General features: G+C 42.3%; 1 protein-coding gene across 1 annotated transcript; it reads left to right on the top strand.

Annotated features, from left to right (window-relative positions):
• Positions 1–55968: 55968 nt before the first annotated feature.
• Positions 55969–117084, top strand: APBA1 (amyloid beta precursor protein binding family A member 1; the record flags this gene model as incomplete). Its single annotated transcript, XM_084238145.1, has 12 exons — positions 55969–57171; positions 80955–81050; positions 85503–85542; positions 88776–88921; positions 98045–98077; positions 99077–99163; positions 99789–99974; positions 103819–103998; positions 106622–106834; positions 113606–113725; positions 115786–115926; positions 116685–117084. 12 exons carry the CDS (start codon positions 55969–55971, stop codon positions 116754–116756), a joined length of 2517 nt encoding a protein of 838 aa, XP_084094271.1. The 3' UTR covers positions 116757–117084.
• Positions 117085–144179: the final 27095 nt, after the last annotated feature.

Raw genomic sequence — 144179 nt, 5'->3', positions numbered from 1 at the left:
TGACCATCAAGCAGTAAATTGATAAGAAAATGATTTAAAAAAAGGAGGAAATCCTGCCATTTGCAACAACATGGATGACCTCAAGGGCATTATATTAAGTGAAATAAGTCAGACAGAGAAACAAAAATATGTATACTGTCACTGTATATGTGATATCACTTTTTAAAAACTGAACTTAGAAACAATAAAATAGTGGTTTTGAGAAAGTGGGAGATGGGAGAAATGGGGAGATATTGGTACAAACTTTGAGCTATATCATCAGAAAGACCCAGGGATCTAATGTGCAACTTGGTGGCTTAGCTAACAATACTGCATTGTGGACTTGAGAGTTGCTATATGAGCAGAATCCTAATGTTCTCACCATAGCAACAACAAAACTAATTATGTGAGGTCATGGATGTGTAACTGAATTTTATTGTGGCAAACATTTCACAATATATACTTATTTCAAATAATCACATTTTATACCTTAGACTTACAAGATGTTATATGTCAAATATATCTCAATGGAGATGGGGAAAAGAAACTTTTCTGGGAACTTTTTAAATACAGGTTCTTGTACCCACTCCATAGGTAGGTGTGATCCTTCCACATCAAGGTCCAGAGGATGAAGTGCATTTTGAGGTTCTCTGCCTGCATGTAGAAGTTTATCATTTTTAAAGAGGGAGATTTTGGTTCTATCAACTGGACACTTATTTGAAGATACATAAATATGTACATATGTGAATACACACATACACAAGTTGCTATTTTATATAGGATAAAAATATTTAAATATCACTAATATCATAGTACCTAATAAAGTCTGAAGGGAAGTATCATAACCAGGCCCAAGGAGAGGAAATACTACTGCACAAAAAAGCAGTGGTATCTAAGTGTGCTAGAATGGTCTAGAATTGCTGAGAACTCTGGATTCACAGTCACCTCTAGCCTCTGTGGGCAGAAAACTGAAGAACACAGAGTGGCTTTTCCACCTGTCCCAGGTCTCAGGGTGGAGGCAGCCCCTCCAGATGAAATGTGTGTCATCAACGCCCATGCTCGGTATCTTGGGAACCATCATCAACACTGAAGTTCTTGAGCAAGAGAGCCATGTTACAAACCAAGGAGTTAATATGAGCTATTGAAACCTATTAATTTAGAGCATTGCAGCAATCAACATGTAGGACTAAGACTGGAATCTGAAGATAGGAAGCCCTCCATTTTGTCCATGTATGAGCTAAGTATGAAGACATTTAAAGCTAATAACTCTATGCCTTAAATTTTAGTCTTAAAAAATATAAGACTTGGGTACGGGGTTATGCCCTATAAGTTATTTATACTACCTCTTTCACTTCAGACCAAAAGAGGACTGAAATAGAAAGAGAGTAGTTTATTAGAAACTTTAGCACAATAAAATATCATGTAACCACTAAAATCATTTTGAGGATGAGTGACATGGCAAAAAAGCCATCCAGGCTACCACCATCTTGAGCAGCTGCTGTGTGTCAAACCCTGTGCTAAATCCTGGATGAAAATCAGAGTTGTGACCTTGAGAAGCTTTGTCTAATAGAAGAAAGAAAGAAGTAAACAGGCAAACAGAATGTGGCAACTCTTCAGAATAAGGTGCTTACTAGGGCCTCTGGGACCACCTCAAAGAAGGGCAAGTAACCAACAAAAAGGGATCCCAGAAAGATTATGGAGAATGGATACATGAACTGGGTAGGCATGAGTTGGCTAATGTAGAGATGAAGTGGAAGGGCTTTCTAGAACCAGGACAATGCACACAAAGGTAATGGAAACTAAGAGGCTGGTTTTCAGGCAACTTTGAATGTTTCATTCTAGTGAAGCTTCAGGTGATTGGGGAGAGGGTGAGGGGAGGGAGGGATAATAACAACACCTTGTCCAAATGCCTTCAGTGTGCCAGAAACTATGTCCATCTCTGTTTTGTTGCATTCCTTTCCAATGCTGTGAAGAAGTGCTAAGACATGATGCTGATCCAAACTTTCCAACTCCAAGGGAGGATGGAGCAGTTGGCAGAAGTCAGATTATCAAAACCTTGTTATCCATGTAAAACAGCTTAGATGTGGATCCGGGCAGAAATTAAAAAGGAGTTATAATGGCCCCAAAAGGGAAATGCCCCACAAAAGAGAATTGAGTAAAAAAGTTATTTCCATTCAAGGAAATATTGTACAAGCATTAAAATGATATTTATTGTTCTAGAAATATGGAAAAATTGTAATATTTTACAATTTTTTTGAGTGTAAATTCAAAAAAGTAGCAATAAAAGATGTACTCCTAACAAGCAAAAATAACCACTGTGAACATTTTGGTTTATTTATTTCCATCTATTTGTGTGTGTACATGTGTGTGTGTATACTTGTGTGTGTGTGCACACAAAATTAGGACTATAAATTCTATAGTTATATATCTTGTTAATATTCAATATTAAATGCATTTCCCCATACATGCCATAAGTAGTCTCAGAAACCATATATTTTAATGACTGTATAATCCATTTTATAGATGAATAATAATTTCAATGCATAAAAGATGAGGCTACAGAATTGTATGGACTTTGTGATTAAAGCTATGTAAAATTGGCATAAAAGACTGATTAATAATGCTGGGATTATGAGCGATTGCTTCTTTTATTTTCTTTAATGTGGTTATTTTCATAACCTAGAAATCCTCAACAACACCCTTTCAATGTCACTGCTTTTGAAAGCACAGAATAGCTATAACAGTGACCAGAAATCAGTGGGGAGCTGGAAAGAGTGTGTATTCTTTTTGTTATCAAGCAGAAATCCCACTGTGGGTACCTGAAGTCTGCCTTTCAGTGTCCACCGTCCCACTCCCCACTGAGAATCAAAGCATTATTTGGTCAGGTGTAAAAAGTATTAAAAATTACAAGATTTGTTTTATTAGCTTGATATTTTTCTTGTTGATTTATTAAATAAAGTCTAATTTTTCTTTACAACATAGTCTCAAGCAAACCAAGAGGGAAGATTGTGATTCTAATCAGAAATCCATGATTCTAAGAGTAAAATGTTGTTTAATTTATATCTTAAATAATATATCATTTGTGTTTATATATGGAGCCGACATTATATAGGGAGAGGAATAAAGATTCGAGCGTGTCAACGCAAGGATTACAGCACGGGTGAGAAGCGATGAAAAAAACTGAAAGGGAACTGCTCTGTAAAACACCTCTTAAAGTTCCCTGAAAGAACTACAGCTGGTTAGAAGGTAGGCTTTCATCTAATAAAAAAATAACTTATTTAGTCCCCCTTTAGGGAGCTGTCCTCTCATTTATTATATCTATTCAAATATCTCTAAATGTCAGAAAAACAGAGATGATTAAAGGGGACCAAAATATCTTCAGGGATCCATTTTGGATTTAATATAAAGAATAGATTATATTATTATAAATTGTTTCAAATATAATCCTGTATGACAGTGAGAAAACTAACTTTATATCTTCAAAATATTATTGATTTCTTAGACTCCAGTCTACCAAATTTCCAGCAACATTTCCCAGGGCATCTCCGTCCAAACTTCATTCCTCTCTTTCAGCTCCAGATACCCAGCAGAGCCCCTGCACATGCAGTGCCTAGGGAGACCTCAGTGCCTTTGCACAAACACTGCCCCTCCCCCATCCTGCCAAATGCAACCACAGAGCTCTTTTTGTCCTTCAAAATCCAAGGAGATATCCTAGAAAGAGGATAACTATGCCAGATAATAACTCTTCTGTATTTTCTCTGGGGTTTTTGATCATGGACCTGTTGCCCTTGTGACATATTTGCTGTGCCTCTCTCCACCATGAGCCATTGGAGGTCAGGGATTATGTCCTTGCTTACTGGTGCACAGTAGGAATTCAATTCGTTGCATATTAAAGTTAATACTTCTATTTCATAAAGCAGGTGACTCATATAAATGTGCTAAGGATCAGGATCCCACTAGTCTGAATGCCACTTGTACCACCTCTTTTTGCTAGAAGGAGAGAAGATGAATTAAATGCCTTCCCCACCTTCTCAGAACCCTGGATAATATGCTCTGAATCTCTATCTTAGAATACATTTAAATCATTTCCTCAGTTCTGACCTACCTGGCAGGAGAGCAAGAATTTATAGCATCAACCACTGTGAAGATTGCATGCCTGGCAATTTGAATAATTTCTGGAGCTTAATTCAGATGGTTTTTATGTGCTTAGGAATAAAAAAGTTCTAGTAAGTGTTCCAAACACATTTTTATTTATTTTCATTCTTTAAATTGTACTATTTTTATTGAGGTGCCATTTGTATACAGTACCATGTCTGTTTTAAGGGTACAGGTTCACACCTCTTCAGATATATGTTACCACACTAAATCCCACCACCAAGGCATCCATAATCCTCCATCATAGCCCATAAGCCTTTTGAATCAGTGTTATCCTAGATAAAAGCAAGAAAAAGCAAGGGATGATTTTTTTTTTCTGTTTGAAGTCTAGCATTCACTTCTACAGCATTATTTTATTCAGAATATTTAGTCTTGTGGACAAAGCTTTCCGTTTCTTTGTATTAGTGAAATTTCTAGTGTTGCCTTAGCCACCTTCAATGATAATTGAAATATATCTCTGTATCTATCTATCTATCTATCTACATATATACATACATACATACATACATACATACATACAAACATACACACACCAGGGTTTTTCAACTTCAGCATTAGTTGCATTTGGAGCTGGGTAATTCTTTGGGGATTGGCTTGTACATTGTGGAGTGTTTGCTGCCATCCATAGATGCTACCTACTGGAAGCCAGTTACACCCACATGATTGTGACCATTAAAAATGTCTCTGGATATTGGTAAATATCATGGGGAGGGAAGGGAGAACAAAATTGCCCCCAGTTGTGAAAGACACACACACACACACACACACACACTGTAATATGTAGAAATATATACATATAACACACTTCCCCACATTCTGTAATATAGCCTTGGCACCTTAGCAAATTGTGCTTGACTATCATTTCTTATATGAAAATCACTTTTTAAAAAATACTTCTCCAACTTAGGGGTATGATGTGGTATGTTATAGTGTGTGTGAATGAAAACCTTGGTCTCCAGGAGAAGGTAACCAAGTTAACTTACCTTTCCAGGGGGAAGTACCATGGAGGGGGAGGAGGAAGGGCGGGGCAAACAGAAGAATTTCAGGATGCAGTCTCCTTTTCTCCCCCTCCCCTCCCCTCCCCTCACCTCCCCTCCCCTCTCCTCTCCTCTCCTGCTTTTGAATATCCTTGTCCATAAGCTAGACTTCGGGCGCATATCAGATTGTAGCAATCGAACCTTCCTGGAAAGTCCATTTGTCCATTTCTTTACATACTCACATAAGCCTCTGACACATTCAGCTGGAAGAAACAGAGCTGCTGTTTTTGCATTACTTATTGCTTGCGAGACTCTGTCCTAAACCCTTACCCCATATTACTTATTTTACTCTTTAAAATAATTCTACCACATATATACTACTGATAGCACATATTTACATGAGAGGAGATAGACACAGAACATTGAACACACAGATGTTAAATGGCAGAGTTCACCCTTGACCACATCTGAAGGACTGGTGGATCTGCTTCTGGACTACAACATAAACTATGCAGGTCAATGACTTTTATTTTTTGTATGATCTCTTCCATTGATGGTTTTATGAAAGGGGCTGAAGTGAGGATAAAATTAAACTTTCGCAAAGGTGACAAGAAACATGGTTAAGAGAACTGGTTTTCCTTCCATTGGCTCCATGTGATATATGCTTCCTGGCTGCATTTTTATATTAAGTGTAAGATGTAATTGTTTCTGTTTTCATGTAGCATGTTTAAGCCCCAAAATGCAAGTGCCTGACTGGCTTTTTTTTCTTCACCAAAATAAATTCCATGATGTTCTCCCTCCCTTCCCCGCTTGGTTGAAGTGTTATCACAAGCCAACTCGAATTAGGAGCTTTGAGAAATGAGAACTTTCACTTAGGGCTTGTGAAACATTCTCAGGAAATCCCAGTGATTTCTGCTGTTCTGTAAATGGAAAACCTTCCCAGGGTCTCCCAGCTAGACTGCCTGGTCCCCCATCCTGCACAGGATTGTAGAAAAGCACTGTCACATCATTCTCTTACTTAATGTGATTGTTAAGCATTTTTGGCAGAAGGTATAAATCCACTTTGGGGGGATGGTGTTGTTTTAAAGAAATGAATTCTGGAAAGGACAGGGAGGCGCAGCCAGGGCAGGCCAGCCCTCCCCAGGACTCTCAGCACAAGCCCAAGTGTCTCCAGTAAGTCTCCTATCTCCTAGCTGTACCTAGGGTACAGGCTCTTGGGGGCTCAAGTAGATATAGGATGACCAAGACCCTCATGTCACTGGAAGCAGCTCTGCATCTCATTCTGCAGGACTGATTGTGAGGAATCACTGCATTAGCCAGACTGATGAGAGAGGCTGCGATCCCACCAGGGATTAGAAGTTAGTGGTGAATGTTGAACACACACACGTTAACAATGTGAGTTAAATGACTGACTTTGTATGGGTAGTTGTGGGGATGGCACGAATTTCCCGTGTTAGAGGAAGCTTTCCTTGACCTTCCCCTTTGCAGAAGTGATTTTCGCTGTAGGGAACACCCTTCTCCATCTGGCAGATGTCTGTTCATCTTTCAAGAGGCCATGCCAGGCTGGCTGCTTCTGTGTGGAAATGGCTGATATTTCCTCTGTGCTCTACTGCTGCGTTTGACCCTAGTAAATATTTGCTGAGTGAATGGATAATTCGTGTAATAGAGATTTATTACATAATAAATGATCATTGTAAAAATCAAAATATACTGAAATGTATACAGCTATTCAATTTTAAGCATTTATTCATCCATCAATTATTCAACACATATTGGTTTCGCACCTACTGAGTACCAGGCATTATTCCAGCAGCTGGAAATATAGGAAGAAACAACGCAGACAATGTTCAGCCTTCTTTAAACCTGACATTCAAAGTGCAAGGCAGACAGTAAACATACAGCAAATATTGAATGTCAGATAATAATGTGCTGTGAAGAAATCTAAAGCAGGACAAGAGGGTTGTGAGTGATGGTGGGTAAGATGGACCTGGTGCTATCTGAGCAGAGGCTCGAATGCTGCTGGAGGTTCAGCCATTGGGATACCTGGGGGAAGAGGTTCCAGGTGAAAAAGAACAGGAGGTGCAAAGGCCCTGCTGTGACCATGAGCCTGGTGTGTGTGAGAAACAGAAGGATGGTTTTAGGAGATGATGTTAGGTAGCCAGGGACAAAGTCATATAAAGTTTGGTTGGTTACGAAAAAGACTTTGAATTTCATCCTAAGTGAGGTGCAAAGCCATTCAGCAGGAAAGTGACTTGATTGGACTTTTATTTTTAAGAGTCACTTTCAGAGCATTTTCGGCAGCCTTCATTCATCCAGTATTTACAGGCACCCATTTGTGCCAGACACTGCTCTAGATACTGGGAGTGGCAAATAAATGACGCAGAATGCGCCTTCAAGAAGGGTGCAGCCTGGTCTGGAAACCACTAGCAAAATGGAGAACCCCAGCACACTGGGTTAATGCCACTACAGTCAACACAGTGGAGAGCCATGGAGGGCCTCAGACCAAGGGTGAAGAGACTCAGGACAAGGTTGCAGGAGGAGATTTTCTGGCTGAGAACGTTGTCAATGATGTTCTTAACCTGTGTTATAAAAGCAGAATTATATGTTGTTATGGGGATAGGTAATAGGGAGACCTCCATCAGTCTGGAGAAGGGAAGAATCTTTGAGAAAAGGCTGGGTTTTGGGCATAGTTGCTCAGACAAAAAGGTAGGGTAGTGTCCAGTTAAGTGCCCAACATAGGCATATGGTTGGGGGATGGGGAGCTGGAATGGGAGCATGATGAGAGATGAAGCTGGGTTGGTTGGTGGCCTAGAAGCCATGGTCGAAGCTTGCTTGGGTCATTACTCAGAGAACAGTGAAAAAGAAGAGCATTTTAAAGAAAGGAGGGACATGATAACATTGCATTTTGGAAAGATGAGTCTTCGTGGTGAAGAATGTTTGGGAAGGGAGTAAGAATGTTTGGGAAGAGGAGAACAGTTAGAAGTGAAGCTGTAGCCTAGGTGAGAACAGACATCATGGTTATGGGGGTAGAGTGGTGGAGCTGAGCAGTCTGTATGACATGGAGCAAGAGGACTGAGTAACTGACTGGACATGGAAGGTGAGAGGGAAAGAGGAACCGCTAACAACTGAGAGTGTGCTGCTTTAGGAAATGGTGGGTGTTGGAGCTGTTTATCAAGAGAAATAATATAATGTGGAAGAAGAACTGTGGTAAAAGAGAGGTGGTAAGCTAATTTTTGAAGAGTTTGGGATAGCTGCAAAGAGATTTCTGCTAGGCAGTTGGATATTAGAGAAGTGTGAAGAAAGGCTCTATCCTTAGGAGAATTGGCATGCAGGTAATTAAGGTGTGGGAATGGATGAGATTGCTCAGGGAGAGTGTGCAGAGAGAGCTAACTAAGGAACATCACGTTTGAAACCAGCCAAGGACTCTCCCCAGATGTGTATTTAGAGCCAAGACCCTTCACGTCTCACGGAGGCCCTCAGCCGTAGGTCTGGTGGCAGCTGGGCATCAGCGCGGGCATCAATGTGGGCATCAGCACAGGCATCAGCACAGGCACCTGCTACAGGGGGTCCTTGTAAAGGTGGCCTCCTGGCTGATGAATGAGCTGGGTGCTGCCTGACAAGCTTCCAATCACCTTCACGTTTCAGTTGTTTGAAGGCTTTTCCAGGCAAGTAATCTGGCTTGTTTTCTGTTTCTTATTTCAGGAGTAGAGAGAGTATTTTAGAATGTTTTCTTCTCTTGGCTTTTGGCCCATCTAGTATGCAGAGCAACAAAGGAAGTTGTGCCTTTTTTCTTGAGCTGCAGTGTTTTTACTAAATCCATATTAACAATATTTCAAGGGGTGAGAGGGAGGGGAAATGGGTGAAGTTGTCAATATGTTGGCTCATATCATTTAGAGTTTACTGATTACTTCCCATTTAAGATGAATGAGTTCTGTGGATGAAATGTACTGCACAGTGATTATAGTTAACAATACTGAATACTTTAAGTTTCTAAGAAACTGAATCTTAAAAGTTCTCACCAGGCACACACGCACACACACAGAGGTTTTAATTTTGTGAGGTGATGAATATGTCAACTAATCTTATGTTGTAATCATTTAGCAATATATGTCAAGGCAATATGTTATGTACCTTAAATGCATCCAATAATATGTGTCAAGTATATCTCAGTGAACAGAGGAAAAAATAAATATTTCATTTGACTTCAAAGGATTTCCATTACAGAGAGTTGAGATTTCCTTAAACCAGAGGTGTGGTCAGGAGAAAAGCAAATATCTAGTAAACCATACCCAGCAAAGTAGAAGTGCTCCTTCTTGGATATATTATATATTTTTTGGATATATTATATATTATTTATACTAAGTGCAAAGAATGAGGAATGACTTCACTCCCCATTGTATCCTCACTGAAGTCTGTGAGGCCTTTCATGATGCCCATGTAATGCCAGATACATTAATATATAGTAAATTATCACTAAATCTTACTCATCACTGTTGTTTTGTTTTTATCACTTGATTATATTTGCATGCTTGTCTGTCAACCCCAGCAGAGACTAGGGAAAGATAGTGCTATTTATTAATTCTTAGTTCTAACAGAGTCCTAGGGTAGACAAAGTATTTTATATTGTATTCATAAGTGCTCACATGTATAATTTTATTCCAAATTTGAGTGCAAATTCCTGAAAAACAGGAAGAATGTCTCCAACTTCTTCCAAAAATTGTAGCTGTGTTCGGAGTGCCTGGTAATTATTTGCCCTGGTATTTACTTCTGAACTGACAGATTGAAATCATTAGTCTCACTTTTGTCACTTGAAGAAATAAAGATCACAAAAACTCTTTGTGACTTCTCACTCAAGCACTAGATGCAGTGTCAAGACTACCTCATTGAAATGTACATCCACAAGCCATAAAAATGATAGGAAAAGAGGCTTTTTACAAATCAGAGATGTTGCCATTGAAAGTAAAGACATACTCTTTGTTTTTAAATATTGCTCTTTTATCAGTGTATTAATATTCATAAAGCTCTTGAAAGGAATTGTCATTTAGCATTAAAGCCATTATGGTTGTCACCGGGTTTCCAAATGTTGCCTCGGAGATGAAATTGTCCTGGTGCCTCCACTGCTCTTCAGATTAACTGCATGTGGCTATGAATTCCATCATTTGTTTGCAGGCTTGTGCTCCTGAACACAAGAGGTGGTTATTAGAAATCCAGAAGTCAGGAGAGAATGCTTGGAAGGAGTGCCTGGAATTCAGTGATTGGGGAGTTGCATCTGATGGGCACTATATGAGGTTAATATCACTGGGAAGAGAACACCACCGCCAGAAAACATCCTCTGGCTGTCAGATGAATGCCACCACCCATACTTTATTAAGAACTGACGTGAGAAGAGGCTCCACTATTTGTTTTCCAAGTTGGTAGCTTGTCCATTTTATCCCAGTGACTTTTACATGAACAAAAGTCAATGGGTTCTATGAAAATAATCAGCATTTGGCAAACTAACAGTCTCCTCTCTTTTTCTCTCAAACATCTTGGAAAAAGTTGTCCATTTGAGTGACAGCAACCATGGGGTCCAAAGCAGTTCATATAAAAAGCTTGGCATCCTCAGAGTGGTCTGAATTTGATGGGCAGATTGACAGACAAATCTTTCTAGCAATTTTTTAAACATTGGAACCAAGTAATCAGTAAACTTGAAATGATGTGAGCCAATATATTCTCTACCAATGAGACAGGTGAAGTAGAAAAGGTTAATATATGGGTTTGGAGTGCCTTATTTGGAAACCAGGCAATCCATATATTAACCTTTTCTGCTTTTCAATTTGAGAATTTTTTTTTAAATTTCCAAGCTCCTTTAGTTGGAGCTTGATGGAAATTGTGCTGATACCAGGGCAGTTTTTCACAAGTAATTATTTTAGATGAGGAGTCTTGATGATATCTCCCTTGCTGGTGAGATGGCAGAGAAATTTAAGAGCAAAATCCTTATTTTTTAAAATTCCAAAATCAATTTTGAGTGAATGGAAGAAGCAAGTTTATAAACATTTTTGAATAAAACAAATTGCTGAAAAATTGTAAGTTGGGTATATTTTTTATCAAATTAAAAATGGTATGTAACCAAAAATGTCAAATGTATATTATTCATATTTTATGGATCTTACCAAATTTAGGATACTTTGTATGTATAGGATTAGATAGACTTGAGACATGACTGTGGAAAGGGTTCAATTTACAAATGATTGACCCAGATGATGGGCCCAACCAAAGTAAGGTGGCCATGTTAAGTATAGTGAATTGACTTTAAATTTTGTTCAAGATTTAGAAAATAGTCTTTTTTTTTAATTGAGGTTTTTGAGGCAACTTTAGTTTATAATGCTGTATACAATTTGGAGATATAGGATCAAATTAGCAAGATAAATTTTGTAGACCACACTTTATGGAATTGATAGCAAATCTTAAAATAATTATTTCCTGGGCCTCCACGGTGGCGCAGCAGTTGAGCACTGGGCTTCAAAGCTGCCCGCAGCCTCTGCAGCGCCAGTTGGATCCCTGGCCGCCAGGGAGGGTCCCACATGGCACGCAGACCTCTCCTGCTGTGCCCGCTGCTCCCCTCAGCAGTGTATTTCTGTCCTTCTGCCTGCTCTGCTCCCCACTCTGGCTCTGGTGAATTCTCTCACCCTCCCATGCTTCTGACTGTACCCAGTGCTTGTATAAATAAATAAATAAATCTTTAAAAATAATAATAATTATTATTTCCTATAGTGTCCAAGTCTACCATTACTGTTTTATCGGACTGACTGGTTTTCATTATTTTTAGTTCAATATTTTAAGAGAACATCATGTTATATTATTAAACCCAGAATTAAATTTTTCTGTATTTAACACACTGAATATTTTTTTCTTGCATTCCTTAATCTTTAAAAGTTTCTACTAAAGCATAAATTCAAGTAGAATCAACAAAATCTGGAATATTTTAAGAATGTCTGTTATATATATATATATATATATATATACTACAAGGTATAATTATCTCACTATCCCACTACAAGACCTAAAAAATTACTTACTAGTTGAATTTAATGTTTGATTTGACCTTATAGCAACAAACCAATCTCTTTTGCATATACCTGGAAAATATTTTGAGATACTTTGAAAGTATAACAAGTCAGTCCAACTGCTGCTTTTTTCAGGAAATAATGAAAAAACTAGTTGAGAAAAATTCTCACTTCCTATTAAAAAAAAGACAAAAAAAAACAAATACAACCTTTACAAGGCATATAGCAGATTGCCTATTGTGCTGATCATGGTCACCTCCGAATTTCCCTTAAACCTACAAATAATAAATTATAGGATTGACAGATCCATTTAGACCCCAAAATTCACTACAGGAAAGATGCCAGTGGTCCTCTGGACTCTACAGCTCAGTTAATTGGTTCATTGTAAACCAAATATGAACTTTCTTTGATTGTATAGCATAATTTTATTTCTCTACTTGAAGTTATTACTTAATTTGGGCCCTGAATATCCTTTCCTAAGAAACAGACACTTTTCTTTTCCCATAACAATAGTACCACTTTTACTGTAGTGCTTAAATGTCCGGAAAGCCAATGTACTCAAAAGAGTGTGCTCCTCATACCCGGAAGGTGAGCTGTTTGTTACTGTTCTGTGCTGAGTCAAAGGTGCTCTACCACTGTCAAAATCAATTACATCAGTAAGCACACTGTTTAGCTCATCCTCTTACTATGGCCGCTTCAGTAAAAGAAGCAAGTGCGTTGACTTACTTTCTGGGGAAAAGCAAAGTGCCAGTGTTCTCTTTCTTAATGTTCTCTCTCTCTGACTTTCAAGGATCTTTTCCAAACTTTGGGAAATTCAGCTCAGAATGTATGTAATATGAGAACATGGGATTTTGTAGGACAGTATTTATAGAGCAACATTATATACCCCACATTTACAGAGTTCATATTATCATATTTAGTTATTTCTTTTGTTTCTTTTTCTGTAAGATGCATGTCTGTAATATCAACTTGTAGATAAATTTGATTCTTAGGTAGGCAAATTAAAAAATTTAATAATAACATTATGCAATGTTTTATAATATTATTAGTTATTGATGAGTAAGGTAGTATGCTAAGTGCTTTACATGAACTAGCATATTTTATTCTTACAACAATCCTTTGAGGCAAGAATTTTTATCATTCTCTTTTCAGAGGTGAGGAATATGAGGCTTAGAGAGATTACATAGCCTAGGCAGTATAAGCTAGTGAGTAGTTAAAGCAGTGTTTCAAAATCAGGACTGTTTAGCTTTAGAGTCCTTGCTGTTAGTCAGTTAAAAGTCCAAAAGGGCCTACTGAATAAATGAGAAAGCAATGGATCAGATTCAGATTCTGACAATATGGTAGATAAAGTTCATGCAGAGTCTCCTTTAACCAGAAACAAATAGAAAGGTTAGTTAAAATATATTTTTTAAACAACTGAGATTTTAAAAAAAGGGAATCAGGTGCAAGAAAGTAGAAGCTCAGAGGAGCTGGATAAGAAAGCCCCACTTGTGAACCTGGAGCTGTTGGGTCCAGAAATAGACCCTGTGTTAACTACCATGCATACAGGACAGTCAGTGGAACTGGACCTGTGCAAGCAGGGAGCTAAGACTTAACCTCTTGGAAAGCTGAACCCCTCAAGGGCCACTCTTTTTTCAAGAAGAGAACTTGAAATATTCCATCTGTTAAACTCATTTCATATACTGGTATGAAGTCTAAATCTACTTAGAAGTCTGGGAGATTGTCTAGATCCAACAAGTCACAGGTCTTCAGATTGATGACACACATTGATTTCTGCCTTTTCTTTTATTATTACCTAAAACAAATCGTTATCATGATAAAACATAGAAATTTTAAAACACCGAAAATAAAAGGAACATTTTAAGCATAACAGAAAGGTGGTGAGAGGTGGGAGAAATAACTGAAAAAAAGATCAATTACCATCAAAGGAAAGACAATTCAGCTGGCAGCGTACTTCCTTTTAGCAAAAAAATAAAAACTAAAAGATATTAAAATAGCATCTTCAAAAAACAGAAAAATAACTGAAATTAATTCTACACCCTGTAAACCAATTTTTAAGAGCGATAATGACATGGAATACACAGTGACAGGATAAACTACAGATGAAACAGTAATATCATACACATAATGTTGAATGAAAGAAGTCAGACACAAAAGGATATTTATTGTATGATTCCATTTATATAAAATTCAAGAAATAGGCTAAACTAATCAGTAGTAATACATTTCTCAGCAGTAGGAGTGAATATTGACAGAGGAGGGCATGAGAGAACCCTCTTGTGATGGAAATGTTGTAAAACTTGATCTGAGTGGTATTTGCTTGGATGTATACACAGGTAAAAATTTTGAGCTAAGCCCTCTGCATACACATTACATATCTCATTGTATGTATTTTGACCCCCAAACATGTTTTTTTTAAGAAGGAGGGCATAAATGAAGACTGTTTTAGTTTACTTTTTATAAATCCTCACTAACAAATTGCTAAAGATGTATTTCAGTGAGAATGAGCTAGAACCCAGAGGATTGGAGTGGGTTGTAATAATGAACAATGAAAAAAGAAAGTGGTAAATAAGAGGTTTCATTTAAGCAAACATTGACTAACAATAATAATGACTTTGGGAGTGGGGGTAAAAAAGCAAGATGGAATTAAAACACTAGATAACAACTAGTGAAGATGGTAAGTGGTAATTGAAATAAAAAAATTCTAAAATCTTTGATTTTTTTCTTGAGCAGAGTAGAAATGTTAATTTTCAGTTAATGTTAAAAATTTAAAGTCACAAAACAATAGAAACAATATCTAACTTTCATCTTAATTGATTGTAAAATTAGAATTAAGTTTATTCAATCTAATAATTCAATCTGGAAAGGAAAAAAACAGAGGCTGAGAAAAATCATGGTAAATAGAAAAATAATATAAAAAATAGGTCCAATTAAGTTAGTAATTATAAGTTAGTAATTATAACAAATGGTTTGTTAACAGATATAATTTTTAGCATATTATTAGAAGACAGAAATTCTAACATCCCATTTATGGAGAGCTTTCCAAACCAAATTACACAAAGCCAAAGGGATAAGAAATGGTGATTCTGCAAGAGCCAATATAACTACATTAATATCTTATAAAATTGACTTTGAGTGTAAACATTGTTTTAGGACTAATTGATTGGGAGAATATGAAAATCCTGAGCCTGACCCCTCAAAGTAAATAAAGTTATATAGAATGATAAGAAGCAATAGGCAAATTCATAATTACAATGGAAAATTTTAACACTACTCAAAAGATGTTATCATAAGCAGACAAAAATGACCAGAGATGCGGAGGGTGGAGCAACACTGTTAGTGAAGTTGATCTTTTGAATACATGAAACCCCCAATAGTTAGGCAGTATACATTCCAGGCACAACCTCCATCATGTACAAAACTGAAAATGTATTAGACCACAAAAGAACTCTCAGTAAAGGGTAAACCTGGCAAACCATTAGACAGCAGGGAGTGTTGAGGCTTATGGCAAATAGAAGAGAATATGCCTTCTTAAGGAGAAAGCAAACAAACAAAAAAATAAAACAAAATAAAAACCCTCCACAACCTATGGCCTCTGGTTTGAGACTTCCAAGTGAATGCACTGCTCTGAAGTCATCCAAGCCCAAACATCTATTGTTCCCTTTCCATCTGTCTGATCTTTTGACAACTCATATAGAGCTGTATTCAAAGGGGAAGCTATTATCAATGCACAATACCACCACCCTCTCCCCTCCAAATCCATCATGTTTGGAGTTGTAAACATTTCTGATATGAGAAGTAATAGGGTATAAGGGGTGGGGGCAAGCAAGAGAGAGGAAGAAGAGGCTGTTGTCTAAAATTCAGTTTACAGAGTCTGTGATGAATTGGGGTTATTCATTGTTCCTGGTCCTCAGAAAGCTCACATCAAAAAGAGATTGTATGAAGTCTTTCTCTGAAGGTGTGGAAGAATGGATCAAATAATTTTCTTCCTGAATACAGTTCACACTTATGCATTGACCTCATTTAATAAGTGCCTACATTTTGTTGTGGTTGAAAGAAAAACATGGCCCTCAGAAGACATGTACATAGATTCTCTTTGTGTGTTGGGTGAGCAGCATTTATTAGGAACACGATAGCACTTCAGTCAGACATCTAATTGTCTCACCTCCTTTCTCAGTGGCTTATGTTTAACAAAATTATAAAATTATCTAAATTTGCTGTACCTTGCTAATTTGTGAAACTATAGCTTTCTTGACCTCTTATAAATGATTCATCATAACCTCTTATTTTGTGAGATTTTAGTATCTCTTCTGTATCTTTTGCTGACCTAGAAATTCTACAGGCAATTCCATTTTTAGGCTGATGAAATGCAGTGATCCCTGAAGCGATCTGTGCAGTCTCCCACAGGTAACCTCCTTCAAGCTTGAAATGCTTCCATTTATTACCATGAATTCCTGCCCTTGAGAACAGTTTAGCTGAATGTTTGCTAATTTCCTTCTTTGCTCTGTCTTTGTGCACTGGATAGCAGTCTGTCTTCTAAAGTCTTTTATAACATTTTGAAGTTAAGTCTTTGATCACCAAATTATGTATCCCATGGGTGTTTTTGGTTGACAGAAGAGGAATGAAATAACCTGTCACAGTTAATTTTACAGTATAATTAAAAAGCTAAAGCAACCTTTGAGGCTAGGCATCACCTCTTTCTCTAAGGAGTAGAAAGTACGCATGTCTGGTCTATTTTTAAAGGTGTTTTGCTGCTGGTCCCTGTACAAAGAATAACAAACTACTACTGTACTGGTCACAGACTCACTCTGGGCCTCCAAGTTCTTATCATAATGAAAGTTGCCATTGGCTGGGATTGTGTGGACTGTCTAGCTCAGTGGTACCCACAAACTTCCAGTCTCGGTGTCAGTGTCCAGCACCTCTCCGGCCTCTCTTAATTTACCTCTGCAATTTCAGTGGTTAGTATGTGTGCATAACAAAGATGTAAATGCTTTTGACTTGTTTTTACTGACCAAAGGAAACCTGGTTTGTTTCAGATCCAAATATATTTGGTAGAATTCAACATTTTCCATTTGACATAAAGTGGGGGGACATGTCAATGTGATAGCAATAGATTTCTCTGTGTTATGTTTATGTAATTGCTGTGCTATAATAGTTCCTAGAAAAGATTTTATTCACTGAATGTGAGTCCCTAGTTGGAGAATTATCTAAATGTTTTTTCTGATTTAGGCTTAAGTAGCAATTCATGTTGAGCTATAAATATGAGAGGGTTTGGTGTGGATTTTATTTTTTGCTGCTTTTTTTTCTTTTTTCCCTTTTTTTGCACCTTAACAGCATCCTCTGTTTGGCTTCCTTCTCTAGGTTTACATTCAAACAGAAATCTAGTCATAAAACTTGACAGTGAAATGGGTGGTGCCCCTATTACATAAATAGCTTATATAATTTTTATGACTAACATTAAGGCCACAATAGATAAGGGAGCAGAGGACATAAACAATTCCCTTGAGACAAAACCCAGATGGTCATTATGCATTTTAAAAACTGTTCAAATCATAAATAATCCTAAAAACATCAATGAAAACAGCCATCAAGAAACCTTTCTCATCTTTGAAATTCTACTTTGCTTGGTTTCTTAAATGATTGCTTAAAAATTAATTATGAGCATAAGGGACTATGGTGATGATGCACTGGTGAATTGGTGGTGGGATTTTCATGGGGACGACACCTGAGAGGAGAAAGCATACATTGTACAAAAATGAAGAATGATGTAAAAATATATATAAAATAAAAATTAATTTATTTATTAATTAAAAATTAATTATGAAGTAGGCAATAAAGATGTTGGTGTATCTTGTAAAGTTGATAAATTGTGATAAATATTGCCAAAGTGTTTGCTAATAGTTTGTTATACCAGTTATATTCCCAAATATGCCAACATAGAGGAGATGCCTGTCTGTGCTCTTGTGGACATCCGGGTGATCATTTTTTAAATGTTAGCAACAATTGAACAAATTACTGCACAAGTGTGTGGTATAATACTTTAAGTTATTAGAATTATATTTATGAAGACTTTCTATAGCACAGAGGATATGTGGATGAAAGGACCAATGTCCTTTTGGGTTAACCCCAGTCCCTCACCTCACATAGACAAATAGGCTCTAGGGGGCTGTGGTATCTGCCACCTAATGATCACCATGGCGGTTATCCATTCCTTTTATTTCCAATTCATACAGCCTACAGAATGTTTAAAATCTGGGTGAAAAAACAGTCATGTGAGATAGCTCCTTTCCTCCTATGCATTGAAAAGTGGTTGTGCAAATAGTAAAACTTGTTTCCGTGGTTAAATCATCATTATTATTTGGAAGCAACCAGGATTGCCTCCAAGCAAAATGAGTTTCTGTAGTGGAAATATTCTTGTCTGCAGTGCCTCACTTAGCTTTGAGTACTTAATTTATGGGGATGTTGTCTTCTCAAGAAGTGCAAGACTTCAGAGTCATCAGTAGTTCTTCAGCTCTTCTAGCTTCTTCTCTAGCCTATCATCTGTTTATGCCTGCAACAAATTCTTAAGAAACTGTCTTGTGAAGAGATCTCCCTGCAGGTGTCCTTACTACTGAATCAAAATGAATAAGAAAAGCACTCATGGAAAGATTTATCTTTGGAATCTGAGATATAATCATGATTGTGTGTTTTTTAACCTAAAAATATCTGCCGTTCTTTGCTGTTTTTGAAGGATGTGCCTTATTTGAGAAGCAGTAGCAAATTCTCACAATCAAAATAGTTTTATTTTTAAGGTAGAAAAAAAATAGAAACCATGAAATGTTTTGACTGGTGCAGCACTGAAGCACGGATGAAAGCTGTTCTTATAAGTATATCAGATAAGTCTTTGTTTTATAATATTTAAACTCCTGCAAGTGCTGGGGGCTGGTGGAAGCTTTGGGGTCTATTTGTGTGTTGATTCTTTTGGCACAAAGATGTTAGATTTTGGATTCCTTGTCATCAGAATCCACATATAGATCACAAGTGAGCCAGCTGCACTGATACCTAATTTCTTTAATGATGGGATTTCTGGTTCCTACTAATTTTATAAAGATGTCCTAGTGCAAAGTGGATGGGTAAGTTTAGGAATGTGGCCTTGGGGTCAGGTCCTAATATTCCTAAATGCTAAGCATGTGACTTTAACTTGCTTAATGTCTATGAGTTTGTTTCTTCACCTGAGATGTGGGAATAACAACACTCACTTGGCAGAGTTGTGAGAATAGAAGATAATACATGTAATATATAAGAATCAACATATGTTCATTAATGTTAATACTTAGTGTTGTAATAACATTGTATACAGCAGGTATTTGAACAAGTTGCTATTTGAATGACTTGATAATTAACTTAAATTTATCCACTAGGTTAAATTTCTAGTCTGAATGCGTTTTTCTAGGTGATACACATAGACCATTTCCACTGACTTTACGCTCTGTAGCTACACTGTTGAGATGGTTCAGCGGGTCTCTGTGGTTTTCTGAGACTTGGGAATGACGTTCTTTTCACCAGAGAAACCAAAAAGCTCAAATGGGATTCAGTCCACACTTTTTGTATTCATTAACACCATGCTGAACCAAATATATTTAATTGGATCCTTAATAATTCTGATTCAGACACTTTATAGGGTGTGAGAAAGATATATTCTATTTCTGCCAGAAACTTGTAATGTAAAGTATTTAGAATAATCTCTGTTCATTACTGAGAACTCTCAGTTCATTTTTTATGACTCTCTGGCCAAGTCTTAAACTCTATGATGATTTGTCAAAAACAGTATACATGCTAGAAAAGATCCAAATATCCACTAGTAAGAGATGAACAAATTGTAGTATAGTCATACAATGGAATACTACTCAATAATTTAAAAATTCTGAGTTATTGATAGAGACAATGTTATGAGTGAATTTATATATATATATATATATATATATATAATTTTGAGCCAAAGAAGCCAGACACAGAAGAATATATACTGTGAGTTTTTTTATTGTTTATTTGTTTTTGTGGCATTCAAGAAGAGGGAAGTCTAGTCTATAATGACAAGTGAAAATAGCAGTTATCTCTGGGGTGCAACAGTGATTTCTAAGGATATTAACTGAAAAGTGGCAAATATGAATTTTCTAGGGTTATGGAAATGTCTTATATTTATGATACAAAATGCATGAAATGTGCACATGCAGAAATGTGCCAAACTGTACGTTTAAAATTTGTGCATCAAGTGTGCATAAGTTACACTTACTTCCTTTTTAAAAATGTGTCAAGAGTGACACTTCTCCTCACCATTTTGTTTGGGGGGAGAGAGGAAAGTGAAAGTAGAAAGAGATAAACTGTTAAACTGTCAGTCTTTACAGGGTTAACATTTTTATAAGCTGTTTCTACAGAAACGAATCTACCATAGAATTCTGGTCTAAAGACAAAATAAAAGTTGTCACAGTACTCCTAGTAGATGAATGAATCAGATGCCAGCTTTTTTCAAGATTTAACTCTGACACAGTGTAAATAGTGCTCACTTTAACAGTGAGTTCTGGCCCTGAAAAGTTAGAAGGTGTATCTGTTTTGAATGCAGAAGTGACACTGATTTTAAATTTGTCTTTGAATACATCAGTATTTCAGTTCAGAGAAAAGAGTAAGTTGTTCTGTAAATTCATCTTTCCATCCTGGATTTTGAAACTCCTCCACAGCAAAGCAGGAGAACAAATTACTCCAAGTTGAATGTGAGTGTATGTACAATGTACATTGATTTTCATGTGGGACATCTATACATAAAGAATGAGCCATTAGTTGATTACTTTCCATTTGCTCTCTGGTATTCGTTTGCTAAGAGTTGAAGAGGAAAACAGTTAATCAAGAAAGGAGAGAACATATTTGACATAACCTGATGCAATAAGCATCCAACTTATAAAGATCATCTGGAATTTGAACACTGACTTTATCAGTCCACTTTTTTCCTTAAAATCCTTCATGATGTTTGAAAAATGTATAAACAATCTCTGCTGTTTTAATACGCAAAGCCTGTCATGATTTTTTTTTCTCAGCCATTCTAGACAAACTTACACACACCACACACACACACACACACACACACACACACACACACCCTCTGCAGGAATGCCTCCCCCACAGCTTTCTTCCAGAATGAACTATGTGAAATTTCTTAACAACTCTCTGAAGGGTTCCATTTCTTTCTCTCAGCACAAGTCACTTCTCCCCTGCCAGGTGCTTCCCCATCTGTCTTCATTAACCACAAACACCACACCCTACACACAGCAGGCATTAAGCGTTTTCAGAATTAAGTGAAGTGGAGAAAGTGAAAGCCTGAATCTGTCTGAATGGCAAAGATTTAAGGAAAAAAAGTGAAATGCTTCAGTTGTACCAATTTTTGATATCCAGGTTTTGTACTAATATAATAGAATTCATGGAACTTCTCAACAGCCTCCTCTCTCCCTGCCTTCAATATTTCCTTATACCTGGTAATTAAGATTTTTTGCTCCAGGGACAAAGAAGGGTACCCACCATTTTTCTTTTCATAACAAAATACTTTAACAGTGTTAGAGAAAAATACCAAAAAGAAACTTTGACCTCTGAAACTTTATAAGCTACAAGTAAACAGATTATATTATTTTATTTTTAAAGTTTTAAAGCCCCACAATCTGCTACTTAGCATACTGTGTGGCATCATTATGAGCAGCTGAGACCACATCCCCTGAAATTATCATGAATGCCTAATAGCTGCTTAGAGATATAAAGATATCTATTGAATTATTTTTCCAAACATTTTTCTTTTCACAAAAATGAATGTTTAATAGCATTATCTGAAGGCAAAATATGCCAACACTATTTTTTTTCCTCACAGCTAGGATGTAACATCACTTCTGATGATGCATGTATGTAATTTATATATATTTTTATATATATGCATACATGATATCTCTATCTGTAGTTGTACCTATGCACATTGATAGAGCACAGCTACACATCTCTGAGATGTCCAATAAATTACTCACATGATGGGGGGCAATATAATGCTTCTCCTTCTGACTCTTACCTTAGGACCTTTGAACTTGCTGCTCCCTTAATCTGGATTCTTTTCTCCCAGGGTCACTCTGCAGAGTCACTCTCCCATCTTTTGTTTTATCACCTTTGTTTGTTCCCTTTATTTCCCTTCAAAGAACTCACAGTATGCATTTGATTACGTATGCTAATGAACAAGAGCTAGGATCTTATCTATTTTATTCAGTTTATATCTCTAGTGTTTACCCAATGTCACATATAATAGGTTCTCATTAAGTATTTACAGAATGAATTGTGATGAACTGATAAAGCTCATCTGATGTGTGTATAGCATACACATGAATTCTCTTTGTATCATTCCCAATAAGTATATCTACATTCATGAACTAATTGAGGAGCACATTATAGGAATAATCTGAGTAGAGAAGAGATAAAAATAAAACAAGTGGCCCAACTTGAGTTGAAAAAAATAGAGGGGAATTTCAAAGAGCATTTATAAAAGGGAGGGAGGAAGAAGAAAATCAAGCCATTTCATATTATGGTAAGATGATGGTAGACAGACATAGCATCAATTGTCACAAAGTTTATCATTTTTACTTCTTAATCCCTCAAAAGTATGTATCTGTGTAACACTTGATGGTTATAGTACAGTTTATGACATTATTTTAAAATAAGTGATTGGAAATGAAAGCAGGTTATGAGAGGATTAATGGTGAGATTATGTCATGAACCAAAGTTTATAAGGTCCAACACAGAAGATGCTGTATATGCCTCATCTAATTTGAACCCCATAGCAACCAAATCAATGGGACAGGAATAATTATTATTCCCATTTTTCAGATGTGGAGACTGAGCCACAGAAATTTTAATGACATGCCTCGAGTTCATACATATGATGCATACCAGATTCCAGGTGTGATGCCAGATCATTAAAATTCACATGATAGAAAAACTCAGTAGCAATTTTTGCAGCAATCCTGGTAAGCAGGTTATAATAAAAGAAATTAGAAAGTTACATCTATTATGTCCTATGTAAGCCTCTTCCCATATGAATGTGTATTATCAACATATTCCTTTTTAAACATTACAAACTTATTTTCAAAGTCCTCTGTACTCATATTCTCTTCCTCCAAAGACACCTTATAAAGATTAAGTTCATGTGAATTAAAATGATTGCCTATAAAAGGTACTTACCTCTGCAGTTACCTTCTTTTACCACAAGAGGTCACTTACAGGCCACTGAGGCCAAGACCGCTGAGGGGTTGATAAGAAGTTGTAAAAAAACTGAGAATTAAAATTTATAGACAAAGTCATGACATCTGAAAAGGTGTGAAGTTGATGACTCATTGGATCAAGGTGGCAGGAAGTGAAGTATTTGTGGATTTTAGATACCCCTGGAGGAGACAGTGATAAGATACAAGAGGACAAAAGTTACAGAGGCCTCAGCTTGCTACAATTATCTTTACAGAATTATTTTCTTTAGCAAACAGTGGTCTAGGCACCAACCATATTCCAGGCACTGCACTGAGTTTTTTATTTATTTATTTATTTGTTTGTTTTTTCACAATGACAGCAAGAACACAGCCTCTTCTTTCCCCAAAGCTATTGGCTAATAAGGTGACTAAGAGTTGGCCTCCACCGGTCATCCTCAGTGCTTTGCTCTGAGATTAGATTGCAAACCAGCAGCCCACAGTCATTGACTCACACACTGCTCCAGAACTGGAACAATTTGCTTTTTTGATTACTTTGCTCTTTTCCATCTCCTGAAGACCTCCCTGCGATTTCCCTGTGTGATCTCTTTCACCATGCCCTTGGAGAAAACAAGCCCTGTATATGGTGCTCTTCCTTGGAGAGGTCTGGTTACTACTGCCTGGGCAATTCAGGGCTTTGCCTGGCTTGCTGTCTCAGCAGTTGCTATAGTAAAGGATATGTCAGCTATTTCTACTCCAGATGAGATCTGAATCAAATGACCTTATTTTCCTTGAAGAGAAGAACCAAAGACCTTTTTTGAGGGGGAGAGGGCAGCCAATTAGCAGGTTGTTCTAACTAGAGCATCTGGACAAGGCTGACCTGGGCACCTGTGGCCAGATGTTGGCGGTACCAGGCTAGCGGCTGTCAGCATGCCACCTTGTCCTTTGTCTTCCTGGGTTTCGTGTCTTCCCCATCTGTTGTATTTCTTACCTTATTTCATCCACTTTCCCACCTTCCCATTTCTTCTCATGCTTTCTCTTCATGTTTTTTGCTCCCTCTGGTGGCCCTAGCAGAATCACTTTGATGGAGGGGTTGAATTTGGCTCTTAGGTGGATGTTGTTTGGTTGGCACCGTGTTTTCATTCAAATTGCATTTGAGGGTCTCTGGACTTCGTGTGCACTGTCAGTTCATGCCCCTGTCCCCAGCACTCACTTAAACTGTCGTACACCAATAGCCACATTCATTAACTTAGCTGCCAGACCCCAGCTCTGATCACACCTGTGTGCTCCAGAGGTTGTTAAAGAAGAACACATGTAATGCGGGTGTTATTATTAAACATGTCCCCTTTAACATCTGGGAACTCAAGCATCCCAGCCCCTTTCACCCTTTAATTGTCTCTCCCATGTTCAAAAACTGGTTCTATGCAGGTGATATTTCACTTAAAAGCTTGCTTAAAAATGTGAAAAACATTTTGAAAGAGCTTGCAGTGTCTGTCTATCCACTCGTATTAGTTTCCTGCCCCTGCTGTAACAAATCACCACAAGTTTGGGGTCTTAAAACAACAAAAAATGAATTATCTTGTTCTGTAAATCAGAAGAGGTCACAGGTCCTACATTAAAGTAGATTGAGGTCAGTCCCTCTCATGCTTCCAATCTCTCCTCTTTCTTCAGCTTCATCTCTGTTACAACTGGATACGACTCTGTTTTTAGCACTTTTGTGATTAGACTGGGCCTTCCCAGATAAGCCAATGTCTAGTCTCTTAATCATATCTGCAAAGTGCCTTCATCATATAAGATAACATCTGTACAAGTTCTGGGGACTCCTTGGTGGACATCTTTGGGGGAGGGGTCATTATTCTGCTGGTCCTAGCCTTTGCCTTGTTAGGAACCTCAATTGGTGGTTGTATTTGAAGCCAGACATTGGGGATGATGGGGTGGGGGGGCTCATGTAATAAAGTAGTTGGCCAGGGAGAAGGAAAGCCTGGATCCTCCCACCTATGTGGTCATTACCTGGCCAGGCTGGGCAGCTTTGTTTCTTTTAGGACATTGCCAAGACATGCAGTTTTAAACTATCTTAGAAATGGAAAATGAATAAAATTAACATTTTAGTTAATTTTAATTTAGAATTTCCAATTACAGGTGTAACAAAAACCTACTCAATATTCATGCTTTCCTTTTTAATTACTAAGCGAGTCCAGGTTTTCTTTTGGGGTAGTAAGGCATCCAGCCAAAAACAACAAAATCTATGGTTCTGAACTTTCCTTGCAGGAGGGCTGGTCAACCAACTCCTTTTGGTTGATGAGATATAATGAAAAATCACTGACAGAGAGTCTAGGAGAGCTCTTTAAGGAGCTGACTCAGCTGATATATACCCTTTCTTGCCCTATTCTCTGCCCCGTCTGCCTGCCTGGAATATAAACCTGGTGGCAGGCACTCAGATTGCTGCTTTACAACTTGAGATTGAGAGTCAAATCCTAAGGATGGCAGATTGGAAAGCTGGGGGGCCTAGTTCTAGACAATATTGCCGAATCCCATACCTGCTCTGTACTGCATACTTCTGCATTTCTTTCATGTGAAAGAAAAATATGCCAGTGGTGGGATTAGAAAAGAGAAGATGTAGGGGGTACTCTGTTTCTAAGCAACTGAATTTAATTTCTCACTGGTCTCTGCTCTAACGATTGATTCTTACCCCGAAGACTTTCACAATATTCAGAAGTGTCTTTAGCAATAGGAAATGAGCTGTGAAATATAACTTTTTTAATGATAAATTCAAGTCTGTCAAATAATTTTAGAACAAAAGTAGTCATAAAGTCTAGCACTTTAAAATTGCAATTACTTTTTGACATGAATTATCTCATTTTATTATCAGGATGACCCTATGAACCTGGTGGGTCACACATAGGCATTGCTTTTATTTACAGATCTAGAAACAGAAGCACAGAAAACCTTAGTGGCCTTCTTACAGACCTCACATCCTTACTTACATTTTTTCACTCTAAGCCATTTATTCTCTCCTGCTCCTCACTTTAAGGTTTATTCCTTAATATTATATTTTAAAGGAACTAGTGATTTATGCTGCAAAAAAAGTACAAAAGTTTTTCTTTTACCTATGATGCGTACTTAACACATGGAAAACTATATGATTCATCTTCTTAAGACTTTCCTCTCCCTAGCAATGGGCAACCCAAAGAAGCTAGTGCTAAATAAGAAGGATTTGGTCATTTTGTTATAGGGCAAGGAGACGGGCACCCCAGAACCCCCAAACTTGCCTTTTCTAAATTGGTTCTGCCATCTGCCACATCAAGACAAAACATATAAGACTTTTAATGGAGAGGAACTTCAATACAATTAGTGAACAATACAGAAAAGATAAAGAATATGGTTTATAAATCAAGCACCCAAAGTTACCCATCCCCTCATGGGTAAAAGACCACCCAAATGGGATTGGCTTAGAGCAAGGCCTGGAAGTCTTCCACAAGTCTAAAGCACGTTCCAGCAGGGACCCATAGAAAAGGGTCAGAAACAGCCAGACAACTCTGGGAGGAAAAGAGCAAAATCAAAATAAGATAAAAGCTGCCATTGTTAACCTCCCCACGGGTTTCTCACCCACATCTGTTTCAAATAGTCCAGGACCAAAAGGAAAGCTCAGTTTCTTCACGTGTCTCTCTGCTCCATGTGCCTCCTCCAGATCTCCTTCTTGCTCTCCATCCTGCTTCCTTCCTTCTCCAGTCTCCTCTCCAGCTTCTTCTCCTCCCTGCTCAGCTTCATCCTCCTTTGGGTGGGGCAGGGAACCTGGAACCTCCCCTTTTCCTGGGCACCACCCTTTACAATACCATAGAGAAACATCTCAGAAATTTGCATGGCCTGCTCTGGGAATGGATCTGACAGAGGAAGCCTCTAGTGAGCATGCCGCCTGAGTTCTCTAACTCCCGCCAGCTCCCTTGGTCTCCTTTCATTAAACCATGGCAACCTGGGCAGTCCCTTCAGCAGAGTCCCTGGGTGGGAATGACTCCTAGAGGAACAGAATCGTGGACACCAACATTTATTTCACATTAAAGTGGATGGACCCTTGAATAAGAATAATTCCCTCCAGTACTGTCATGCACTGTCTGGTCAGAAAGATGTTATGTTTTCTCATGGATTAACTTGAAAGGCAAAATGTTGATTTTTATGATAATAACATATAATCCAGGTCCAAATAAACCCCAAACACAAATGACACCTTGTTTTCGTATTCCTTCCTCCATCTGAAGGAGTGAAAAATTCTCAGCCCATATTGTGAACTTTTAAAAGTAAATTTGTCTTGTATAATTTCAAAGATCATAATACTTTAGAAAATTTATAAACTAAAGCAGAATAAAGAGGAGTGTTCCCACCACCCAGAGCAGAAATCACTCTTCAAATACCATCCATTTCTTTGAAAAGGTGGTAACTTTGACCTGGAGCTCCTCTGACATTTAAAAGCCCAGATGTTGAAAGTCTTTCACAGGTAAATCCATTAGCTTATATATCCTGTTTTCAAATTCTGTTTCAAATTCTGTTTCATCTAACATAATTTCACATCTAAGTCAAAGTGGTATGACTCAGAATATTGAAAGATCATCATGAATACAAATTTCCAGAGGGCTTCTTATCACATGGACATTACAAAAGATAATGTTACTTGAGGGTTACTGATTATACCGATGCTTGATCTCTGCCACCAACGTATTTATAAATCTAAAGGGAAAGAGACTAAATACCTAACAAATGATAAAAACAAAAACATGCAGTCTAATGGTTATTTACAAGTATCTTATTTGAGTTATCCGATACCTCCCTGCCCAACACGATCCTGTGTTGTTTGTATTGGTTTGTAGGATTATTGTTTGCCATAATGGAAACCAACTCCAGTTAGAATAAGGAAGAAGGAAAGTGAGATGATGTATTTGAAGGATATGAAATTGTCTTATGGATCCCAGATCATGCAGCCTGGCCACAGAAAGGACTGGAAAACTAAAAGCATAGGCAGAGGAGGTTTTTGTTTGTTTGTTCTGTTTCTTGTTCTTGCCTGACTCTCTATTTCTCTTCCTGGGCTTTCTTTCTGTTTCAGTCTCTTCATCTCAGTTAACACATCTACCAGGCCCAATTTGTCAGTTGGCTCAGTTACAGCTCCCCAAGTGGGTTTTTTTTTCCCCTCCATTCAGGAAACCAGCCCAGATTAGATCTGAAGTCTATTAGCCCCATTTCAGAATTTCTGCAGAAAGAACTATTACCTGTCCTGGGTAAGGGATCTACCCCTAGACAATTGGTTAAGTCCAGATGGAATAAATGAGACCAACAAAAATCAACCCCTAGGCTCATGTTGATGATGAAGAAATGGTTCTAGAGAAGGTAGAAAACTGTGATAAACTGCGCAGAATTCCCAAAATTTTCTTCTATTCTGACTAAATAATGAAACATTGTTTCTAACCTCCCAAGGCCAGGGAAAGGAATGGCAAGTGGAGGTAAAAACCCATTTATTGAGGGGGTCCTTCCTTGAAACCATCCACAGCATTCTCCATAGATTGAATAAATAGTGTATGCTGAGCATAGAGGTATAGATGCTTTAGAAATATATATAGATGCCCTTATAATGAATACAATTTAAATTTAAGTGTCATGAATTAATTCTGTTACCTTTTTCACTCACTACAAACTGATAATAAATCTGTTCTTCTGTAAAAGTCCCCCTTATGCAGAGTAGTTGAGGACTTCTGTTTATAAAGTTAGGTAGAGAATGAGTGACTATGTGAATAGGTATGAGTGTTGGCCGGAATGTTCAACAGGTAGCTCTATACAGGAAATTTGTGTTATTAGTCCCTCTTTTCCTTGTATTATCATGAATTTATCTATAGATACCTTATTGTGTAGAAGCATGTTATATGCTTATATATAATAAATTGGTAGAAAGCCCTTCTGAATAATATTTAAATTACCTGACTTTGTATTATTATTACAAATACACCTTCATGAAGGGGAGGTGCCATTTTCCCCACTCCCATTTACATGCAGCTGCCTTGATTACAAGTCCTCGTGTACCATGAACTGAGCTTCCTGCACTGGGGAACTACTGGGAATGAGGGGCAAGCTCAGCATGTATAAGCTTCTTAGAAGGCAGGTGGGCCCCAGTGTGCTTGCTTCTCAGACTTGGACTGGGAAGGAGACATGTGGAAGAGGGACATTTAGAGACACTTGACAGAGGCATGTGGGTGAGAGTCACGTGAGGAAGCCAACAATGGCAGCTGTTATCTTGATTTGTATTTTTGCATCGCCCCCTTCTGCCCCAGATCTGCCTAACCCATTTCTTGTGGTTCCCCACCAGAGACTTGCAGCAAGCTCTCAGGCCTCAACTGCTGTGCTTCAAGCCAACCCTATTTGCCTGGGTTCTTGCCCACGAGGGGATAGGTAACTTCGGGTGCTTCCTTAGGAAACTATTATCCAGATTCCTTCTCTCTCTATGCACATTCATTCTATTAAAGATCTTTCACATGAAGTTAAAGTTATCTTTGACTTTGTGCTCACAGATAACTGGATCCCTTTACTGTGTGTGTACCCCTTAGCAGTTTGGTGTCCCTGGGTGGCCCTAGGTCACAAGCTGAGATTACTTTCAACTCCTTTCAGTGATAGAAACTCAGCCAATAAAAGGTTGTTAAGAAAAGGTCCCTTGCAGTGTGCCACAAGGAATATTTAAGCATGACTTGTAATTTGCCTGGTGATTGTTGACACGTGAGCAAATGATTTTAAAACATTGCTTAAAGCTATCTTAAATTCTAAATATACTATTTGCACTGTTTTACAAAAATTCTTCATAGATAATGCAAAGGAAAGCTCCATTTCAGCCAAAAAGTAACAGTAAAATAAAATACTAGTCATAGCACCTGGTAATTATCTAGTTTCTTGATGCAAGGACTCCACACTTTATAAACATCTTCATTTTATTTTTGCAGTAAATGTCAATACTTGGTCTTATATAGGGAATGTTTTATAGGGAATGAAATTGAAATGAAGAGGTCTGCAATTTAGGTCAAATTATTTGGCTCCAAGTTAACATGCTTTTACTCTTTATAAAATACACCCTTGAGGGCCTCCCCTGGTGGCACAGCGGGTTGAGCGCTGCGCTGCGAGGCTGCCCACAGCCTCTGCAGCGCCGGTTCGTTCCCCGGCCACTGGCGAGGGTCCCACAAAAAAAAAAAAGAAATGGAAGAAATGGAATGGAAAAATGGGAATAGAGAAATCCAACCACTAGGTTAACCATTAGGTTAACTGGAAAAACTTCATACATTGATGGCACATTGAAGAGATGTGTAACTTCATTATCAAGACCAGATTCTGGTATAGATCAGACTTTGCAAGTTGAAATCCCAGTTTTCTGCAATTATCCCAGGCAGGGTAGGTTCATTGTCAGCTCAGATAGCTTGAAAGAGAATCTTGGAGCCCTTGGCACCATCCGCACAGTGTAGGGGAAAACAAGCCAGCAGGGAGACAGCAACTTATGCCCCACTGCGAATCTCTGTATGCTATTTCCTCTCATAGTGGTTCTCTGAAGCTCTCCATGGCTCCCCACTGCACTCCCCCTCAGGGTCCTCTGCCACCCCGCCCTTGCCACTCTGCCCTTCTATGCTCAGTCTCTCCACTCAGGCGTGCTCATTTACACATGCCCACACCATGCTCCGGGTGTCTGCTGTCAGGCATGCATACCTTGAGCCCATATTCCCAAGCGCCTCCTGCATTCAGGGGCTCAGGTGATAGCCATAGAGGCTAATGGGGCAAAAGCCTGAGCGGCTTTCATTTACCCTACACCAGCCCCACTGCTTACCTGCTTTGCTCTCCTATGAAAATTACCCAACTGTTTGTTCCTTGCTTTCCTCCTCTTTAAATTGAAGATGGATGTAGCAACTTCATAGAGTTGATATGAGGATTAAGTCACATTTAAATGCATTGTAGAGAGACCCTGGAACGCTGGAAATGACATTGAGTGTTTTGACTGGCCTGGAGCCTGTGCACTTGGTTTGTGCCATAGCTACTTCTTTAAGCCCAGTGGCTGAATTAGCAGGCTAGAAAAGCAGAGGATACAATGCCAAGCACTTCCTTGACCCTGTAATTTTCCACTTTCTAATGGTTTATCCGATCTCTTTTTGTTCCCATGAATGGGGAAGAAAAACAGCAGACAGGACCCCTGGCAGGTGTAGACTGTGGGGGACAAGCAGGTGGGGAAATCCTAGAATAGCAGGAAATGGAAGCCTGTAGCCCACAGCCCAGGCTCAGAAAACTGTCAAGGGCCTTTCTCCAATTAGCTGCCACAGCCCCTCTCAGGACTGACACACTTCCATTTTAAATCCATTGAGTATCTTAGAAACCAAGGAACCCTAACTAATTGGACAATAAAAGAATATTTTGGTCTAGAGAGGGTGGCACATTTAATGGAGTTTATAGAGATTTTGATTGCACTCACTCTGCAGCTGGCTGCTGGGCCTGCAGAAACCCCTTAACCTCGTTGTGCTGATTTCCTGCAAGGAAAATAAGAGCTAGTTCACTTGCCCTCTCTTTCCTCCTCAGTAGTCCTCAGAAAATTAATTGCTATTTGTGATTCATTTTGATTTGGTTCAAAGAAATACAACTACAGAAATACTAGGGTGAAATACTGTTTGTCTGTAATTCAGGAGAGATTATCTCTCCTAAGTAAATTGACTATTCAATTTATCATACAGACTTGGACACTGAGAATAAAGGGAGGCACTAAACATAATTAAAATTATATAAATGTTCATGGAAGACAGTTTAGCAGTTTCTTAGCAAACCTAAACATACTTTTACCATACATATAATCCAACATATACACTTCTTGGTATTTATCCAAAGGAGGTGAAAACCTGCATGAATGTTTATAGCAGTTTTATTCATAAATGCCAATCAGGATGACTTTGGTAGATGAATGGAAAAAATGTGATAGATCCCAACAATGGAATATTATTCAGCACTAAAATAAAATGAACAATCAAGTCATGAAAAGACATGGAGGAACGTTAAATGCACATTAGAAGTAAAAGAAGTCAACCTGAAAAGACTACAGACCGTAATAATTCCAGGCATATGACATTCTGGAAAGGGCAAAACTATGAAAAAGATTAGTGGTTGTCAGGGGTTAAGGGAGAGGGAAGGATGAATAGGCAGAGCACAGGGATTTTTAGAACAGTGAAACTATTCTATATGATACTATAATAGTAGATAAATGTAAAATATGCTTAGACTATACAACATAAAAAGTATATTCTAATGTAAACTATGTACTTTGGGTGATAACGATATCTCAGTGTTGATTCATCAATGTAACAAATGTGCCACTCTGGTGGTAGATGTTAATGGTTGGGGAGGCTGTTGGCGGGTAAGATTCAGAGGTTATTAGGGGATGTGGAGGGAGGAAGCTAGGCATGAACTCTACATTCTCAGTTTTACTGTAAACCTAAAACTTCTCTAAAAAATATTAATGGTTCATAATGCAAATGCCCAAAAATAGATGACTGGATCAAGAAGATGTGGTACATGTACACAATAGAATATTACTCAGCAATCAAAAAAGATAAACACATGCCATTCACAGCAACATAGATGGAGCTGGAAGGGATCATGCTCAGTGAAATAAGCCAGAAAGAAAAAGAAAAATATTGAATGGTATCACTTATAGGAGGAATGTAGGGGAACCAAATAAGGGATCAGCGATCACATACTGGGGCACAAGACAAACATCAACAGATACACCAAGATTGAAATCATATCAACCATCTTTTCTGACCATGAAGGCATCAAACTAGAAATAAACCATAAAAAGAAGGCAAGGAACTTTCCTACCTCATGGAGATTAAAAACCACACTACTGGAAGACCATTGGACTAATGAGGAGATCAAAGAAGAAATTAAAAAATTTTTTGAATTGAACGACAAGGAGGACACCAATATCCTAAATGTATGGGATGCAGCAAAAGCAGTAATAAGAGGAAAATATATAGCAATAGAAGCTCACATCAAGAAACAAGAAAGAACGCAAAGAAACAACCTAATCTCGAAGCTCAAAGATCTAGAAAAAGAACAACAAAAAAACCCCAAAACCAGTAGAAGAAAAGAAATAATAAAAACCAAAGCAGAAATAAATGAAATTGAAACTAAAAAAACAATCCAAAAGATCAATGAAACCAAGAGCTGGTTCTTTGAAAAAATCAATAAAATAGACAAACCCCTAGCCAGGCTCACAAAGGAAAAAAGGGAGAAAGCACAAATAAACAGGATCATCAATGAAAGAGGAGAAATCACAACGGACACAGCAGAAATCAAAAGAATAATCAGTAACTACTATGAACAGTTATATGGAAACAAGTTTAACAATCTAGAGGAGATGGACAAATTCCTACAACTCTACAATCACCCAAAGCTAGATAAAGAAGAAATAGAACACCTAAACAGACCAATTACAATTAGCGAAATTGAAATGGTAATCAAAAACCTCCCCAAAAACAAAAGCCCAGGACCTGATGGATTTACAAATGAATTCTACCAAACATTCAGAGACGAATTAGTGCCTATCCTTCACAAACTCTTCCAAAAAATTGAGAAGGAAGGGACAATACCAAACACGTTCTATGAAGCCAACATTACACTAATACCAAAACCGAACAAGGACAACACAAAAAAGGAAAACTACAGGCCAATCTCCCTAATGAACACTGATGCAAAAATCCTCAATAAAATTTTAGCTATCAGAATCCAACAATGTATCCATAAGATAATTCACCACGACCAAGTTGGATTCATTCCAGGGGCACAAGGATGGTTTAACATCCGAAAATCAATCAACGTTATCCAACACATCAACAAAAAGAAATATAAAAACCATATGATAATATCAATAGATGCTGAGAAAGCTTTCGACAAAGTGCAACACCCATTCATGATAAAAGCCCTTGAAATTCTTGGGATACAAGGAACATACCTCAACATCATAAAGGCCATCTATGACAAACCAACAGCCAGTATCATTCTCAATGGTGAAAAGCTGAAAGCAATTCCATTAAGATCTGGAACAAGACAAGGATGTCCACTCTCACCATTGCTTTTCAATATAATACTGGAAGTCCTAGCCAGGGCAATAAGACAAGAGAAAGACATCCAAGGAATCCAAATAGGAAAAGAAGAAGTCAAACTATCACTATTTGCAGACGATATGATATTATACATAGAGAACCCCAAAAACTCCACAGAAAAGCTAATTCAACTCATCAATCAGTTCAGTAAAGTGGCAGGATACAAAATCAACACGCAAAAGTCAGTAGCCTTCCTATACACAAACAATAAATCTGAAGAAGAAGAAATCAAAAAGACCATCCCTTTTGTTATTGAAACAAAAAAAATCAAATATTTGGGAATAAATCTAACAAAAGAGGTAAAGGACCTATACAAAGAAAACTATAAAACACTGTTAAAAGAAATAGAAGAAGACACAAAGAAATGGAGAGACATCCCCTGCTCATGGATTGGAAGAATAAACATTATTAAAATGGCCATCCTTCCAAAAGCAATATACAGATTCAATGCTATTCCAATCAAAATTTCAATGTCATTCTTCAAAGAAATAGAACAATTATTGATGAAATTCATATGGAATCACAAAAAACCCCGAATAGCCAAAGCTCTCCTGAAAAAAAATGAAGGGAATGGAGGCATCAGACTCCCAGACTTCAAACTATACTACAAAGCCATAATCATCAAAACTGCATGGTATTGGAACAAGAACAGACATACAGACCAATGGAATCGAATAGAAAATCCAGAAATAAACCCACAGATTTATGGTCAACTAATCTTTGACAAAGGAGCAAAGAATATGCATTGGAGCAAAGAAAGTTTGTTCAATAAATGGTGCTGGGAAAACTGGGTCGCTACATGCAAAAGAATGAAGCTTGACCACCACCTCACACCATACACAAAAATCAACTCAAAATGGATTAAAGAACTAGACATAAGACCTGAAACCATAAAATATATAGAAGGAAATATAGGCGAAACACTACGTGATTTGCACATCAAAGACATCTTTACAGACACATCACCCAAAGCAGTGATAGTGAAGGCAAAGATAAACAGCTGGGACTACATCAAATTAAAGAGCTTTTGCACAGCAAAAGAGACAATAACAAAAACAAAGAGAAACCCCACCAACTGGGAGAACATTTTTGCACCCAACACTAATGATAAAGGACTGATCACAAAAATCTGCAAAGAGCTGATGAGACTCAACAACAACAAAGAAAATAATCCAGTCAAAAAATGGGCAGAAGAGCTTAAAAGAAACTTCTCTGAAGAGGAAATGCAAATGGCCAACAGGCATATGAAAAAATGTTCAACATCACTTGTCATCAGGGAAATGCAAATCAAAACTACCATGAGATACCATCTTACACCAGTGAGAATGGCACATATTAAAAAAACTAGCAACAACAAATGTTGGCGAGGGTGTGGAGAAAAAGGAACTCTTCTGCACTGTTGGTGGGAGTGCAAACTGGTCCAACCACTGTGGAAAGCTGTATGGAGATTTCTGGACCTACTAAACATAGAGCTTCCATATGATCCAGCAATTCCACTCCTAGGTATTTACCCAAAGGACACAGAAACATCAATCCCAAAGAACACCTGCACCCCTATGTTTATAGCAGCACTGTTTACAATAGCTCAGCTTTGGAAACAACCCAAATGCCCAAAAATAGATGACTGGATCAAGAAGATGTGGTACATATATACCATGGAATATTACTCAGCATTCAAAAAAGATAAACACATGCAATTTGCTGCAACATGGATGGCGCTGGAAGGGATCATGCTCAGCGAAATAAGCCAAAAAGAAAAAGAAAAATACCGGATGGTCTCACTCATAGCAGGAATCTAGAAAACTTAAATAAGGGACCAGGAAAATGAATAACTATAAGAAAGTAAAAATCAAAATCAACAAAAAACTATGAACCAGAGACACTTTTAGGGGGGCGGGGGCGGGAGGGGAGGGATTGGGGTCAGAATGGGGGGCTGCAATTGTATGGGGAATATAACAATAAAATTTATAAAAAAAAAAAAAAACAAAAAACAAATAAGGGATCAGGAAAAAAATAATTATAATAAATTAAAAAAACAAAATTAACAGGCGACTGTAAATCAGAGACATTCTGCAGGGGAGGGAGAAGGAGAGGGATCAAAGCAGGGGAGGGAAGAGCACAAGGAACTATGGTGATAGTGCATGAGTGAATTGATGGTGGGAATTTATGGGCACTACCCCTGAGAGGAGAGAGCATACATTGTAGAAAAAGGAAGAAGGATGTAAAATATATATAAAACAAAAAAATTAATGTTTCAATTTTGGACATACTCATTCACTATTTTATTTAAATAGATTAAAGTTATTTTCAAAAATAAAATTATTTTTATAAAAATTCTTGTTTTTCAATAAATATAAGCTGAGACTGTCCCAGGGAATCACGAATGTATGGTCATCTTAGTCTCAAAAAACACACTCTGATTTGAAATTTAAAAGGTGCTTATTAATGCATTGCTTTCCTACTGTGTACTTGCCTGCTATTGGAAGCATATACTTTAGGTTTTCTTTTCCTTTTTTTCCCAGCTTATTACTAATCTATTTAGTAGCTCACATATTTTATTAAATGCTTTACATTACTATACAGATTCATTCATTTACTCAAAAATAAGTATTGGTCCCTTGTCAGTTATCAAACATTTCCAGACACTGAGAACATAATAGCAGTGGGACACAGAGACAAATAATGACCAAGCAAATACTCAGTATGTTAGGTGAAAAATGCTGTGAAAAAAATAAGAATAAAATGAGAAAGGTAAGAAAATAGTAATATTAAATAATAATAAAGAGAAATGAGAAATAAAGTAAGCAAATAGTGATGGGGACTGCTATCTGAGATCATCAGGAGAGCTGCTCTTATAAGGTAACATTTGAACATGAGGAAATGACAGGAACAAACCATGTGGCTTTCTGGGGGACAATCATTCTAGACAGAGGGTACAGAGAGTACAGAGGAACATGTTGGCATTTTGCGGAATATCAAGGAAGCCTAGCATGACTGAGCAAACTTTAGCCAAGGAAGCATGGGAGCTAAGTTCAGAGCGACAGTGGGAACCAGGTCACAGAAGACTCAGAGGTCATTGTCACAATGTGGGCTTTTACTTAGTAGGAGACAGGAAATCATTAGAGAAGCTACATGACCTAGCTTACATTTTGGCAGGACTGTGTAAGCCTAGTGGAAAGCTGTTGGAATGGTCCAGGTAAGAGCTGGCAGTGGTTCCAAGGGGTGGAATAGAAAGTGTTTGGTTGGTTTTTGATGCATCTTGAAGGTACAAAGGACAAGAGTTGTTGACAGATTTGATATAGACTATGAGAACGAATTTAAGAATATGCAGTTTTACCTGAGCAACTGAAAGAAGGGTGATAAGAAAGAATGTGGAAGGAACAGGATTAGGAGAAATCAGAAGCTTGCACTTAGATGAGGTGCCTGTTATATCCATGGTGAGGTGACAATAAGGCAGATGGTATTGAGAGGAGTACAAGGAGTGATAAGAATTGGAAAAATAAATTTGAGAATTGTCATTGTATGGATTAGTTCACATAGAAGCCAGGAGTCTGCATGAGATCGCCTGAGGAGCTAGCATGGAGAGTGAAGAGAAAGTCCCCAGGTCTGAATTTGGATCCTCCAACATGGAATATTCTAAAAGTTAAAGAGGAACCAGCCAGTGAGACAAGCAAGGAGCTGCCAGGAAGGAGAACCAAGAGAAAGTGGTAGCCAGGGGAGAAGAATGCTTGAAGAAAGAGGGTGTGATCAGCTGTGTTAAATGCTACCCACCAGTCAGTTCCAGTTACTGACAAATTTTGCAATATGGAGCTTGTTGGTGTTCCATAATCAGACAAAAGCTGATTCAGTGGCGTGGTAAGGATGAAAGCACATTGGACTGGGACTTACAACAGAACAGAAGGTGAGAAAGAGAAACAAAGAGGCTCAGAAGGATTAATAACATTGCTCATGGAAACACATGTTGTAGGCAGCAGCCTACAAGATTCTAACTCAGATCTTTCTCATTCCAACTTCTGGACACTCTACAGTAGGGGAAGGAGTCTGAACCAGGAGTCATTGTATCTTTGATATTAGCTCTGTAATGCTGAGAAACTCAACTTCCAACAAACCTCTTTGAGGTTCTACTATGTGCCCATCATGGCGCTAGATATGAAGGCTACAGAGGAGAGTGCCACACACCTCTGACCAGTCTACGGGGTGGGAAGGAAGTGAGGTATGGCTCTTAAACAGATGTGGAACAGCCATTTTAATTCTCTTTTTTAAATTTTATATAATTTTTACATCATTTTTCATTTTTGCACAATGTATGCATTTTCATTTTGGTTATATTCCCCATATAATTGCTCCCCCCACTTATTTTGACCCTAGTCCTTCCTCTCCCTGCCCCTCCCACACACCCCTGCCCCCCATAGTGTGTCTCCGGTTTATAAGTTGCTGGTTGATTTTGATTTTTACTTTGTATTAATTAGTCTTTTTCCTGGCCCTTTATTTAGGTTTTCTAAATCCCTGCTATGAGTGAGACCATCTGGTATTTTTCTTTTTCTTTCTGATTTATTTCGCTGAGCATGATCCCTTCTAGCTCCATCCATGTTGCTGCAAACTGCATGTGTTTATCTTTTTTGATTGCTGAGTAATATTCCATGGTGTATATGTACCACATCTTCTTGATCCATCTATTTTTTGGCATTTGGGTTGTTTCCATAGCTTAGCTATTGTAAACAGTGCTGCTATAAACATAGGGGTGCAGGTGCCCTTTGGAATTAATGTTTCTGTGTCATTTGGGTAAATAGGAGTGGAATTGCTGGATCATATGGAAGCTCTATGTTTAGTAGGTCAAGAAATCTCCACACAGCTCTCCATAGTGGTTGGACCAGTTTGCACTCCCACCAGCAGTGCCAGAGAGTTCCTTTTTCTCCACAACCTCTCCAACATTTGTTGTTGCTAGTTTTTTTAAAATGTGCCATACTCACTGGTGTAAGATGGTATCTCATTGTAGTTTTGATTTCCCTGATTACAAGTGATGTTGAACATTTTTTCATATGCCTGTTGGCCATTTGCATTTCCCCTTTGGCATTTTAATTCTCTTCATCTCTTAAACAAATGGAGAGGCTGCACCAGGAAGTTCCAATCCTTTTTTTAATCCTTAAACTCCATGAATTTGAGATTTAAGCAAATCAGTTCACCTACAGATGAGGAAGAGAAAATCAGCACAGAGTTTCCATCCTCTCTCCCTCCAGGGTGTATCACCAAAGCATTTTAAAGATGTCAACCCCTAATTAGAATTTTAAATTGGAAGGAATGTATGCAGGCACTTCGGGTACAATTAGGGCAGTAGATTAAAATCATTTTGAAGTGACCTCATTCACTTCCCAAACTGTTTAAATTGATTTTACACTTTTCTGCCCATGTAAGTGGCCACATGACATATGATAGCTAGGAACAACCAGTAAATTTTAATAAGGTTATCCTTGTCAACTGAGGGGAAAAAAGTAAAAACTATTATAGCGTATCTTTTTACTGTATTACTACTAATAAAGACATCAGCCTTTCTCAATGGGCTTTTACAGTATTTCCAATAAACCTAGAATGCCCAAGTTTCTATTGTATTTCTTCACAACAAAGCAGTTCTCATCTTTGCTGAATGGTATTACTAAATTAAAAACATGTAAGTTCCTCTACAAGAAGGGACACTAAAAATCCAGGCAAAGGACAAATGATACATGGGAGAAAACATTTGCAATGGTGTGATAGTCAAAGGGGTTAATATCCCTAATATTTAAAAAAGAAAACAAAAAACTGGGCCTTCCGTGGTGGCACAGCGGTTGAGCGCTGGGCTGCAAAGCTGCCCGCAGCCTCTACAGCACTGGTTCGATCCCCAGCTGCCGTTGAGGGTCCCACATGGTGCGCAAACCTCTTCTGCTGTGCCCACTGCCCCCCTCAGCAGTGTATTTCATCAGTCTGCCTGTTCTGTTCCCCGCTCTGGCTCTGGTGAATCCTCTCACCCTCCCGCACTTCTGACTGTACCCAGTGCTTGTGTAAATAAGTAAATAAATCTTTAAAAAAAAATAGTTAAAAAAAAAAGAAAAGAAAAAACCTCCTACAAGTGAATAAAAAAGAGACTTGACAAAAAAAAACAGGCAGGTCACAGAAAAGGAAATGTAATGGCCAGTAGACCTGTGAAAAAGAGGCCAGCTTTAGTAGATGTGAGGGAAACTTAAGTTAAAACATCACCTATCCATTTGGGGAAAATGAAGCAGATAATAACATCCTTACCTCATGATTTACTGTGGAGTAACGGTGTGGCCCCTCTTGACCCCTCAGTCAAGAGGAGGGACTAAGGCGTGATTTGGGGAAAGTGAACTGAGTGTATTGGATTGGTGCCTTCGGACCCCTCTTTCCATCTCTGCTTGCCTGCAGCGAGAGTGCATTCCAATGTGCCCCTAGTTACACATCACACTTCCCCAGGCAGGATCCACACACCTGGGGTTGCCTGCTGTCCCACTGACCAGTTAGGTTCATCTATCTAATGAAAAGTGCAGTGCTGTTAAGATAATTTGACTGAAAATCTAAAGGAAAATAATCATATCCAGCTCTTCAGGTGATATAAAATCTCTATGGTGTGGCTCCTTTATCTATTTCTTGGTTGGTGCAGAACTTAGGAGAGAGAGAGGAATGTTTGTTTCCTGCCTGTCTCTCTGCCCCTCATGTCAGGGAAGAAAAGAAAAGAAAAATTTATTACCCATGACTACTTGTTGAAAACAGATATTTCTAGGATTGAAAGGAATTACTAAGATTTGTGGGGTTACTACTTTGCAGTATCTATTAAAATTTGAAGCTCTATTAGTTCGGATGACACGACTTGGTATCTGACATTTGCTTCGACATCATTCAAAAGGAGGGTGCAAGTAGTAGTGATAGGGATACATCAGGATTGACTTCTCTCATATCTGCAACTTTTAACATCCTTTCAAACAAATTAAGGTAATATTTATACTATTTAGCTTTCCAAATGTTTAAAAATTTCCACAATAAACAGCTGTTATAAATGTGAACTGCCTTACAAAACACAACAAAGCAAAAACGGACAATTACAAATCAGAGACATACTGCAGTGGGGGAGGAAGGGGAGGGGTTGGAGGGAGGGAGGAGCACAGGGGACTGAGGTGATGGTGCACGGGTGCATTGGGGAAGGAAACTCTATGGGGACGACACCTGAGGGGGTGGGGGGAAGCAAATATTGTTTACAATGAACAGTGATGTAAAAAATAAATAATAATAATAATAAACAACAACAAAAAATAAATGTGTACTGCCTTTAGATAGCAGTCTCACTTTTTTTTTTTAATTAATTTATTTATTTGTACAAGCACTGGGTACAGTCAGAAGTGCGGGAGGGTGAGAGAATTCACCAGAGCCAGAGCAGGGAGCAGAGCAGGCAGACTGACGAAATACAATGCTGAGGGGAGCAGTGGGCGTAGCAGGAGAGGTCTGCACACCATGTGAGACCCTCGCCAGCGGCCGGGGATCAAACTGGCGCTACAGAGGATGCGGGCAGCTTCTCAGCCCAGCACTCAACTGCTGCGCCACCAGGGGTGGCCTAGCAGTCTCACTTTTAAGAATGTATTCCACAGAAATAACTGTCAGCCCATAAATATGTGTCACACACACACACACACACACACACACACACACACACACACACATGGATATTTATTGAAACATTGTATAAGAAAAAATGTGGAGGGTCTCCCCAGTGGTGCAGCGGGTTTAGCGCAGTGCTGTGAAGCTTTCTGCAGCCTCTGAAGCATGGGTTCAATTCCCGGCCCGCCAGGGAGATTCCCACATTGTGTGACAGACCTCCCTGTCCCGCTTGCTGCTCCCCTCAGCAGTGTACTTAGTTCAATCTGCCTGTTTTGCTCCCTGCTCTGGTGAATCCTCTCACCTACCCGTGCCTCTGACCTATCCCCCCAGCTCTTGTATACAAAAAATCAATCTTTAAAAAAAAAAAGAAAAAATACGGAAATAACCTAATGGTCGTTAATAAATGACTGTCTATGAAAACAATTGTTTATTGTGACATTATTAAAGAGTAAATCACGGGAAACAATCTCATACAATAGCAAGGAAAATTCATGTCACCTGTCTAATCCTTTATTCTTATGCATGGACAGATAGCAAGAATCATCAAATATGTGGGGAAAAAACAGCAACATGAAAGAAACAAACCAAGATAAACAGAAAAATTGACCCCAGAGGAAGCAAAGATAATCCAGAAACCTGTAAACAGACAAAAAAGCAACAGCATTCACTAGTATGTGTTGAGAAATTATATGAAAACAAATAGAAAAAGAAATGATTCGTAAAGATTAAAAATAACCTCTCCAAAATTCAATAGAAGAGGAAATCTAACAGAGACTAGAACAAGAAGAAAAAGAGGTGGAAAAATAGAGAAAAGAGAAGAGAAATAGAGAACCAACCCAAACGCTTCTATATAGCCTCTATGGAAAACAGTATGGAGTTTCCTCAAAAATTAAAAGAAAAATTATCACATGATTCAGCAATCTCACTTCTGGATATATACCCAAAGGAAATAAAATCACTATCTTGCAGAAATATCTGCTCTCCTAGGTTCATTCCAGCTTTATTCATAATAGCCAAGATAGAGAAACAACTTTTCTGCATCAATGTTTGAATGTATAAAGAGGATATTATTCAGTCATCAGAAAGAAGGAAATCCAACCATTAGCCAATGTGAATGCATCTTAAGGGCATTTTGCTAAGTGAAATAAGTCTGACAGAGAAAGACAAATACTGTTGTGGAATCTAAATGAGCCAAACTCATGGAAATAGAGAGTAGAATGGTCGTTACCAGGAACTCAGGGATGGGAGAAATGTGAAGCTATTGGTCAAGGTGTACAAATTTCAAGTTGCAACATGAATCACTTCCAGAAATCTAAGGTACAGCATGGTGATTATGGTTTATAATGCTGTTACGTACTTGAAAGAGGCTAAGAGAGTAGAAATGTTCTCACCATAAGAAGTAAATGGTAATTATGTAACATGCCAAAGGTGTTAGCTAACACCATGATAGTAACCATTTTGCAATGTTAGCAGCTGCATGATAATAAAGTCACAGGTGATTCATATGTCCACCAATGGGATACAACATGTAGATGATGATTTCGGTGGGAGGGATAAATATTGTGAACTTAGAATTCTATGTCCAATGATCAGTTACATATAAGGCAGAATCAAGGCAAATAGTCAAGAGATTCAAGAAACAGTATATCAGGAGACCATTAAAGAAGTAGGAAAGCTCCTGAAAGTTTGAGCCCTGAATTGCAGAAGTGGTAAGGTTTTATACAGTTTGTATGAGGAAACTTGTTATCCCATCCACCATAGACTTTCTTTATCATTTGGGAAGGGGGTCGAGGTAGCCATAGCTGCTACTGTGGGCAAGCTGCAGACTGCAGGAACTTTCTGCTCCAGGAAGCAGCAGAGTCCAAGCAGCAGAATCCAAGCAGCAGATTTAGCAACTTCCTGCTTCAAGACAACAAACCTGATCAGACCCTGCACCAACGAAGATATACAACAGGCAAATATGAATATGAAAAGATTCTCCACATCATATGTCATCAGGAAAATGAAAGTTAAAACACAATGAGGTATACTACATACCTACTAGTGTTGTCAAAAGCAAGAGCAGTAACAGAAAAAAAAAAATGTCAAGCTTGTGGAGCAACAGGAATTCCCATTCATTGCTGCTGAGAATGAAAATGGTATGGCCACCTTGAGAAGACAGGATCAAAGTTTCTTATTAAACTAAACATAGTCTTACTATATCATCTAGGAATCATGCTTCTTTCTCTTTACCCAAAGGAGCTGAAAATTTGTCTGCACGCAAACATACACTTGGATGTTTATAGCAGTTTTATTCATAAATGCCAAAACTCGGAAGTAAACAAGATGTCCTTCTGTAGGCAAATGGATGAATAAACCATGTAGTACATCAGACCATGGAAGATTGTTTAGCACAAAAAAGAAATGAGCTATCAAGCCACCAAAATACATAGAGGAACCTTAAATGTATGTTATTAAGTGAAAGATTCCAACTATAAAGCACTGTGTTCAATGTTGAGAGGGACTTTGCAGTCAGGCTAATGAACTGAATCCTATAAAATCCTTCTCTCTGTTACTGATGGAAATTTCTCACAACATGTCAGGTTTCTTGCTGCTGTGCTGGTATTCAACCTCTGCTTTCCTTTAAGCTTCACTATCCAAGAGTGATGTCTCTGTTTGACAGCAGGGATGGGAGTGGTAAAAAGGACCTTTTCAACAAGAAAAGGTCATGAATTTTCCTAGGCACTTTACAATTCATAAAGCAGTCACCATTTCCCTAAAGCTGGAAGAACAGGTTATTATTTTTGTTACATATTAATTTTCTTAATAAGTTCATGGTTCAAACATCAAAAAATATATAAGAGCATGTGGTGAAAACTTTTTCATCCTAGCCTAATCCCCTTATCTACCCAGTTCTCATTCCTTACCCTTCTCCACCCCACCCCCACACACAAAGAAATAACTTCTGGTATTTATTTTTAATCATTTCAGAGATTTTTATACAAATGCATTTTTTTCTTCCTCTTCTACATATATGACAAAATCTATTGCACACTGACTTTGCTTTAATTTAACATGGAGATTTCCCTTGCTATTGGAAAGTAGAATGTTTCTATTTGGTATGATTTGCTAGGTTATTTTAGGGATATCGGAGTACTATAAACATTAATTTATTTGGAAAAAATTATGAGGATTCCAAGGCCCCCAAAATAACCTACCAAATCGTACCAAATCTGTATGTTCTAAACTCCAATAGCAGGGAAATCTGTATTAGGGAGTCCTTTCTCTATACATATAGCTCACCCTTTCTGTGTTTTAGAGTTCTACTTATAATTTCTTTCACCAGCTTCCTAATGGTATTCATTTTAGTTGTTTTTGGTTTTCTGTGAACCCAAACTATGCTTTACCAATTTAAATAGACTTGATGTAAGTCATTCACACACTTGTGCACAAGTAGGTTTGTAAGTTGTCCAGAGTGGTTATTTTGATAGCTACTTGCAAATTGCCCTTCACTGACCCTCTTTATAGAGGAGGAAAGCTGGTGAGAATTTATGATTACAAATGGAGGGTTTTAAACAGCTTCCCTGCTCATAGGTATGATTTTCCTGAGTTGGAGCTGCGTGGGTGTATTACAGGGTCCGAAAGGTTTGGTACTGTAAGCTGAAGCTGGCTGCTGTGAGGTGGACAAGAGGAGCAACTCAATAACCCACTGAAGCTGAAGCCCAGCCTGAAAGAATGAGGCTTGGTTGTAGTGTGCTGGGTAGTGACAGTGGCAGATGTGAGGCAAATACTACCAATGTCTGAGCAGGCACTTTGTGAGCCAGAAGCCCATGATGTGGGCAACGGTTTGATAGGAGGATCCAGAAATAGCAATTACACACTCAGCACAGAGAGGCCTTCGAGCCAGGTGGCCAGGTGGGGACTCCCTGTGCCAGCAGGTTCTTGCCATCCACTCCTGGAGAATGATAGGACTGTGGCAGTGCTGTGGCCAATCCACATGTCACTCAAGTTCAATGGGGAGTAGGAGGAAGTTTTGTCAGTCGAACAACCTTGCCTATTTTAAATAATGGAATTATTTTTCCTTATAGGTAATGTTTATATAATTTGTATATAATATACATTTATTTCATTTTATATATAGTTTAAAATATATTTATATGTTGAAATAGCTATGTAAATATATAATATAAAATATACTAAATATTTTAAAAATAAGATCTATATTTTAATATAAGTTATTACTTCAAGCAGTTTTTCATTCACAGAAAAATCAAATGGAAAGTTCAGAGAGTTTCTATAAGCATCCCTGGCCCACATGTGTGTAGTCTACCTCATTGCCAACACCCTGTACCAGCGAGGTACATTGATTACAACTGATGAACCTACACTGGCATCTCATCATCACTCAAAGTCCATAGTTCACATTAGGGTTCACTTCTGGTGTGGTATATTCTATGGATTAACAGGTATATTTTTCTTTTTTTTTTTTTTAGATTTATTTATTTTTACTTATACAAGCACTGGGTACAGTCAGAAGCGCAGGAGGGTGAGAGAATTCACCAGAGCCAGAGCAGGGAACAGAACAGGCAGACTGATGAAGTACACTGCTGAGGGGAGCAGCGGGTGTGGCAGGAGAGGTCTGCGCGCCATGTGGGACCCTTGCCGGTGGCCAGGGATCGAACCGGCGCTGCAGAGGCTGTGGGCAGCTTTGCAGCCCAGCGCTCAACTGCTGCGCCACCAGGGAAGGCCCTTTTCATTCTTGTTTTTAATGCTACATTAACTTATCCAATTACCCTATGAGGTAGGTGCCATTATTACTCCCATTTAGAGAAAAGGAAGCCAAGGCACTATAAGGTGAAATGATATGCCCAAGTTCCCATAGCTAGTTGGAAAGGAATGTGAACCCAGGCAGCCTGACTCAGTGTGTGTTATTTAATGTATTGTTTTTATTGAGGTAATATTTTTAGGTAATTTATTGAGGTAAATAATGGTTTGCAACACTGCAAATGGTTTAAGAGTATAGGTTCACCCCTCTTCAGATATATGTTACCGCACCGCACCTGACATTAAAGCACCCATATTCCTGCACCATAGTCTATTGGGTACCCACCCCCTTAGCTCCCCATCCCTATACCGCCCCCTATAGTAACCCCAATTTTTCTCATGTTTATTGACGTAAGGTAGGTTTATATCATTGTATCAGTTTTGAGGTTTATACATTTAAACCTCTACAAATGTACCTCTTTACACCCTGCCCACCACCAATTCTGCACTTAGACTCCTAGGGTTAATTTTGGCTTAGTTTTTTTTTTTCTGTTCCTTTGATTTATTATATTCCACATATGTGTGAAATAAAATGGTATTTGTTTGACTTGACAGGAAAAAAGAATGCAGACTGTCTCAATAATCATTTATATTGAACATATGTTTAAACTGTTTTTGATAACTTAGATAAACTAAAATATATTCTTAAATTTAATTTCACTTTATTTTTAATGTGATTACTAGTAATTTTTAAGTTACAAATATGGATCACGTTATATTTAACTGTGATGATTCAGAAGGAAGATACAAGAGCCCCGAAGGCTCAGAACTATAGGCAGAAGTGTATGAGGGAGGGAAGCCCTGTAGCTGGGAAAATCTCACCAATGAAGTTTTTTGGAGGGTAATAGGCATGATGTGTGAGATAATCTGTCACTGCAGTCTACTAGCTGAAATCTTCAGTTAAATCAAGATGATTTTTTAATAAAACAAATTTAAAAGCATTTCCTTTGGAGAAGACGTGTCTTCCCTTGAGGTGATGGAAAGGCTCTGGGTCTTTGGAAAGCATGTTTAGATTTCACTCTCTATCTAGGGCCTAATGAAATGAGTTAACTAGAAAAAGAGTAGAGTACAGACACCTGACCTCTTTGCATTCTAATCAACATGTCCCATAAACTCTGAAGAGTGTCTAGATTATCCATGAATTGTTTAAAGAGAAAGCAGTTTTTTTTTCTTTCCCCAGATTATGCTGCTTCTCCTGTTAACGTTATACTAAAGTGACTAAATTGAGAGAGTTGATTGTCTTGGGAGGCTTTACAGAATATCTGGCTCATCAAATTCAAATTCAAGTCATCATCAATGTTGCTACCTAATAGTTGCCTAATGAATTTAATTCTTTGGGACTGGCGCAGCAGGATTGTCAGGGTTTGAACCTATCTGGAGACAGCTGTTTTTAATCATCCAGTGTAGACCTTGTGTGCCAGATTTGAGGCATACATGAAAACATCTGAGGACCATGGGCAGCATATCCTGTGTGTTTTCCTTACATGTGAAGAAAAAGAAGCTTGGGAACAAGAATTTAATTTTGAAGCTTCATAATTAGGATTATAGCTGACATTCTGGTGTGAACTTTGGGAAGGAAAATGCTAGAGTAAGGTAAGGAGACTTGAGGAATTCAAGAAGAGTAAATTAACTGATTTTCTAATGAGCCAAATAATTTGTAAAAGTAACAGTAGGGCCTCCCCAGTGGCGCATCACATTGAGCACAATGCTGTGAAGCTGTCCGCAGCCTCTGCAGTGCAGTTTCAAGTCCTGGCTGGCCAGGGAGATACCCACATGGTGCAGCAGACCTCTCCTCTGTCGCTCGCTGCTCCCCTCAGCAGTGCTTTTGGTCTGTCTGCCTGTTCTGCTCCCTGCTCTGTCTCTGGTGAATCCTCTTGCCCTCCCGTGCCTCTGGCCTGTACCTTAACTCTTGTATAAATAAAAGATAAATCTTTAAAAAAAATAAAAGCAACAGTAGCCAAATAACTTGTAAAAGTAACTCAGATTGTAAAAATCTGAGGTGGTGTAGTCTCAAAGGAAAAACACATTTTAATGAATTACTGTTCAATTCATCCTTAGCCTGACATCCCTGTTTTCCATTTGTTTTAAAAGTATGAAGTAATGAGTCTCTGAAAACTAGCACAGCTGAACTGATTTTGGAGATTTACTGTCTTTAACACGATAGTGTTGTATGTGTATGACTTTCTGCATAATAGGAATATCAGCGAAATCATCCAGATTGATTGCTATTGGTGATTTAATACCCCCAAACTGGGTAATATAGCCACAGAGATGGCAAACATAATGGGAGGTGAGGAAAGGAAGTGTAGGAACATGAAAAGAGCTTGTTAGAGGAAAAAGTTAGCATAACCTTCAATAAATATGGATCATGTAGATGTGCATGATTATGTACCAGGAGCATTTCACAAAAATTCACATAGACTTATTAATTGGCTTTCATTTCCAGAGAGTATCTATTGAATTTTCTATTAAATTTGCAAGATTTCCCCTCTGAATTTCAGTGATTACCTAAATCTTATTTCATGCATTATATTGAAAACACAATGTTTGTTAAATCAGTTTTTAGAGACAATATTTGATTTCTCAAATACTAAACCAAGAGCTAGACAATAAGGGAGCCTGCAGAAATTCAGAATTTTTACTTTAACCAAAGACCAAGCCAGTGAAGTGATTTTTCTGCCTGTGTGTGAGCTGCCATTATACAGATTTCAGAGTGGATGAAAGGAGTGAACATGATTTTGTTGCAATCACACAAGAACGTATTCAGCCAAATGGCTTCAGCCCCTCTATTTACTCTGCAAGGATGAAGCTTATGTTAAAAATGTGGCCATTGGCCAAAACAATTTTTAAAACCCTCCTTGGAATTGACTTCAGAGTTTGAACCAGGCAGAGTCTTGTTAATAGTCTTGACTGTCACACACCTTCATGATTTAGGGATAGATTTGATATTTGAAGAACATCAAACAGCATTTACAACTGAATCTTATAAATAAAGAGGATGATAAATCTGAATGATACCCCTCTGAGGTAAAAAAAATCAAATATAACTAGACATGACTATAGAATATTGAAAATGATTTGTTGGTAGCTTCAACCCTTAAATTAACTTCTAAATCAATTCCAATATAGGAGTGGCCAAAGTCTTTTGAGCAAAGGCAGTGCCCTTGGAACATGTAAGCATAGAGTCAGCCAAGGTGACTATTCTAAAAGGGATTATAGCAATTTAGGTGTTTGTTTAAAAAATCAATTGCATCACTTTATGGACTCAGTGAAATGTACTAGGGAGAACATGAATAGTAGGAGCCAGAGAGAGCTACTCCACCCTTTCAGCTCTGAGTGCCCTTGGCTAAGTTATTTGAGCAGTCTGAGCTTCTGACTCAAAATTAGCAACTGGAGATAATAATTTCCTCTGGGATGGTAGTGAAAGTTAGAAACTTAGTATGTAAAGCACCATCCATATAGGTCTACACATAGTATGGTATGTGATCATTATCTGATAGACCCAGTGTTTATTTCAAAATAGAGAAAGTATGCTTGTTTTCCATCACTACATAGCCTTATTTATAGAAGGGTAATATTAATAAATAAGGGTACCCTGTGTTAATTATGGTGTATGCAGAAAATGCACTAATGAATGTTATATGACATTTACAATGTTTTGGGCTCTGCTCTAAGTATTTTCAGTATGTTAACTTGTATCATCTAATGACACTGTGGTGTAGGTAAATAATTCTTGTTTTAGAAATCAATTGGAGCATTTGTTGTAAGTTATCCACAGTTAAAAAGCAAGTGATGAAAGAAAGATGCCAATTCAAGCAGTCAGTGACTCATACCTTACCCACTACAACACCACATTAAGTATGGTGGATGATGGGGGTGAGACTTTGAGGATAGATTGGTATTTGAGGAAATTCAAGCACCATTCATGGGCAACTCTTGTAAATAAGGTGGTAGACAGTCCTTTGGGGTCAAAAATTAAATGTGACAAAATAATAGGATATTGAGAACAATTTGCTGCTAACTTCAAATTTTGTAAATTAATTTTGAAAACTGTGCCAATAGGGAAGTAGGCAAAGTGTTTTGAGCCAAGGCAGTAGCCTTAAAACATGTAAATATAGAATCTACCAAAATTTGCTGAGGACCAGGACCGACCCTCCTGTGTTGGAAAGGTGCTGAAAGGTAAGTTCAATGCTAGCATAGATGAAAGTTTAGTCCAGCAGCCTGTGTGCTGTCTCCAAGGAATATGGCAACTGCCATCAAACAATCATTCAGCGAAGTTATTGAAATTCTTGGTCCAGAAAATGGGGTGTCCAAGGTGATGGCTCAGCTAATGTTGGGGTAGTTTTAAACAGGGGAAGCACCAGGTTATTGTATAGAAGATTAGGGGAAACAAAATAATATATTTTTTTAAAGATTTATTTATTTATACATACAAGAATTAGGGTACAGATCAGAGGTCAGAGGGGGTGAGAGGATTCACCAGAGACAGAGTGGGGAACAAACACTAGAAATCTGACTGTAGAATTGAGGCTACCAGAGAAGAAGTGTGAAAAAGGAGCGTAAGATGTAGAGGGGACCCAATGAACCATGGTGGAGGACTAGGGGTGCCTTGGTGGTAATGTGCATCTAAAGAGGTGTGCACCTGTACACCTTAGTTACATACTGTGTTGGAAGAAAGAAAGGGAGGAAGGCAGGGAGGGAGGAAGGAGGCTCTTCATAGGCTAATAACTAAATGAGTCATTACATGGAAAATGTCCTGTAATTCCTGGTATGTTAGTTAAGCACTCGCACTACACTAAGGGAAATCGCTGAGGAGTCTCAGAAATGGGGTTATGGGATTGCTATTTGTATTTTTTAAAGATCTTCCTGATGGCAGTTGGGGAGGCTGGACTGGAGGGGACCGAGAAATTAGGCAAAGGAAAAATTGTATAGGGGTAAAGAACCAGGGGAGACTAGACGGTGGCAGTGAGGATGATGAAAGAGTTATTAAGGCAATGGACTTGTCATCAGTTTAGAGAAGAAAGTGAGGGAAAGAGAAAGTCAGTAATATTTCCTGAATTGGGGGCTTGGGCGATTGGGTAGCTGGTGGAGGGCGCTGGGTTTGGGAGCCGGGATGGGGAGAGATAGTGGAGAGGCATGGTTTGCTCAGCTGTGGCAGGTTGAGTTTGAGTGATGTGGGACCTCCAAGGGGAGCAACCACTAAAAAACCCACTTCTTTCTGCATAGCAGTCTGAGGCTAATATGCTTAGCGCTGTACATATTTGTGCTTAATATTAGTGCTTAATATTTAGTGTTTATGATCTTGGCTTTTTAAGTTAATGCTGTGGGAAACATCTTTGTTCATATTTGAGTTTTTCCTTTGAGGATTATATAAGTAGAATTACTGGGGCAAAAGTATGTTACTTTTAAAGATTTTAATTCATCTTGCCAAAATGCTTTTTAAGAAGTTTGTACCGGGGCCTCCCCTGGTGGCGCAGCAGTTGAGTGCTGGGCTGCAAAGCTGCCTGAAGCCTCTGTTCGATCCCCTGCTGCTGGCGAGGGTCCCACAAGGCGTGCAGACCTCTCCTGCCGTGCCCGCTGCTCCCCTCACCAGTGTATTTTGTCAGTCTGCCTGTTCTGTTCCCCGCTCTGGCTCTGGTGAATTCTCTCACCCTCCCGTGCTTCTCACTGTACCCAGTGCTTGTATAAATAAATAAATCTTAAAAAAAAAAAAGAAATTTGTACCTACAATAGCCTGCCTCAATGTTATTTTTTATAAATACCACCCCAAAAGTTGCCAGCATATGGGGAATGGTCCTTTTTTGTGCCACTGATGGACCTAACCACCAACGTCATCGCCATCCTCAGAAGTTGCTGTTTGCCTGGGTCTTAGGGAAATTCGTCAAATCAATGTGTGTTGCTAATTAACATGTTACTGGTACTACAACCCAAACTATATTCTTGAAACCACAATGCTGAGGGAAATATAAATATCCCATTCACAAATCTTCTCCTTATGGGGCATGGATATAGAAGAGAATGTACTTTGTGAATAGAAAGTTCCAAATAATGTACCAAAACTACATTATTTGAAGAGTGTGCCCACTCCATACCCCAAAGAACTGATTTCTTGTAACCTTTTAACCATGAATTAGTGTCTGTACCTTTATGGAAATCCAATTTCCCTGAATCAATGAGTGCTCTATGTGAAGGCATCATTTGCTCATCAGGTATGGCTTTAATACAGAATAAACTAAACTTTCTTTTTGATATTTATGCCAATACATGTTCATCAAACTAAAAAGAGAAATAGTCATTTTCATGGAAGCTAGGTCAGTTCTACATGTGGCTGAGATGAATTATTAGTCCGCAGAGTGATTTGGATGGCCGTAATTGTACTTCCACCACTGACCACATGCAGTGGACACAACACACTGCAGGGTAGCAGTGCTGGGAGAAGGGTGGGCACGTTTGGTGTCTTCTGTTAACCTTAGCTTTGTGACCATCAGTCTTAGATTTGTACATTCATGTGGTTTCTATCTGTCATCTTTGTTAAAGGGTCCTTAGAAGGGAAACTTGGGTAACTGTTCTTATCCATCTGTTGTATTTAATTAAATATTTCATTTGTACCTTCCATAATCTATTAGCGGTCACTTAATCCAGGGAGCCTTCAATACCACCAGGTGCCTCTGCTATTCAGAATATAATCCTCTATCAAAGTCTGAATGGAGACCTACACTTACTTTTGGAAAACTTTCTCAGACCTAGTCCACAGTCACTGTTCTCAGGATTTAATGAGAGGAGTCCACAGTTTTTCAAAGGAGGCTGGGGCTAACTTGTATGAGGTGAGGCTCTTGTCAAATAGGGAAGTAATAAAGACTGATCATCTCATGTAAACCATAAGTTATTTTGTAGTATGTGTCAGTCTGGGGTGGCTTCATTGAATAGGTGAAAGAAAATACTTCTGCTTAAGGTGAACTTGAACTTGGTAGCTCCTAAGTGACCTCCTTTACTGCTGGGACTGTCATAATTGAAGGAAATTACTCTGGTTGTGGTGGGGAGTTATGTACAATATAATGCATCCCAATATTAGTTACTAGGGTATTCCTGGCCCTCTTGGCACTCTCTGTTGTTGCATTAAAGAGCTCACTTCTGGGACCTTCCTGGTGGTGCAGCGGATTGAGCATAGTGCTGTGAAGCTGTCCACAGCCTCCATGGTGCCAATTCGATTCCCAGCTGGCCAGGGAGATAGCCAAATGGCGTGGCAGACCTCTCTTGCCTCGCCCGCTGCTCCCCTCAGCAGTGTATTTCGTTCCTTCTGCCTGTTCTGCTCCCTGCTCTGTCTCTGGTTAATTATTTTACCCTCCTGCACCTCTGACCTGTATCCCAGTTCTTGTATAAATAAATGAATCTTTAAAAAAATATAATAAAGAACTCACTTCCCATCCATTTGTTCACTTGTACAGGGGACTCCAAATGAATGTTGTGAGAAAAGTTTACACACTTTGCTGAACCCATGTATCATTGGTGACTGGAAATCCTAGGGGTCCGGCCTGTCTGTCTTTTTGTTGTTGTTGTTGTTCTTTACATCCTTTGTGCTTGTTCCTATATTCCCACAGATTATGCAATGGAGCTATTTTGTGATTTTATAATTAAGTAGAATTGAGGGATGTTAAAACTAAATCTCTCTCTAGCTACAAATTCCTTTAGAAATAGAGACCTACATATGACTTTGAGAAATTAGCTATGACATTTCCAGCTGTAATGGTTATTACAGAATTTAGATACAGAGTATATGAGGGAAGTGAGTAGTAGTATCAGCTAGTGACTGGTAAGTGTATTTTTCAGAACACTGGAACTCTAAAAAGCTAAGTTTTCAGAACACTGGCCTCTAGAAAAAAGTGTTTCCAGTCATACAAGTTTGGGAAACCCTACATCCTGTACCTACTTCCCTTGAATTTTCACAAGAAAAGCCAACTCTGAGAGAACATGCCCGTTTATTTGACCCACATATTTATTCACTGTGTAATAGTTAATGTTCTTCTATAGGAACAGTCTCATCATAGAGGCCCAAAATGTGAAGCCACTTGCAGAGGTAACAGCCAGTAATGCCAGGACAAGCACCGAGGGGTGGTTGGTAGCCTCCCCCAGGATGGCTGCATTATTTATATTGCCAGCTTCAAAACATTTCAAGATTATTTTTGCCCTTGAAATTTATTTAAAGAACCATTTCTAAAGTATCTATGATCCTGGTTTAATTTAGAGATTTATCCCTTAGCAGATGGAAAATGTGTCAATTGGCCCATTCAGTTTAGCAGTACTCTTTATTATATGTAACAGAAATGGAACCTGAATAGTAAGCATGATGGAGAGCAAAACGTTCACAAGGCTCTCAGTCTGAGGGTGGGGAAGGGAGAAAGCCAGTAAGCAATTAAACAAGTAGATGTGTAATTACAAATTACAATCGGTGCTACAAAGAAAATTATCTATGTACTGTCAGATTGAGTTTAAATTTGCAACCTTTTTTTTTTAATTTATTTATTTATGCATCCAAGAACTGCGGCACAGGCCAAAGATGGGGGGGCACCGGGAGGGGGGTTAAGAGGATTCACTAGAGACAGAGTGGGGAACAGAACAGGCAGACTGACTGAAATACACTGCTGAGGGGAGCAGCAGGCGAGACAGGAGAGGTCTGCTGCGCCATGTGGGTCGCTCCCTGGCCGGCTGGGGATCGAACTTGTGCTGCAGAGGCTACGGATTGCTTCATAGTGCTGCCTCTTAACCCCTTGCGCCATCAGGGAGACCCCTGCAACCATTTTTTAATTCACCCAGAGTCAGAAGGGATCAATCTGCTGCATTTAAGATCATCTTGGTACTGGGTCCTGACTATTCTGAACCTAATTAACAGCCCTTCCCCTTTGTGTTTTTCCAGCCAGGTGGAGCAAAATGAGAGCACACTGAGCCGGCCAAGCCTCTCTCCCAGCCTTCCCCGACGCCCACCATGAACCACTTGGAGGGGTCCGCGGAGGTGGAGGTGACCGACGAGGCAGCAGGCGGGGAGGTGAACGAGTCCGTGGAGGCCGACCTGGAGCACCCCGAAGTAGAGGAGGAGCAGCCGCAGCCGCAGCCTCCGCACTATGCGGGCCGCCCCCAGCGCGGGCGCGCCCTGGAGGACCTGAGGGGTGCGCAGTCGGGGCAGCAAGACGAGGAGGAGCGCGGCGAGTGCCTGGCGCGCTCTGCCAGCACGGAGAGCGGCTTCCACAACCACACAGACACAGCCGAGGGCGACGTGATCGCCGCGGCCCGCGACGGCTACGATGCGGACCGCGCGCAGGACCCTGAGGACGAGAGCGCTTACGCCGTGCAGTACCGGCCCGAGGCCGAGGAGTACACGGAGCAGGCGGAGGCCGAGCACGCCGAGGCCACCCACCGCCGCGCGCTGCCCAACCACCTGCACTTCCACTCGCTGGAGCACGAGGAGGCCATGAACGCGGCCTACTCGGGCTATGTCTACACGCACCGGCTCTTCCACCGTGGCGAGGACGAGCCCTACGCGGAGCCGTATGCAGACTACGGGGGCCTCCAGGAGCACGTGTACGAGGAGATTGGGGATGCGCCGGACTTGGAGGCACGCGATGGTCTGCGGCTGTACGAGCAGGAGCGCGACGAGGCGGCCGCGTACCGCCAGGAGGCCCTGGGCGCTCGCCTGCACCACTACGACGAGCGCTCGGACGGCGAGTCTGACAGCCCCGAGAAGGAGGCAGAGTTCGCGCCCTACCCGCGCATGGACAGCTACGAGCAGGAGGAAGACATCGACCAGATCGTAGCTGAGGTGAAGCAGAGCATGAGCTCGCAGAGCCTAGACAAGGCAGCTGAGGACATGCCCGAAGCTGAGCAGGACCTGGAGCGCGCGCCCACCCCGGGCGGGGGCCGACCCGAGAGCCCCGGGCTGCAGGCCCCGGCAGGGCAGCAGCAGCGGGCGGCGGGCACCGCGGGTGGGGAGGCGGTGCAACGGTACAGCAAGGAGAAGAGGGATGCCATCTCGCTGGCCATCAAGGACATCAAGGAAGCCATCGAGGAGGTGAAAACCAGGACCATCCGTTCGCCTTACACCCCCGACGAGCCCAAAGAGCCCATCTGGGTCATGCGCCAGGACATTAGTCCCACCAGGGATGGTGATGACCGGCGGCCAGTGGATGGAGATGTGAGTATGTGTGGGTTGCGGCTGACTCTGTTGCACGCTCCTAGGGGAGATGCGTGCTCTATGGCTGTGTTTGTCATTGGGAAGTGACGCTATGAGAAAAGTGTTCTGTGGGAGCGCTAAGAACGGGTACCACCTTAATTAAGCCTCAGCTTGCACTCAAGCGCCAGTGAGTACAATGCAGGTAGAAGGGAGATAAAGCATCCAGTGCTTATCAGGCTCTTGGAGGGATTGCTGTAAATCAGTGGTTCTCAAACTGTCCTGGAGTGCTGGTTCTGAGAAATTTCTAGGCCCACGCCATCACTCGGTGTCTCATTCAGAAGGTCTGGGATAAGGCCTGAGATTTGTATTTCTAGCCTCAAAAAAAAAAAAAAAAAAAAAAAAGCAATAAAGAGCAAGTCCGGGCAAAGTAAGGACTTCTTTTTTTAAAGATTTATTTATTTATTTATACCAGAACTGGGGTACGGGCCAGATGCGCGGGAGGGTGAGAGGATTCACCGGAGAGAGAGCGGGGAACAGAACAGGCAGAATGACGAAATACACTGCTGAGGGGAGCAGCAGGCGAGACAGGAGAGGTCTGCCGCCGCCAAGTGGGTTGCTCAGCGCCGGGCAGGGATCGAAATGGCACTGCAGAGGCAGCGGACAGCTTCACAGCTCTACGCTCAACCGCCTGCACCACCAGGGGAGGCCCAGGACTTTCTTGAAAAAGATTATTGCAAAGGGGAGAAAAATACTTTTGTCATAAGGGGAGCCTGACTGTTGCAACAGGAGAACCCTCTGGCCATAAGATCTGCAAGGCATGCTGGGATTAGACAAAAGGGGTTTTCATTTAAAGAGAGGAGTAAACAAGATGTGCGGTGTGGAATGAAAGCTGACCTGAAGGCATTACACTGAGAGACTTTGAATCTGCGAGCAGCTTCTTCTCAGGAGGGGCTATTGAGGGTTTTATGCTGGTCACAGTTCAGGGACCTACAGGGAGGAGAGAATCTTAAGGTAGGTTAACAGAAATTTTGTTCTGATTAAGCAGCAGTTCAGCTAATAATTTGTGAGGAAGCAAATGGGAATTTGGAGGATCTGTGCCTGGTCTTGTTGTAGGTTAACAAATCTTATGTATCAATAGATATAGGGGTTTTGCAGTAAGCTCTTTAACAACCAAAGGATGGAGACAAATTACCTTTATCTTGACTGTTTTCCAGGCTCACTGGGCTCAGGTGAGGTTCTTATTAGTTAACAAGTTCCCTTCCAGGTGATGTTGATGTGGCTGATTCCAGGATCACTATTTGAGAGCTGTTGCCTTTAAAGCAGTCCATTATAAAGATTTGGGGCAGGAAGTGTGGTCTCTTTGGAGAAAATCCTTTTAAGCCTTTTCCTGCCAGGGGTTTCTGCCGTTCTATTTCCCACCTTGTGTCCTCACTGTGGTTTTCAGTAAGTGCTTAATCTTCACTTCTGTGGGACCAGGGTGGCCTTCTCATTTCAAAAAAGACAGATTTTTTTGCTTTGTACTTCCTTGTGAAAAGCTACAAACAGTTATTGCTGCCCCTGTTGACATTTTCTTTTCCATTTTTGAAATATCTAACAAATGTGATAACATGGCAAGCTTAGGTGTCACAATCTAATCAAAATAAATCAAGAAGACTAACCTTTGTCTTCACTACCTTGTTATAAAATTCTGCTCAGATGCTCACTTTTCCATTCTCTTGAAGAAATTTTAAGCAGTTTTATTTAAAATTGTGGGAGCTTGGAATAACAGAAATGTCGAGGTTAAATCCAACTTCATTTAAGTTTGCATTTTATTACACCAGACTATTTCTCAGTATATCTTTTGGAGTGAAAAACCATTATTTGTAGCTGTTTGTTCATTTTACTTATACCTAAAGGCCGTGCATTTCAGAAGTATTCACCTCCTCTTTTAGTAACACTCAACATTTGTTAGCTGATTAAAATGCTGGCACTTTTAAGGAATGGTTGGAAACAGATCAGGAGAGAATCTGCACTCTCCCCTGCAAGGGGGCAGCATTGGCTTAGTTCGGCCTTGTATTCTCTGTTTTCCATGCTTCACAGTCAGTTAAAAACAGCTGTGCTCATGTTGCATTCTCCTTGACCTCCAGCTTCTCCAGATTCCTCCCCTCTAGGAGGGGAAGCAGCAAACATTTTGCAGATGAAGTAGAAATGGGGCAGGTTTTCAAAAGTAGGGAGCTGTCAAGAAAGCTGGGTTCTATATCTTGTTAGAAACTTGGAAAGCCATCAGAGAAAATACTGCAGGAGCTTTTGGTCCAGACACCGGCTTCTCCCTTCAACTTTCTCACATGCAACAGCTCCTGAAATGACTGCCTTTAGCCATATTGTCACTTTGACTTGAGATGAACCCACAGTACAGTCCAAGGACTGTTGTTCCTGTGAACTAAGAGAACAGCTCAACTCTGTTACTTGACATTTCATTCAAAAAGTAAAATTAATTCTAGAATATTGAATGATGTTTTAGAAAGCAAAAACCACAACCTTGTGTTTAAAAATATTCCACCAGTTATATTTAAGCCATTTAAATTTGCAAGTTGTATTTTATCTGTCTTGCCATATTTATTGGAAAGACCTTCATTGGCTATCCCTTTGATGATATTATGCTGGGGTTGGGAGGTGGGAGGCTATATGTATATACTTTCTCTTGATTTTTCTCTGCATCACAAACTATTCACTGGATGCTTGGTTCATGTGTAATATTGCAGAAAATAGGAAAGAAGCACTGTTTAACTCAGTGTGGTCTAACATCTGTTCAGAAGGTACTTGTTAAAAATATAAATTATTGCTTTTCCTATCCAAATCAGTGATCTGGGTTTTTTGTGTTTTTTTTTTTTCCTTGGGGGGGTGGTGTCTGTTTTGCTTTATTTCATTTTGTGAACGCTCCCTGTGATTCTTAAGTGTGTAAAAAAATTAAGAACCACTGACTTCAAGGGAAAAATATACCATCTGCAGTTTCCTCGTGTGGATTTGAGACTTAACTAAATATAGTTTTATCGGCACAGATACAATTTTAACAATAAGAACTGCCCTATTGTGGCCGTGGTCAGCAGTCCTAGAGAAGTAATCCTGGAATTCTTATTACAAAAGCAGTGCACTCTCAAAAAGGTGTGATAGAAACTTCAATGAGGCAGACAGAAGGAAATAAAGAACATCTGTATTAACACTTGCCAGAGAAAGCTGCTGATGGCTAACTCTACTATTCACATCAGTTTTCATTCCCAAACTTTAGCATTTTTCCCCTCACTTGAAGCAAAATGGCATTTGTTTGCTGGTGAATTGTACAGAATGAGAAGATAGGACTGCTCCCCAGGAAGAGCTCATTGAATATATACAAGACACTGAGCCCTGAGTGAAATAATCGTTTTCTGGAGTTTTAAAAAACTGATTTGCTTCTAGTACAGTTTCTCTTTTCCAAATATGTTTAAAAGCTACCTCCCAACCCCCTTCTTGAAAAATATTTTTAATGAACTATCAACTCTGAAAAGTTGCAAAGCCTCTTGTGCTCACTTTAGGGAACAAAATGGTTTTGAGAGCAGAGTCCTGGTACAATCGGAGATGCTGGTAACAGACACAGCATACATGGCGGGCATGGGCTGCTCTGAGCGGTGTGTGTTGTGCAGCTTGAAATGTTGATTATCTCTCCTTCTCAAGCTCCACTAAAATGACAGGGAAAAAGTAAAGCCACAAGCACCGAGACAGAAGAAACAGCAGGTGAGAAAAATAAAATTGTGAGGCACCAAAGTGGTGCCTGGCTGTGTTAGACATTAGTGCTCCCCAGAATTTCCATGTGTGCTCTTTTTTAAGCACATTGAGGACTGCGCAGTACTTCTTCATCTCTTGGAGATTAGACATGACTGATGAAATGGGAGAATGGAGTGTGTGGTGAATTCTAGGTAGCAGAAGCTAAGCATGCAACTTCCCTTGATGCCTCCCATAAAGATGGCCATTTCGCGAGATAGCAGAGCCTCTGAGTGTAGGTCTCAGGTGACCTGTGTGGACATGTACCCTGAGAGCGGAGTCAGCCTTTGTTATTTAAGCCATGGGGATTTGTAATGGTTTGTTACCACAGCATAATCTGATTAATTCTTAAATCACATTAATGAAGTTTCCATTTTCTGTATCTCTGAGGATTTGTGCAGTGCCCTCTCCCCCCCACACACACACAAAAAAAAAAAAGCTCAGGAATTTGAGACACCAAATTCTTCAGATAGCAGAAGTATGTCTATTACAAGAGACATGGATTTCAGATCCCTTCTGTAGAGCACACCACCAGGTTACTACTTCTTCCCTCCCCCATAAAGAAATGAGAGGTTTACTACAAGCAGAGGGTGAATCAGAGCAGCACTGAAACTAGGGACACCAGTCACAGCTGAAATGGGAATGAAGAACCTTCCAGGGCACGGGGCCTGCTAGGCAGTAGTAGTAGTTGAGTAGAAATAGAGAATGCCTTAGAATTCTTAGCTGAATGCCTTAGAATTCTTAGCTGTTGGCTTAGGACCCACCCATCCTAAGGCCTCAACCTCTAATAGGAGACTAGAATAGTCCTCTCTGAAGAAATAGGTCCAAGAGAAAATGCCTACAACACTAACATTCGAGGGTTTCCGGCAACACCTTCTCCGCCCCATCACTCCACAGTGAAGGGTTCTGCCACTCCTGGATCTTCCAGTGGCTTTTTGGGGACCCACTTAAATATGAGCGTACAGTCAAACATCACTGGATGTTTGAAAAACATCTCTAACATGAACTACAAACACACGAGAAAAGCAGGAAGAGGATGTGAGACCCAGGAAACAGAGGGTCTAACATGGAAAGAGACAAGGGATTCTCCAGGGTAAAGGGGAAAGAGACCCAAGATTACACTGTGTGAAGGCCAAGGTGGCAGCTGATCGAGTGTGGATTAAAGCTCAAAGGACTTCAGGTTGGAAGTTTCCTGAAAGGGTAGAAATGAGGAATTTCCTAATTTATTTGTACTGAGAGGAATTTATTTGTACTGAGATAACTTTAGAATAGTTAAATTATTGATCAGTATACAGAAAACTAAGCAAATGGAGAAACAGTTTAGTTATGTACCTCACAATTATTATACAAGCAAGAAATGCAATAGTGTATGTATATCTCAGCAGGGAAGAGCATATATATAGCTTGCAGAATACAAACACTGACTATTGATTAACCAAAAATTGTCATATGTTGAGTTTGAGGGAAGGTACAGCATGTAAGAAATAAATCCTACTCTTTTATAGCAGATGCCAAGCAATAATGTCTGAAATTGAAAAAATCAAGCTGAGGTTGTGTAAACATACTTTAATGAATATGGAAATAAATAGCAGGAGAATTTTCTAGAAGGCTTGGAACTGTGTCCCTGAGTGGGGAGACCTCAGAAAGAGGACTTTCGTATTTGGCATAAGCCATATAGTATTTTTTGACTTTTAAAACTATGTAATGCTTTGCCTTAAGTTAAATATATAAGAGCATCATTATTCAGAAATCTAATGCTATACAGAGATAGTCTTATTGTTATGGGCTGTTTTCTTCAAAAATTAACAAAGGGAAATGTTTCTGTATATTATACACAGAATATATAGAAAGTGATTGCTTTACTATGATTCATGGTAAGATAAGTATCCTAAATTTTTCATTTTAATTTCATGCTGGGTTTATGCATGTATTAAGTACACATGCTTCCATTTGGCTTACAGTATACACTTGAGAGTAAAGTAAAAAGTAGGTCAGGGTGGGGGTTGTTCTACTTAAGGTGAGGAATTCTAATTGGTATTAGATTTGTAACTTGACAATGAAAAACCCAAAGCATTCAGGAGCTTCAGGCTTAATAATGGTCCTAGCATTTGGAAACCACTGGACATATGTGGGGAGTATTGCAGCAAGAATACTAATGACTGCGCTGGGAATGATGCTTTTGGAGGTCAAATGTGGATGTTGATTGCTCCTCAGGTTTGTATGCTTATTTAGGTTAATAGTTTTTCCTTTAAAAATGAAATATTTTCAAGATGCCTTCCTCAACCGGGATACATTTAATGGATCATTCTGCAACTTAGGATCAGCAGTAATTTGCCGTATCCCTGCCAACAGGGAGCAATGCCCTCAGCAACAGAACTTAGTTGTCAATAACAAAATTGAGCCACTTTTTCTTATGAACTGTAAGTACCTGATGTGACCAGCACAATTTTTTTTTAAGATGTAATGATCTTATTCTTACAGCTTCAAAATGAAAAAGATTTGACCTTAAAGTCACTTTTGAAAAGCAAATAATTCATTTCAATCATGGAAAGACAAAAGGAGGGAGAAGAATGTGTACTTTTGCTCTCTCCTCCTGGGATTTGAAGTATTAGATTATTTTGACTCACCTTTAGCATCTCACCAATCAGCTCAGCTCCAGGCAGCCTCTGTTTACAGGCCCTGGCTGGTGTCTCCCCAAAGACAACGGAGCATCGCCATATTGGAATCACCCAAGCAAATTTGTCCAGATGATGTGCACAGCAGAAGGCAAGGTCTCCAATTACTTTGTGCTCCATGGAACGAAAGTAAGTGATGGGCAAGACTGATATATAATACCCACGCTCCACTTTTTTTCTCTTCACCTGACACCCCCTGCCCCCTGAGGAATCTTTCTCACCTTTTTAATGGATTGTCTCTAGTCAGTGTATGTGGGAAACTGTGCCAGTAAGATGGAACAAGCTGCAGGGAAGGAAAGGGTGATGTAGCCAGAGAGAATTTTGTTAGCACTTTCCAGACAGGAACACAGCACACAGGGCTAGTTAGGGTATCTGACATGCTCACTTAATAAGTTGGGAGCCAAGAAACTTCTGGGGAGTCTTTCAAAAAATATGTGTCAGCTCTCCCATATGTGTATGTTCAATATTTTCTATGATAAGTGGGGTGGGGCTGGGAGAGGCAGATGAGGTGCAGGTAGACGAACAAATGTATCACAGATAATTGAATTCCATATGTAACCCAATTAAATCCTGAACCCAGAGAATTGTGAAATGTGATTTATCTATAAATGTGATCATCTTCAAAATGAGAAATGCTCCCATTACAATTATGACTGGTATCGTGTCCTTAATGCAGAATTGTAGTTTCTCAGTCCACTTTCTTTGAAACAGTTTTCACTGGCAACTTTCTTGAGAGTAGTCATAGAAAGGATGTTGTTTTATTGAGACAAAGGTCACCTCATTCTACTGAAGCGTCCCACTTGCAATTCCTCTCCCCTGCTGTTTCCCGTCTTGAGACAGTGGGCACTCAGCTGCCCACTTAGCATGCCTGTTGATCTTTGTAATTGGTCAAACCCGGTCAGTGGGAATGAATCAGAGTTTGGAACCAGGATTGGCATTTGGGCCTCATTTTCTTAGATGGAATAGCTGGAAATAGCTGAGTAATATAGCTGTAGTCTCTGCCTGCCAGTCACTGTCTCTGACAGATTACCTGGAGCCTTAGATATTGCAAATCGGCCTGGACATCTAATTCCCTTTGTCTTGTGCAAAGACAAAGATTCCCCCATGCAATACTTTCCTTAGTGTAAATTATAGATATGGCTGAGTCTTGACATATAAAGACTCCACCCCTCCATGGACTAGTCTCACCTTACTCCTTGGCCTTATGCTTACAAATTCTAATATCATGCTCTTTATCCAGACCTATCTCCATAGCACACTTTTTGCACAATGGTTCTCACCTCTGTATAGATCACATTCCCAGAATTCCAAACTTCCTGGTTAGAATCTTTGGAGATTTGGTTGTAGCATCAGTATTTCTAAAACCCAGTTAAAATTAGTAACTTAATACTAGTTAAGTTAAAATTTAAATTAGTAACTTAAGCTGAAGGCTATTTATTTTCCTGCCACTTGTGCATTAGCCTGTTGCCTCTGCTATTCACTGTCAGTCTGTCGAAGACTTTTAGTGTCTTCCTTTCCTCTTCCATCTCAGAGCAAGTTACATGACTTTGATGCTCAATAAGTGTTCATTATAGGCAACTCTTTGCCTTGCAGTTGACCTGCTGCAGTTACCTTAAATTGGTCACCTGCTTTCTTCTTCAGCTTCTATTTTTTCATGAGTTATCAGATTTATTTCCCAGAATGACTAAGAAAAAAATGGCTCTGAGGATATTGAGTCCTCTATGGAAGTGTGGAATAAGAATCAGAAGTTTGGTGTATTAGCTGCCTCAGTAGGTCAAATCTCACTTTACATTTAGGGCTGGTCATTGGCAGACTGTTGTTGGCCTGTAGCACCTCTCCTCACCTTTTCTGGTCTTGTGTTTCCCTTTCTGCTGATCCCTGCCACACCCTTGAATGCCCATTCTGGTCAGGCTCTCCAAGGGCTCTGCTTCCAGCTTGAGTAGCCCTGGTCATCAACCTTTCTTTCCAGGACTGTTCTGATGGAGTCCATCAGATTCAGCAATTAATCAGTGATAGTGACAGCATGTACCACTCCCTTTAGGCAACATTCACCTTTTATTGGTATCCCTGATTCCACAGAACAATTGGCAAAAGTATTTTGAGGCAAGAAAGCATTTCACCACTTACACTTCTTAGTCAGAAAGCAGCCACTCTCCTGCTGAGAAGGAGATATTGTCAAAATCCTGGGAAGTGAGGGCTTGGTGTTAACACCTGCCCTGATCATGTGCTCTTCTGTGCCCATGATTTTTTTTTAATTTAAGAAAGATGATGTAATGAGGATGGAGGAACATCCTTGGCTTCCCCTGGGCCTTGAGTTCCTTGGCATTATCTCCTCCCTGTCCTTTCTCCTTTTCCTCCTTCCCTGAATTCAGCATCGGCCTATGTGGATTTTTTTTTTTTATTGTTGCTAGGAAACTATTGACCAAGGTCAAATGCACATGCTAACTCATTAAGACTTGTTAGCAGCATTTTATCCTGTTGACCTTGTGGTTGTGTTGTCAAGCTTACAAGGGCGAGTGGGGAAAAAAAAAAAGTTTTTGCTACTGAAGGATTCCATTTTTTGTGAAAGGTCCCTGTTAAATTATTCTGAACCGAGAGTTCTACTGTTGGTCCGTAGCTCCTCAGGGAGTCTGTCCAGCCACAGCTTTTCCAGGATCTGGGTAGCAAGGAATGGAATTGAAATGAGATTACAAGTCAAGTAGACTAGCTTTAGAATGAATACCTGTTCTGTTGAGGCATGATTTTCCCATGTGAATCAGTTCCTGGCTAGAATGTATATTCTTGTCAAGTGTAGGAGAGATGGGGAGGTGGGATGGGAGGGGCTGTCCTAGGACATTTATCTCCATTCTATGTGCACATGTGGCCTAAGAAGACTAGACCCTAAATATCCTTATCTCAGGTTGTCCTGGCCTCTATGGAAGAGTATACCTCCCAGTGTTGACTCTAAAGCCAGATTTGTTATTTTATATGTTCCAGACTCTTTAGAAAAGGGAGTAGCAGAATCTCTAGGTCAATAGCCAAGAACCTTATGCAGAAGCTTAACTTTAGAACCAAGGTATCGGCTGTCAAACAGCAAAACTGGATACTAGTATGCTTCACCAAGCTCAGAAAATAATAGAAAATCTCCTTAGACAAGTGAATGGTGTCAGAGGAATAAAGGTGTTTTCAGCATCTGTTTGCAGAGTTGTATTGAGTTGGTTGTATTGAGTTGTTATAGTTACTTCCCTGCAAATGTTTTGGTTTTAATTGAGCACCAGCTATATACAGGATATTGTGAATAAGAAATAGAGCCTGGCCACAAAGCTATGCTATCTGTTTATCTATCTATCTATCTATCTAACTAACTAACTATGAGGTGTAGGATACACCTCTTCATATGTAGTCTTCATTTTGTCAGTGATGAGAGAGTCACAACTACTGTCTCTAGTCAAAAATTGAAAATCTATCACACAATTTATCCACTCATTCTACAGATATTTTTGAGTTCCTTCTATAAATCAGGCACTGTATGAGATACCACGAGTACAGCAGTAACTAAAAACAGACTGGCTAACGTAGGCATGGGCCTGCCTCTGAAATTTATGATCTCTTCTAGGCCAGTCTTCTGCTGAGCCCTCAGCTACATCTCCAAGTCTCTTCTTCTCTTGAGGGATTCACCAGAAGCGTTATTTAGTGTCTTGGCTATCTAATGTTATGTAACAAATTGCTCAAAATGTAATGGCCTAAAACAATCCACATTGATTGTCCCACAGCATCTGTGGCCTGGAAGCTGACCACACTGACTTAGCTGGTCCTCTATTGAAGAGTCTCTCCTAGGCTGCGGTCAAGGTATCAGTGGCCGCTGGTCATCTGAAGGTTCTACGGGAGAAACACCTGCTTCCAACCCATGTGTGTTTGACAGTATTTAGCTCACAGGCAGTTGGACTTGGGGCCTATGGACAATGCCAGATGCATCACTGATTTTGCCACATGGGCATTCTCCTACCTGGCTGCTGCCTTGGTGAAGTATGCAAGACAAAACATCCATGGAGTCTGCTATCAAGATGGTAGCCACAGTCTTTGTAACCCAATCACAGTGACAGCCAATCACCTTTACTGTATTTTATTGCTTAGAGTAAGTCACTAGTCCACACTAGTGGTGAGGGGTTTGGTCGTTGTTAAAGTCTGTCTACTGCATTTGCTATCTGTCCTTTTCCCAGCAAAGAGATTCTGGGGTTAAAACTGCTGGCTCTGCCTTTGCCCCCTGACTTTGTCAGTCATTCCCAAGTCCTCACTGTGTTTATTTTGTTATCTACCGAGAGCAGGAGCTATGTAGATCCTGAAGTGACTGATAGAATGAAGCCAAAATGGTGAAAATGAGAATGGTATAAGATCAGAGACAGTTGGGATTTGGGAGAGTCTGTAATGGGAAAAAGGAAGGATTGTCCTAAAGGAATAAGCATGTCTGAAATATATTCTTCATAAGTAAAAGGGTTTTAACTTTAATCTCAAAGGATTGCCAGTGTCAAAAGGATTTGCTACAAAGTCTCATTAAGGCAGAACTTTTCAACTAGTGTGCTGAAGGTCCCCTTGGACTCTGGGTATGGTTTTGACTTAAGGCCACCTGGTATGTTGCCTTCAACCCTGGCAGCCTCTTCTGGGATGTAGGACTTTTCCAGTTGACCCAGTGTATTATATGAATATTCTTTTTTCTCTACATGCCATGATGCAAATAAGGGTAAGAGGCTCACAGTTTGGAGGTCTTGATGGTGCTCAGAGCACCCTCCAGGAGAGAACAGGCTTTTGAGACAGGCTGTCGTTTTCATGCTTTGGTTTCCCCTTGGCTGTGCATCATGGATCCCATCCCCTATGCTTCCATCTCAGCCACCTTTCTGAGGTGAAGTTTTTCTTTTGATGAGGGTGAAGTTTTCCATTGCAGGTATCATCCATTATTAATGAGGCATGGAGAAGTCAGTGGTGAATAATTAAGTGGGTTTCAGGTGCATATTGAACATTAAAGGGAAGGGAAGAACGAATATAAGAGGCAGGGAAGGAATTCTGGGTTCTGTTGTGCCATCAGGACACTATAGTAGCTGCTTTCTGCAGCTTTTCAGAAGGCCCAGCAGCTTTCTTTGTAGTCTGTCTGGTGTGTTAAGTCTTGTGTGTTGGTGATTTTCTGGTTAATAACTGAAAAGATTGCAAGCTTTCCAAAGCAGCAGTGAAGACTCTAATGGCTTCAGCCTGTCCTGGGTGGTTCATGAATCCAAACCAAAGCAATTTTCAAGGGTGATGGTGGGGAAAATGACTTTGCCTATGAGCTGGGGAGAGTTAAATGGTTGGGAGTATTCAATTTAGACACTTGAGAATCAACACTCAGATTTACTATCTTTTAAATAATTAATGGAAAATGAAAGTGTTTTGAGAGACACCCAGATCGATCAATTAGGAAGGAAAACCTCCTGTAGTGCTCACCATTTTAAAAAGGGCTCTCTCAGCTGACCCAGATTATGTAGTAGGGGCGAGCCCCCTCCTAGGAAGAGTGGCCAGAGGCACTGGAACAAGCAAGGAGTGGATGAAGTGTGGTGGACATCCACTTTCTAACTCCATTTTCCACTTTGGCTTGCAGAGCTGGCCTGGCCACAGCCTGGGAACCTACCCGCAAGCATGGAAGGATTGCCTCGGGCGTGAATTGTTAAGTCCTTTGAGTCTTTTTCATACTTTCATCTAAACAGGCAGATTCAGAAAGTCAACATGCCGGATGAAGGGATTGGTGAGAGGGAAGTGTAGACCCATCTCCTAGGAGGGGTCTGTTGGATGCTCTGTAACTTCCATTTTCATGCATCCATGTGCTTCCCCGTTGCCATGGTCAATCAAGAGATGACTTGGCTCTGGGAGAGTTGTCACCTTCTGCCTTCAGAACCGCTGTCTGCCTCTATTTCCATAAGCTACGCCCTGCCCTTTCCATTCTACCCATACTTCTCATCACCGTTATCTTGCCGCCTCCTCAGCAGCTGAGTTGGCTAACTGTTGGTTTAAGTGAGTCCTGCTGGCCCGAGGGGCAGCTTTCTTTTCTGTATTTGTCGCGCTGGCTCACCATGTCCCCCTTACTCCTGTTGCATCACAAGAATATTTGAGGCACTCAGCAAACATGAGGCAGTGAGGGTCCGTGCCCTTCCAGCATCGTGCACCCCAGACGCCCAGGCCGCCACAGTGTTCTCTATAGTCCCAATGTTCAGGTGCATTCTGAAGCAGGACTTGAGAAAACCGCTTTTTCCCAACCCCATCTCTCCCTTCCACATGAACTGGATGCTTTCTTCACAGGTTCTATAAACATAGCAGAGTATAGAGTGTGTGAAAGTTTCTGGTAGCACCTCGGAACCAGGTTTATTTTCCCCATAAATAGTAGGCGTTGCTGCCAAAAGGGGTAGACCAGCCCCTTCTCAGAAACATCAGGTGATGATGCTGCCAGTGACGCATAGCTGACTGGCTAGTTGGGCAGGGAGGGGTTAACACAGAGGGTTGGACATGGGGATGCGGTCACATCTCTTGTTACCGGTTGCATTATTGACTCGGGCATCTAACACCACTGGAAATAATCCACTGGACAGACACTGAGGTCAGGGGTTAGCTTCAGTCACAAGTGGGTGCACCGGAGCTGACCCTGCCACCCAAACAGTACCCAAAGAGATGGAGAATTTTTGGATGTACCAATTTGAGTGTCATGAGGAAGAGGTAGGTGGATCCTCTGCCTCAAGATTGTGTTTGTTGCTTTGCTTTTGTTTCTTACTCCTAGACCTGTTAGATTAAGTCATTTTCTGTGTTTCCTTTGATGGTGGAAGAGAGCAGAGCAGGCACAGGCTGGAGAGTGGGCATAATCCAGCACAGGAGAAAATGTATCAGGTTAGTCTGTTACTGGAAGCCCAAGACAACCCAAAGAGAGAAAATGCTGTTTGACTTCTTGGAGAACTACCCTGCTCTTTGCTGTCCCTGTCAGCATTCCCTTCTTATTCTCTGTCCTGAAGGATGAGTTACTTTGGGCGCTGTACCCTGCAGTTCCATGCTGTGTTGTGTCTCTTGCTCAGTCATTGCTAATGAAAATGAATGGTGAAAGCATCTTGGACATTAGAACTGCTTTACTAATAGGGGAGGTAATGGGCATGATGTACCTTGTACAGTACCTGGCACATAGCAAGGCCTGCATAAATGGTGGCTATTATTGTTCTTAGCTGATAATGTGTTATTGCAGGAGAGAGTGTGCCCTTAGATGCATCTCTTCATACAAACTAAAAGTGACTTGTTTTTTCCCTGTCACTGAAGTCAGGTCCAGTGACTGGGAATGAAAATAAAGGAAGTGCAAAAGGAATGGATGACCCTAAATGAGAAAATGAATTATAGGCTCCCTTACTTGTCTATCAAATTTGCAGTTCAGTTCAAATACAGTGACTGTTTCAAAGGGAAAAAGACAACCTCTATTTAGAGATAGGTTTTTGTCAGATGTTAAGTAATCTTACCTTATAATTGTGACTCTGGCTAAAAGTTAACTGGTCAGTTTTTGGTTTTGACCTTTAAGAACAGAAGCTTAGAGCCCTTTTGGTGGTCATAAAATGAATTATTTGTGTGGCATCCTGATGATGACAGCACCTTCTATTTGAGGAGGTTGCTGTGCTGCAAGGCTTAGAGGTATAAGGTTGTCCAGGCCTTCACACTGCAGCATTAACATGGGATGAATGGACTTGGGGCTGGGAAAGGAACACTTTCCCTATGGAAAAAAAGGATGGAGGTGGTTAGAATATTTTAACTGACAATTTTCTCAAAATGTGCCATTGCTATTAATTGAATCTGTTATAAATGTATATATAAAACACTTCATTAGGCCCAGACTATTATCATTTTAATGACATAATTATGCCCTTACAATGCCTAAGCTCACTTTCCTACTTTACCACATTAAGGAAATATAAATGTTCATGAACAATACAGTTCATATTGAGAGTGAATAATTACGTATGTCTTAACCAGTTTCAATTTTCAGAAGCACAAATATCTTGGAGCAAGGAAAAGCTAATCATACATTTAGGAGGGCTTACAATTCTAATGTGGAATATGGTTCATTTAAAACAACATAGATCAGTGAGAAAAACAACATACATTTATTTGAGGGAAACGGTAAAGTTGGATAAACCAATATACGTTGTGAAAATCTATTTGAGGACACTGGAACTAAAACCCCACAGTCCCCAAAGCATAAGTTTACCAAAAGACCTAGAGCACTGTCTTGGCCTGCCCTAGGTTAGCACTTTTGAAATTCCATATAGAAAAGGGAATAGAACTAGAATGTTCTGGCTGGAAAAGATCTGAATGACCAAATACTTGATTACAGTCCAAATGAAATTCTACCTTTGCGACACTTGTTCCTGCTGTTCCTGTAATAGTATCCTAAGTATATAAGGATGTGTGATTTGCAAGTAGTATTTGTCCAAAAAAGGAGACAGACAATGATCAAGAACCAATGAAAAGAAGCCTGAGCTACATGTAGGTACAGATATCCATGTGAGCACATAATGCAATGCTGCCTGTGTTCAGAACCTACTTTGCATACAAACATTTACTTTGTACCTATTATTCCTCTGACTAAAGGATTAGTGTCCTTGCAGCCCCACACTCATTAGTTGCACCTTGCTGTGTATATTATGGGGAACCCTGTATCGGGCACTTGGAGAAGAAAATGTAAATTAACCATAAAGCCTACCTTCATGGTGCTTATTAAAATGTTATAATTGTTATTTAATAGTGTTAAATTTTTATAAAGTATAAGGGCACAGTTTGCACTCCCACCAGCAATGTAGGAGAGTTCCTTTTTCAATGCATCCTCACCATTTGTTGTTGCTTGTTTTTTTGATATGTGCCATTCTTACTGGTGTAAGGTGGTATCTCAGTGTGGCTTTAATTTGCATTTCCCTGGTTATCAGGGATGTTAAACATTTTTTCATATGCCTGTTGGCCATTTGCATTTCCTTTTTGGAGAAATGCCTTTTAAGTTCTTCTGCCCATTTATTGACTGGATTGTTTGTTTTGTTTTTGTTGAGTCCCATGAGTTCCTTGTATATCTTTGTGATCAGTCCCTTATCAGTTGAATGGAGTGCAAAGATTTTTTCCCAATCAGTGGGGTGTCTCTCTGTTTTGGTTAATGTCTCTTTGGCTGTATCGATGCTTTCCATTTGATGTAATCCCAGAAACCGTACAGGGACTGTACCTGAGGGGGTGGAGGGAAGCAAATATTGTTTAAAAATGAACAATGAGATAAAAAATTAAAAAATAATAATATTTAAAAAATTAAAAAGGGGGGAAGAACGGAAAAAAAAGTATAAGGGCAAAAGTGATACATTGTAAGACTGGCACAGAAAAATACAAGTAATTCTCATAGGAGAGGGATTCCTGTTGCCTGAGAATTGGAATAACTTCATGAAAGAGGTTAGCATTTGAAATGGACTTTTAAAGCTCATAAACATGTGGGATTCAGGATGAGCGTGAACAAGGGTCCTGAGTAGAAACACACAGGTTATATACAGGAAAAGAAGTATATCAGTTTGACTTAACAATAGAGGGTAAGAAATTAGAAGGGAGAAAATTATAAAAGTATTAAGGCCAAACCTTGGAGTGCCTGAAATGTCAAAGAGTCTGTTACTCATTCTATGAGCAAAGGATGACTAAAGTTTTTGAATTGAAAAATGAATTGCTCAGAAGTTATTAAAACTGAGTTTAAAAATGAGAGTAAATAGATACTTAGAAGTATCTTGTTTTAATGAGTTCAGGCTGCCATAGCAAGATACCATAGACTGGGCAGCTTAAACAAGGGAAATATATTTTTCACAGCTGTGGAGAGTAGGAAGTCTGAGATCATGGACCAACAGATTCAGGTTCTGGTGGGCTCTCTTGCTGGTTTGCACATGGCAGGCCTCTCCCTGTGTCCTCACCTGACAGAGACAGACAGAGGAAGCAAGTTCTCTTCTTATGAGGGCACTAATTCCATCATGAGGGCCCCACCCTCATGACCTAGTTATCCCTCAAAGACCCCACCTTCTAATACCATCACATTGGGAATTAGGGTCTCAGCGCTTGAATTTGAGTGTGAGCAACACAAACATACAGTCCAAAACACTGGTGAGGAAGGTTCATGTGTTCTTAGTGCTTATCTCAGGTAGTATGCTGGCTGTCTAGTGACTAACGAAAGTGAGCCCCAACCTTATTGTCAGGTTCTGTGGGTTGTTCCACATAGGTGAAATTACTAAACCCCGTCCAGATATATTTGGTAATTTTAAAGAATGTCCATGTAATACAAGAATTACTATGTAATTTTTAAAGAATTATTGGTTCCTGCTGTTTTCTTGCAGTAAAATTTTTGTCACTGAGTTTCTTTGGATCAGCTATATACTGGGATTCATCAAAGTTGCTAGAACTGGCCAGGGTCTTTCACCAGTTGTCCTAAACAGTTGAATATCTGGGTCATATGTGACCTGCTTTATAAATTAACTAGAACAATGCATATGCACGTGATTGTTTTTTGTAAATCAATCACTATAATAGCATCACTCAAAACACTCAGATTCCAAAATGCTGTCTTGAATGGGAGACAGTGGCTCTGCCAAAAATTGCACATAGCCTTTAATGTACCCCTCAGCTGTAGCCAGTAATAAATTATACTTAGCAGTGTGCCATTAAGAGTCTTGGGGGCTCCTAAATTAATTTAGTGTCTTTGTGGTATATGATTTTATAGAGTCTTCTGTGTGCTTTGTAATCTTATCCATGAATAAAATTTTAATAAGGGAAATAAAGAATATAATGTATAGAAAACATCCCTGTGGGCGTGTGTTGTACTTGTGAATACCCCACCCAAAAGGAAATAAAGAATATAATGTATAGAAAACATCCCTGTGGGCGTGTGTTGTACTTGTGAATACCCCACCCATGGGGTGAAATCATTTTCGTGCCTGTTGGAATTTTAAAATTTGTCAAATATTGATTGCATGCCTTGTGCGTGCTGTCACTGATCTCATCCTGTGTGCATTATTGATTTAATCCTCAGGTCAACCCCAGTTGTACCCTTTTCCCTAATTCTAAGGAGGATCAGAGTATGGGTACCCTATTCAGGGGCGGAGTCCTGAGTGGTAGAGGCAGAATTCAGACTCTGATCTGCCTAACCTGGGGCGTGAGCATTTAACCCCTTTAATACCCTGAAACCTAAGTTATAATTTTAGTAGTTCTGCTTCAATGTAAAATTAAAACAAAGTCTTTTTCTCCTCCCCCCTCCCTGCCCTCTGGCATCCCTGCCTGCTGTGTGCCTGATATAAGCTCAGTAAAATCCTGAAAAGCCACCGAGGGCTCCAGAACTCTCCTTTACCCCTCTGCCCGGATCATAGAGACCCTGCACTGTGCCCTCCCTGCCCCTATAACCTTTTAAACACTGAAAGCAGGAGAGCTGGACCTCCCTTGCTTTTCAGTTACAACTTACACCTTTAAAACAAAGTCTTTTTCAAAGAAGTATAGCTGCTGTTCCCTAGAACCCCATAATGCTTTTGAAGATGAACCCTGCTATTGGAAAACCAGGTTGTGGTGACTTGGAACACTAGACCAAGCATCTAAGGCTTTGTTCTAGGGCCTTCCGAGTCCTGTGGAGGAGCACTGTGATGGGAGAGGCTTCTGTGATTCCTCCACATCTCCCCCAACATGCTGGCAGGGTCTCTGTTCAAGTCACATTTTAACCCATGGGGAAGAGGCCTTCAAAAGGCTACTGAAGATTTACTTAAAACCAGGACCAAAATTTTGAAGCAGGTATAATTTCACCTTAAAAACAGTGATAAAAATTGCATAAGTTTAGTACATCTTTGGACTATTTACATGCAGGGTATAATTCCTACTCTGAATTCCTAGAAAAATATTGATTTGGGGAGTTGTTATTTTTTTTTTTCTTTTTCACTGAGTAGAAGTAGAGTTTGCACTTCAACACCTTGACTCACTCACTAGAATAACCACCTTCAATTTACATGTGACTTTGGCAGCATGATCAGAAAGGGTCCATTTGTTCCTGGGTTTTGAGATTTCTCAATCCTTGACTATGTCAGGGGAATTAAAGCCACATCTTTAGCGGAAGCAAAGGCAAAGTTTATTTAGAGAGAATAAAAGGACACCCAGGAAGAGGTCCTGGGCTGGCCAGGGAGGAAGAACTGTGAGGAAAGGCAGGGGGCTCCTGGCTTAAGTGGGGTGGAGGAGGCTGCTCACTTCATCCCTACCTAGGGTGTCCTGATAGGTGCCGCCATGGTGTTGGCTTAGTGGTCTAGGCAGCAGTTGCCAAGTCATTCCACCTTTGAACCTGGGACATAGCCTTATCAACCACAGAAGCAGGTTGGAATGGGGGTCTGCCTTTATCCCCTTTGCTGCTTCTTGCCCTCCTCAGGCGTTCTGGGTCTGTAAGTTGGGATAATATGCCGTTGTCCTCTCTGGGTATTTCTTGGCTCCTCCTCCTGGCTTTGTGGACTCTGACAAGTGTCTCCTGGGCTTCTGGGTAAAGTTGGCCATTTAATTTTCTGTGGGCATCCCCCTCCTTGTCCTAAATGACTAACAATTTCTTCTTAAGGAGGACCATTCCTGCAAAAGTATTTACATAATGACTCCGTTTTTCCAAGGGCCTCTTAATGGTTTGATATTCCATCCCTGCTCTTTCAAAGTACCTCCACTGCCATCATCCTTTCCATTTTCCTCTTAATTGTTAGCCTATGTAACTTTACCGACCAGCTCTTAAGTTATTTGTATCTGGTTTCAACAGTTTTATTTGCCTTCTTCGACTTTATAAAATTTTGCTTTTATTTATTTTTGCAATATTTGCACTTCTACCATGCTACACATTTGCTGTTGTGCTTTGCTTTTGCCTTGTAAGACCAGATGGTCACCACAGTCGACAGAGACCGGCTGACAAAGATACAGCCCGCGAGATGCTGGTGTTTGAGGACTGCTGAGGTGGACACTGACATGGCGAGCAGCCTGCTCCTTAGTGACTGTTGTGTTACTGGGACTTTTGCTTCCCTGCGGGCTTCAGACAGTGACCACTGCTTCTGCTTGTAGGTCTGTTTGCCTGCTAGACCAGGCAGGGATCTGGGCTTCCTCTGGCTGGCAGCACTTCCATGTTAAATAAATGAAAGAATGGCCCATGTAGAACTCACTCCTTTGTATCTTTTGACTGGAGCTCTTCCAAGTTGTTTAGATCTCTTTGCACCTCTCCTAAGCACAGCTTTGCTCTGGGCTATGCTCCATCCCTTGGCCTTCCTGAAAAGAGCACTATACATTTGGAAAGAGCTAGAGATCTTTTACCTCTAGTGTTGGGGTGGTCTCAAAGGGTCTGTAAATTTTTCCAGCTTGCAGTCTCTTCATGCAGATGTCTGAGGGTGAAGGGGGACGAAGGTGAAAGTGAGAACTCAGTCCCTCAATCCTTTAGATTTTCCAGTTCATTCAAGTAGTAGTTATTAAGGACCTACAGGGTGCTTCTTCAGTGAGGACAAAGGCCAACGAATCACCAGAAGACACCATCCAGACAGACTAGGAGCTGCTTTGTGTCATGGGTAGGGCTCCAGAGATGCCTGCTGTTCAGATCACTTTTCTCTTCCCCCAGAGCTGTTCTCTTCTACCTCCATGCCTGTTTCGAAAACCTTCCACTCTTCCCTGTCCCATCCCATCCTATTCCGAGAATATTGCACAGGTTTCAAGAATTCACTGAAGAATCACTTTCTCCATGAAGCATTGCTCATGCACGCCCACCGCTCCTGTAGCATTGATCCCTCCCAATTCTTATCCCCACATAAGAATTAGCACCCTAGACCCTCCCTGGCTTCACATATCTGCCTCTTTCCATTATCTGGAAAGGACGACAAGACCAAAAGTCTTTTCTCGTCACTTCCTGACCCCATGTTAGGAGCAGAAGTTGGCACTGAAATGTCTGTTGAAGGAATAAATGAATGATAATTATCTGTGTGCTGCTTTTCTCCCTGACAAGCATAACCTGAAAATTCCTTGAGGTCTTTGTTGCACCATCACCACCAGCAGTTTGCTCCTAGGAGGTGCACAGCAGGAATTCAAATGAATGATCTACTTTCTGTATGGATATTTTGGCATTGAAGAACAAGTCTGTAGGCTGACAGTAGTGCTTTGTGGAGCCTCTGAAGTTGGCAGTACAATTTAGGTCATAGTAGTGAAAAATCTGCTAGGATATAGTCTGCAGAAAACAAGTTGCTGAGCTTAAGGAGACCCCCCCCCCCAATTATACAGAACAGGAAGGGAGTAGTTGAGTCACCTTGGAACACCCTCCCAGAGATATCCCATGAGGCACTTAAACTGTATGATTTTCCAAGTCCACATTTGCTTCCCACTCTCGGTCTCATTTGCTTAAAATCGAGTATCCATTCAGTAACCCAGAAGGCATGATAAACAGACAGATAAATAGGTAATCACAATTTTTATTCTTAGTATAACATATTATTGGTTAAATTTTGCCTCAAGTACAATACTTGAAAGTAAAAAGCATCCTTTTTCTGTTTTTTTTTTGTCCACTTCTTAGAGTATAACGAGGCAGAAGTTGGAAGTGGGAAGCAAAGGGCCTTTAAAGCAGACATTTGAGATGAGTTGACTCTAACACCCCTTCAGTGGCACCACAAAGCACCCAAACACCTTGTTTAGGCTCCCTGGAGGCTATGTCTTCTCTGAGGACATTTGTCCATCTTGGTTAGTCAGGTGTGGTGAGTAGGAAGCCAGACAGGTGGGTCTGCTTTGGGATAGCTTTCTGTTGTAACAGAGCTTTGCTGACAAAGACCATTGCTCTAATTTTCTAATAAAATGCAGATGGCAACATTCTACATATAGCCGCATAGGGATGCTCTGTTAGAAAAGGACTTACTGTTGATGACTAAATAATGAAAGAGCAGTGATGAATCTGCTTGCTCTGCAGGCTAGAAAAATGGTAAGCTAGAAACTGTTGAAATCATTTACTCAGTAATGTTTCCTGAGAGCCAGTGGTTTACAAAACCCACAGTAGATGCTTGGCTTATGAGCATGAGTAAGGCAGGACCCTTGGGACCCAGAAGCTCTTGGAAGAGAGGCACATACACTAGCAGACAACTAGAAAACCTGGCATTAGGGGAGAATGGTATGTGAAGAGAGTCTGAGGAAGCTTCAGCAAGATGAGTGCTTTCAAATTGAGCAATGGATGTAGTAAGGAGTGAGAAAGAACTCTCTAGAGGGAGGTCGTAATTGCACATGAAAATGGATGGCGACATGAATGAGCCCCTTGGTACGCAGAAGCTGGAGCATGGCACCTGATGGGAGTGGTCCCTGACAAAGCTTGCCGTGCGTCACATTGAGCCTGCCTGTGGGGTCCCACCTGCCCATCCAACCCACTATCTGCGCAACCTGTCTTGTATTATCCAGAGATGATCTCATACCTTCAACATTGCAGAGTCTGTTTTTAGAAGATTTGCAACAGAAAATAGACAAGTGGAAACTCTGGGATTCTTCTGGAGCTTGGTGGTTTGGGTTTTTTTTTTTGTTTTTTTTAATGATGGTGTTAACATGGCCCTCAAGCCAACCAATTAAAGAAAAACCAACTGCACTCTCTCTCCCAGGAACTAAACTGGTAAAATCTGTATGACAGAGAAAATTACTTGAGGAAAGAGAGGTGTTCCTATCTAAGGAAACTCTTTAAATTTGAAAAACTGGAAGATCATGAAGGCCTTCAGTTCTCATGAAAGCTTTACTATATTAATTTTGAGTGGGCCAGGCATGGAGCTAACTCAGCAAGTACCCACCAACTCTCTTGCCAGATGAAAAATTCTGTTTCTTTTTAAAGGCAGGCACCACAGGCCTTGGGCACTTTTCTGTCTGCTGCTACCCTCAGCCTGTCCTCTTGACCTTATACAGTGGAGTGGCTGATATCTGCCATGAGTGTTTAAGAGGCTCACTGGTCCTCTCCTGCCTGTCTAGAATCAGGTACATGGGCTGACAGGAAACAAATCCACACCTCGACCCCACAGCACGTCACTGTGAACACTGCAATCCACTGCCTCATCCTTCAAGTCACTTGGTGCCCTGTTTCCTGCAACACAGGCATTTAAAAAATATTTACTTTTTTTTCTCATGATTTTATACAATACCTATTGGAACCCCCTCTGGATACTAAAATTCCCCCCACTCCTCTCCTCAGCAGTTCTGAAACATTCTCTCTTTCCATGCAGAGATATCTTACTGATGTCTCTATGTGCCTCTTCCCCAGGGGGTACAATCTCAAGCAGGTTCAAGCCACCACTGGCATTGGTTTTTCATTTTTGCCCAGTACTTGCCTGCCCTTGTTCACATCCTTGTATTTCCAACACAGAACAGATCCTCGTGTGGTTTCTGCTTTATGTCTTCTGTCAAACATCAGCAAACCGTGAAGCAGTGACCTCTTACTCTAAGAATTCTTGACTCAGCTGAAGATTCCCTTCATCTCCCCAGACTGCAGGAGAACACAGAAATGTTGGGGTATCATCTGGCAAGAGCTTTTGGAGTCTGCACCAGCCTCCCCATGCCTGTCTTCTCTCTGTGGCCATTCATTCAGCAGGAGTGTATGAGCTGTGTGTCAGGCACCCGCTGGAGCAGCTCCTCTGTGCTTCAAGCTCCAAGCCATGGCCAGGGCTGGTAACACCTGATGGGGTTCAGCCTTCCAGAACCTTTGTTTATAACTTTATTTTCAAACATAGCATTAAGCAAATGATTTTGGTATTGTTCTAAGAGAGACCAAGGTAATGTTTGTAGACTAAAATATCTCTGAATTTTCAATGACCTGCGGATTAAATCAGACAAAATATTTGAAATCTGAAGAGATTAGGAAAATACCAGAGTGTGGTTTCCAATTCAGAGTCACTTCCAGCTGCCTTTTTCATGTTAGGTATCGTAATTTTTATATTTGGTGAATTTATAAGATATTTATAGCCCAGTCTGTGTATCCTACACTAAGAAAAAATTTAAAACTACACATGCATAATCATTATTAGTGTTATTCATCTAGAGCTATAAGTTTGATACTCAACTTTTGCTGTCTTTATTTAAACACTTGACCTAAAGTGGGTAGAGGAAAGCTGAGTGGTGAGAGCACCTTTGAAACCAGGCCAGGAATTTAAACAAAGCTTGAAAAACCAATATTTTATGTACAGTTGGCAGTTTCTTTCCAGGGAAGTTTTCTCACTGCTGAAATACTCTTTGAAATGTGTTGACTTTCTCCTCTCCCCAGTCCCTCCACCAGGCCGGGTGTTCAGCCTCAGCCTTATCTGCTCACTGTGTTATTCCCTTGCTGTGTTCCAGTCTCCATCTCCTGGCAGCTCCTCACCCCTGGGTGCAGAGTCTTCAAGCACACCCCTCCATCCTAGTGACCCCGCAGAGGCCTCCACAAATAAAGAGGTAGGGTATGTTTTGCTCCAAGAACCATCAGCCCACTCTCTTGTATTCTAATTCTGGTCTATGCTTTCTTTAGCCTCCCCTAGAGTTTCTGACCCAAATTACCCCCCAAGAGTAGGGGGGGTCAAACTTCTAATTTCTCCTCTGTCGGGGAAGTCCGTGATTAAAGCCATGTCAATTGGGTGGCCACTAGCCACGAATCGCTTTTAATTAACAAAATGAAAGATGCACTTCCTCGGTACACTAGCCACGTACCATGTGCTCGGTGGCCAGTGGTTACTGGACTGGACTGTATGGAAGATCACCAAGCATTGCCCTCACTGCAGAAAGCTCTATTAGATGCTCTGGACGTTGGTTGCAGGCCCCTGTGTAGCAGCATTCTTCCTCATGGAGCTAAGGGCTCATACTCCATGAGCTCACCATGCTATCTGGTTGAGAGGTGGGTTGATTTCTTAAATGCCCTTTTATTTTAGGCCCCACTGAAGTATCTTTCATGACAACAGGGCTTGTCTGGGTGTACATAAGGTGATGCCACTTCACAGCTGTTGTCCAAGCAGTGCACCTGGTGAGCGCCCCTTCCTTCTCTAGGATAGCCCTGGCCAGAGAATTTTCGGTGATGATGGAAATGTCACATTGTCCACCATGCAGTCACTGGCCACCTGTGCCAGTCCAACGGAGGAACTGAAATTTTCATCTGCTTCCTTTTTTATTCCCTTCAGTAGCTTGTGTGGCAAGGGGCACTCGACAGTGGAGCCCTGAAGGGCCCTCTTGGATAGTAAATCACACAGTTGCCTTGCTTATGGAAGCTAAACTAAGCCCTGGCAGAGGATAGTTAAGAAGATGCTCCTTACTCACACTCAGGTTTCTGGGGCTAGAAAAGGGCAAATGTTTTTTTCCTGAAGGTAGCCACTGCCTTCCTCAGCCCCCCACGGCCCTTTTACACCCAGCTCCTTGCCACTCCCCACCTATTCAGGAATCAGCAGCAGGTAAATGATACTGGCCTGCGGCAGAATCTGTGTGTGGGCTCAGCTCACTCTAAAAATAGATGCTGCCTAATCAACACTGAGGATGTGCATTAAAGAGGTAAGCCACATTATGAGTGATTGTCTCTCTTTCCCTTCCTTTCCCTAATAATTCTACGTTTAATGCCATGGAAGAAAGCAATCTCCGTTTTAACCTGAGTGGTAGGTCGCTTCTAAGATCTCATTTAAAACTTACCCTTCTGGTATCATTGTATATACATACGTTTACCATTAAATATTCATGCAGGATAAAAGTATATTTTTTATTATTCTTTTCACATTAAGACAAAGAGATATGAGGAGGCCATCTTTGAGATGATAGCTAGCAACTTGAGAATTTAGAATTGAAATATACTTTGTCCTCCTGTGGTTTTGATCCTCAGATCCTAGGCCACATAGCAGGCGTAATGCGGTCACGGTTGCCGTAGGCCCTTCTCCCACACCTTTGCTCTGTACCTTATTCTTAGTACACAGATAGGTGGTGACAAATAGCATCGGGAGCAGCGTGGCAGCCATGGAGATCACACAGTAACAGGAGGCCCCAGGTCTTGAGGATTTGCTGTGTTCAGGCAGTGACCTACACAAATCATAGGAAATATCTTATTTCATCCTTAAGTTAGTTCTGTGTGGTAGGTATTATTGTTCTCATTTGTGAGCTGAGAAAGCTGAGGCTGGGTCACTTACCCTGAGTTTTCAGAACTCTCAACTTGTCAGACCAGGGTTTGAACTCAGAATTCCTGAGGGCCCAGGCTCTCAACAGCAGAATCTGCTATCATTGGGGCAAAACCTGCTGTGTAAACAAGGCAGCTTGCACGTCATTCTTCCATTTTTCAGGACTCCAGACCCTGCACACGACCTATGTGAACACCCCCTTCACCCTGAAAATCTCAGAGGTTTTGGCCTTTATCTTCTTGACTGTGGCTTTATTAATTCTTGAATGTTAAGGATCAACTTGATGTTCATCTCTGTCCACATGTGAGAAAACAAAGGGCTAATCAGACATGTCAATATTCAGCACCTGATTATTTATCAGACATGATAATATGCAAGGCAAATTTGTTAGTTTCTCAGTTCCTACAGGACTTGGCACATGTTTCTGCATATTCTTAGAAATAATGATGAAAATCCTCTTTATATGTGATAATTAGAGATGCTTTCATTTCACAAAACTCTTTAAAAAAAAAATTTACTACCCCAGAGACTAAAGTAAATGAGCCAAATCCCCTCTGCATGGCACCAAATAAAATGGAAGCTTTTAGGGCTATAGACTAAAGTAATTGTTTTGTGGTGTCTGCTAAAGTCTGGACAGTTTCCTTGAGATTAGTATTCAGAAAAGTACCCTAATAGCCCCCCAAAAATCTGAATTGGCTCTCTGGCTATACCTGGAGCATAAGTCATTTTGATTAAACAAAGCAAACTCTTTTTACCCCAGGCCCCTTGGTACTGAGGGCATGGACAGGAAGATGCTCGGAGAAGAATATTTTTTAAATCTTTGGTCATTATGAAGAAGTACCTTCCTTCTGCATACCATAAAATTAAGGATTTTTTTTCCTTTAAAACAAACAGAATTAGATAGACTAGGCTGATGGCACTCATCGGGCCCTACCTTCTCACTTGGGTAAACAGAAAGTAAAATGAATGTGAGTTCTCTTTCTTTCCATCCACAGAGCTTGGCTTTCCTTTGGTATACATTTTTCCATAAATGCATTAGCAGCTAGTGATCTTTCCTTCCTCATAAGTTTCTTTAAAGGTGATCCTTTCTGAAACAAAAACTCCCCTCTGTGGTGTACGGTGCAGTGAGCACATCTGCAGCAGGTTTATTGCCCTGCCCAGTGTTTTGAGTAGTTAGCGTTTAGTTCTTGCCATTTCTGAAATTGAGTCATAGTCTTAAAACTAGTTTATTTCAACAGCCTCCAATTTTTCACATAATAATTAGCACTATTATCTTTTCAAATGTGCAAGTGTTAACTAATTCATTACCCCTTTGCCCTTCCTGTCTCCCAAGTGCAGAACACTATATGAAGAACAGCGAGATAAAATTACTTCCCAGGACATTGCGCCCATCAGGAACAGTGTCTGGCAACAGTTCTAATTGACCTGTTGAACAGCCATGCAGTACTGGATCCCCTCTTTGTAAAATATACAAATTTAAATGATCACTTAACAATCTGGTAGATTCTTAGCAGCAAAAATCATTACACTGTCTGAGGATAACGCTCAGCCATGCAAACCCCATTTTTTGCCCTTACTTTTTTTAAAAGGTTTATTTATTTATGCATACAAGAACTAGGGTACAGGCTAGAGGTGTAGGGGGTGAGAGAGCTCACCAGAGACAGAGTGGGGAGCAGAACAGACAGATTGACTGAAATACACTGCTAAGGAGACCAGCAGATGAGACAGGAGAGGTCTGCTGCACTGTGGGTAGCTTCCTGACTGGCCCGGGATAGAACTCGTGCTACAGTAGCTGCGGATTGCTTCATAGGTTGTGTCTTAACCCTTTGTGCCACCAGGGAGGCCCCCACTTTTTTCCCTTTCAAGGGACTCTTGGGTTTACGTTAGCTCTCCAGTCCTGATGCTTGCACCTCCCTGCCACTGACATATGAACTATAAATTTTATTAATGACTGAAGCAAAAATGAGTTTCCTATTCTTCTCCCACTCATAGTTAGCTCTAGGACATTGCTTGTGAATGGAGCCAATGGTAAACATTGCCCCTCTAAGAGTTTGCATTTACACTGCCATCTGTTCAGTTTCTAGAAGGTTTAGAACTGACCATGTCAACCTCCAACAGAGCTGCTGGAAGCTCCGCCTTTACTATGAGGTGTTATTTAATGTAAGAAATTCCAGAATTTTTCGTTTAGTCCTTTGATGTGTTCTTATTTTAAGGTAACACAATAATGACTTTTATAATGGAATTTTTAAACTAAAATAAATCAGTAGGAGATGAAAGGAAAAGATAAAAACTCTGGCAAACAATTGTAGCACAGTGAGAGATCACTGCTGCAAGACCTAAAGTGGAAATAAAATTCTCCAAGGGAATTCTCAATTTCAACCTATGATCATATTGTTCGTACTTTTCCTAATCAGCAGTTTTTCCCTTAGAAACCCAAATTTGTCTTAAGAATGCAAATTGAGTGCTCCTTATTGCTGTTGCTACCGCTGATTTTTGGTCTGTAGGAGATTTTAAATTGGCAGACCTCTCTGTAGAATGTAGGGTTTTCAGATATCTAAATATGAACGGGTGGACTTTGGGTAGCCTTTAATAATAAATGCACGTGTTTATTCACAGTTTGCTTTCTCTACCAAAATGTTTGGTAACTGGTTAATATCTGCCATTGGTGATATATTTATTTTTTTATGTTGCATGAATGGTTGTGTTAATGCATTTTTTATTATGCTTTGCCCTGTTTAAAACCTCTTTGTTTTAATTACAGTCAAGAAAAAGCTTGGCTTCATTCCCAACCTATGTTGAAGGTAAGAGCCGAAAAGGAAATACTGAGCTTTGGGTGATTCATGAATCTTTTAGCATTTTGGGTATCTGAAACACTAGGCCTTAACACGATAGAGGGGCAGCAAGGCACAAAGTCAATTATTCAATGTAAACAGTCTTAGACATAGAATCTTAGACTAAAGGAAAATAGCTAGGAACATCCCCAAGCACCTCTCCCTGCCTCTGCTGATTGTGTCCATGAGAACTGAGGCTGGGGGCTAGATTAGTGCAATCAAATTAGATCTGAAACCCAATTCTCTTTACCTCTGGCCCACTATACTTCTTGCACCCATCAAGGAGCACTCAAGGGTATTTGAACCTTAACTAAGGCAAACCTTAACGAAGTTTATTTGAGGGCGGGGAGAGACAGAGAGACCTTTCCAGTGATTCCCTTCTCTTGCTTGGGTGAGCTAGTAACGTTTATCAAACTCTTCCTCTCTGCCAGGTACTGTTCTAAACAACACTTTCCATGTAATAATTCATTGAATCCTGCCTTGCATATCATGAGATGTGTTTTATCATCATCCTCATATTATGCACAAGAGAACTGAGCTGTCCAGTGAGTAACTTTCTAAAGAGCACGCAGTTGGCACGTAGCCTGACTGTGCGCTGGCAGCCTCACTCTGCTATTCTCCCTGTCACCACACATAGCTGCACCTTCTCCACTGCACAAGGGCACCCAGCTACAAGGCCTACTGGGGCCAAAGTTCAGCCTAAGCCATGCACTCCCACTGGAGGTCAGGCCACACAAATGGAGCTCCAGCTTTTCATGCCCACAAAATCCCCCCCTGGCTAGGGGCACAGACCCTTTGTCAAAGATGATGGCAGATGCTATTTCTGGTAGAGTGGATGGTCATTTCCTTGCAGGAGGATTTTCTCAGGGCCAAGATATGCCCAAAAAATCACTTAGAGGTCCTGTCTGACCTGTAGATCCTGGGAACCATCTTGGTATTTTTCACTGCTGGGAATGAGCTCCTGGGAGTCACTAGCCTCTGTTGACCCTCGGACCTGAAACCCAGAAAAAGGCTTTGTAGTTCTAGTTCAGTTATTCAAGTTTCTTCTTGAGTAATCTACAAATCCTTTACATCATGTTTGCAAAGCTCAAAATTCCATGATAGTACCTTGGGGGTTTTCAGAAGTTTGGAAGCTCCATTCTCTTATCTCTTCCTCCAGGCCCAGAGATTTCAAACCAGCATGAGCGGGAGGGTGAGGAGGCTGTGTGCCTCTTGACTGACAGAACTATGCAAAGGTGTCACTGAAGGGGAAGACATGTCCCAAAATGCCAAAATGGAACCTACAGTTCTTGACTTAGAACAGTTATAATGTTAATTATTTTTAACTCTAAAAAAATGCACTAACACTGAGCCTACAGGGAACTCCCAAAATTAGAGCCTTTTTTTTTTTTTCCCTCTTGGAATCTATTATGACAGTGACATTTGGTTATAATCAATTTCCCTGAAAGATATAATTGGCATAAGGTTATATCTCAAATGCATAACTTGTTTAGTGTCAGCGTTGCTGTCTCTTAGTGGCTGACATTTATACGGTCACTGAATTATTATTTGGATTGCTCTTAAATATGTCCCCATATTCACACTTACATGACAAAAACTGAATGGGACATGCCCATGTGGTATTGAAAGTCCGTACAGAAGCTGCTTGATTTTTCTTTTACTTTAACATTCATTATTTTCACAAAATAGGTGGAGTTTTTTTTTCAAGTCACCTCCAAATGGTATCTTTTTCTCACTATCTAATTGTCAAAAATGATGATAAATTACTATAAATCCATTGCAGAAGTTTGTAATAGAGGACTGATCATCTTTTACCTTTTACAAAATATAGTGTTGGTCCAAACTTGTCCATACATTACTTTAATCAAACTAGTGCTTTCCCCTCCTCCCCTCCCCCCACGCTAAACTGTATACCTTCTGACACCTTCAGACATTTCAGGCTGGGAAACATGTGACTGTTGAAAAAAAATGTAAATCACGGGCATAAGGAGGCAGGTGAGGCCATGTGCCTCTCACAGTGTTGTCCAGAGGCCTTTCTTTTAAAGGTGGAGAATAAGACAAATGAGAGGCTTCTTTATATCACTACTGCACAGATGCTTTCTGAAAGCCTGGCCTAAATCACTTAATTTCTTTGTCTTAACTGCCACCTTGGCTTTAGAAAAATGAATAAATAAGCTACTTATCAGGGGCCATGAGAAGCAACTGTTTAGGCTCAAGATGAGCTTGATAAGTAAAGATAAAAATAAAAACCATTTCAGATTGGTACCACCAAAGGAAAAAGCAAATTGTTTCCATTTCAAGTGATCTAAGACCCTGGGGTTTTATCAGTGGATTAAAAGGTATATTTTAGTCTCCCCAAGTATGGCAGTCAAGTCAAAGAAAATACATGTATGTTCTTATTGCAGAATTAAAATGCCCTTCTTAATGCATCCATCGTAAAGTCCCAGACATGCTTTAATTTCAGTTAGGTTTACAGGTGTTTATGGTTAGAATCCTTTCAAATATTGAAAACTAAAGTTGGGTTTAAAAGACTGATCACTGAGAGTAGCTAATGCTGATTTTCCTTGGATTGATCCGTGTAGGGACGCAGGCTGGTTGGTGGCATGAGACCACAATTTTAGGGTAATGTTATCTGTCTAGCAGAATTGGGGTCAGAGGCCACTATAGGAATTTAAACATTCTGAAACATCCTATTTTCTAATTTATAAAATGTATTTCTCCCTTTATGGATAAAATGGAAGGGGGAGGGGAAAAAGGGATGGGAAGTAAAAGAGCTGCTCCACAGTGAGGCATTCTAGTAAGACAGACTCCTCTCATCTATTTGATGCTCTCTGGGCGACAGATGCTGACTGTCACTATAAGATAGCTAGAGATGAACATGGTCCTTGTCCCCAAAGAGCTCACAGTCTAACAGGAGGGAGGACATTCTTTGTCATTGAATCTATGTTTCATATTTAAATAAACCTTTGCATTGTTTCTCACAGTAAAGTGTGAAGTGATTAAGAATTGCTCCTTCTGTTTGAAAATGAGGGGCAAGTGAAGGCAGACACAGGGATGCCCAAGACAAGCAAGTAGACCTGAAGTCACCTCCTCAGGGGTCCCCACCTGTGAGGTGGCCCACCTGTGAGGTGGGGGAGACATGTGCCATTGCGGGTCCCATCCTGGGGTGACTTCACTTACCGCAGTGGCTCTGTGTGTTGCAGTTCCTGGACCCTGTGACCCTGAAGACTTGATTGATGGAATCATTTTTGCTGCCAATTACCTTGGCTCCACCCAGCTGCTCTCGGACAAAACTCCCTCCAAAAACGTGCGCATGATGCAAGCCCAGGAGGCGGTGAGCAGGATCAAGGTGAGAGGGTGCTGTGTGCTCTGAGAAGGGAGGCTGGCAGTGCAGGCACCAGAGCCGTCTGTAGCCCTCACCCCGCACCTCACATATCTAGTCCCAAGCTTAGAGGAGAGTGGATTGGGGTGACACTGAGGGCAGTGCTTACATATTATGACCTGCTAGTGGTTTTAAAAAGATTTTTAAAGAGAAAAGGTTTTAAAGAGAAAAGATTTCCAAAGTGTACTGGAGTCTTGTTATACAAATACGATTTATCTTGGTTGCTCTTAATGACTAGTTTTAAGAAAAAGTACAGACGATCAAACACATTGAAAAGCTGATATGATGAGGAAAGATAGGTGTGGAGCACTTTGTTCCAGTATGAGAAGTGTGTCAATGTGTTTGCACTGACAGCTGGAGATCAGCACCTTACACATGTGTGTTACTGTGTGGTTCAAACTAGTCTCCTTGCTTTGAACCTGTTGATTCTGCCCACGCTAGACCCAGTTGGCTTACTTCAAGTGAAACAAATCTCTTGATCAGACCTAACCTGGCTAGCCTGACCAAGTTAGTGCAGAGCTAACCTGGCTTAGGCTAGTTTGGGCCAGTCAGAACCTGTTGAAATCTGTTTTATCATGATGTAAAAGGAGTGAACCTGTTTTGTCTAGTTTACACTTCCAACTAGTTTGAACCAGCCAGAACCTGTTTGATTCCATGGACATGCAGAACTCTGGAATAACACAATGCCAGTATCAACTAGAATCGTAGGCAAAGCCAGGATACAGGGACACTGAGGGTTAGCCCACCATTCTGTTGCCATTAGATGCCACCACACCCAGAACCACCGGGCAGCCATACTGGAGCATGAGGCCATTTCCACCTGGGACAAGGAAAGACAGCATCACTGTTGAACCCCAGACCCAGTATTCCAGCAAGTTGGGATAGTTTAGGACATGCTGGAAGTGGTTTTCTCTAGTTTCAGTTGATCAAAATTCATTCCTTCCTCAAGCAACCATTCTTTTTTGCATCTTCTCGCTCACACCTTCCCAAGTTGTGTGTTCCCATCCTGGTGTCTGTGGCAACATGGAATGAGAAAGAAGCCCAAGTAGAAATCCAAAATCTCTGTGTTTCCAGGTTTCTTGAGCACCGGTGTGTCCAAGGTTGTGCAAGGTCATTAGTGAGAGAGAAAATAGCGATTTGTAATGTGAGGCATTCACCCTTGCACTCAGCAGTCCAAATGAGAAATGAATGAAATCAGCCATTGCACATGCATGGAGTGCCTGGGTAGGAGAGAAGTGTGTGGGATACTGAGCGCCTTAGGAGGGCAGGGAGGCCTGGAGGGGTGAGATGACAGAGAAGAGCAGGAGTGGGGAGCAGAGATTCACAGAGGTTGTGCAGGGCAGAGGTGGTGCTGCTGGTCCCAGGTTATCCAATGACCCAGACTCTGCCATGTTGTGGATGTTAAGGTCATAGGTCCACTGGTCCCATAATGCCAGTATTAACTAGAATCGTAAGCAAAGCCAGGACTGCAGGGACACGGAGGGTTAGCCTACCATTCAGTTGCCATTAGGCACCCCCGCCACCAGTCATCCTGCAGTTGCCCTGTGCTGTGTGGATGTCCTAGGCCCTTCTCCTCATCATGTTGTTCTCCGTAGCTCCTGCCACCAAGGCCTCCAGGAGGCACTGCTGCTCTTAGGCAGCCTGTGCCTTGGAAGAGGCTCTCCCCTCCCCAGCTCAGCCCTGGCCCTTCCCATAACTACCCATCATAGCACAGTGAGCCCACGTGCAACTTTAATGCTATCACTGACATTTCAGAAATTAGCTTGTATAAGCTAGAGAGCAATTTACAGCTGCATTAAGTGGGGCTGCTACCACAGCACCCATAGGCCAGGGTGCTGATGTACCTACCGGAGTCTTCCAGGTTCAGGGATCATCCCCTACCTCATCCAGGATATCATCTGTGCCTCAGAGGTCCTGCAGCCACCAGGTTCCCTTTATTAGTGTTCATGTCTTCTCCCAAAATCAGCCTCCCTGGGATGATTGATAGTAGGAAGGTCCACTTCCTGCAAGGAAAGTGCCAGTGCCTCTGCACTGAGAAGCTAACAGCACAGCTCCATGAAAACATCTCAACCTGACCTTCTGGGCCTTTCAGACTCAATAATGTCAGTAGTAGAATGTCCAGTGTCTATGGCGCTGCCTGCCCAAGTGTGTCCTGGCCTCTTCCCTGCTCCCCTCCCTTTATCATAAAGAAGTGACATCAGTGCTCTCACACCTCTGTTCCATCTGCTTAATTTAGGTTCCCCCTGGCCCAGCACTGCAAGCAGGAAGACACCAACTTTGTGAGAGAACAAGCTGCTTTCAGGCACTGGCCTGCCCTATTTCACACAGAGCAGAGAACTGTAAAAACAAAGTCCCCAGGGACATAGTTTTGACTCCACAAAGTCTCACAGTTACCAAACGGCCAGCGGCATGTTTTGTTAAATTAACATTTGTTTAGTAGAGGCCAGGGTGCCAGAGGGTGAACAGAAGAGCTCAAGAGAAATCGAGCAGGAGACGTTTTATTACTCAGAGTCCCTGGAGGAAGGTACCCAGCACACCTGGAAGGGCCATGTGAAGGGAAGCTGAGGGAGGGTGCAGGTAGAGAGAGCCAGGCCCGGGGACATGTGCCTTTGTAAGGGTCATGGGTGGAGGGCTCTGGGATTCCTGACTAAGGTCACTTGGCTCAATTCCAACCACGGAGTATGGGATTTTGGTGAACTCCAGTGGGTCTTAGCTGAGGGGCTGAGGGATGGGCAGTGAGAGTGAGAGGTGGGACAGACTGCTGGTCACAGGGCTTTGGGGGAGTCCTATCAGGAACTCACATTTGCTGGTGCCCGGTGGGCTGCCGTCTCTGTCTGGGGCACATTCTGGGGCTAGTGTCAGTCTGAGGTCAGTGCAGGCTGCTTAGCCAAACAAAACAGATGCTCAGGCCATGGTGCCGTGGAGCAGCTCAGGCAAACCTTTTCCCCCCGCCACTGGACTTAGTTTCCCAAATTAGTGATGCTATTAGATTGATGGTGGAGCAAGGACCTGGTGTGTTTTGCTAACTCCAGGAACTGCTTCTAAAAGCGGTGTTCAGAAATGTGTAGGGAGCCGTTTTGGTTGCCGTGGCGTCTGGGGCACTGTTACTGGCAGCAGGCCAGAGTCAGGTATGCTGGCTGCCCTATATTGTCCAGGATGGGCCGTAGGACAAAGATTTATTTCTACCAAAATACCTATGTGTCCTCCCCAAGCCCCTCAAGGAGAGCTACCAGGGCCCATGCAGATGAATCTTCCAGAGCAGAGCAACAGTCCACCCCTAAAGGACCCCTGAGACAGAAAACTGCATGCTGCTTTAAGGTTAGCATTTCCTAGGTTCTGTAGTCAAGGTTGCAAATATGTTAAGACTTGGGTTTCACTTGGAGGAACTTGCTTATTGGTCTCCTGACTGGTAGCCCTTGACTCCTGCAGGCAGAGTTTCTGTGTCCTTCCACTGCCTTGACATGTCTGTAAAACTCAGTGACCTTGAGAGTTGTTCCAATGTGAAGCTTCAGAGCAGACCACATTGCCCTAGTACCAGCACTCACCCAATGCCAAGTGTACTGGGAACTAGATCTTATGTGCATCGTGGTGTCTAAGTGTTGTTTCCCTTTTTAAAGTCCAGTTCCCTATAAGAAACCAGAAGTTTATTTTGAAGCTTCAAAGGGTGGGTATTAACAAGATCCACAAATCATTTGCGCAAAAAGATTGACTAGCGTTGTTGATCAGAATAAGATAGTCTGTCTGATTATAAATCCATTCTAGGCCTACTTAGAGAAAAATAGCCATCTGGAAAACATATATTTATTTTTACAGCACATTACTCTAGTGTGAGGACTTCATTATAGGCGGTAAGATTAAATGGTTACATTTCATTTATAGATATCATTTATAACGTGCTTCTGTGCATCTGAAAGAACTGTTGTCTGTCATTAGATATTTTCTGCCTCATGTTACTTTTACATCCATTTAAATGCCCATCAGATTGTTTGACTTTATACTCAGCCTGATGCTTTTTCAAACTCTAAGTAGAGACGGCTGTGTTCAGAAAACTTGATTTATTTCTGCACTCCTAGAAAGTTAGTGGGCAGGGAGCATGCTAGGGACTTCATCGCCTACAGAGGAAACCTGGGGCCCAGAGGATTTCTGAAGAGCCCCTGGGTGGTCCTGGGTGTGTGTACCCGGTGCCCACCTAGCAGGCCTCCCTTCTCTCAGGGAGGTGGAGCCAGGCTTTTTCCTATAGATGCTCTGTCAGGAATGAGTTATTTTAGGCAGAGCAGAGTGAGGCTACAGATTTTATACTGTCCCTCCAGGAAGGATGGGGGAAGAAAAGCTCTGGATTTATGTGGAAATCTCTTTAGCAATATTCTGTCCACAGTTGATTGGTAATTTCTGATTCATGCTCACACCTAAACAATGGCAGAGTAGTTTCCTCCTTTGTTTTCAGAGTTCCTCCTCTGTTCCCTCCCACGGGGAGCCCACTAAGCACCCCCTCTCTTTCCCCTACCTGTGTTGTTTGTTTGACCCACACGCAGGTGGGGCCCGCCTCACTGAGAATCTTGCCTCCAGGTCAGTCAGAATGTTTGTGGTGCCTGGTCTCTGAGCAAACACTGAGCGGGAAGCAGGGTGTTCCCTCTCCAGACAGCCTCGAATTCTGTTCCGTGCCTCTGTCCTGGTCTCTGTCCCTCCAGAGCACCAGCTGTGTACTAGACTGAATAGTATTTGCTGGATTTATACTTGGAATTTTCAGCATTACTATTTTCTTAATTTAACATGGAATGTACGTACACATTTATTTGCTAAAGGAGTAGAGAATTTAGAGTTGAAATTTCACTACATGTCTCCTTGAGAAGAAAACAAAGGAATTTAGCTCAGAAAGCCCACTGTTCCTGTGCACACCATGGGACAGACATAACTGTAGGAGATAAAAACTAACCACAACCCAGTCCTTGCTGCTAAGAACCATGCAGTCTGATAAGGGAGTTTAGGTAACAGCGATATATGAGGATAGGCCCATTTCTGAGGAACAGGAAATTAAGAGACTTTTTTCCATCTACCAAAATATGAGAAATAGGTGTGTTTGAATGCAATAGCAGAATTAGAAAACATCTGCCTTTTTTTTTTTTTCTTATTCTCTGAACCTTCCCTATGTAGCCTTTCTGCTTCTGTTGGTTTTTAGAAGAAATAGTATCCTCCCAGGAAGCTGCCATATAACTTAGGAATGCATTAGCACATAGATCTCAAAGTGGGGTTCCTGGACCATCATTCTCCCCTGGGAACTCGTTGGAATGCAGAGTCTAAGGCCATACCTCAGTGTCAGGGGGCAGGGCAGGAACCTATTTTCCTCAGCACTCCAGGAGACACTGGTGTACACTGCAGCTAGGGAGGCACTGCCTTTAAGAAGGGTGAATCAACCCTTTTTTCCCACTGTGCTGAGCAGCCTTCCAGGATTCCATTGGCAAATAATGTCATAAAACGCTGCATCACAGACTTTTTTAGATATTTGCCATAGGTGGTTTCCCAGTAAAGGCTCTGACAAGGCCTGTACTAAGATTTAATTATTCACTTTAACTAGAAGGCCCCACCCTGGTTTGAATACAGCATACTTGCCCCTGTGTGATACCTGTGAAAGTGTCTTTGCTAGGATTCTGTGGGACATGTTTGGGAGAAACTTCTGGGCAGAGCTCAGCACTGCATGTTGCCAGTATCTCAAGTGCTCCAATAGAGACACCCCCTGCCCCCCAGAAGGGGAGTCATGCCTGACTCCATCTGGACAACCAGACTTGAAGCTAGTGCAGTTAGCTCCCTCGTCTGCCTTCTCCCCTCGCTTCATTCCACCCTCACTTCCAGTCTATTCTCTGCTCTTTAGAAGACGGGTGACCGTGGAACCCCTCCCGCTTCATGTCCACGCAGAGTGTGGTGTCCATGTCTCCATTCTCTCTACATTTGTGAAGCTCATGTCATTAGCTCACAAATGATGTTTTTTGGTATTTTTTTGTAAGGCACATTCATTATCAAATATTCTTATGTCTGTCTTTGCCTGTCCCTCCAAATCAAATTTTTCTGTTCTCTTATAGATTTTCTTTAAATGTCCAAAATTATTATTTAATTGTAGATAGAATTAAAATTGCTGTCGCCGTAGCTTTGTCTAAGCCATGTGATTGCCCATCTGACTGGAAGAAAGGAGCCTATGGTTAGGAAAGACGACACTGACCCTTAGAACAGGTCCTTCTCTGCTCCTTTACTCCTCAGAATAGAGGGGATGGAGGATTGTGTGAGGTGGGGATAGTAACTCTGTTTTATAGACAAACTGAGATGTTTATAGATAAGAAACTTGCCAGATTTGCACAACTAGTGGTTTGGAGGATGAGATTTCCAAGGTCTGAAGCTCTATTCTGGCCTTAAAAGAATGTATGATCTTGGGCAAATAAATTGGCCTCTTTTTGCCTCCATTTCTTTTTCTGAAAGATGAGGTTAATGGAGTGCCTACCTCACGGGGTTACTGTAAGTTTTTACACTGGTGCCTGTAATGCTTAGGCAGGTCCTGGCACATAATGTGGGCTCAGTAAACGTCAGCTGGGGCAAGAAAAGCTCTGACAGGCAGGAGGCTCTCCAGCGTGACTAATCTACAGTGTCGCCACCAGTGGGCCCTCCACGGTGGCCCAAGCAAGAGTCTGTGTCTTCTTCACACAGCTGCTGGGTGGTAAGCCATGATCACTCCCATGAGACTTGGGATTGAAATGGATGTTGTCATTCCTTGTTCCAGGTGCATGCTGGCCTCACCTTTCTCTTGGAACCTCTGTTACTCCAGTTTCTCATTCTGACTCCAACCTCCTCATTTCTAATGTTCCACCTCAGTTTTAATTCTAATTTGTTTCAGGGCACTTGAATACCATAAATGATTTAATGAGGATACTATTCTAAGTATATAAAATATTTTTAACTTAAACATTATTTCAGAATGCCTTTCATGAAACCCAGCTCACTTTTTGGATCTTCTCCCTCATCACTCATTTTAGTGAAAAACAGAATTTGGTCATTCCATTAGTGGCAGACTTACTTTCCTTTGAAAAGACCCTTTTCAGATCACTTGTTCCCTAGAGTGAGGAAATTCTGACTAGTAACTGTTATATCTGGTATCAGAAGAAATGGCAGTTCTTGGATTACTGCCATATCATCTCAAGGAAGGGGGTAGAAAACACACACACACATACATGCACTAGCATCATTTAGCATGAGGATCATCACAGATGCAGGTCAGAACATCCCTAGAGGACTCAGGTTCCATGTGGACATCTATGTGGCATGGAGTAGCACCACTGTAGGTCACTCCTCAGATGCAGAAACATTCCCACTGTCATGCAGCTGTTAGGATAACACAGTTGCTTCCTTCCAACTGTTCACCATGAACTTGTGGCCACAAGAAGAGCTGGGAGTGACTGTGTGGGAGTGGGGCTGCCCTGGTTTTCTGGGTGTATCAGGGATTAGCTGTTTGGTGTTTGGATGGCTGATTCATTCAGTTTCTCTACAGTGAGTTAGTACACACAACACATTTCAGTCATTAATGAACTAGAGATGTGCTGCTGAAAGCAAAAGAGAGTTCTGCCAGGTGAGTACCAAGGAATGTGAGAGCAGTTCTTCTCCACCCCACCCCCATCACAACAGTTTGTGGTTTGGCCATTGACTCACCATTATTTGTACAAGATCTGTGTATATATAGCAAACCTTACCAAAAGCTGAGAAATTGCACACAGTAGTCATGTAACCATAAACACGAGTGTCTATAATGTACCAGACACTGTTCTAAGAACTTTGTATATTGTTACTTTATCCTCAAAATAACCTTTATGAAGTAGATAACGTTGTTATCCTCACTTGACAGATGAGGAAACTGAGGCACAGAGACATTCAGTGACTTCAAGTCACACAACTCGCAGGTAGCAGACCCAGGACTTAGCTTTAGACAATCCAGCCCCAGAATCTCTGCTCTTACTTGAGAGAGGGGAAAATGTTATAGGCATTCCTCATTGGATATAGGCTAAGTTGTTATACAACTGTAAGGCAAGAAGTATTACTAGTGATAAAGAGGAACAACAATAAAAAGATCCATTCAACAGGAGGACATAACTTTCTTAAATACGTATGCATCTTGTGACATAATTATAAAATAGATAAAACAAATATTGACATAACCAAAGGAGATGTGGACAAATCCACAATTCCAGCTGGAGATTTGAACACATCTCTCTCAGTAAATGGTATAATAAGCAGACAAAAAACTAAGTACCTAGTAGATTTAAGCAATACTCATATAACTGATTTAACTTACTTGTTGACATTAATAGAATGCTATCCCAACAAGTGCAGAATGCATCTTCTGAAGTCCACATGACATGTTCACCAAAGTCAGGCATGCACTAGGCTGTTTAAAATCACAGTATGTTCTCAGGCCACAATGGAATTATTCAGAATCCAGTAACAAAAAGATAGAAAATCCCCCAATGTATTTTCAGAAAGTAACACAGCTCTGAAGAATCCAAGGTTCAAAAAAGAAATCACAATGGAACTTAGAAAATGTTTTGAATGAAATAATTGTAACATAACAAAATTGGCAGGATACAGCTAAAGCAGCATTTAGAAGCAGGTTCATAATAAGCATCTTAGAAAAGAAAAAAGAATTGAAAATCCATAATTCATGTTTTTATTTCAAGAAGCTAGAGAAAAACAGCAGACTAAAGAAAGTAGAATAAAGATGTAAGGTGAAAGAGAAAACAAGCATGTAAAGAAAAAGCATGTAAAGAAAATGCTTCTTTACAAGCATGTAAAGAAAATCAACAGAACCAAAAGTTGGTTCTTTGCAAACATTAATTTCCGTTAATTATAGGAAGCACCTTGGTGTATTTCCTTCCTCCTAGTGCCCTACTAAATTCTGAATTAGGAAATCAGTTGGAGAGTAGGATTTTTTAAAGCCAGTCCTCCTCCCACAGAAATGCTTGATAAATATTAGTTTGTCAAATCCCTTTTCGACTTTGAGTCTCTCTGCAAATTCTTTTCTAACTGTTCTCCTGTCTCTGTTTGTTCCATGCTAAGCAGATGGCCCAGAAATTAGCCAAAAGCAGAAAGAAGGTGCAGTACAAACAACTTCATCAGCTTGGTGTTATGACTGTCTTTTCATTTATTTATGTTTTGCCTTTTTATTATTTCGTGTTTTTGTTTTCTGCATCCAGCAAGTTTTTGTTCAGATTTCTTTTTGAACCGCCCCCATAAGCCAACGTTTCTCAAAACTCAGTTGCCTAAAGTGGCTGTTTTCTGTTGCTCATTAGTCATTTCACTTCAGAGGAATGACAGGAACCAGATTGGAGATGCTAAATGAATCATACAGGAGTGTGAAAGTTCCCACCATGCAGGAGCATTGATGCGGCAGGGACTTGGGTCTGTTCGATTTGTGGATTGTCAGATTGCTGGATGCAAAAAAGAAAACTCGCTAATAACCACATGTGTGCAGAGTCAAGCCTTAAATCAGCCAAACTGATTTGCTTTTTTGGTTGTGGAGCTTCTGGGTGCTTAGGAGCTACCCACAGGATATTGAGGCATTGGGGCTCTTAATGGGGTGGCTTCAGGATTGGTTACTGCTTCTGTGTTGCTGGGGTGGTGTGTGAACACGGAGACCCTCTTACCAGAACTGCATCCAAATGACTTCATCTACCCGCTACAAACTTTGTTCCCTATCACTTGAGCGGGGACAGATTCTAAATGACTTCTTGAAAGTCCTGGATGAGTCTGTTGCCCCTATTTCTTCAATCTGTTGGGTTTTAAAAACACTTGTAGCAAGGGCTGTCCTCAATCCTTGTTCATAAAGTCGAATCTACTGCCGTGAGTTACTGCTTCTCTGGGGGAAGAAACACAGGGGACTCTGCATTTTTCCCTGTAAACTGGAGGTGCTGACTTTCATCCATGTGTCCATCCTCTGTGTGTTCCCTTCAGCTTTGGCAGTCTAATTCTGGAGTCTACACTGCTGTTCTGGTGACTGTGTCTCGAAGCCTCTGTGTGTAAGCTAACCTTGCTCCCATGTGCCCAAGTCCGAGTCATATATTAAGCTTTTCCTCCATGCATTTTTCTCCTCAGGCTCCTGAAGGCGAATCTCAGCCGATGACTGAGGTGGACCTCTTCATTTCTACCCAGAGAATCAAAGTATTGAATGCCGACACGCAGGTATTAGCTGGCCCCCATTTTTCCCAGGGTGAGGCCTAGCAGCATGGCAACCCAGAGACAGTGCCTGTGTCTGTAGACGGCTGTCCCTACACGCTCTAGCTTCTAACTTCTGTGCAAGCTAGAAGGTAGTGTCTGCAGTGCCTGCTGCTGGGGTTGAGTGTGGTATTGCGGGGTAGGGGAGAGTCTTTCTCAAAGGTCAAAGAAAAAAATAAGCCATGGATGATGTTTAGTAATTCTCATAAGTTTTTTTAATCAGACATTTATGGATTTGAACAGATTAACATTTTAAGGAATTTTGTTTCAAATACACACATACAAAATCTGTCCATTGTGTGTAGATTTTTAAATTTTTTTCAACTTTCCCACCCAAGATTCTACTTGGTTGTAAAACAATTGAAATTCCATTTTGCCTGCCACAGACCACTTCCTCCTCTGGGTTATTGTTGGCCAAAGAAATAGCCCCTAGGCCTGAGTGGGAGCAAGTTAAGTCTGCCAACAGGGGCTTATGTGTGACCCCTGGAGCCCCCTGCATATGGGTGGCACTGGCAGGGCTGTAGGTGACAGCCTCTCTCAGGGCTCATTAGCTGCTACACTGCACTCACCACCTCACCCTTCTGCCCTCCAGGAGACCATGATGGATCACCCTCTGAGGACCATTTCCTACATCGCAGACATTGGGAACATTGTAGTGCTGATGGCCCGCAGGCGAATGCCCCGCTCCAACTCCCAGGAGAATGTGGAAGCTTCCCACCCATCCCAGGATGGAAAAAGGCAGTACAAGATGATCTGCCATGTCTTCGAGTCCGAGGATGTAAGAGTGGCTTTCCCTGACCTCCTCCCAGAGCCCCGAGTGGCCAGTTCTCTCTCTCTCTCTCTCAGAACCTGAATCAGTCTGAAGCAAATACTGATTGAGCACCTGTTATGTGGCAGGCACTATTCTAGGGCTAAGGGTTATAGGGCAGGATAAAACAAAATACTCATCATGAGTATTGTAGGGAGCCAAAAAAAATAGACAGGTATGTTTAATATGAAACAGGTCGTGGGGAACTCAATAAGGAAAAATAAAATTAGGTCAGGGGGTAGAGGGATGGGGGCTAATTCAGGTAGTTGGAGCAGCAGAGTTCTCTCTGAGGAGGTAACATTTCAGTAGAGACCTCAATAAGGTAGAATGAGGAAAAGAGCAAGCGCAAAGGCTCTGAGGCAGGAGCCTACTGATTTGAGGAAGGCCACAGGGGCAAGCTGCCCAGGAATTTAGAATAAGAGAAGAGTGGGATTAGATGCACAGGGACCGTAACAAGTCTCACCTAGACATTCAGGCTTTTGGAGAGAACAGTTTTGGTTGTATGGGACACCTTGTGGACTGCAGGAAACTTAGCTTCCTGTTCCTACCCATGGCAGGAGACCTCCCACTCAGCACCAGTCTTTCTGAAAATGAGCTGCTCCTCCTGCCATGAAGCCAGAGATTCCTGATCCACATTTCCCCAGGAGATGAAGTCAGTAGAGAAAAACAGTTTACAGCAGAAGTTGGACCACTTTCTCCTTTAGGCCTTCTTCCCCAGCTGTCCCTGGCACTGCTCCCAAGGCCATCAGCTTCAAGAGCTCTTTACACTGAGTACCTGCTCTCGTTAGACTTTGGCAGGCCTTGTAAGCCCCTTCCACACCAGGACCACAGTCCCACAAAGGTTTTGAACCAGAGTCCCTGATGAGGGCCATGCCAGTGCCAATGACTGCTAATTTCCCTCCTGCCACAGAGGAATAAGCTCTGTCTCATACTGAGCAGAGAGCCCTTGTCTATTTAAAGAAAATTGCCTGTTATAGCCTTAGCTCCTTAACAGAGGTGATTTTTATCCACAAGAGTGTTCAGCTACTTTCTTTAGGGAATCAGAGCTGTGCTGGCAGCGCCAGAGACCTTCCCTTTTTGCACTGACCTTTATTAGTCTTATCTCAGAAGCAGCTCCAGGGACAAGGTCACTGAGCAAGCCTCTTGTGGCCATTCTCCCTACTATTCCTTTAAAACTGGAGTCTAACTTGAAAAGTTTTAGAAAGTTCTGAAAGTTAAAATTTAAAATCTTCAGACTCATGTGGCCTGCAGGCCAGTGAAAAGATGGAGCTGGTTGTGCTCACCAGGCATGAGGATGCCTGTATGTCCCTCTGCAGCTCTACCGGCCTTGGTGCTCCTACAGAGGGGGTTTCTCTTCCTTGGGGTTCCTTTGGGTCTGTCAGAGAGGATGCTGAGAGAATGGGGTGGGTGAAGTGGACAGGATAAGATGGACTTGGGAATATTACCCTTTGCTCCTGAAGCCCCAGAGCTGGGGGAGCTGGGAGAGCTGGTGGCGCTTGTTTGCACCACCCACATACAAGTTGTGTGGTCTCTATGCTTCAGTAAATGGTAGTGCCCCCTCGCTGGGCTCTGTGTGACTGTAGATGTGTAAATGCCAGCAGGCTGAACCTCGCCAGGTACACACATTGACGTGTGTCGGGAGGTTTGGGTTATCTTCCTGGGCAGGTACTGTTCAGTCTGTCCACAGATGCTCTGATTCCTCACTTCCTTTGAGTGTGACAGCAGGATGCAGGGTGCAGGTCCTGGATGTGACTTGTGGCACATGAAGTTACCTGATTATTAGTGAGAAAGTTGAACCTACCTTTTCCCACACCAACCACACAGAAGTACTATCTCTGTGATTAGCAGCTTTTTCGCAAAAATCAGGGAAGGTAGGAAAAAGAGAATTGAAGTTAGAATTGTGTATTTTACACATTGTTTTAGAGCTTTCTTGTGCTGGTTTTCTACCCCCTAGACTTGCACTGAAAGGCAGTCTGTGTGGTGGGGGAGGGGAGCTCTGGACTCACCCTGTCCTGACCCCTGGGAGTGGGTAGCTTGACCTCCATTTCGTGATGTGTCCAGGAGGTACAGTAAAACAGATCCACAATTCAGAAGTGTAGAGCTCTGAGAAAAGATTTTTGTTGTCAATTGGGTGATAAACCTGTCCTGAGTGGTCATGAGGCAATTGATGGGATTTGTCCAACTTTCCATGAAAGTTATACTTTTACTGCAGAAATATTACTGTGTTCATTTGTAGAGCACTGTCCCAGGCCCTAAATGGATTATTATACAAATGATATATGCACCCTGCTACCTTTCTAAAATATGAAATTTTCAGACAGCCTCAAGAGCTTTAGGGTGAAGGCTTGTGCACAAGTCATAGACTTGATGTGGTCCTGGTATAGTATTTAATGCAACACAGGTGCATAACAAGTGTTCAGTGGCTGCTGGCTATCCCAGGGCAGACTGGATCAATTAATGAGCAGAAATGTTTTCTTTTTAAAAAAAATATTTTATATAATTCTTACATCATTTTTTCATTTTTGCACAATGTATGCATTTTCATTTTGGTTATATTCCCCATACAATTGCACCCCTCCCCTTATTTTGACCCTAATCCTTCCTCTCCCCACCCCCCCCAATAGTGTGTCTCTGGTTTATAGTTGCTTATTGATTTTGATTTTTACTTTGTATTAATTAGTCTTTTTCCTGGTCCCTTATTTAGGTTTTCTAAATTCCTGCTATCAGTGAGACCATCCGGTATTTTTCTTTTTCTTTATGAGCAGAAAGGTTTTCTAAGCTCAGAGTAGGAGAAAGAACAATGGAAGAGTTCTATGAGCTGTGTGACCTTGAGCAGGTTCCTTTGTGTCTCTGGACTTCATTCTCTTCACCTGGAAAATGCAGGGTTGGACTAGGTTAGGGCTCTCAACTTTGTTGGACCCAGTATTCCCTTTTTACATGTACTTTTTGATGTCCCATTATTTTCCTGAAGTTCATAAATGACATAACCCCCCCTTCAAATTTTTTTCACAAAATAATGGTATTGCCATACATGTGACACAAAAGAGAAAGAAAAGCAAGCTAAAATAAAATTGCACTTACTATAATATGTAAATGCTTGGGCCAACCCTCTGGAAGAAATAAGGAAGTCATCAGATGCTTACGCCTCCTTGATTGGTAAGTGTGGATACAAGAACACCATATTTGGTTAAATATTCCAAATACTTTTTTGAGGGTTAAGAAGAAAATAGGTAGATACAGACACGCACACACACAGACAGCAGACATGTAGGCGGTAGTGCTGTGATTTATTGACAGCCCAGGTACCATGAACAGCAGTGATGCTGGCATTTTCCAAAGGGCTGGAAACTTCCTTCTGGTAAAGTGCTGGACCCAACCACATATCAGCTTCTCTCCGTTTACATGGCAGTAGTAGTCTTGGAAGTTCAATGCCTATTAGAGCTGTGAAATTGACTGGTGTTTTCGTATAAATTAGAACTGAGTCTTGGACTCATAACTAGACATGCACATCCAGGAACGTGAACCTGCAATAGGATATTGGGAAATTGTGCAGGGGGCAGATGGGCTCACCATGGGGTAGGACTGGCCTTTGCATGGCAGTGAGCCCTGCACCTCTGCTTCCCCAACTGGAAGGAGCTCCCTTAAGCTCTTCATCATAACAAAAATGTCCCCAGTGATTCTAAAAATGACCTCTGGCTGGCATTAGTGCGTGTGTAGACCCACTGGCCTGACCCTCCAGCTCTGTGGTCCTGGTAGGCCCCCAGGCCACCCAGAAGCAGCACTTCCTGGCTGACCTGTCCTGTCTGCTCTGCAGGCACAGCTGATTGCACAGTCCATCGGGCAGGCCTTCAGTGTGGCGTACCAGGAGTTCCTCAGGGCCAATGGGATCAACCCCGAAGATCTCAGCCAGAAGGAATATAGTGACCTGCTCAACACCCAGGACATGTATAACGATGACTTGATCCACTTCTCCAAATCAGAAAACTGCAAAGATGTAAGTACAGCAGGTTCTTGAATAACGTTGTTTCATGAAAACATTAGTAAGAAAATTATCTCCCCACGGGGCCCACTGCCAAGGTGGAGTTTGCACATCCTTTCCACGCCTTGTGGATTTCTGAGTACTACAGTTCCCCCCCACACCCCAGAGACATGCACCTTGGCTTCACTGGCCTGTCTCAGCTGTCGCAGTCCCAGCAAGTTTGGCTGCCTGTGATGGAAGGGCGTCCGGCCAGGACTGGTTCCCAACTCGCACCCTAAGCTACTGGTGCCACCTGGAATAAGCAGGGTGGAAAACAGATGAAGCAAACGATCATTTAATATTGGAAGTATTTGGGTCTTTACTTAGAAATTTGGTTTTGATTTTGTAACCAAAATTATGCCTTCAGAACTTTTGTTGATATCCTGTGATAAAATTGGTTTCATTATATGTCATTTCACTTAAAGTCACAGTTTCCAAGAAACTGTCAGGGATGTTAAGTGAGGACTCCCTGTATTTTCTGAAGCTGCTCCCTGAGCCGGGCCAGCAGACAGGAGCCTGGGGTACATGGGGAGACAGTCTGATGTGGAAGTAAAGGCAAAACCAGAGGTGAAGAGTATGGTAGGATGTTGCTGGGGTCTCGGGCCCATCTCTGGCCCCCCTCAAATGAGGCCTGTTATTACAAACCACTGAGGAGAGCCATCACCCGGGAGACACAGTGTCCTCGGCTCCCAGCAGTCCAAGTTTGGGTGGGGTCCAGAAGCAGGCAGGGCCTTTATGAAGCCCACAGTCTAGGAAAGGTCAGTGGAAAGTTAAATGATGGTGCTGGGTAAAGCACTGACCAGAGAGACTGTGCTTGGCAGAATGAACATGGCTCAGGTGTCAGACAGCATGGCCTGTGCCCCTCCAGGGACTCCCCATTTGCTCAGAGCGAGCTCTGTAGGAGTGTCTGGAGGAAAACAGGACCACCAGAGCTGGGCTAGAAAGTGCAAGGGTGTGCAGGGGGCTGTACCAAAGGAACAGCTTGATGTTAGAAGCTCAGGAACTGTGCAAAGGGCCTGCTGGAGGCAGCGTGCCTGGAGTGGGAGGGACAGGGGAGCCCTGGATGTTAGCCCAGAGCTCAGGTCAGACCCAGAGGGTTTGAAAGCACAGCTTGGACTTCATCTAATAGGTAAAAGAGCCTCTCTGAGAAAGGGACCTTGTCTGCTAAGGTGAGTCAAGATAGAGGGTTCCTTAGGGGCAGAGCCTGAGGTGTGGGGATTCTCATGTAGGGAACTTAGGGACCATGCCCTCAGGAAAGAGCAAGGGTGGTGGGGCTGGTGAAGAATGTGACCTTGCCGGAGATGAGCTTTTCTGATCCCAAGGGAAGCTCCAGGTCACATCACAGGACAGACTTGTCTCACTTTGGGCCAAGAGAGCTGGCAGGCCTGTGTACTCTGTGCTGGTCACTGACACTGAGGTTGGACAGGGGAAGTGACCGTGCTGGGGATGCCATGACTAAGAACCGCAGGCCCTGGGCTTCAACTACAGCAACTTACCGGCTTAGAGTCGTAGAGACTGTATGTCTGACATGAAGGTGGGGGCTGGGCAGGAAGGCGGTGTTCTAGGCCTCTCTTCTGGGCTTGTACTTGGTCTTGTGCCCCCCACTGTGCATGTCCCTGGGTTCACGTTCCCCTCACTTAAATACACCAGGCATAGTGGGTTAGGGCTCACCCTAGTGACCTCATTTTGATTGCCTCTGTAAAAACCATCTATTCAACTAAGAGGTAAAAGGGGTTTGGACTCCAACATGAGTTGGAGTTCCCCCCAGACATTTGGGGGGAGGGTGGGGAAAGGGACACAATTCAACCCATAATGTGGTGTCTCCCATTTAGCTAAGGACAGTTTTCCAAGGAAGGGACCAGCTGTGAGCTTCAGTAGCGGGGAGAAGGTGACACATGCTGGTGGAGTGGGCAGGTCCCAGCAGCTGCCACTGCACTATGCTTGAGCACATGTGTATTTATGAACATGAAATGAATACACCCTGTCAAAAGTTTCCAAGAAGAGTCTTACCCTTTTATGGTGTCTCTGCAAACATAATCAGACTGCAGGTCTCCACAACTAACTCCCACCTTCTCTGCCCTGCCAGCAAAGGCCACAAAAAATTATACATATTTAGAACATGTCCTTCCAACCATTTATTATAAGTTTAGCTTTTTTTTTCTTTCACTTCAACTTTCTTCTTGCACAGAAATGTTTCTGTAATGTATATTTACATTCAACTCAAGAATGTAATGTTAGAGAGAATTTGTGAAGCATAATGGTATGAGACTATGCACCGAATCCAGAAGCAAGTCTTGGAATCCATAACATGCCACCAAAACCCTCACCAACAAACCCCCTCCCCTCCTACATACAACCGGGGGACCATGGAAAAGATAAAATCCCTGGGCCCCTTGTGGTTGTAGTACCTAGGCAAGGTGGCTTATGTGAAACAATCACAAGAGTATGGGCCTGTGTTACAAACTCCAAATGCTTTGGAGTAAGAAGACAGGGTTCATCGGGGCTGGTGTCATCAGCAATATGTCTTATCAAGACAGGAATGGGTATTGCGACCATGGATAGTTGGAGATTCAGGCTTTCTAAATGTTTCTCCTTTCAGGTCTTCATAGAGAAGCAGAAGGGAGAAATCCTTGGTGTGGTGATTGTGGAGTCTGGCTGGGGCTCCATCTTGCCAACTGTAATCATAGCCAACATGATGCATGGAGGGCCTGCAGAGAAATCGGGGAAGCTGAATATCGGGGACCAGATCATGTCCATCAATGGCACCAGCCTAGTGGGTCTGCCTCTGTCCACCTGCCAGAGCATTATTAAGGTACCTGGGATGGGAAAAATCAACTTCTTTTGTAAATCTGAATTGACATGATGGATAACTTCATGAAGTTATCTGATGTTTATGAACATATTGTAAGTGTCAGGTTCTGAGGAGGTAACAATACAAAAGGGATGAGCTTGCAATCAGGTTATTTTTCATCAAATTACTATTTATATATCCCTCCCTGAAATAATTTTTAGGTCAGGGATGGTATATTTCACTCATGTGACACCACTCCATGTTGTACCAGTCCCAGGCATTACTAATCTATTGCAGCATTCCCTCCCACTATGCCCAGTTTGTCTCAGCAGAACTTTCCTCACCTCAGTACTCCAGTCACTTGTCAGCTGGATGAGATGATTTGCTGTCTTGGTTCTAAATCCTGGAAATGCTTCAAATTTGAGAGCACTTTTCCTTTACAGCTGTGACCCAGAGTTTATCTTCTCCCAGAGCCTGTGCAATGTGATCCACACGTGTCAGCGCCATAAGGAAGAGGAAACTCTGGTGTAGGCTGTGTAATCCTTCTCACATCTGAACATAATTACTTGCTCAACCTAAACTGATGCTGTCGTAGAAGGCTAAGGGAGCTAATTTAAGGGAAATTAAATGTGAATATTTGAGGGGAAGAAATTTGATTCTATTCTTAGAAATGAAGCATCCATGTGCAATGTCTTGAGCACAGTGGAATATGCAGATTGCATGGCCTGTAGGAACAGACTATTCTTCTCCATTACAGTGTCGGTGGGCCTTGCTAGCTCTGTCCAAAGCTCTGCTGTCATCACAGGAAGACTAGGATCCTATGGCTTCCTTTGGTCCCTCCAGGTTTCCTGAAAGACTGTTAGTCAGAACATAGCTCCGTGTATGTGTGAATGCATGCGTGTAGCCAAAGAAGAGCAGAAGGAGAAAAATTGAGAACAAATGCATGTAATAGTTATTCTAGGAAAAGAAGATTACAAAAACTAACATCCTTGACTAAAGGGATGAGAACTGGAAGGTCAAGGTGTGTGCATAGGACACAGAGATGGGTGTCTCATTTACAATTAAATGAATGATTCTAATTCCTCATAAGATTATCCCATCCAGAAAGAAAATCTTTTTTGACCTCATTTTTTTTTTTTTTTGGTTACACCTTACACTTAAAGTAATTCTACCTCTTGTTTAATTTGCATTACAGATAGGATTAAAGAATCTATTGTGAACATGCATATTCATTCAGCCATATTTAAGTGGGTCTTTGTTAGGCTGAGCTGAACTGCACAGGAAGCCAGAATGACAGTATCCATGTGAAGGATAATTTATAAGTGAAAGTAGTCCCTGGGCCCTAACAGCAACATACAGGTGAAATGCTATGAGCATCTAGAATTTGCCCCTATTGTTAAGGTGAGCCTTGAAAGAGGACTAAGATGTTGATGGATAGCAAAAAGGAAAGTGGTCTTTGGAAGCTTCTACTTGAATGGCTGTGAGGCAGGACAGGCAGTTCTGAGCCTGGCCTGGGAAAGCTGATTTGTTAGGGGACAACGGAGGAGGCCAAGGGTGGGGAAAAGAACAGTGGCTTTGGCTTCTCCCTATACATGCCAAAATTCATGCCGCCCTTTCTCACCAGCCAGTTAGTGTTTCAATACCTGTAAATGTGTGAGAACCACAGACAAGCCATGGAAATGGGACATTACATACAATCTGCACTTCAATAAACTTGGTCTTGGCAAGAAGTAAATGAAAGGGCTGATAGCTGGCAGTGATTGGGTGACATGTGAGTGCTTACTGACAACCCTCACAGCAGCCTTGTGTGGGGTAAGTACTTTAGTCATGCCCTTTGTACAATGCAGGAAACTGAGGCACAGAAAGATGATATAATCATTCAAGGTCACTAGGCCACCCTGATTTGGTTACCGCAGGGTGAACAGTCAGGTCTGATGCTAGATCCCTGAGGCCAGACCCCGGGGCAGTGGTTCTCAACGGGAGGATCTTGCCTCCCCCGGCACAAGGGGACATTGGGCAGTGCCTGGAGCCAGTGTGGTTTGCCCCAGCTAGGGAGAAGGAGAAGCCGCTGGCACCCAGGAGGTAGAGGCCAGGGGTGCTGCTAAACATCCACAGTACACAGGACAGCCCAGAGCAGGCTGCCAAGGAGTGGAAGAGTTCAGATGTGAGAGAGAAACTGGGAAAGGGGTTGAAGGGAAGGTCGTGAGGGAAGGATCCTGGGTGATTTGGGTCTAGAAAGTTTGAGGAGGAGGAGTGAGAAGAGATAAACTGGCGAGGTGGGACTGTGACCCGGGAGCCCCGGGAGCCCCGAGGCTGCCTATCAGTGCCCATTATGTATGCACCTGCCATGTAGCCCCCTCCCCGCCTTCTTTGCCTCTGCACAGAGGAGGCAGATGAGAGCACAGAGGCTGACTTCCCTGATAACCTTTTGGGGACTCATCTGCCCATGGGTCACACAAGGTGGGAACAAAGCTTGCTGGGTCTAATCTGAGCAATTTCTTAAGGGGAGAAGGTTTGTTTGCAAGAGTGATGGACTTTTGCTGTCTATTAATGGAACCTCTGGAATCAGAAAATTAAAAGGCCGTATGGTGATGAGAGAGATAACTGATAGAGAGAAAGAAAAGCAAGGGCTTTGTGGCTGCACTCAGCAAAGAAGTGCTTTTGGGGGCAGGCCCCAATTAGCTGCACTTCCTCAATGCCACAGATGAGCTGCTTTGTGGAATGGAAATATGAGGTGGGCCAGGTCATGGCTGGGAGAATTTTAGCACAATTTCAGCTAGACAGGCCAGTGCCAAATGAAGGCACCAGTGGGTATTAATGTTTCTAAATTCTCTGCATTACACAATCCCTTTAGCCTGCACCTGAGCAGAGACTCACACAACCCACCCCCCACCTCCCTGGCTGCTGCTGAGGAATATTCTAGGCTTCTTCAAGGCTTCCTGAGACTATTGCTCATTTCCCTGTTGTGTCAGTGCTCTTTGCAATGCATTTAACAAGCCACTCTCATCCTGACAAATCGATGTTTTGCAAACTTTGATTTGACTTACCCAGGATAAGATGCAGGTTCTGATTCAGCAGGTCTAGGGTGGGATTCTGAGTTTTCAACAAACTCCAGATGATGATATTGCCAGCCTTGGAGTCCCATTTTGAGGAACAAGAATCTGAAGTAGTGTATTCTGCGTCCTACCACTTTAACGTATGTTGACATTTTCTCCCTCTAGAGGAAATAGATTAGTTCTAGAATAGAGTTATCGATATTGAATTATTTTCACTGCTCTCCTCCTGCCCAGCTCTCATTGTTCCTGTCATAATTCCTAAAGGGTAATTATGGGTAGGCAAAACATGTTAGCCATCTGTCTGTTTGTGCCATTGCCTCCCTGGTCCTGCCCTCCTGGTTTTTTATTTTTTTAACTAGATCACAGCTTCCCCCTCCTTCCAACCATGGTTTAGCTTTCCTGTTGCTATAGAGACCATTCTGGCTTCTCTCTGGTCCCCTCCCCTCTACCCTACCCTTCCCCTCCCACTGTATTTTTTAATTTACTGCACCATTCCACCGTTGTCATGGGGATGGAATGACCATTTATTTAATTGGCACCTCCAATAAAATGGCAGCACAGAAATCCAACTTAATGCAACCAACTTAAGGCATTGATTGGGAATAGCTGAGCAGATGCAGGTCTGGTTATTTCAAATTGCCACCCCTCTAAGCCTCATCTGGCAGCATATTTCCCCAATCTAGAAATTCTTTCACTGAGGGAAGAATCCGGCATCTCAAATTCACACAAAAGGGAAAAACCTGCCAGAGCAATGTGAACTCTTTAGGTGACATTGAGAAAACAGTCGCCTTCTTTTCAGTCTGCTCTATAAGGTTTTTCTCACAAACACACCTAAACAATCCCAGTGGTTAATAGGTATAAATGTTTACCGCAGGTGGCTTTGTCTGAAGGGTGGTTTCTCCTTATTCTCCTCATTCTTCACTCATTTCCCACCATCTCCTGCTCTTATGACTGCAGACAGAGGGAAGGAAAGGACCCACAATTCTCTGACTGCCCTGCCTGTGGCCTCACTGCCCTCTACCGAGTACTGGAGGCCAAGCCAGGACCTAACACATTTCTTGGCACACAGCAAGTGACCGGTAATTATTAAGTGAATAAGAAAAGGGAGATACTGACAGGAGAGATGCATGAATGATGTCTGAGCAACCCTCCTGCAAAGAAGTCTGCATTATAATTTTAGAAATAGGCGTTTCTAAGAATGATGGTTGAGATGTATTGTTGTTGACAAACACATTTAGAAAGTGGGCAGAAAAGCGTGCAAAGGGAAATCAGAGATTGGGAGTGGAGGAGACTTTTGTGAGGGTCACCATTTGTTTGGTGATAAGATGGCGGTAGAAGGAGGGTGGGGCAGAGTGTCTAAGACCCCACAACCTGTAATGGCAGAAACAACTTGTGTCTAGGGTCTTCTGACACAAGTGTCCTTTCCACCAAACCCTGTGAGTCCTGCCATTAGGAGAAAAAGCCAGAGCGTACCCCTGTCAGTGGACGATGGACCTGCTGTTTTGGGGAAGGTCTGTATCTTCCTCAGACTTCTTTTTATCCGGAGAGAATGGCCCTTGGCTCATTTCATTGCTCCACTTTGAAAACATTTCTTGAACCAGAAGAATGTCCCAGAATATTCCAGAAACCACGAGATACGCTGGTAACGCTGCCTGGGTGTCCCCACCATTGGGAGGCTCAAATCCTGCAGGAAACAGCAAATGAGAACACTGAGGAATCCAGCCAAGGAGCTGACGGTGGGAAATTGAGCCCCATCAGTATCTGCACATTGAGAGCACAAACTGGACTCCACCCAAGGAAGTGGGGACAATAGCGGTCAGGGGCCCCGAAAAACTCACCAGGTGTAAAAAACACAGCGCCATGCGAGGTCTGGCTGAAGGATGTGGGGGCAGGAATTTGCCCTTGTCAAATTGCCCAGGTCTTCCTGGGGAATGACAGACGCTCTCCTGTTGTCTGTCTGAGGGAACATGGTGTAGGAAAAAATGCTGTGAGTCTGAATACAGACAGACCTGGGACTGAATCTGGCTGTGGGTAAACGGGGCTGAGACTCAGTTTCCTGTCTAGGAAATGGGCACAATTATAGCTGCCATTTTGTCAAGGAGGCCATGCTGTGACTTTCTGCCTAGAAGGAGTCCATGTGCAGTGATAGATGGTTTGATCGGTTTCATCATCGAGATGGGTTTTGATGGGTGGTGATCTCGGGTGCACATAATACAGACATAGAGGTGGCTGATCGGGCCATCACCCTACCCCAACACACCCAGCCTCTACCGTCAGGAACAAACTGGCTACAGGGATGACACTTGATGTGTTTGGACCTGATTTGGAGAAATTAAGTCACCTGCATGCAGGTGAGTTCACGATTCTGTAGTGCTGATCTACACCCGTGTTCTCACAATTGATTATGTAGCACAATCAATGAGACTTCTTAACACAGATTATCAGGTCCCACCCTGGAGTTTCTGATTGGGTAGATCTAGGGTGGACCCCAGCTGCTGCATTTCTAACAAGTGTCCAGCTGAAGCAGCTGAGAACCATTGGTCTATACCTGTTGGCCAAGCATAACAGCCAGCTGACCAGAGGCACTGAAAAAACCTTTCCCAAAATACTTGGAGCATAGAGCATTATCTTTGTTACTTAGAAACAAAAGCCATGTGGGCAGCTACTGTACTCAGAGCAGCAAGTCATACTATTGACACAAATTCTCTGGGGCTGAAGTCATTTACACCAATGTTACCTGTGCTTGGCCAGGTACTCTTGAGGAAGGCAGAGACCTGAGCAGGGGACCCATGGTCCCAGTCTCGACCTCACTGCCCCTTCAAGAAGGCAGGTGTCATGTCCATTTCTGTGTCCCCATCTAAAAATGTGAACACAAGTCCAGACCTCACACAGTGAGAAAGTATTTTCTATACTGGCTACTGGGTGATGGTTGGTAGAGGGGACCATGAAATTTGCAGATTTCTGTTTATAGAATAAGAATTACCTTTCAGGCGGAAATGGAGTTGACATTTTCTCAGGCCTCCATTTCCACTTTGTGCCTTGAGTACACACACTGGGCTCATCTGTGACTTGATCGGGTGCAGGCTCTGGAAGATAATTAGACCAGAGCCCACCTTTCTTTCACACTGCCCCTCCTCTGGTAACTTCTCTGTCTGGGAAGAGAGGTTGCCTACCACCCACAGCACCATCTCTTAGCAACAGCTTCACTTCTGACCCTGTGAAGGTCTGGTTGACCTTCAGCAGCTTCCCAATCAGCTGGCCTCATTCCCCGGGGGTGCTAGACCCTACCCCAGCCTTGCCTCTCAGAGCAGAGCCAGGGCAGCAGGACCCCCAGCCAAAAACTAGTTTGTGGTATAGATACAGGATCTTTCTCTGGGTGCCATGACATGAAACGGGGTGGGCAGCACCTGCTTGAGGCTGTTTGGTCTGGAGCAGCCAGAAGCCGCAAGCAGGAGCTGGTGAGGCAGGCAGTCTGAGGGAGACCTGGGGGATGGGGCTTGTTTTAGGCTGCAGTACTTTTGTTCCTTAGGTGGAAGCTCAAGTCAGTGGTAGGACCTTAGGAGCAAAAGTTTCCTACCATCCTAGTGAGAGAAAGTACCTTTGTGACGATTTTCTAAGGCTGCCCTGGCCGGGGCACTGTCGGCCAGTGGGGCTTCCTTTGCCTTGGCTCCGCCGCCCTTACAGGTTCTGTCTGCCTCAGTGTTGCCCTCTCCCCTGTGCTTTATTCACACTTCAGGGCTTGAAGAACCAGTCCCGGGTAAAGTTGAACATCGTGAGGTGTCCTCCAGTCACTACAGTGTTGATCAGGAGACCAGACCTTCGCTACCAGCTCGGTTTCAGTGTCCAGAATGGAATCGTAAGTCCAACTCCACGCCCCCTTTTCAAAGTCTGAAATATAAAAATGTAGCCATGTTTGTTGTTTTTTACTTTTTCTAAGCCAGTCAGTTCCCTGAGAATCTAGCAAGGAAGGGATGACTGGGCCAAGGCAGGCTCACCTTCCTCCATAGGCAGAGAATCCTGTGCCCTCCCCTGAGCCATGGTGTCAGGGCCCAGCATCTCTGTGGGACCTGCCTGGAGGCTTCCAGCTGCCAACTGGAGGCGATGGGGCTGTACCAACCAAAGGTATCCATTCCCCTCTTCCAATCCCCTCTGGCCCAGGCTTGCTGTTCTTTACCCTGCACAGGAGGGCCCCTACAATCCTGCTGCAGCTCCCCAAGACTGGAGTATGGCACCTGGGGCTGGGCTCGAGGTCTTCACACCTCCCCTGTGATCAGTTATGGTGCCAGCCCAGATTGAGAAACTAGCCCTGGCTGTTGTGCAGGAATGAGTGAGCTTTGCCTTTATTTTTTTAATTGAGGAAACACTGGTTTACAGCACTACATCCAGGATTCAAAGGAATAAGCTCACATCTCTTCAGGTGTATCTTACCTCACCCACCATCAAGGCAGCCCTAGTCCTCTAGTCCACTGGCCTTGCCTTTTTAAACTGAATTAGCACTTTAGAGATAAAGAACATTTTTATCACTTGGATGTTTAGCCTTGAAATAATGCTGCTCAACAGTAAATGTATCATTTAAACCATTTTGTTAAGTGGACAATTTGTAGCATTAAGTACATTCACAACGTGATATGACAGTCAGCCCTAATTTCTAGAACTTTTTCTTCATTCTTAGTAAGAACAGTGTGATCTGCAGATCACAGATACATAAGCCAAGGAGAGGTGGACACCCCAAGTGTGGCCAGCTGGAGGGGAGGCCCCCCTTCTGCCTTCCTCACCCAGCAGCCCTATTCAAACTCACTTCTCACCAGAAAGGACAACGTGGCTGGCTTTTGTTCCATCCCAAGCACGTACCTTGATGGGGAGAGGCTGCAGGTTTCCTTTTTGTACTGGTTTGCCTTCTTCTGGATTCACAGGAATTCTGGGCTTTGGTGGAAAATCTATTCTGTCTGAATTTTCTTGATTTTCCAAGATTTGGGGTGATATGTCCTGCCTCTCTGCATTCATCTTTCCATATCAAAGAACCCTACTCCCCCCTTAACTTTCAATTGAGAGTTATTGGTCATTAAAATGATATTCCAAGTATGGTGTAAGGTTCAGAAGTACTTGGCATGCCAAAGTTGAAATATCTTAGCCCACCTCATCTGTCCCTCCCACTCTACTGCCTCATTTCCTCCCAGAAGACCCAGAGTTACTCTTTATAGTTTTGGTCTAAAGTCAAGTTTTTATCTGTTTATACTTTTTGTTTTAATATTCACATTTGAATATTAAAAGTTGTTTATTAACAAAGGGTTGTTGTATAACAGGTGCAGGACCATGGGGGCCCCCAGTTTTATCTAGTGTAGGAAGCACCTCAGGAACATTTTACCCCCAGAGGAGGCCCCACACTCACAGGAAGCCTGTCACTGGGCATCACCGTCTCGTCTTCCCTTCCCCTCTAGCTGGCCACATTTGGGGTGCCCATCTCTGCCTTGGCTCATGTATCTGTGACCCTGATGTCAGACTGCCAGCATTATGCAGCTCAACATCTGCATCCAGTGGCGATTTGGAAAATACTACTTACCTGCCTTACACTGGCTGACAGGGTGAAAATGTTGGCAACTGTCAGGCACCTATAGCAGCATGTATCAAGTCCCAGCTGGGATGGAAGGCACAGTGTCATCCCATGCTGTGCCATTCAGCCATGTGCTGCGCTCCCTGCAAAGTGCGCCAGTAAGGTGGCCGCATGGGCCTGCAGAATCCTATATCTTGTAAGAAGAAACAGATGTAAATGCCCCAAACCTAATCATCATGGCAGCTTCCCAGAGATGAGGGTGTGGAGGGAGGGTGGGGAGGTCCAGAAAAGAGGCTTCTGTCCTCACTCAGTTCCCTGATACAAGGTGCTGCTCATGTGATTAACTCGACCTTTGGCCTCACTAGATCTGCAGCCTCATGCGAGGAGGGATAGCTGAGCGAGGGGGCGTCCGTGTGGGGCATCGGATCATAGAAATCAACGGGCAGAGCGTGGTCGCCACCCCCCACGAGAAGATCGTGCACATCCTCTCCAACGCTGTGGGGGAGGTAGGAGAGGGGTCTGGTGTGGGGGTGCCTCTCACCTTGTGCTCACCCTGGCCCTGGAGAGGCTTTCCAGAAGTGTCCTGAGAAGTCCTCTTCCTACCCTAAATACCCCTCAATAATAGGAGCCGTCCATCCCAGACCAGATTTTAAATCCACTAATAAGTGGCTGTCTGAGGGCAATGCCATGAAATAAGGCCCATTCCCTTTAGCCCTCCCTTCAAGAGTGATTACTCAGACTCCTGGGGCTTCCCCCTGTGGCTGCCCAAGTTCTTTCCATGTTTCCCGGTTAAATGTCCCCGGCACATTAGATTAGATTCACGTCTATCGACAGGTCAGGCCTCCAGAGGCACTTCCCTGGCACAGACTCACCTCAGGTCCCAAGAGCTGCTTCAGGGCTGGTTTACTGTGGCTACCCCTGCCAGAGAAGCAGGGATGGGAGGGCAGGAACACGCAGAGCTCCAGCCAGTCTCCTCCTGTTTCCAGGGTTTTCTCCTTTTTGTGAAAGGGCCTGATGCGAGCAAGTGCACTTGGTTAGGAAAATGGATCTGACCTGGTCATCACTGTTCCCTTTGTGTCACCCCTAACTTTTAGAGGGACCACAGATTACGTTCTTCCTGGAGGCCACCTGGCCCAGGTCCCTGGTAGTTGTGAGGGGTCAGTGTGTCTGATACTATCCCCCCAACAACCTCATCACTCCAACCCTGGGGCAGTGCTCCCCAGCCCCCGAGCCTCGGTCCTCACTCCCGTGTTTCTGCCCTCAGATTCACATGAAGACCATGCCGGCTGCCATGTACAGACTGCTGACGGCCCAGGAGCAGCCTGTCTACATCTGAGGCTCCCCCTCCCGGCGGCATGCATGGAGGACTCTCCTCACTCGTGGTTGTGTTTCTTGTGCTGCATCTGTGTGCCCACTGAGACATTTCCCTCTCGTGCCCAGCACTTGGTTTTAAACAGGAAGAAAAGAATCTGCAAAGACCTCTTTGCTCTCTGTCTCTTTCCAGTTTTGCGTCTTTTGTTTCTTTTTCCAATACCAGGGAAGTTTTGTCTGCACTCCCTCGAGGGTGGAGAGCAGCCAATCTCCACCCTGTTTCCACCCAGGACACTCCAGCAGGGCCTCGGGGGTCCTGAGGAGGACTGTCACTGCCCAGAGGGAAATCCTTCCTCCCAGGAGGTGCAGGCCTCTTGGCAGGAGCTCCTAGGGCGGGGAAGAAGGTGATTCAGCAGTGCCTAAAATCTGATCGCTCCTCTCTGCCCTCCTCATGTCAATTCCTAGGAATCTGGTAGCAAGGAGGGGCCAGCCCCATCGTTAAGGTTGTGCCCTGCCCACCATGTTGTTGGGGTGCCATACATTATTTCCATCCGGAATTCTGAGCCAACTTCATGCCTCTTCTATAGCCAGTTTTACTTTCAACACAGCTGTTTTCTAAGATGAGCTCTCTCACTCAAGGATCGAAAGGGAACTGCCTTGGGCAAGGACACCATCGCCTTGCAAGAGCTTGACAATTCCTGGGGCATCCGCAGCTTCCCTTGGTTGTCCTGAGGTCCCCAACTGTTAGAGAGCTCTGGCAGGAGCTCCGCCCCTCTGCACCGCACACATCCACACACACAGTCTCGCTCGCTTGTTGCCCTTCTGTCCTCACCACCAAGACACAGGGTCCCTGGAGAGCCCACATCACCTCTCTGGGAAGCCCCTTCTCCTGGCAGGTGAGCCCAAATGAGCCCGTCAGCCCTGTCCTGAGAGAGGCACCCTCCGGCTGAGTGGCCCTGCCAGCACCACCTTGGCTCAAAATGTTCCCCTAGTGGACTCCCCTCAACCACCCACCTCGCACACACAGTCTGGGAAGAACGGACTGGCCCCCCTGAAGACAAGGATCTGGGTGGATCGTGCTATGCTTCCTGGCCCCAGGCAGGACCTGCTTTCTTCTCCGCTCAGGGCCACTAGGCAGGATGTGACATCTGAAAGACCAGAATAGTACAGAAGCCACAGGGGACCGTAACAGCCTCAAGCTATGCCTGAAAATCTCCGTTGTGTTCCAGAAACAATGTCCTGCCTCGTGGGTCTGAGTGTTCAATTCATGTGGAATGTTTTGTGTTTTCTCATCAGGTGCCTCCTATTCACGGTTCCATCTCAGTTCTGTACAGAGGTTTTAGTAATATGATTATTCTGAGCCAGTTTTTACTTTTTCTTGGTCCAAAGAGCATTTTGTTTCCCTGTGAGTGGGGTGTGGCTTGCTTTGATTTTTGTTTTGTTCATGACCTCAGTAGAGACAGGGGAAGAGAAGCTAATATATTTTGTAATATTAATATAGCCCTGTTCTCTGCACCTGGGATATTTATGTTGTCTCTGTGGAGTTAGCAATGCAGTGAGCATACATGTCGGGTAGTACTTATTTACACATGGCATGGAGGGATTTCGGGGCGGGAGACGAATGAATATGAAAAGATTAGGAATAAGAGACTTCCCTCAGAGAGGCTGTGCAGTCTGTTCCCCTGGGTCTCTGTAATGAAGGAAACCAGCATTTTCTGCTCAGTAGAAAAGCCAGAAGTTTCAGGGCAGAAGTGTCAGTGTGGCTGTGGTATAAGCCCCGATGAAGAGGGGCTGTCACTGCCCCAAAGTCTTCTCTGGGGAGGAGAGTTGCTGCCTCTCCAGAGGAGTCGGGGTGGGTATTTCAGCTCTCCTCATATCTTTTGAGAATACTTAGCTGGAGGCTGCTGCCCCAAAGTTGACCCACCACAAATGTCAGGAGCCTGGAACCATGGCTCCGGGTTCTTCATCTTTCTTGATGCAACCGAACTGTACAGTGTCTGATAATATTAAATATCAAGGAGTCATAAGTTCTTTCCTCTACCAAAAGTATAGTGGCTAGAACAGGAAGGAGGTGATCCTCATGGGATTGCTGGCATCTGGACCCTGGGAACCATATGGATTGATGCCAGCTGCTCCCAGGGTGACCATTTGGCCCCCTGCCCACCAAGCCCCTGCCCAGGGAGCAGCCTGCCCTCGTTTTATGGGGGCCAGGTGAGCACTCCACCTGCACACCCCACCCCTAAGCAGCCTCCCAATAATGGCAATGAAACATCTTCACCCCAAGGGGAGGGGAGGGGGACTATACTTTCTTTTGCTAGTACACAAAAATCTTGGGAAATTTGAAAGGTGCTGAAAAAGCCACTGTGGTTCAGTTTTCCTAAAAGACTAACGTTTTAGCTTAAGAATAAGACCATTTATCCACCACGTACCTTTGAGTTAATAAAAGCGGCTCCTCACACCCAGATAGCACATGTGGCCGGAACTTGGTACAGATTCACCCGGCTGAAGTGTAGCATTTTCCTTTGCTCCCAGTGGATGGGGGAGTTGACCGGCCTGTGGTTAACCAAGGAGACAGAAACTTTAATGTTAGTGACTCAGTTTTTGAAAGCCCAGTGGGAAGCGGTGATCTATTTCCCTTCTGACATCCCAATCTGTATAGTTACATATGCAAATATCTGGTACCCAGCATAATGGGGACGACTATGTACAGAGCAGCCTTCCCAAACATTGCTCGGGCAAAAAGCCACTCTTGCCACTCGGCTAGGACATGCTGGTGACTCAGCTTTGGAAACAGATTCCCAGATTCCTCTACCCCTCCTGGGCCAGCCAGGATGCACCAGAACCCACCCTGCCTTTGCCTTCTCAAATGCAAGCATTTCAGGGAGTCACCATCAGCCTTGGGTTCACGAGAGGAAGAAACCCCCAGAGACCAATGCCTGGAGCCCACTCCCCTCACCGAGTGGGCGCCTCGGGGCCTGGGCTCCATCATGGGGCTCTGGACTCCATACCCCGCAGACGGGTCTGCTTCCTGAACATTGTCCACCATCACTGGCCTCAGAGAGTCCCAGAGTAACCTACTACCTCCCCCATCGCTCCTGCCACCCCCACGGCCCCCGCCTGCACCCAGCACCCCCCATCTGCACGCTGACCAAACCCACCCACAGAGCCCTTCTTGGGCCCCTGGACCCAGTGGTGTGGCTGTTACAATGTTTACAACCAAGGGCCACCTCCTCATAGACGTGTTTACTCTCCCACTCGCAAGGTCACTTGTTGGTTTGAGTTTCATGTCCGTCTGCTCCTGCCCTGATTTGGGCCGACTTGAGCACACGACACTGATTTTTACGTCCCCCTCCACTGAGGCAGTGCGTGAGGACTGTGGGTAGGAAATCTCATGTACATATTCAGCACAGCCCCTAGAGTATGAACTTGTATTATTGTTCTGTAAAGAGGGTGAAATAGAGCTTATTGTAAAGCCTTGGGAGAAGTATAGTATTGTATTTGTAAGAATAGCGTTCTTTGTATACACAAAACTCAATGATCTCTATATATAAATATAAATATATAAATAAAAGATATATACATGTGAGCCTGGAATGTTGATGCCGCACACCCACTGAATGTACTTCCTCTGACAGTCTGGTCACTGGGCCGGCCCGCCCTCCCCTCTGCCGCACCGTTTTGGGGGTTGTGATGTACGTAATGTGCTATCTCCCTTTATTTAACTGAACGCTAATGTCTGTAAGAGTTGCCGCAACAATAAATGAGAACTTCACCTCTTAGTCCCACTGTCTTCTTTTGGTGGGGGTGGGACGCCCAGTTGGGAAAAGAGTTTGTGTTTTTCCGTCAACTGGTCACCTCCTGCCCTTCCCTAGGGTCTGCTTCCTGCACTTGTTAAATGGGTGTCTTCTGTGAAACCCACTCAGTTTTTCGAACCCAACAGACTATATCGTCTGTTGCAGCTGACAGTCTTGTCTGCCTCCTTTGAGCACACTGTGAATGGGAGGAAGGGAACCCCTGGACTTCTCAGTGAGGAAGGGAAAGGAGCTCCCCTGAGAAATATCCAGTGAGGGACTGGGAGGGGAGGTGGCCTTGGGAAGTGCAGAGGGGAAGGGAGACTTCCCTGGGGGAAGGAGGTGGAGGTCCCACTCTGTGGTTCCAGAGGAGTTTCTGGAAGGCTTATCTCCTGGCGCTCATTGCATTTCCAGGCTTTGAAGCCTGCCAGACATGACCTCTGCTGCCAGGAGTATGATGGAATTACCCCAACACGGATATCTGGCCCCGTTTCTATTGGGTTGTCAGAAAAGTCATAACAGAGAAAAAAAATGTGTCATGACTTTTCCGACAACTCAATAAATCAAAATGGCCTTATTAATCAAGAAACTTGGTTGAAGCAGAATGGGAAAAAAGTCTTTTGGATTTGGGGACTGCCCAAGTAGCCCTTGAGTAGTGTTCCGGGTTGCCTAAGAATGGGTAGGACCTAAATACACAAAGAAAGGGAAGGATAATTCTCACTTAGGTCTATGACCCAAATTATGCTTCCAAGCAGTCAAGTTTTTTGATTGTTGCAATAAAATGCAAATTAGGTGAAATTAGTCAAGCAGAAGTGATCAGGTTTCAATCTTGGGCAGTCTCCTTTGGTTCAGTTTGTTCCCAGGAGTGGATGCATCTAGGTGTGCTGGGGTGTGCCTGGGGCTGACCCTTGACAGCCTCTCTATTGTGGTTGTACCAAGACTCAGATGGCTCCATTTTGCTTAAATTTCTTATTTCCCTCCTTTGGTCAGAATCATTCCTCTGGAAAGCATTGACATCAGCTGGAGAAGTCCCACATCACCAGAATGGACCTACCTCAGGAAGTCATGTCCCTCACGGAGGGGAAAAAGTGACAAATATTCCTTAGGATATCAATAAACATGCCAGAATGAAAATACAAACATCTACTTTTTCTACTACCCCAATACTTTTAGCAGATGTTATGCCATAACAAATACTGTGGATCTGTATAATTTAAATAGCAAATAGCCCAATATAAACATCCAAGTGCTCGTTAGCTTAAGACACAAATTGATGGGCTTAAGCCCTTTTTAAACAAGAATACCTAATTTTTCCTAATACTAGTTTGGTTAATTTTCATTGTGAAACCAAAATGTTATATTCATATACAATATTAGAAAAGTGTATGTATGTACGTATGTGTGATTACATATGTATATTTTTATACACACATGCAAATACACACACATTAGTCCTGCTGCCTAACCTATACACAATCACATAAAAAGGATCCAAAGGCTATTTCCTGCTCCAAAGTTACATTCAACAACTCTTTTTCTCCTCTTATACTTGTGACACTCAGTGTTATGAGATTTATGAATTAAAATTTCTAAGTTAAAATTAGATGATCCAATTTTACCAATGCTTTAAATAAAAATCATTAAAGTCATTCAAACATTATACCTAACCTCTAAATTTTAGGGATGGTCTCACTCATAGCAGGAATCTAGAAAACCTAAATAAGGGACCAGGAAATAGAATAACCATGAGAAAGAAAAAATCAAAATCAACAAACAACTATGAACCAGAGATACACTATGGGGGTGGGAGGCAGGGAAAGGAGGGGTTGGGGTCAAAATAAGGGGGTTGCAATTGTATGGGGACTATAAAAATAAAATTTAAATAAAATATAATATAATATAATCCAACTTCAAAAAAAATAACTCCTTTTATAATTGCTTCAAACAGAATTAAATACCTCAGAATTAACCTACTATGGAGGTAAAAGACCTATACAACAAAAATTACAAGGTTTTATTAAAGAACTTAAGGATAGCATATGCTTATGGATAAGGAGAATCAAAATAATCAAAATTACTGTCTAAAACGATAAATGAATAAATTACAATGTCTGTAATATTTTTCAAACAAACTAAACAAAAAATATGGACATTCACATGGAACCACAAAAGGCCTCATTTTGCAAAAGCAACACTGTGCAAAAAATAAAAAAAAGCAGAAATGGTGGTATCACATTACCTGACTTCAAACTTTACTATAAAGCAACATTACTAAAGACAATGTGGTACTGGCACAAAATCAGACACGGATCAATGGAATTGAAAGTCAGAGATAAGTCCACATGCATACCAGCACCTAATCTTTGATAAAGCAGCCATGACCATAAACATGGAAAGGGCAGTCTCTTTAATAAATTAAGCTAAGAAAATTGGAAATCACACCTAAGTGACTTAGGACTCATCACTCGCTAACCTCACACACAAAAATAAGTCCGAATGGATTAAAGATTGATTTAGATATAGGACCTGCAACAATACACAGAAAACACTGGTGATATGTTCCATGATACTAACAATAGTTTGTTTTTACTGACCTGACCCCTTTGCCAAGGGGACTAAAAGCAAAAATAAAGAATTGAGATTACCTGATATTAAAAGACTTTTCTATAGCAAAAGAAAACACAAGAGAGTTTTAAAAACACCCTATTGAATGGGAAAAGAGTGTACAATATATAAATAATGATTGATATCCAAGGTACATAACTCATGCAATTCAACAATAAAAAATAACCCAATTAATAAATGGGAAACAGATATGATCAGACAATTCACCAAACAGGATATCCAGAAGGTCAAAATACATATGAAAAAAATGTTCTAGTTGGGCCTCCCAATGGCTTAGGGATTAAAGAAACAGTGCTGTCAAGCAATGGATTCCCCCCCCCCCCAAAGAGCCGACCCACATAGCACAGCAGACCTCTCCTCTCTTGCCCGCTGTTCCCCTCAGCAGTGTATTTCAGTGCATCCGCCTGTTCTGCTCCCCACTCTGTCTCTGGTGAATCCTCTCAATGCCTCCACCCCACACGCACACCTCTGGCTTACACCCTAGTTCTTGTATGCATAAATAAATAAATCTTTAAAAAAAAAGTTCTAGTTCTTCCTATAAGAGATGGAGGTTAAAACCACAAGGAGATTATTCACACTCATGAGAATGACACACATTAAAAAACCTACAAGTGTGGGACAGGATGCAGAGAAAAGGGAACCCTATTACACAATTGGTGGGATTATAAGCAGGTAAAACCATTACCCAGGTTTACCTTAAAAAACTAAAAATGAAAATACTGTAGGAACCAGCAATCATACTCTTGGACATAGATATACATAAAAATATGAAACCACCGACACAAAACCCATATGTTCGACGTGTTCAGAGCAGCATCATTTATAATAGGCAGGACACAGAAGCAGTCTAAATGTCCGTCAACAGGTGTCTGATCAAGAAGATGTGCTATTAGCTAATCATTTTCTTTTTAAATATGAAATAGATGTGAGTATGTGTATGTAAGTGTGGGGGAGGTGTGTGTGTGAATGTATATACACTTAAGAAAGGGCATATATTCATTTATATTTTCAGAATGAATTTTCAATTGTGCAAAGCCTTTTGCAACATCTCTACTCATCTCAGACATGAATACTGTAACATGTATGGGCATAGCTGAGGCAAATTTATCATGACAGCAACCAAATAATAAATCTGTATCTCTATAACCAAAAAAAAAAAAAAAAAGATGTGATATATCCACAGTACGGAGTACCATGTAGCCACAGGAAAGGGTGAAATTCAGTCATTTTCAACAGAATAGCTGGAATTTGAGAGAAGTGTGTAGTAAAGCAAATCAGAACTATAAAAACAAATACTGGCTCTTCACATAGCAGACAATTTGATAATGTGAAACACTTTAGAGACTAAAGTTGAGGTTTCCAAAATGGAGCAGGGGAGACTGTAAAGAGGGAGGGGGACAAATGGACTATGATGGGGGACTGCGGATGCCTTGGAGGTGGGTGTGGTGTACTAACATGCATCTAAAGAGATAGAAACTTATACCTCTGAATCACACAGTGTCATAAGCCAATGTTACCTCAATGAAAAATACATATATTATGAAAATGTAAATAAAATTAATATATAAAAACCTATTGTATTTGTACATGAAAGTGACAGACTAACAGAAATCGGGAGAATAATCCCATTTGCATTAAAAACATTAAATACTTTGGAATAAATTTAACCAAAGAAGTAAAGCCCTATACACTAAAAAATATATGACACTTGAAAAGAAGTAGAAGAACTGGAAAGATGTTTGTGTTCATGGATTGCAGGAATTAACATCCATTTTTAAAAGTTATATTACCTAAAGCAATTTATAGATTCAATGCAATCACCATCAAAATCCTAATGGCATTCCTCATAGGAAGAGAAAAAAAACTATGAAATTTATTTGGAATTAGAAGGTGTTACAGTCCTCAACTTTTTTTTTAAAGATTTATTTATTTTTATACAAGAGCTGGGGTACAGGCTGGAGGCACAGGAGGGTGAAAAGGATTCATCAGAAACAGAGCAGGGAGCAGAACAGGCAGATGACTGAAATACACTGCTGAGGGGAGCAGTGGGCGAGACAGGAGAGGTCTGCCACGCCAAGTGGGACTCTCCCTGGCCAGCCGGGAGTCAAACCCGTGCTGCAGAGGCTGTGGAGAGCTTTACAGCGCTGTGCTCAATCTGCGCCGCCACTGGGGAGGCCCCACTCCAACTTGTAACTACTGAATTTTGGCAAACTCTCAAAGAAGAATTAATACCTATTCATCTCAAACTCTTCCACAAAATTGAAAAGAAGGGAAGTAAGGATAATCAAACATAAGGAAAAATAAATAAGCAAGACATCAAGCCCAAGAGCTTCTGCACAGTGAACATAACTGTCATCAAAACAAAAAGACATCCTGCTGAATGGGAGAAGGCGTGCACATCACATGTCTGAAAATGGGTTAATATCCAAAATAAAGAACTCGTAAAACTCAATAAAACAACCCAACCCAAAAATGCACAGAGAATAGAAAGAGACACTTCTCCAAAGATGCCACACAGATGGCCAACGGGCAATGGAAAGCTGCTCATCTCTTATTATTAGGGAAATGCATCAACACAATGAGCTGTCACCTCACGCCCAGTGAGATGGCTACCATCCAGCAGACTAGAAAGGAGTGTCGGAGAGAAGAAAACCCTGTGCACTGTTGGCAACAATGTAAAATGGTGCAGTCATTATAGAAAATGATTCCTTTAAAAATTAAAAATAGGAATTCCATATGACCCAGGCATCCCAATTCTGGGCATTTACACAAAATAAAAGCACTAATTTGAAGCGATATATGCATCCCCATGATTATTGGAGCATTAATTTTAATAGCCAAGAACTGGAAATAACTTAAGTGCCCATCCGCAGATGTCTGGATAAAGATGTGGTCTATATCCACAATGGAATACTACTCGGCTATTTAAAACTAAAGATGAAATCCTGCCATCTGCAACATGGGTGGACGCAAAGGGTGTTAAACTTAGTCAGATGGAGGAAGGCAAATACCATGTGATTTTACTCATATGTGGTATATTCCAAACAAGGAAATTAACTAAATAAAATAAAATAAACCTTTAGACCAAATTAGTGGTGAAGGGAAGGGGCAAGGGAGGTGGATAAATTGGGTAGAAGGAGTCAATTGTATGGTGAGGATAGAATTAGATTTTTAGAGGTGAACTTCAAAAAGTAGATGCTGATTTATAATCATGCACACCTGAAACTTATATTCTAATGCAAACTTATATTCTAATGTTCCTTTTTACAAAAATAAAAGATAAACTGGAAAAGCATAAAATTTCTCCCCAAAATTTTGCATTTCAAAAACTGGCAGCTTTTGATTGATTATCTGAAAGGAAGCAACATTTTCTGCTTTGCTGCAAATGCCGTTCTGTATTTAGAAGCTTCTAAGTGCCAGTTAAAATAAGTTTCCCACTCAATTTGCTTAGTTCTGTAACTTTTTTCTAATTATGTGGTTAAGTAACCTAGTTTGGGAATTTCAATACTTCCCTATATTGGCCAATAGCCTTAAAGCATGCGGTTAATTGAGCCTATTTGGAAAGGCATTTGCAAGCGGAGGGTATGTAAAGCCAGCAGGGGCCACAGCTGAAGAACATCACCCATGGCCTTCTTTGAGCAGGATCTGCCTATTTTGTAAAACTCAAGTCTCCTTAAACCCACATCTCTCACTGCCTTAGTGGAGACAGAAAAGAAACCTCAAACGGGAATTTCCCATTAAAGCAGCTAAAGAGGGAGGCAGGGAAGGGAAGGAGGAAGAGGAAGGCTATAACAAAAGTATGGCTCTCCTCCAAGGAACTGTAGGTTCCAGGAGCACTCACCAAGGCCATCTGGTGCGCTGGGGCGACTGCTAGGGAGACAACTGAACACAATTCCCCCGAGGTGTGAGGGTGGCTCTAGATCCTGCCATCTGCCTAATACCGAGAATTGTTAACCAAGAAATGGGGCTGGAGCAGACAAGGAGACACAAACCCAAGGGATCCTCGAGAACTGCCTGGTGATGGGGAGGGCGGGCTTATATACACAAAGATCCTGCCCACTATGCAAATTAGGTTTCAAGTCAGCCAAGTTCCCATTGGTGCAATAATATGCAAATTAGGTGAAGAGTTAGCAGAGCAGTGGTGGGTGGAGTTTCAACCCTAGGCCACCTGTGGCAGCTGCAAGGTTTCAATCTCTTCCTGGAAGTACAGGTGTGTGGGAGTGGCTGGACCTTCCTGGGGCCCCAACTTTGTGCCCGCCACCCCCGTTTTGTCTTCTTCCCCCTATTTTGATGTTCTTTCCCCCCTTCATACTTTTTCTTTGCTGACACCACTGTCTGGTCTTCCAGTCACAGTGCCTGAGGGCTGTGAGTTGGAGGTCTCTGAGAAAGGCTGTACCAAGTCTCCTGGGACCTGTCTTCAGGGTGGGGGCTGTCTTGCCTCCTCACAGAAAGCTGATCTCCCCACACAGACATGTCTGCCTTTGAATAAAGTGGAGAGGAAACACATAACAGGTAGGAGAAGGTACAACTTGCACATGACTGGGAGCCATCTTGATAGCGCCTTCCTTATACCAGGCTTTGTTCAAAGGACTTTACACAGATTACCTCAATCCCCACAGCCCCTCTACAGCAGACACTACTTATCATGCCCATTTTAGAAATGAAGAAGCTAAAGGACAGAGTCCAAGGACTTATCTGTATTTTTTCCACCTACTTCCAACTGCGCGAGGCTTCCCAGTACCCTCATTTGCCCACCAGCTCAGCTTTATGCTGCAGGATTTTTTTGCTTAACAGGCTCCAGGTTCCTAACATTTGCAAACCTCAACCCCTATTCCATCTATGTCATACCACCCTCAGGCTAGACTTCATGGCTCTGGGTGCTGGGGGCGAGGGACAATGCTTTCACCTCTCCCTCTCTCTGCACATCCTCTTTAAAAGAGGGGCTGGTGTGGGGAGAGATACACAGAAATTTCCAGGCTTTAGCTGTTGCCCTTGGAAAGGTGATACTTTGTCAGGGTCCTTCTGCAGATCTAGTTCATTAACTAGGGACTCCATGTGGACAGATGGAGTCCCCCAGCTCTGGGCGTCTCTCAAGCCCTCAACTCCATCTTCTAGCTAAGCTTTATGCTTCTCATTCTGAGCTGAGTCCCCAGCAAACTAGAGGCTGAGTCTCACCAGCCAGCTGCTCATGCTTCCCCACTCCTCAGAGTGAAGAAGGAGGTAGCTTGACCTCTCCCACTTGCCCATCCATGAGCCGTCTGTCCCCCCCAACAACGCACTCTGCACATTCTACCCGCCCCGGCCTCAGCCTGTCTAGCTAAGGTGGTCACCTCTGCCACAGAGTTTGAGGGCAGGTGGAGGGCTCAGTCACCCAGCTTCACAAGTCATTTCTTGGGGTTCCCCTCCCGTGGCTTGAGGTAAGGGAAATGCTTCTTTTTCCTCACCCAGAGGGAGGTGAGGGAAGAAGACTGTTCTTTCCTGATTCTGCATTCCCGCAATGGCAGCGGCCTTCATGTGCCTGGTCCATCACCAGGGTGAGACGAGGCAGTAGGCGGCAGCTGGTGGGAGCCTGTTCCCACCTCTTAGCAAGCCTGTGGAGGTGTACTCCCTTGCAGGACATGATGCCCCCGGGAACCGCCCGCCCCTGGGGGTGAGATGGCCCCACAACAGGGTGCTTCAGGCTTTTCCCTCTCAACACTGAGCGCAGCTGAAATAGAAAGATCCACATAACTATCTCCAAACTCACAGAACCATTCACAGAACTTTAATTTTAGTCGTCTATAATCCCCCTGCCCCTTAAACCATGAACTTCATATTACTTAACCCCTCTGAGCTTGTTTCCTCATCTGCAAAATAGTATCCTTCTCATGGGGACTGTGTGAGGATCAGATCAAGGACCAAACCACAAACTCCTAGAAAGCACTCTCTGCCATTGGCCATTGTGGTATTTAAACAAGCATCTATGATGTCTTTCCTGAGCCCCGAGGACACAGATCCTCAACAGCTCCCTGAACTCCACTGACCCCAGACTACAAAGCCGGGGCTCCTGTGCTTAGGAGGGCGCCGCCCACAGTGAGCACAGGTGCTGTGGGCCCCAGAACACCTGAAGCCCCAGCAGGGCTTGCAGCGCATCATAAAGCACTGACGGTGATGATGCACACTTGAAACTTCTGACAATAATGCAGTGTTGCTTCAAGAAAAAATATGTAATTTGACTTAAAACATGTTTTTCATTTCATCCCACAAATGCAGAATTTACTTCCTGGTAAAAACTTCTGGCATGTTACTGCATAATTTTTTTAAGTTAAAAACATGACTCACACACCCATACAGAGTAAGCACATATTAAAGATTTGCTAAATCTTTCCTGACAAAATAAGTATGATGTAAAAGCTGATTCTAGAGCATTTTGAGGAACTAAGTATTTATAGACATTTAGAAACAAGTATTGGGATAAAATTGCAAGGTGAGATACAACTAGTTAATGTCCTTTAAGGCACTGTAACTATAACCTTTGGAGTTACCTTTTCTACCAAACAGAACTCATTTGCATTTTCAGCTGGGAATATAGGGGGAACAATTGGGTAGAGATAAATGTTATATAGAAAAATAAAGAGTAGCAAAAGAATTGAAAGCTGGGATTCAGACCGATTCATAATGGCATTCTACACAACAATCAAAGAGAGAAAACCACCTGTCTATTAGCAGATGAATGGATAAATAAAATGTAGTGAACACACAGAATGGAACATTACTCAGCCTTTAAAAGGAGGGAAAGTTTGACACATTTCCATAGGACTGAAGCTTGAAGACATTATACTAAGGGAAATAGCCGTGAAAGAACAAATTACTGTGTGACTCCATTTCCATAAGGTATCTTGAATACTTTAAGTCATAGAGACAAAGAAAAATGGTGCCCGACAAGTACAGGAGAGGATGTAGAGAAAAGGGACCCTATCACACTGCTGGTGTAAACCTGTACTGGGGAAACCATTTTGGGAAGCAATCTGAATTTACCTTTAAAAAAATTAAAAGACAAAATACCATGCAACCTGGCAATCCCACTCTTGGTCATTTAACCACAGGTTATGAGGCCACCATCAAAAAACTCATACGTTCTGCAATATTTATAGCAGCATTATTTATAACTAGGACACAGAAGCAGCCTAAATCCCATTCAACAGAGAAATGGATCAAAGAGATGCAGTACAAACATATTTTGGAATATTACATAACCACAAGAAAGGATGAAACGCAGCCATTTTCCACAAAATAGAGGAAATAAAAAATTATATGTAGCAAAACAAGTCAGAACCACAAAAAAATAACTGGACGTTCTGTAATAGGCAATTCAACAATGTGGAATGTTTTAAAGATCTACTGGACATCAAGAAACATCCTGAGGGCCCTGAGGTTAAGAAGGAGGGGGAGGAAAAGGAACAAGGGGACACAGAAATGGGGGTGGGGGTGGAAATGGGGGTGACCCAGACTGGGGAAGAGCAGAATGGGGAGTTGTTGTTTCAGAAATACAGAATTTCAGTAGGAGAAGGTATAAGTTCTGGGGATGGACAATGGAACCAGGAGGAAAATGGTCAAAGAAGGGGTGGTGAATGTACTCAGTGCCACAGAACTTTACACTTAAGATGGTTAAAATAGTAAAAATTTTTTGTTATTTATATTTCATCACAATTTTTAAAGTAAAAAGAAAATGAGTTTGAGGTCATTCTTATAAGAGGTGGCTAGAGAAAGTGTCACTGAGAGGAAGTGAGGGAGAGTCCTGTGGCTGTCTGGAGACAGTGTCCCAAGCTGAAGGGCCAGCACACACAAAGGCGGGGACCTTCGAGGAGTGCTGGGGTGTCGCTAGCAGGCCACTGTGAACGGAGTGCAGAAAGGGAAGCGGCAAGTGGTTAGAGATGAATGAGTTGAGCAGAAGTAGTGGCAAATGTAGGTGGTTGTAAGAATCTGGTGCTACACACTCGTGCACACACACACATCCCTAATTGTTTCCACACAAACCCACAGACTTCATCACACTGACTTCACACCCTTCACCTCCTCTGAGCTGCCATTGCTAAAGCATCCCTCTTAAATCGGGAACCAATTTAGCAGGAGCTGGAATTTGGCGCCCTCTGGTGGAATAAGGTGAGCAATACCACATCTAGACAACCCCCTAGCATCCCAGAAGGTGAGTAAATGAGGCATTTTAGCCACCGGCCCAGGTCCCTTGTTTTCCAGATAAGGATACTGAAATTTTAAACACGGGTAGGTTTTGCCTGAAGCCACACATACAGAAGCCAGCTCGAACCTCTATCCTGGCTCCCAAGGCTGATGCTTCGTTGTATAATCCCAGCGGTTGACAAACACAGGTGGGGGAAGGATAGGGGTGGTTCATCTTCCTATTAGCCTGGCCTGGAGAAATCTGCAGACATTGTTGTTTCCTCAGCCCTGGGCCACCTCCAGAGTCTTTGCATGAGCTGAACAGAAGAGCACAAGTAAGTGATGCTCCCCATCTCTCCCTCAAGTTAGAAAAAGCCTTTCCTGAAAGGCTGAGGATGCCATTATGGGAGGTGGGAGGTGCGAAGCACAGCCTCACCCTTTCTCCGGAGATCACTCTATGTGTTGCTCTCATTGGCAATCTGGCAGTGCTAACTTCATTATACCTCTATTGCTTCTCCACTAAAAAGAGTTTATTATGGGCAGGGACCAGGTTTTTCTCAACTTTCTAATCACAGATAAAGGTTCCAATTAAGTCTGCTATAATTATATTATACTGGTTACATTCTTACTGTGGGGCCCTAGGCAAGTTACTCAACCATTCTGAGCAACTATTCAGCCATGTAGAATAGGCACAGCTTGGCTTAGTTGTTAAGATTAGAGATTATGACCTTGAAGCATTTAGAGACCTTGAACAACAGAGGCAGTCGTTCTGTAAAAAGCACAGAATGAATCATTGAGGGGAAGTCTTCTCAGAGGAGGTGATGGCTCTGTGGGTTTTTGATGGTGCTATAGGAGTTTGCTGAGTGATACGGTCGGGGAGGACTTTCCATGCAGAGGTATAGAAGCTTGGAAGAACATGGTATGAGGACGCACAAGCACTTGATACCATGAAAGAATAAAGAGTGTGGCAGCTTTCCACCAGAGAAATTGAGCTGGAAGTTGTTTTTCCAGAATTCCTTTCCTTATATGATTCCTATTAGGGTTGGCCACAAGAGAAGTTCTGAATGAGATTTGGGTGGTAGATATGAAACATCAGTCAAAACACACTGAAGGTCAGTGTGGGACAGGGTGCTATTGCAGCTCATACCTCAAATTGCTGAGCTGCTGGTTTCAGCTGTTGGCTCAGGGCACAATCCGCCTCCAGTTTCTCTGAGTCCTGGGCCAGGTGTGTGTGCAGCCAGCTCTGCCTGCAGGTCCCTAGGTCATGAGGTAGAAGACTCTGCTCCCGGCTTCCAGTTTCTCCTCGCTCTCCTGGTCACTTCCAGTTTTCTTTGTGCCGCCCACCCCTGCCAGACCCAGGGGCACAGCTCTCCAGAGACTTCACCAGCTCCCTCAACTGCACGTGGTCTGACCCCTACAATAAGAGCCTCACTGCAGACCACTCACAGTGATCATTCCCAAATAGCGAAGGCCGCGGAAGCAAAGAGAGCTCAGGCTGGGCTTGCTCACAAACCTTCCCAATCGCTTCAACTTTCTTTCCCTCTAATTTCTTTCAGCTGCAAGTCTGCTTTTCCTGGGCCACTGCCCTACTCTTGGGTTTCACTGATGGTTTTCACCATGGGGTCTACAAAGGTGAGAACTTGTCCAGTTCCAACTTGCATTTGCTCTCAGGAAGAGCTTTGGTTCTGAAAATTCAATTCAGGCACCTGAAAAGATGAACCCCTGGGTTTTATGGTGGCCATCACCCTAGGCCCCACCCTCCTGCAACCCTGGTCACACCTGAGCCCCATTGGCAACATCATCCCCATTTTGCTGATGAGGAAACTGAGACACAGAGACTCAGGAGGCGACCTGGCCCTAGGCCACACAGCTGCTTCACTTCGTAGAGGGGGCCCAAACTCAGGGGTCCCCAGTTACAAAGAGATCAAGTGACATTCATGGCAGAGCTAGTCATGTGTGGCCCACGTGAGTGACCTCTTCACTGATCCCAACAGTGAGGAAGCATTTCCCTGCAGCCTGGCTTTGCCATACTCCTCTTGGTGCTAGGATGATGAACGGTGATGATGGGGGTTGTTGAGAAATCCTAAGTTGCACTGAAATTATAAGTATATGGCATTTACATGAAAGATTATTGAATTTCTCACTTATTTGTGACTTGCATGCTACCCATCTTTTAAATCAGTTAAATTGGTGGTATGCATAGATATGTGAGAGAGCATGGACACACGCACACACTCACATTCCCCGCCCAGAGAGCTCTTGCCTGCGCACCTGCTCCAGCTCAGCTCTTTCCGCCTCCTTGAGCTGCCTCTAAGCTTCCTTGTGGGAAGTTGGGCTGCAGATTTTTATGACGATAATAACCAATCATCTTTGTATGGACCTTCTGTTGTCTGAGTGTCGACAGTCTTATTGGGTGTCTGTCACAGCACTAGGGGCCAGCTCTGTGGGTTCCTCTGGGCCTGCCATGGCCTAGTGAAAAGAGGGACACCTGGGGTGCTTCTGAGGGTCCCTCCAGTGCACTGGTCTCATGGGGCTGAGAGCAGGCTCTGCCCGGCTCCCTGACGTCTCCAACTGCAGCACAGACTCAGTTCCATCTTTAATACAAGATAATTTAATTGGCCTTCTTGCGAGATATTAGGGTTGTTTCAATTTTTTCTGTTTTAGACAGTGCCACAATTAACATCTTTGTTTATAATTCCTGAACCTTCCCTAGTGGTATCAGCCGTACCACCACAGGCGGGTCCACAGTCCCAGGTCTCCCACTCCGGCTCCTGGTGCCTGTCCCGGGCTCCGTCAGCGCCCCGTGTGACTCGGGATGAAGGCCAACCTCTGGGGCACGGCGCCGCAGGGTCTGTGTGAGCCTGGTTCCTCCTCCACAGCTCCTCGCTGCTTCTGGACCCCGCCTTGGAAAGGCAGGACAGGACACAGTGCAGGTTTTCTAGGATCCATCAGACCAGGTAAAGGAGGAGTCAGAGCCCTCAGTGGCTTTTTGCAGGCTTTTATCGGGGTTTACCAGGTACACAGCAGGCAGGGGTGCCTGCCAGCCTCCCGGCCCCTCAGCAATCTTCACACTATCTGGGCTCTCCAGTGTCCTCTTTCTCTCTCTCTCGGCTTCTGCTGCTACTGGTGTCCCCGTGATGCCACCCTTATCAGTCCAGTCTCTCAGCCCAGGTGTACCCACTCCAGGTGCCCGCCATCAGGCATGCATTCAGGACCGCAAGGATCCATCATCTATCCTGATGGCGGGAGGGCAGAAAAGCCTGACATTTTTCCTTACCCTACAGTCCACCCCCTCAGGGTTTTCTGCCATACAGTCAACATATATACAAATTTCTTAGCAAACATAAACAATGCAGCCATGGCCCACAAAAGCAAATACATCACAATATAACAACAAAATACAACAGAAGACAAATAAGTCCAGGCAGGGCATCAACCTAGTGGCAAAAGACAATTATTGGTACCAGCAGATGAGCCACCAAATCTGCTGCCGAAGGCACCGCTCATACGAGGGAGGGGAAATCATTCGACATCTGTCACATGCCAGGAGCCGTCAGGCTTCCTGGCCTTCTCTGGCTGTGGTCTCAGCCACAAACCACACACGGCATCCACCCCCAGGATGCTCCCACTCCTGGATTGGGGATTCTCTACTCTTCGGGTGTAATCGCCAACCCTCAGGGTTTCTGTCTGCTGTCGCTCCAACACTCGGCCTTCATAGCCACCCATGCGACTCACAGACCCCTGCACTCAGGCCAACCCACTGCACAAGCACATGGGTCGGGATCCAAACTCTACATGCGGCTTGGGCTCCACCCCAAGCCACGTTCCCCACCCGTCCCCCAAGGACAGGTTCCTCAGCTCCTCACCCTCACTCGACAACGAGCAGGGCATCACCCACAGGTGATTATACGAGACTCACTGGCCTTCCTCAGCTTACTTAGTGCTTAGCAGCCGCTCAGGGCTTCCCAAACTCAGCATCAGCACCAGCTTTTGCCTTCTCGGTTGGCTTTTCTCCTCTGCCTGGCTGCTGGGCATGCACAGGCTGCTTTTGGCCCTCAAGGCCCACTGGCCACCCCCAGATTCCCATCTCCTGGGGTGTACAAACAATAGCATCCTCCCCCAGGGTCCCAAAAACAACTTTTCAAAGTTCCTCTGCCTTCTGGCGGGATTATCAGTCCAAGTCCATTAGTCCAAGTCCGTTGGCCTCTCCCTGCATCAGCACTGGCAAGCTCCGAATCGTGGTCCTCTCTCCCCCGACGATTCTGCTGCCTCAGGGGTCGTTGGCTGGTCCTCTCGGGCGTCTCCTCCACGTGAGGTCTTGTCCTGCAGCTCCAGAACCTTGTCCCTGTCCTGTGCCGCCATGGCGCCTCCAGTGTCGTCACAGGCAAACAGTCTGTTACTCCTTAGTCCCTCCAGGTCTTCGGAGGGCTCCGTACCCGTCTACATGGATCATCTTGCTGACTTTCGCTAATTGTCGGGGCAGGAATTCCACAGGGCAGGTTTTCTATGATCCAGCAGACCGGGTAAAGGAGGAGTCAGAGCCCTCAGTGGCTTTTTGCAGGCTTTTATTGGGGTTTACCAGGTACACAGCAGGCAGGGGTGCTGGGGGCCCCCAGCAAGTCTTCACGCTATCTGGGCTCTCCGGCGTTTTCTCTCTCTCTCTCTTGGCTTCTGCTGCTTCTGACATCCCCGTGACGCCGCCCTTAAAAGTCCAGTCTCTCAGCCCAGGTGTACCCACTCCAGGTGCCCGCCATCAGGCATGCATTCAGGACCACAGGATTCCCTCATCTATCTTGATGGCGGGAGGGCAGAAAAGCCTGATACCTTTTATCTACCCTACACGCCTGTTCTCCAAATACAGCTTCTCCATCCCCACGGTTCATCCTCTGCCTGTATGCCTGCTGCCCTGTGCCAGCTGTGGGAATCCTGTTCAATCCTCCATGCCCCTCTGGGGTTGACTACTTTGTGAGGATTTGGGTACTTTTTACAGCATTTAGCACATTGAACTGTAATGTACCTTCTATCTGCCTCTCTCCCCTGCATTTAGGAGTGTCATCTGGGTGGGAATTGTGTCTACACTGCTCTGTATCTGTTACACCTAGCATGGTACCTGGCTCAGTGCAGGTGACACAGGTGACACAGGTTCAAAGGATGGTCACCACTTGGCTAGAAACTTACAAAAGTGGAGGAAACTTGCTTGTCTTTAGTAAGCAGCACCACCTTCTGGACATGAGTGGATGCGGCAGGAGTCACATCTGAATCCACCCATGTCTGAATCTACCCACGGAAGAAGCCACCAGCGGTACCTGGATTATTACAGCAGCCTCTGAACTGTCTCCTATTTTTTCTCTTTTGCCCTCCTCCCCCTCCAGTCAGCAGCCAGAGGGAACCCACAGAGTGAAGTCATGTTAATCCCCCTACTTATGTCCTTACAAAAAGGTCCCATCATATGTAGACCAAAGACTTTCAAATAGCCCGGGTACCTCTCTGACCTCATTCCCCATCAAGCGTTCCCTTGCTCACTCCATTCCACTCACAGTATTCCCTGAACACGAACCAAGAACACCCCTGCCTCAGGGCGTTTGCCTCTGTTGGTATCCATGTGGCTCAATTTATTCATACAAATTTCTGCTGAAGTCACCTCAACAGAGAGGATTTTTCTAAGCAATTCCTTTACTTTAGGGCAGCAGGCTCTACATGGTCACTTTGTCTAAAGCAGCAACACCTGTTTCCACCTCCGTTACTGTGCTTTATTTTTCATCAAGGCCTTATTATCATTGCTGTTATTTTATCATCTGCTATTATTATTTATTACATGTCTCCTCCCACTCAAATGGAAGCTCTGTGAGAGCAAGGACTTTGTGTGTTCCGTTCACTGCTTCATCCCCAGTACCAGAAACTCTAACCAAGATCTAGTCACTTGATAAATACTTGCAGAGAGAAAGAATGCATGCATGCATGAAGAACGCCCTCTTCTCTCTTAGCCCAGAACAGGGAGAGGCTTAGAGTACCAGGGGGAGTAAGAAATGGATTCTGGAAGATGGTTTCAGATTAGGCAACCCCCCCTTACATATGTACCCCTTTACAGAGGGATACAGGTGAAAAGTCTCTGCACACAGCACTGCTGTGGTTTTATGAATGGTTCCTTTTCAGAGCTAAGAACTTCCCTTTTGAAAATATACTCATGGAATGTGAGTGCATTTTTTAATTTTAGAGGGCTATCCATTTTTCTGCTGAGAGTTTAACTACTGGGAATCCTTAAGCAATAGCCATAGTTTGTAGGGAGAAAATGCCATGAATGCACCGAATATTTTTCCCCTATTTTGTGGTTGCTGTTGATTAGACACTCGATGCTGACTTTTTTTGGGGGGTGAGGGGGATAGTTCATCTGAACACAGCTTTTTCTGAATTTAAAAAATATAGATATTAACATAGAATCCCATTGTAAGTGAACTTTAAGAAATAGCAAAACCACTAATTTCTCTCCATTCCTTTAGGAAATAATTAAAAATGAGGGGGTAGATACTATTTCATTTTATTATATATGAGGACATGGTTTGCAGAGGAATTTTCTTAATAAAGTTGGCATTTCAAGGGATATCAATGTTCAACTGAGCCATTTCTCCAGTTCTTTTTTTTTTTTATAGAGGCATGTTTATTTGTTTGTTTGTTTGTTTGTTTGTTTGTTTTGTTCATACATGCACTGGGTACAGTCAGAAGCGCGGGAGGGTGAGAGAATTCACCAGAGTCAGAGCAGGGAGCAGAGCAGGCAGAAGGACCGAAGTACACTGCTGAGGGGAGCAGCGGGCGGCAGGAGAGGTCTGCGCACCATGTGGGACCCTCCTCCGGTGGCCGGGGAGCAGCCAGGGATCGAACCGGCGTCGCAGAGGCTGCGGGCAGCTTCGCAACCCAGCGCTCAACCGCTGCGCCACCGGGGAGGCCCCATTTCTCCAGTTCTAAAGTCAGTTCTTTCCACTCTAGTCTGACTTGAAATCCTTAATAAAATTTTACAAATTTTTTTGAATGTCCACACAATTTTTTAAAAGATTGATTTCTTTATACAAGCACTGGGGTACAGGCCAGAGGCATGGGAGGGTAAGAGAATCCACCAGAGACAGAGCAGGGAGCAGAACAGGCAGAAGGACCGAAGTACACTGCTCAGGGGAGGAGCGAGCGAGACAGGAGAGGTCTGCCGTACCATGTGGGTTGCTCCCTGGCCGGCTGGGAATGGAACCTGTGCTGCAGAGGCTGTGGACAGCTTCACAGCGCTGTGCTCAACCTGCTGCACCACCGGGGAGGCCCTGTCCACACATTTTTTAACACTCTTCTCTTTAAAGGATGCAGCTAATTCCTCTGCCCCTGAGTGTGGGCTGGTCTCAGGGACTCACTTCTAATAGTTAGAAGTGATGGTGTGTCACTTCTCAGGTATGTTGCAAGAAGACTGCAGCTTCTGGCTTGGGTGGGCTTTCCTGTCTCTCAGGTGACTCACTCAGGGGGGAAGCCAGCTGCCATTTGTGAACAGCCGCTCGGAGAGGTCTATGTGGTGATGAACTGAGGTCTGCAGCCAGTAGCGAGTGAGGAACTGGAGCCCACATATAAGCCTGAAAGTGGATACTCCAGTCCCAGCTGTGTCTTCAAATGGCTACAGCACTTAGCTGCCTTAGCTACTGCTAGACACATGAGCAACTCTGGGCCAACCATGATGCTCCAGATTCCTGAGCTTGGAACCTGTGCCACAATAAATACTTGTTGTCTGGTGATCACATTTTACTCAGCAACAGGTGACTGATACAGTCATCATGCTTCGTCCAGTTCCCCACAGTAAATAATCCTGTACTGCTAGCTTGAAGCTAGTCCCTTCAGCAACGTGGTACATATAGTGAAAAGGCTTCAGAATTGGACTGGGCTGGATTTAATCCCACTTACCAATTGTGTGATCGGAAGCAAGTTATCTACCATTTCAGAAACTCCTTTCAATCAATCATTTCTAAAACAGTAATAGTAAAATAATTTGCTACGTAGTAAATTCTGTCGAATGCACAATGTAAGCTGTGCTTACATTACAGTGATTCTCTTTCTAATTCTTGTTTCTTGCTACCCATAGTGTCAGGGTCTGCCCTGATAAATGCCCATCTCAGTTACATGAAGATGTAAACTCCCAAGCCTTATCCTTGAGCAAAGGTAGATTTAGAGTGAGGCTAGTAAGATTCACTTGATTGGACCCCTTTTAAGGCTCTGTGCCTAATTTTATATGTGCCTATATTTTATAAAAATGTAATACTCCTCACACATATTTATAATTTTGCATTCTTTTTCCTCAAGAGGGTTCCCCAATCACAATGAATACATATTAGACTCTAAGGGATATAGATAAAGCAGTGAAAAGAAAACCAGCAGCACTAAACACATTTATCAATGAAAATGAAGGATAAATAAATATCCAGCTCAAAGCACTATAAAAAGGACAGCAAAGCCAAAAGAAAGCACAAAAAAGAAAGTAGTAAGAATAAATGCAGAAATTAATAAAAGAAGAAACAGTATATGTAATAAAATTGTTTTTTTAACTTAACAAACTAAACAAATTTTAGCTAACCTGATTAAGAAAAAAATAGGAGAGATATAAAGCATACAAAATTAAAAATGACAAGGGGAAAATAACCATTGGAACAGGAGAAATTTTTTAAGTTGAAAGTGACTACTTTATAGACTCCTATGCAAATAAATTTGGAAAACTAGGTGAAATAAATCATTTTCTGGGGAAATAAAAATTACCAAAATTGACCATTAAAATTAGAATGTTTAAACAGACCAACACAATAGAAGAAATAGAGAAATTTAGTAAGGAGCTATCCCACTCAAAAGTACCAGATCCAGATACTTTCACAAGAAATTCTACCATATCTTAAAAGGACAATGTTCTGCAAAATAGTCTACAGCTCTAAAAAGGAAAACTTTCTAATTTGTTTTATGAAGAAATTATAACAAAGATACTGGAACCAAATACAGTATAAAGAAATCTACAAACCAGTATCTTTCATAAATATCACTGCAATATAAATATTAGCAAACAAAATGAATCTAACATCACATTAAGAAAATAATATGCCATGAATAAGTGGGATTTATTCAATAATGCAAATCTATGATTACTCTATGTGAGAAAATTCAATACCCCTTCACACACACACACACACACACACACACATATCTGCTCAAGAACTGAGGAACTTTCTTAATAAGACAGAATAAAGATACTTTCACCCTAAACCTAGTATCCTATTTAACAGGAATATATCAGAGGAATTTCCTCTCGGATCAGGAATAAAGCAAGGATGTCCACTATCTCCACAATTGTTCTTTAACACAATACAAGTGACATCAGCCAATGCAATCAGATAAGAGAAATCAAATTATAAGAACTGGTGGATCATGAAAGTTATTACGATGATCACCAAGCTACGTTAGTAAGCTTCAGAAAAACTCAAAATAAATTTTGGTCATTATTACTCTTTTTAAGTAATACATTGGTATTAATGTTTCAATTCCTGATGAGTCTCTGTGGTATGTTTCCTTTGCCTTCCCAAAGTCCATGCTACAGCAGGAGTCCAGGGAAGACTAAACGATGTTATGCGAGAAAGCTGAAGAAGTGGATCAAGTTGGAGCATTCTGACATTTGCAAGGGTGTGTGGTCTTCAGCAAATCAGTTTGCCTCTCTGGACACTGGGTTATCCATCTATAGAACAAGGAAATAGACTTCTATTCCTGACTCCTCTGATACTGTGGTTTATAATTATTGCTGAATGTCTGCACGTCTCCACAAGCAGAGAGAGGATCATGGGGGAAACACCTCCTGCCAGAGCAAAGCTTTCCACAACTGTCCTTGTCTGGATCCTTTCCTGCCTGACATGCCCACCACTTCTACCCCCATTAGGAAATGTTCCTTCTAGGTCAGAATTCAGTATCTAGGGATACTGAAAAAAAAGTCCCCATACACCTGGTACCTACTGTCATTTTGCAAGAGAGTAATTGTTCATTCTGAATGCTGGCCCTATCTCCTTGATTAGGACAAAACACAAGTGATCCTGCCAGCTATTGGAATACAAAGAGCATCCCTGTTGAGACAGTGACTTGTCCCAGACCAAGGACACCATGTGGTCAGAGTCCCTCTCAGAGGAGGAGATGCTTTTCAGATTCTGACAAAGACTTTCCTAGACCAAACTTGAGTCAAGCTCCTCTGAGTTCTCTTTCTGACCTGGTCCTGATCTTGGGATCTGTCCTTGGCCCATTTAGAAAGAATCTGCCAGATTAGTTAGTAAAAATCTCTAAGCATTGGTATCTGATCCCCCTGGCCTACCTGTTTAGCTGGCCTAGCAGGAAGCCCCTGGTCTCAGCATTTTCTCTTAGTCCTTTTCCATTCATTGAGCCCACCATGCTGCTCCTTGGCTATAAATCTCCACTTGTCCCTGTTGTATTCAGAGTTGAGCCCAATCTTTCTTCCCCACTGCAAACTCCATTGTGGTGATGTCTTCTTGAATAAAGTCTCCCTTACTGTCTTTAACAAATACTGTAAATTCTTTTCCTTAAAAATTCTCAAGGTGGTGAACCATATGCTGCTGCAAGCCCAGGTGTCCAGGCCAGGACCAATCTCCCAATCAGGGGTGAGGGATCCCTTCAAACCAGCCCACTGATAAGTTAGGCCCAGGCCCTGGTCTTTAGTCGATCCAGGGAAGGTCCAGTTTTACCTCCCCCATGAGGTCTAGGAACAGTCCAGCAGCAGCCAAGAGAAATGTAATTTTGTATTTATAACTTGTTGTTTTTTTCGGTCTGTCCCCCTTTCTCTGTTCAGCACTCTCTCCTCAGCACCTGGCCTTCTGCCTGGTACTCTGTATCTCAATAAATACCTGCTGAATTAATGAAAGGATGAAGGCAATTGCAGAGAGGGAGAAATGAAAGAAATGTGGTGCCTTTTGGCCCCAGTCTTGGCTTCCTTTTCAGAGGCCTTAGAGGAAACAAAGACGCCCTTGTCCAGGCCCCTCCTCCCTCCATTGTTGTCTTCTGAATCCTGTGTCATAGGGGGTGATGGAAATGTGCCCCTTTGTTCTGCTTCCCCAATTCCTCTCCACTGTGGCAGCTGCTGCCTCCTTCCTCAGCCACTTCTTCCTAATCCTGAGGGTCTTGCCAAAACTTTGGAGCTTTGTGGCATGCGACTCTCTCTAAGAGGACCTTCAGCAATCAGGTTCGCTCAGCTATAAGGGCTGCCAAGGGAAGGATGCCTGTATACCCTCCTCCCTGCAAACTCCCCAGCAATGTCCTCAGGGCCTAGCACACAACATTCAAACAAACTAGGAAATTTGAAGTGGGAACTCCAACCAGCACCACAGGCCTGGGTCAAGAATTTTTTTTCCTACTCCCTGATGAGAACATGTTTAGAAAATGAGGGCAAGTGTTATTAAATGTTAATTTGGCAAGGCAGTTTTATGACTGTTCAATCTAATAATTTTAAAAGGGTCTGAATGAGTTAGGAAGCCATGAAATGACAAGGAAGAAACTTAGAGGTCTACTGCTCAGGGAAAGAAGCCAATCTGAAGAGGCTACATGCTGTGTGGCTCCAACATTGTGACATTTTGGAGAAGACAAAACTACGAACACGGTAAAAAGATCATTGATTGCCAAGAGTTGGGGTGAGAAAAGGATGAACGTGGGGGTATAGAGGATTTTTAGGGCACAGAAACTATGCTGTACAATAGTATAATGGTCGGATTTTGTCATACATTTATCCAAACCCATAGAACATACAATACCTAGAGTGAACCCTCATGTAAACCCTGGACTTTGAGTGAAGATGATGTGTCAATGTCAACTGATCAACTGTAATAAAAATACCACTTTGGTAGGAGACTAATAGTCAGGGATGCTAATTTCTGTATTTTCTGGGCAAATTTGCTGTGAACCTAAAACTGCTCTAAAAAAATAAAATCTATTTAATAATATGGGGTAATATTTTGTATGACTTTTTTTCTGACTATGAAACTCATTTCCCTGGTCAGTCAGTGATCTGGACTGAATGTCCCCTCCAATTCATATATTAAAGACTTTATCCCGTGTGTGATGGTTTTGGAGGTAGGACCTTGGAGAAGTAATTAGGTTTAGATGAGGTCATGAGAGTGGGGCCCCCATGACAGGATTGGTGCCTTTACAAGAAGATGAAGAGACCAGCGCTCTTTCTCCCTACTGTGAAGACAGAGCAAGGAGTTGTCACAAGCCAAGAAGAGAGTCTACCAGACACCAACTCTGCTGGCAGGCATCCAGGATGTCCAGGCTTTCAAAATTAGGAGCAATAAAGGTTTCTGGGGGTAGAGTGACTAACAAATGTCTAGTTCTTTTGGTAAATATGGGCAGTCTCAGGCAGTCACAAGCCATGGGCCCCTACCCCAAACTTCACCACCTTGTGGGATGGTCCAAAGAAAGAAAAATCAGGCCTCCCAGTGGCGCAGGGGTTAAAGTCTCTGTGCTATCAAGCTGCGGCATGACTTCGATTCCCAGCCAGGGAGCTGACCCACATGGCACAGCAGGCCTCTCCTGTCTCGCCTACTGCTCCCGCCACCAGTGTATTTCAGTAGATCCACCTGTTCTGCTCCCCACTGTGTCTCTGGTGAATCCTCTCACCCTTCTGCACCTCTGGTCTACACCCAGTTCTTGTATGCAAAAATAAATAAAAAAGAAATCTTTAAAAAGAAATAAAGAAAAATCTTGGGTCAATTCTGCCAGCCAGACACAGACTCATTAGCAAGTGTGCCCAAAATAGATTGGAATTGCACTCTCAGACACTAGCATGAAAAGTTAAAGCAGCTATGACAAGATGTCCTGGTCTGTCA

This window comes from Talpa europaea (genome assembly GCF_964194135.1).
Source record: "Talpa europaea genome assembly, chromosome: 7".
NCBI classification, from domain to species: Eukaryota; Metazoa; Chordata; class Mammalia; order Eulipotyphla; family Talpidae; genus Talpa; species Talpa europaea.
Note: the sequence above shows the minus strand (reverse complement) of the source record. Positions and strands in the feature narration are given on the sequence as shown.